Genomic DNA, 144,179 nt, shown 5'->3' on the forward strand with positions numbered 1-144,179 from the left:
TGTAGTTATTATTATTATTATTATTATCATTATTGTGGTTGTTGTTATTATGGTTGTGTCTGCTGTCCTGTTTTTCCGTGTTGGTGTACTGTCAGGTGTTTAGGGGTGTGTGCTTGTGTGTGTGTGAGGGTGCGGTCGTGGCAGGCACTTTTAGGCCTGGTGGGTGTGGCCCTGCCAGCTGACCGGTCCCACCCAGGAATCCACACACACCTGGCGCCGATCAAGCCTCGTCAGAGGAGCTTCAAAACAGTGTGGCTGAGAGCTCCTCGACGCTGGATCGTTGAGCGACTTCCCGTCAGTCTTAAGTGTATTGTGCAAGGTTAGTGCAAGTCTACTGTTAGGTTTTGTACTCACGGCTGCCTTTGGTATACGTGTTTCCTCAGGAGGAATTGTGGCGACCAGGAGGCAGCACACGGAGAGTACACAGGGAACGGAGACAGAGCACGGAGCACGGGATAAAGGAGAAGACACGGAACGGGAGTTGGGATCGCACGGGGGGATTTATTGTTGTTCGGATTGTCACCACTGTAAATAAACACTGTTGCACTGTAGAGTCCTGCATTTTGGGTCCTCCTTTCCCCACATCCCCACGGTCTGCCAGCGAGACCGTGACACAGGCACTGATCTTACTTGTTATTTTTATATTGTAGTTCTTTCTATCAGTGTTGTTTTTATTTTTATTTTTTTTTATCATTTTCAATGTATTTATTCCCTTTCTTTGTACAGAAAAAGGGTATTCCTGTGGCTGTTTTAAAGTGCTTTATAATTAGAGTTGTATGGTATGATACTCACTGTGGTGACTCCTGTGAATAAGGGAGCAAAGCCACCAAAAGTAGCTTTCATGTAGTTATTTCAGGTTTACAGGCTGCAAAAGTAGTGCAAATGAGTGAATCCAAGAATATAGATAACATAATTTTATGCGTACCTCTAAATGTAGTGATTTAATGTCATAGAGAAAAGTAAATAGCCTATAACATAATCTGCACCCAAGACCATTCTGAAATCTTTGAGGTTTTTCTCTAATCATATCTGAAAAAGCAGATGCGCAGACACACAGAGAAGAAATTGCAGCCATAGTGCTAAAAGATGGTGCACAGTTCTTAATGTGGGAAAGCTCAGGCTGAAATCTGGGACACTCATTAGAAGCCTTTTCTAAAGGCCTAAATCAACGCATGAAATCGTGTGGTAAAAAACGTCTCTGGTCTCATTAAAAAAATTAAAACAAAAAACAAAAACCTGTTAGGCATATGTGTGAGACGTTTGAGTCAACAGGCAACCAGAGGGCTGTGTCAGACTGCAGAGTGTTACATTGTTTTACGTCACATCGAATCACGAGATAATTTAAGCTACTAGCACTTTAAATGTGTCCAATTTTGAGCTCTGCGGGGACCATCGTGCCACCTGCTATTGTGAACAGGAAGCAATATAGTTCAATTCAGTTCAGTTGGTCTGTCTGTCTGTCAGCCACCCACCAAATAAATATTCAGTATATGAAGATGAATACTACTGATTATCTGTATGTAGATATATGTTTTTGGATTTTGTGTCCATTTATGTGATTAAACACATCTCCAATCTAAGAATGGCCCTTAAAGAAAGAAGTTAAAAAAAAAAAGAAAAGCATATTTTACATGAATTATCACAGCAGCTTGGCTTGTGAAAGATTTAGTTCTTCGGAATCCACCTTTGAACACACTTGTGTTGTGATTAAATTGTTGCCTGTCAGCATTTACATAAATGGAACTCACAACAGTCTACAGTTTCCAGCTGTTACTAACACATCATTGACGTCACGCTTGCAACTTCCTGTATGAAGACTGTCCCATTTTTATAGAACCACATGTGTAAAGTCGAATAGTCGAATAACTGTAGTCAACTGTCTTAGTGTGTGGTGGGTTTATTGGGTATAATGATGATAATTATAATAATAATAATAATAATAATAATAATAATAATGATGATGATGATGCTTCACAGGACAAGATCAGAAACAAACAATAAATGAAACATTTAAGAGATCAAAGTGAAACAATAAATAAGGTATAGAAATTCTGGCGTGACAAAAAGACAAAAGGGAGAAAAAAGGAAAAACGGGTAATTAAAGAAAATAGAATTCATCACTAGGAGAGGGCGATCAAACAAATCTAAAACATGACATAATTCAACATGTCAGGACCCGGGCACCCCAGTGCATTCTCTGTTTCTGTGTGTGTGTGCGTGTGTGTGCGTGTGTGTGTGTGTGTGTGTGTGTGTGTGTCTCTCTGTGCTTTGTGTTCAAGATTGTCCATAGGCAGGGCTCCTCTTGAGTCTCCACCCAACTCACCTGTGGCTGGTTCCCCACATGTGGAAGATGAGCAATTAGGGGCTCCTACTTAAGGCGTGGGTAGACGGCCAATCATCACTGGAACATTGATCTGGATTGTGTGGAATGGCTGCTGGCTTGGTTTGCAAGTTGGACTCCCTCCTGTGTGGACACCCCTGAGTCCCCTTGGAGCCTTCCCCTTCCTGGATATCCCCCACGCCACTCTGTGCATTTTCATTATACTGATCTACCTGTAAATAAAAACTTCAGTCTGCCTTTGTGAGCTCTGCCTTTGAGTCCATTCAGCAGGTCATCTTGACCATGTCTACATGCCTAGATGCACTGGGTTCCTGAAATTTGATTGGCTGGTTAGATATTTGCATTAACGTGCTATACACCTACTGTGCACTCTACATTTGCCTGGAAAAGAGTGATCTATCTATCTATCTATCTATCTATCTATCTATCTATCTATCTATCTATCTATCTATCTATCTATCTAATATATATATATATATATATATATATATATATATATATATATATATATATATATATATATATATTAGGGGTGCAACGATACACAAAATTCACGGTTCGGTTCGGTTCGATACTTTGGTGTCACGGTTCGATATTTTTTCGATACAAAAAAAATGTTCATGCCTTTTTAATTTGGCATTTATTAAAATTATAAATATATATTTTAACTCAAAAGTACAGTTTTTAAATTTAACCCTAACCCTTGTGCGTGTTTTTTATTTTGACAGCGAATGCGCACCTGCGGACCACTTATGTGCAGCCCTGGTTATTTAGCTCGTCATATTGCAGCCACAGAAATTCTTTTGTCCATGAAACCATAAAGCTGCACTTTCTTTTTGCCTTATAGTCTGATTTGTCATAACTTCTCCGTTTTGTGGTAAGCTTTTCTTTGGCTGTCACTTCTTCTCCCTGACCTGTCTTATTTGGCTCAGCAGAACTGAAATGCTTTTACACACGGACTCACATAAGCTCAGCGATTCTCTGCGCGATCAACCTCTCACATGTTTAAGCTGCGGGAGATTTCACTTGTCATGTTTGCATAGTAAGCTAACGATTAATAAGACGATGTCAGAGGAATTGGTGCACAAATTATCATCACTCACAGATCTGGGGCCTGTTCTTCGTACTAAGTGAGTTAGCTGGATGAGATTGTTGACGATTTCGCGTGATCCTGGATCGTTCGGTTCCCCGAAGCCCATCCGGGACTTGCTGTCATAGCAACAGAGCCGTAAGCGTAAACCTGCTGGGGAGCAGGTTTACTTTATGTAAACAGGATTAGATCGCGGCCACGCAGGTATGCCCGCGTCATTCATACGAAAGCAACAGCGATATTCCACCACTGTTTCACCATAAATAAATAACATCAATGTAACTAAAGATAATGCAGCACCTGATCCATTTATTGATTTCACACAGATAGATACAGGTCATTTCCTTAAAAAGGGAAATGTACTATTAACATTCTATTACATGTATGTGATTATTACAGATGTAATTCATATTTCAGAGTAGCAATTGCAAATTACTTTGTGTAATCAAGATGAGAGACCACGGCTATAAAAGCCAAGGTGGATTTGGGAAGCCTGTCGCAGCCATGTCCTGTCCGTATACGCGAGCCACCCATTGCGGAAGGTGCAAGATTGATAAGGAGAGTTTTCAGAATTCAGCGTATATTGCGGGACAGACAGGATCCTTTAGCTCAGCGCGACAGTGTGCTCATAGAGAGATATCGATTATCCCGTGAGGATATTATTTACTTAACCAACTTGTTGACGAGGGGGTGCAGGACCACCACCTGTCTTTTTTTTGCTCTGCCCTTTTCTTGGTTGCTGTTAGAAACAAACAGATTATTTCAGGGTCTCTTTCCAAGAGACGAAAAGCAATATAAGTGATAAATATTACCATTCTGTAGAATATTCTTATATGTCACTTTTACCTGTTCCCATGTTCTAGTGGGTCCTGTTGTGGCTCTAATGTGAAAGGGGATATAATATAACATATTATAATATAATATAATGTAATATAATATTGGATAATATAGTGTGATATGATAAATCTACCCTACCGCCTACTGGTGTTGGCCAGAGGGGCCGATGGCGCGATATGGCAGCCTGGCTTCTGTCAGTCTGCCCCAGGGCAGCTGTGGCTACAACTGTAGCTGCCTCCACCAGTGTGTGAATGTGAGAGTGACTGAATAGTGGCATTGTAAAGCGCTTTGGGTGCCTTGAAAAGCGCTATATAAACCCAATCCATTATTATTGTTATTATTAAATTACTTACGAGTTTAATTTGTCAGCAACTTTCTGCCAGCCCTCTCTCCTTGCTTTTGCAGCCTTTGCAGTGTTCCCTTGCGTTCTGATTGAACTCTGAAACTCCTGAAATCCCTCACTCAAGAGTTCTTGCTCTGCTGCCGAAAAATACCGAGCTGAGCGCGCTCCGTCGACATTTTCGCCGACCAATCAGAGGGTTGCCGATCAATGTTTCCACTATCGATGCGTAGCCCCTTTTACGACACCCAGTGATGTCACATTACTGCGTCCAGCTGTACTAATCGTCAACAGCAGGTGTGTTCGGGGAACCGGATTAGCGCGCTCACGGTTAGCGCGATGGTTTGGTCTTGGATGTTTCATTTGATCTTGGATGTAGTAAGCGACGTACGAAGCACAGGGCCCAGTGCTGTCGCTCTCTATACACAGTTCGCGCGATTGCAAAGTGAAAGCAAAAAAACAAGCGCAAATTCAAACGCGATTTCAATATGTCACATATTGACAGTCGCTCACCGATGCCAATGACATAATTACCCAGCTACATTTCTGAAAGAATGCAAAAGCATTGACATATATTTTTCCTTCCTACAATAGCCCGACGGGCAGGGAAGAGATAGATTTTGGTAGCCCGACTGAAAAAAATCGCTAGCTCCAGGACGTCGGGCTAGCGATATTGCGAGCCCTGTATCTGATTGAGGAATCACTCATCTTTGGAAAAGAGAGTTTATTACAGAGAAATGTCTCTTTCCAAAATAAAAGCTATACTATCCGCTTCTTCTGGGCTATATTCTCAGCAGCATAAGGAGAATCATGTGCTAACAGCTGTCTAAATGACTCGGCTAAAGTTAGTAGCATGCTTGTTGTTTTAGTCTTTGCACTAGGATGATGTCGGCGTAAATGTGCAGTCATATTCGTTGTGTTCCCACTAGTGCTTTCAGGTTAATCTCGTTGAAATGACCTTAATGCCACAACACGGCAAATCTCCGTTAACGAGCTACCGCCGATCGCCCCGTGTGTGGGGCTAGACGGCCAACATGTTAACGAGCTAACTGCGCTAACACACTAGTTCCCACCCATGTAATTGAGCATTGCATGGCACATCCAACATACTGTTTTACTTTAGTCCATGACTCGCTTACCTTCAGGGTCATACGTCACATGAAAACCAAAATAATTCCAAACGCCAGATCTGAATGAGGGTGGGGGAGGTCCATGTGTCTTGCTAGCTTGCCCTGCGCTCTTCCTTCTGACTATGCTGTCTGTGTTGAGTGCTCAGTGGATCTGCGCTCGACAGTGCAGCCTAGGCGGAGTAGTCGAACGCAGATTCACTGAGCGCTCAACACAGACAGCATCGTCGGAAGGAAAGTTGATAAAATAAATTACAAATGTTGTATTGTTCGATACATATGCGTACCGAACCGAAAGCACTGTATCGAACGGTTCAATATCGATACGAATATCGTTGCACCCCTAATATATATATATATATATATATATATATATATATATATATATATATATATATATATATATATATGTATATATGTATATATGTATGTATATATATATATATATATATATATGTATATATATATATATATATATGTCTCTTTTTTGATTAATATAGTTTCACAATGATCATTCTGCTTTTCTCACTTTCAGCAGTTTTAAAAAAAGTCCTTGACATTTCATTTTTGCATCTGAACCCTTTTTATTCTACATTAGTCCCACATTTTTGCAGTACTCTTTCCAAAGCCAGTAATGTTTTTAATAAAACTATAAAACCATTTGGTGTCTAAATCTTGAAATAATGGTCTTAGTTTTTATTTACTGATCACAGATTTGGATTGATTAACTGCAGGGGTGTGTCTAGGAAGGGACAAGGGGTGGTATCACTTCCCCTTAGAAATATGATTGGTCCCCTCCTCGTGCCTCCCCACCAAAACCGTTGCACTAGAGTACCGTTAATCTTACAATGCCTAACAACACCATTGGATGAAAGCACTGATTGGATGAGTAGGAATGTAGCTGAGTACATTCAATCAAGTACTTGAAGTAGTACTACACTGCTATCTGATTTTTCTCCACTGTATTCTGAATACAATTACTTCATTTTGTACTCTATACTATTTATTTTAAAGCTTTAGTTACTTATTATTTCTGGATTGCATTATTATGGACCAAGTTACTTAGAAACTTGATCCAAATATTTAAGGTCTACAAATACTGCAAATATTTAAGGTCATGAACATTACAGACATATATATATCTCAGCAATTCAATAATTATAACTTACTAATATTGTGTATAGCAGCGGTCCCCAACCCCCGAGTCGTTTGGTACCGGGCTGTGAGAGTTGAGGCTCGGGTGTGAAATTTGTGGTTTTCAGGGTTTTTATTTGTTTTTAGCGTTATTTTTTTAAATTGTTTTTATCGTTAACTCGGTTTCCCTGGGTCTTTTCCCGTGTCTTATGAATAAATCTTCTTTTTTTGGTACCGGTACTGGTCTTATTTTGTTATATTTATCCGCGACACCTTAAAGGCCAGTCCGTGAAAATATTGTCGGACCGACAAAGGCGCAAAAAAGGTTGGTGACCGCTGATGTATAGGATCCTAAAGTTGACTTTCACATGTATACATTTACTTTATGTACTTTAAATATATTTGAATATACAATCTGTGAACTATTAAGCTATTTAAATAGGATTATAACCTTTAAAGAAGTAAATAAATCTATTATTTATAAAACTGTTCATCACAAGGTTATGTTTAAATTCTTTTACAGCTCCACTTTTCACATAATAAATCTGCTATAGGACGCTGGGCTGTGGAAGATCTTGAGAATTTGTGGTTTTTACAGCAGTTATCTACACTTATCAAATATTACTGACCCAACATTTTGGTTTCATGCGCCCTTCCCCCCCTTTCAGCTGTCTTCATGGTCCCCTCCTGTGCCACCCCATTTAGAAAATCCTGAAAACGCCCCTGATTGACTGCCCTTGCATAGTTGCACACATGTGAAAAACCCTTTAACTGGTCCTGCAGTGACATTTGCACCAAAGCAATGGAGAAAACCCGTAATGTATGTGAAAGGGTGCCTCCGCGGGCCACCACTCTGTGCACCACTGCCATCCACCGTGGCTCCATCAGTCTCCGCCTCCTTCTTAGCGCCGCCCTCAAGGAGTGACTTGGTGTTGAAGCACAGAGAGAGAGAGAGGCACTCTGCAGACTCACACACACACAAACAGAGACACACACACTCTGAGCTCCTCACACCAGCTGCTGTCTCTTTACTAACGGGACAACTTTAAACCTCCTGGATACCACAGTGGACCCTCTGCTCAGTGTGAACACCCCGGACTGAGGTGAGTGCAAACATCCACACATGTTGCCAGCTCTCTTTCTAATTTCGGGTGTGTTTGCCGTGGACCGCTTGAGACTAAACCAGAAGATGGAAGAAGGGAATTTTTTTCCCCCCGTGGAGGAAAAGGGGGCAGTAGACAGGCAGGAGGAGAGGCATGTCCGGCTACTGTTGGAGCACTCCGAGCTAGCGCACTTTACCGCCTTTAGCGGGTCACCAGACGCCTTACTGAGCTGTAATTAAACCGGTGAAAAGCGTCGTTTCCGCTGCTGGCGCCAGTAAACACAACAACACGGGTTGAGCGGCTTTAACATCTCCTCATGGATGTTGGTATAACAGCGCTGCGGTGACACACATGGGTCTTCCCCCTCCTTTAGTCCGGGAGTGCTGGCTGCCTGCTGCTGGGACACCGGGACTGTTTGCAGCGGGCGAAGCTGCAGATGTTTATTTTGCATTTACTTTGTGAGTTTGAGACTCCCACAATCCAGGCTGAAAGGACCGATGTTCAGGCTTTACGTGCCGACGAGCAGAGTCTTCGTCTTAACTTTTATATAGGACATTTTCGTATGTGCACTCATACAGTTTCCGCTTTATTGTTACTGTAGCATGCTCACTTATTCCTCCCCTTTATGTGATTTGAAATGATTAGTCTAATATGTAACCCTTATATGTATGAGTATAATAAAGATGTACTTAAAAATGACCCTAAATGTTATATTAAATGTGCAAACTGCCCCTTTTTGTCCATCACCAGTGCAAAATCCTGCAGAATAACCAGCAAATGCCAAAATCAGCCATTAAAATCACTAACAGTACTTTTCATTGCTGATTTGTTTGATAATCACTTTATCCATTAAAGGATTTGGTCAAATATATTCAACCAGGGTTTAAGCATTAGCTTATACTCCCCTAAATACTGCCTTTATCATGTCATAATACACCCGCCCACACCCCCAAATCCCTAAATTCATCCAACAGTCCAACAGTCTAAAGAGATTCACTTCACAATGACCTCAGACAGAAAAGAGCTTGAAATTCTCATGTAAGCAGCTTTAACTGGCAAATATGTTGGCTTTTTTTTTCTAACATAAGTGACTAAAACGTTTGAAAATGGCTGCTATTTTTATTTCATGACCACAACCCGTTCTGTGCTGGCTACAATGCACATCAGGCCACATTAAACATCTGTTTGACCCTCCCAGTGCTGTGATGACATCAGTAGTGTCCTAATGTGCTGCTTCCAGAGATGTGCACCAAACATCATCAGCAGCATTCATCTCGTTTTGTGCCAGGTGTACCCGTTGCTAAGACAGGTGGGCTTCTTGCCTGGCTGTGTTACCTTTAAATCTTTGATGTGTGGAGACATCCTGAACGCTTTCCGCCTGCTGTTCCTCTCAGCATCTGCACTGGCTGTTGGCTTATGTTGGGGAGTGACGGTTCACTCTGCTGTACTGCGTGCATGTCTGCTGTACATGCATGCGACAACACAAGAGCGACGAAGCGTGTCTGTACACGCGAAACATCAACACCCAAATCTTGGACTCCTGCAGGTGTGCATCACAAACAGGAGTCCGGATTGTGCTGCTGCTAAATATACTGTGCAAGTTGGTGCTTAACTAGATAACCACTGACTACCAGAGGTCAACTGTACCAGCTGAGCTCACTCTGCGATGCAGATAGAAATATAATAAACTTGAGGGTGCAACCCTTGTGTGACAGGTAGCAGGGAGGCCCCAGGAGGGATCAGAAATAAAGAGCAGTTAGACGGCATTCCTCTGCAAAGTTTTGTTGCTGGATTCGAAAGGATATCTGGATCCAGATTAGTTTGCAAAATTTTCATGAAGAAAAAAGTTTGTATTTGTGAATATATGAGGCGACTCCAAAAGTTTATCACTTCTAAATTGGGGGCAAGCTGTGCCTTTAATGCAAATTTGGCCACACTGTTTTGAGTAATAATGCCGATAATCAATCGAACAGATAAATTCAACCCCCAGCTGTTGTTATTTCAGGTAACAGCGACTGTCATCCCATCAGCTGCTGATTAATAGATCACACATTCAGTTCAGTTCAGTTCATTTTTATTTCAAACATTTCAAACATGTGCCTTCACAATCATTACAAAATATCATTCCATTATTTGTTTGAAAAGGAGTAGGCTGAAGTATTTACTTATTAACAAGGTCAAAGGTTAAACTGGTTGAACTTTAAGCGAAGCGCTAAGATGTAAAGTCTATATCTTTGAAACATGTAAGATGTGGCTGTGAACTGATTTTAGTGTAAAAGTTAAACTTTAGCTGTGAAAAACAAGCAACTGATAACTATTAGGGATAAAATAAACTGGAAAATACAGTGAAATCCCCAGAAAATGTTGAAGCCTTGTAAATGTACTGTAACTGCAAACTGCCTCTATGTTGGATTAGATCGAAATCGAAACTGTGCTGATAATGAATTTCTCTCTGTGAAGTTATGCGCGGTAACAGATGCCACATTCAAGCGTAATATTGTGACGTCTGCCTGCCGTTATTGTTTAGCTCACACACAAACCCACACAGGCACATTAACATGGCACTCGTCCACATTACCAACAGCAGTTATACAGAGTAATGGCAAAATTATATTCCCGTGAGTGTCTGAGTGAGTCGTCTCTGATCTCTAAGGAGCCCCATTGCTATGCTTCACTACTCCCTCCTCACTGAAGAGCTGCCTCCATATATTCTCTGCAGCTTTGTGCCCTAACTGATGTTTAATTATTCCAACACGGTGATTTGACTGTTGCTCATAAAATATTGAAACAGAAACAGCCCTGGAGGGATGCTGAAACACTGGCCTCGCTTGATACTTAAATAGGGCCTGCAGTGAAACGGGGCATCAAAGCGGGTCAGCAGAAGCGTGAAATAAAACTTGTGTTTCTTTGTATAAATTGGAAATCTGTTTCTCAGCTGCTTGCTGCTAAACAGGTCTTATCTGAGCTGCACCCCAAACCAGTGCGCTTTCTTACTATGGATAAGCGATTATAGTAGATCAGCGCTCTGATTACAGCTAGGAGCAGGCACTGACTGCTAATCTGTGGTCTTAATACTAAGACAGGCAAATCGCAGGGCAGCTATCAAGCCTACTTAGAGGTCCTCAAAGTCCACAGCCGTCTCCTAAGGTGTAGATTTGTTGATTTTTGTTGCTGTCTTCAGGTTGACTTGAAAGTGGGCTTGAGTGTGAATGCTTTTATTTTGCGGTTGGGTATAAATCACCAGGGAAGGAATGCTGGTCAGGTAAATTTGCTTTAAGTGCACTTTCAGACCTCTAATTTGTTTGCTCTGCTCTAAATCTGTAGGTGATTTTGTAAACTTTGCTATGGTTTCTTGTAAGGCAGGGAAAATCCAACAAGCCAAAATATACCAATGCAAACACTATGCTCACTGGTCAGAAGAGCAGAGTAAGATGTGAAGCAGAAGGTCCCGCGTTCATAGTGAGACCTCGGTTTATTATCTGCTTTGAGCTTACACATGACCTATTTTGATTGATCATGCAAGAATAAAAAATGCCCGTCACAATTTTCCAAATTCTGACATAATGTAGTAAAATGTTTGGTTTCGTCCAACCAACAGGCCAGAATTCAGATTCTTATTTTCCAATCTAAGAAAACAGGCAATCATTCAAACAGGTTGGCTTTAAAAAAACTGCATGATTGCTAATTGTGTTCAGTATGATTTAATAATCCTTCATCTGTCTTTCATCATCACACATTTTCACTTGTGTGGCGTTTCTGCATGTATTCATCTAATTTATACTCTCCTCTGGACCGTCTGTGAAGTGGTGGGCTTCAGCTGAGTAAATACTTAAGTGATCAGTGGGAGTAATGGCGGATCCCCTGCTGACTGATGCTAGGATATCTTAACCCCCCCAGCCCCCCATGCGACCCCTCACTGAGAGGATAAAACCACAAACATCAGTGCTTTGCAGAGATGTGCGTTAGCTTCTTTAGCACCACGCAGCCCTAATCAGTCTGCTCGGTGGGTGGAGGTTTAGCTGCAGAGCATTTAATCTGCAAATGGTCACTGTCCACTTAAAAACCAGCAACTCCAATGTGATTTTTTTTTTTAAAGATGCCACCTGAATTGAACCTGCTTTTTCATTTCATTTTGGAAACGATAAAGTCGACAGTTCAGGTGCAGAGAGCTGCGATGTGCCTCTAAGCTGCTGATCAATAAGACAGTTGCACACCGCTTAATGTCCCAGCATGGGGACAGCGGTGTAAATGGATTTGTATTTATACACCACTTTTCCATCTTTACTGAGAACTCAAATGGCAGTTGTACCGCCACCTTCTCGCTGCATTTAGCAACTTTTTTTTCTTCTTCTCTCGCTCTCTCTCTCAGAAAAAGCTTCAAAGAAACATGTACTCCTTTGTACTGACATTACCTTTTTTTTTTTTCTTTTCTCAACGAGGTCTTGCTCTCCCGGCGCAGGTACAGCTCTCCCTCTGACTCTGCCTTTTCCAGCAAGTGAGCGAACAGCGAGCTTTTACCTCTGACAGAGTGCACAGCTGAATGGAAGAGAAAGTATGACACATTCTTTGGTGTCTAAGTTTCTCTCTCAGTTAACATTGTACGTCTGCAGCCATGGTCGTTAACTTGTTTTGTTGTGTAAGGTGATTTTGAGTCCCCGGCACTTGCACGAAGCTTCAAATATCCACTACTGAAAGTCCAAAGGCCGGCAAAATGGCTTTCGGGACAGTGCTGCTCCCGCATAGTGAGCTTTTGAAAAGGCCATAATTGTGTTTCTAGTGACTGTCAAAGCTCAACCAGAGTCCCCTCACAGCGAGTCTGACAGCTTCTCATGGCTGGTTAGCTCTGACTAGCAGCTCTACGTCTCTGCCCAGGCTACATTGTATCCCCTGACCCTCCCTCTGTCACACACTAACCACAGGGCCTCATCTCCTACACTTGTTGGTCTCGCTCCCCTGCTGTATTTTCTGAATATCATGGAGGGGGACCTGCATGACTTTGAAGAGGTAGATGCCCTTAACACTCGTCATTGATGTTCTTATAGCAGAGCTAAAGGTTCTATTTTGACTTTTCTGCTGTTGCCGTTAAAGCAAAAACAACACATCTTTATAGGTTTTCATGCTTATAGAGTGTCTGTAAGGATTTAGGGTTTTGGCTTTTTTTTTTTTTTTATAACCCCCTGCTATAAATATACACCTTTCAGCCTATTTCTCTATGTGCTTTTTTTCTGCAGAGACAGACCTGCCAGAGTAGTCAGTCAAGCAAGCTAGTGAACAGGAAGTGAGCTCATAGAGTTTGAGGCTTGCACTGTGCTCAGGAAGGCATTTGACTGAGGGGGGATTGTAAAGGTTTTTTCCTCACATTGTTGTGTGAAGCACACTGAGCCTCTCTGGTTTTCTTTGAGTTCAACATATGCCTCTTTGTATACACATGAAATTCTTGGATTGTTTTGTGCTGTATTGATGGTATTGTATCTATAACCTACAGATACCAGGCAGTAGTAAAAGGGCTCTCAGGTGAAGGCTGCAAAATAGTCGCTGTTCACAGAGTGTCGTGCTTTTATTCTGCTCTCCTGATGAGCAAAATGGCTCTTAGATTAGACGACCACAGCTGTTGCACTTCAAAGGGAAAATTCAGCCAACATTGAAAGTGTTGTTGAAACCATCCTTGGGTCTGTGTGTGTGTGTGTGTGTGTGTGCATCCCTGCTTTTTGATGGCTTGTTTTTATGAATTCTCCCTGCATTGTTGGAGATGGTCCCTTTAATGTCTGCTTTGCTCTGTCTTGCTTCTCTGTCTGTGCCCTGCACCCATTGGTCTAAAATTGACCGCATGCTCTGGTGCTTGGTCGTGCCTGGTCGTGCCAAGGCTGCAGTTGCACAGTAATTGTGTGTGTGTGTGTGAGTGAGTTGTGGTTTGAACTCTTGCGTGGTTTCTTCTGCATTGAGCTTGCATGACCGTAGATGCATCTCCAAGTTTGTCCCCTTTTTCTTTTTCCTTTATTTTTATGAGCAACTTTGCTCAAATCACACACACACACATATATATTTTGCCTGTTGGTGTTCTGTGAGCTTAAAAATAGTGCTAACTGATTCTCTGTAGCTTTGATTCCTTAACTGTAGGATCTCTTCAAAATGTTTGCATCTGTATCTCTTTAAAAATTGATGAGTGAGCACAAGTTTATCTGAAAGCTTCCTTTTAGTAAACCTCACAAGAGACCAAATGTTTTAAAAGTGCATCAGTGTCTAGACATGATGATGATCTACATGTCCTTGCTGATACACAACACTTCCAGCATTAATCTACAGAAAGGACAGGGAGTAGAGCGGTACCACAGTTACAGGGATGTGGTCATTTCTCTTCTGCTGTGGTTCACAGTCGCTGCAGGGCTGTAGTCCTCCAGCTATCTAATTACCGTAATTGTCGGGCTATAAGCCGCTACTTTTTGCACAAGCTTTGAACCCTGCGGCTTTTAGTCAGGTGCGGCTTTTCTATAGATTGTCCATGATTTTTGTGATATCGTAAGACGATTTGTTTTGTTTGTTCCGCTGTTGTACGGCACTATGTTGCCTGGCGGAAGGATCGGGGTTCAAGAGTGGTGTGTTGGTCACATGTCCATCCGCCAGGCAACATAGTGCCGTACAAGTAGCGCGAAAAACAAACTTCAAAGTAGCGCTACGCGTTCAGCGGGAGGCGTGGATGACGAGCGGCGATAAACTTGCGAAAAGCAAGTTGTGCTCAACTCTACCGGTGGATTCTGACAGCGTGGAAAAGTGTGCAAACATCCACGATCACCAACGGATTTCGAAGGGCTGGACTGCTGCATGATGGAGAGGAGGACACCGCCACGGCCCTTCAGAGGGTGTTCGACTCCGACACTGACAATGACAATGAGGATTATCTTTGGTTTTGAAAGTGACAACGAAGGAAAGAAGCTGAGAGTGGATGACGAAGCCATCCTGAGCCTGTTCGTATCCGACACTGGAGAAGAGGACTTTGGTGGTTTTAGTGCGCAGGAAGATGGTGGTGAATGACTGACTTTTCTTCTTGTTAAAGATGTGTCACTGCACCTGAGCCTAAAAGGTAGTCTGAATCTATTTTTCTGGTGTGCTGTAGGTTACTGTTATGTACTACATTTGTTACTCATTTATGAAGCACAGCACATGTGCAAATATGTACCCATAACTTGATTTTCAAAATATTAATAAAAGGGGTGTGTCTCCAAACAGCCATCTCTTTCCTGACAATTCGCTTTGTGCATATTCTCTTACATATGATAAGTCAACATTGAAACACCTGCGGCTTTTGGTCAGGTGCGGCTAATGTATGTACAAAACAGGATTTTCCCCTGATTTTAGCTTGTGCGGCTAATATTCAGGTGCGCTTTGTAGTCCGGGAAATACGGTACCTCCTCTAAGGATGTTTTTATGTTTTCCTGCCTTATCTTGAAGTTGTCTCAAAGTGTCTTTGATTTGTGTTTCTTTTAAAATGATTTTTTTGATGTTGCAAACGGTGATTTTATTACAATTCTTCGTTCATTCTCATCTACTTTAATGCAAAGAGTGGCATGCTTATTCCATAATTATGTGGGGCAAGTTTCATTGAGATTAAAACAAATACAACACAAGTAAAAACCAATTGCAATAATTCCATACAGACAAGTGAGCGTGATTAAGAAAACACAACATTTTCTAACATTAACGTGACAAATTTAGACTGCTAGTGTTATAATTGTTTTTTCTAAAAAAACCCCAAAAACTCCGTGTCTGGTTGTTCAGCTGAATTGCTTCTGATGATCTGCCTTCCTACTTATTTGCTTTTGTTCCAGTCTGTGGTATCATTTACTCTTTCATAAAGGTTTTTACCTTTCTTATTTATCATAATGTAATAACAATTTCTATCTTTCCTTTCGTCATGTGCTATGAATATAAGCAACTGAAGTATATACCAACCCTCAGTATTGGTTGGTTGGTTGGTATTTGGGGCAGTGATCTAAGCAGAGATGCTCAGGCCTTCCTCTCCTCCAGCCACATCCTCTGGGTCTTTTGGGGAATACCAAGGTGTTTCCAAGCCAGCCGACAGAGAGATTTAATCTCTCTAGCGTGTCCTGGATCTACCTTGGGGTCTCCTCTTGGTAGTAATTGTGGGAAACACTTCACCTAGGAGGCATCCAGGGGACATGTTCTTGAAATGCCTGAACCCACTCAGTGGCTCCTTTCAGCATTTAGGACTAGCTCTGCTCTCCTGAATGACCAAACTCCTCACCCTGTCTCTAACGATGAGCCCAGACACCGGTCGAGGGAAGTGTACTTCTTCTGCTTGTATTTGCGTATTCATCTGGCCATGATTAACAGCTCATCGAGATGATCACTGTGGGAGTGAACTGCCCAGTACATTGGAAGCCTCCCTTGTGTGCTCAAGTTTCTCTTTACCACGATTACTACAGAGCAGACACTGCAGAGGTTCTCTCACCAAATACAACCTTAGCCCCTATCTCTAAGAAACACATTTAATATTCATATGTTGGTATTTTTCTATTTATCAAAAGCCATATTGTTATTGCCATAAATAATAATATTGTTATCAATGTTACATTTTGCTGGTCAGATGTGCTATTTGCCTTCACATTTCTGCAAATCTCCAGAGTAGGGGGGCAAAGTTGGCGTGAACCATTAGGCTGAAACATCCACATGAACAGGAAGTACACCGGGTGGAAATAAAGTGGAATTATCCTTTAAGAAACCCCCAAATGACGCATATGCTCATTCACCTTTCACTCACGGAGGAGCATCAAATTGCCCAGCAGGAAGAACAGATTGTGGCGCTCTTCTCTTTTTCTGCTTTTCTGAATCTAACAAATACAGACGAATATTTGCTTTGTAGAAAAGTAAAATGAGAAATCGGCACGTAATCTCTGACTCTCGCTCTGCCCGCGGTTACTGGCACGGTGCAGGCTCACTGCGTACTCATCTTGGTTTAGTAGTGGATTAGAAGTGACACTTACTGCAGGCTGGCTGACTCTAACCCTTGTTTACTCTGGCTGGGTTTTAGCCGGGGACTCAAACCGTTATTAAGCAGTGAAATGAATCGAATGTAAGGCAGAGAGGAAAGAAAGAATAGGAGGGAAAATCTAGCAGGGACAAAAACCTAAAGAGCAGAAGATATTTCCTGAATCTGCCTGGAGATAGAGCACACTGACTGCAGCAGGGTGGGTTATAGACCCTCGAGGCCAGGGCGTGTCATGGTCAAACCCTTATATAAATAAACAAAAAGATGCTTCTAAAATAAACACAAATTGCTCGTGTTAGTGTGCAGCGGATTGACGAGTAACTCCACCCAGGATCCGGAGCGGACAGCGGGCGCTAAACATGAGCTGCTGTCGTGTGCAGGTCAAGCTTTCCTTTGCTTTGGCGTCAGGCCTTTTGTGAGACGCCCCCACACTAGAAAAATGTGGTCCTACAGAAAGCACCCGTTTCAGATACACGCCCAACTCAGAACTTGAGGGAAAGAGGAGCAGTGTGATGTTTTCTAAAGGAAAGTTAAAAAGGTGTATGCTGTGGGTCTCTTGCGCTCTTTTTTTTTTTTTTTTTTAAAGCTCTAAACCTGCATGCTTTTATACTGATGTAACAGAAAGCAATGGGCTCGTGTGGGCAGGTGAAATAAAAGCTGTACATTTGTACTAAAGGAGCGTCTCAAAGAATGAAAAGGGCCGTCACGCATTAACGAAGATGACAAGCAAATGCAGCCTACAGATGCACATAACAACAAAGCAGAGTAAGGAGAATAATTAAAGTGTTTTTTTGGACGTGGCAGGGACATGAATCTTTACTGCAAAGTGCCCGCCGGTGAGAGGAGGTGAGTTATACTCCTTCAAAGTTTGCTTAATGGACTATAAGACAGGAATACAGATGATTCACACTAGATCAGAGGACTTAAGCCTCTTATACGCAGGGAACTTGCAAAAAATCTGTTAAATTAGCTGCAAAAACCGATAGTTCACACCTGCTGTAGGTCCCCCAGTGTATATAGAAATGACAGCTGTGTTAAATATATTAAGATATTTTTGCCATATGTCTCGTCTGACAATAATGACAAAGTGAAATCGCATCCTGTGAAGTTTTGGACCACTCGTAGCCCTCCTGACATTTATGTTCTCTGTTTGTCTCTTGTGAATGAGGCAATGGAAATTCATGCTATTGCGCTAATTGACTGCTGATGCAAATGGACCTTCAATGGCCGACCCAGTAAAAGACCCCAAGCTTGTGCACTTTGGATGTAATGAGTACAGGACAATTTTCAAAACTGGCTTTACAAATATTTTATGAGGAAGGAAATGCATTTAGACATGAAAGGCTCGCTCCATTTATTGATTAGTGTCTTCAATTTGTGTTGATTAGCAGAAGACTCAGGATGATTTTTGATAATTGATTAATGGTATTTTCAAGCCAAAAATATATCAAACTGTTTTTGTATGCAGCCTCTTGAATGTGGAGTTTTTTTCCCTGTGTTTTAAATAGTTCTGTGCTTTATGGTAAGTCAAACAAATTAGCTTTTTTTTAGTACTAATTTCATAGACCAAATGCTTTAAGAAGAGAAGTGAAAATGATATCAGTCCAAGGTGAACAGAAGTTTGTCTGTGTACATAAAATCTGCCCTTCTCTATCCTATGACTGGAACCGTCACTGCTTTTGTCCTCATTAAAGCCATGGAGGAAGATTGCTGCTAATCTTAATATACCCCCAACCTTCAACCTTGTGTTCTGATGAACCCCTGCCTCTAAGTAAAGCAGATAACAAACTAAAGCACATACTACCAGATTAAAGTGGGCAAAGATGGCTTTTGGAAATGTGGGATTTCTCCTGCATGGAGGAATTTTGTGGCGTCCCTCCTTCAAAAAGTTTTAAAAATGGTCTTCTTGCTAAATATGTGCTATGCTGACACACTGGACACCTAGAATAGTCAGATCCACTTTAGTCAGATTGTATGTGTTTCCCAGTGAAGTGATCAGAAGTCGGGAAGACGGACAGATCCTGGAAGCATGTCTCTGAGTGGCAGTCCAACCTCAAATGTAAACCAGTATAGCTGCTGTGCACGGCAGAAGATTGTGCATAAACCAAAACTAAACTCTTTTTTTTTTTTTTTTTTGTATGTATGAATACTTCAAATGAACAAAAGGTTTGACTCCATCTTTCCCCAACATGTATCAAGCTTGCTTTATATTGTGAAGTAAACAAGAAGGGCTGGATTTATGACTAAAAAACAAACAACACATCGCACATTGTGCAATTTGGCTCATTGGTTAAACACGTCAGCATTTTTGCACAACTTCAACATAACTTTGCGTTGGTTATTCTTTCCATGTGTTCGTAGTACACCTGCTTTTAGTTTACCTGTTTATTTATATCATTGCCCATCTTCTATTTTGGGTAAATACACAATTTAGAGAGGAAAACAAATGAGTTAGAAGTGAGAAAACTCATTCTCGATACCAACCACAAGAAACCCGTGAAGAGCAAACAAAGTGTTTTTCTAGCTCTTCTTTCCTTCCACTTTTTATTCACATCACAAAAAGGAAAGAAAACGAATGGTACAACTCAGCCTGGCTGAAGTTTCGAGAGACTTCATGCCCATGCAGATTTTGTTGTACATTTAAGTTGTTGCTTTTTGAAGTTTAGGTGCACTATTTGGATGCCTGTCTGAACAATGACTGGTGACATCTGCGTGCTTCCTTAGAGAAGGCTGTCAAACCTTCACAGGCAGTATGGAGTGTAACGTGTCTTGTCCTTTTTAAACTTCTTTAAATGTTGGGATGAATAAAGAGCGTCTTCTCCCTTCACTCAAACCAAGAAAAAAACCATTAGACTACAAAGAAGCAACCAATGTAAAAGAAGTTTAAGGAAACAATTATTTAGTTTTTAAATATGTATAATGTTCTAAAAATCTATCAAATCTACATGCTACAAGGGGTTGGAACTCTGTTGCACTGAGACTGTACACTGTCCGTACATTACATTTTAAAATGCAAAAGCAAAATTATTTATTGTTCTCCTTGAAAATGATGCGAAGTGATGTGAGGCACGTCCCAGCTGCTGAAATGCAGAATTGAAGATGCTATAACCGTGGGACTGTTGATGCAGTGTTGAGCTAGTTTTTTCAGGCAGGACCATGAATTAAATTAACAGGACTTATACCCTGCACGACTGTAGGGCCAGCAGTGTTTTGATGCAGCCATAAATATGTTGGTCAGTAGGTCCCTGCAGGATCAGCTCTGCCAGAGAAACACAGATTTACTGCAAGATTGCTGGCTCGGTACTTACAAACATAAAGTAAACAGCTTATGTTGACGTAAGCTAATGTAACTGGTGTGCTTATGAGTTGACTTGAGCTTATTGCGTCACATTTTTTTTTTGAAGTGGGAAATCGAATTGCTTTTGAGCATTAAAACCACAGGCACTAGAGAGGTTTTAATCTACTTCTGGGTGCAGACGGTCAGTTGAGGTATCCTGTGGCACATCAACTCCTTGCTTTTGTCGATATGCAGCGGGCTTTCTACCTCTGCCCTGGTTCATTACGGCAAGGGAGACAATGACCCAGAATCAAGTTGACCTGAGTGCTTTAAATCAAGGCTTCACCAGAGGAAATAAATTCTCTCCCCAGCAGCACGCCCAGCGCCAACTAGGACAAGTAATCCAGACAGAATAAAATCGTCCTTTTAGAGGGCGCTGAGGGAGAGAGGGATGAAGGAAGACACAATTGGCAAGAAAGGAAGAGAAAAAGAAAAAGGATGGAGAGGTATCACATGGGAAACCAGTCAGAGCAGTCCCACAGAAACTAAAATAAATAAACATTTGAGCTTTGTCTTCTTCACCTCTCTACAATTTGTTTTCCATATTTAGATTTTGTATTGAATGTTAGTTTTTAAGCTTTTTAAGTGTGTCTCTAGTCCTCTCTCCAAGAGCCTGGTTTTGGCAGATGTTTCTTCCTGTTAAAAGGGAGTTTTTTCTTCCCACTCTCGTCAAATGCTTGCTCATAGGGGTTCGTCTGATTGTAATATTACTGTAGGGTTGAAGCGATGGCTGTTGTGATTTGACACTACATGAATACAATTGACTTTAGTTAAATTATCTAAAAGACCGACCATTAGAATGTTTGCAAGCATGTCTGATGGGATTAGCAGACTTGTTTGCTTACTTTGATAGTTCGTAGTTTACATCACCAGTTTTAGATGATATGTAAATAAAAAAATGTTCTTGTAGCCAAGCATGGTGTGTGAATTAATGGGCTTTAGAGGTGCTTGTAGGAGAGATGGAGCGAAAAATACCCTCAAAATTCTATGATGGGATATTTCAAGGAAATTTACTGTAATGATTTTTAGGATGAATTGTGTGATGGAAGTGAAGGGCATTTTCTATCTGTCTTTCCCAATGAGCTACTGTCACTGATGACAGAATGCTTAATTCAAAGTGTTAATCTATTGCCACGAGGCGCCACCAGCAGCTGCATTAAAGTGAATAGTAGTTAAACAGTATAAGTCATATGTAAGTGCAAAAATAGCCTTGGAAGTTTTAAGTAAAAGTATAATAGAACTGCTTAACATTTCAGTTTAACAGTCACTAAAATAACTTGTAACTTATCAGGAGGATGCACAATATTGTCACATAAATGAAAATATATCTGGTAGGTCTCTAAAGTCGCCACTAGGATCCAGTCACCTAGTGGTGCAGATCTGAAACTACACAGGCATTTAGGTGGTAAGGCATGTTGTTGATTTGCTGTCTATTGCTTTTGATGTCAAATCCTCTCCAGCCTTAGGTATTTAAAAAAAAAAAAAAGAAGCTAAAAATAGTATTATTCGCTACTTCTTTTAACACAATCAGGTAGTCGTACCATTTAACTACATCGGCACCGCTCTTTCTATCATATGGAGTGCAGGACGTGAGAGCTCCAGCGATGCTCCGTTGACTCATTTGTTTACTGTTGGGCCCCTCATCACCGGCTGCTGGTTATCTCCTCCTCGCGTGCCATCATATCCTGGTGGTTGATTGTGTGTTTGTGCCACATCCATTGAAACAAGTTTCTACTTTCCACCTTCAACAGGAATGTTTTTTCTTGAATATTTTGAAGAGTACTCTGTTGAAGTTGTTCCCTCCAGGCCTCGATGGCCGGTGTCCTGCAGGTTTTAGATCTCACCCTGTGGCAACACACCTGAATCAAAAGATGAATTCATTATCAGGCCTCTGGAGAACTTCGAGACATGTTGAGGATGTAATTTAGCCTTATAAATCAGCTGTGTTGGATCAAGGACACATCTAAAACCTGCAGGACGCTGGCCCTTGAGGTCTGGAGTTCCCCCACCCCTGTTTTAGACAAACCTAGACTACCTGTTTTGGAGTCTGTGATAGGCTAAGCAACCAGCTGCTAGTTTAATGTAATATAAATGGCATCTCATCAAACTGCTGACGGCAGTTTTAAAAAAAAAGTAAACAACACTATTAAAATTAACCCTTTACAGCCGATCGGAGCGGGCACGCTCCATTTTGCGTAACTATTTTTAAATCCCGGTAGCTCTGCAACCACGTAAGCTAGCGCAATAATTTTTTTTGCATATGAAACCGGAGGAGTTGTACTTACATCTTATGCCATCAGCTTGTCCTAGGTCACGGTTTCCTTCCACATATAGCTTTGCAAAAACTGCATAAAAATCACTTGCAGCAACAAAAACATGATATTCCAGAAACACGCTTCGCCGATCCGATCAGCTGTTTGTAACACTTCCTACGTCCATCAGCGCGAACTATCACATGACCGCATGACCTGCCCGAAACCGGAAGTGACGTCATTTTGCGGAAATGTAGTTTTTTTACGATCGGGGCCTTATGAGCCTATACTTGTGTTTTAAAAAGTTATGTTTGAGTTTATGACTTTCTGTGTCGTTTCTGGGATGCTTAGGACTCATATTGCACTGCTGGAAATAGTTTATTTTGATGCATATGCTGTTATTTTGCAAATTTGCACTATAATATTTATTTTCGTTTTTCCTGCAGTGTATAAAAATTGGTGTATTTCAAAAATAAAACTATGAAGACACTCAAAATAAATTTCCTGTGGTGGGAAACTAGTTTGTGCAACTTTTTTGTATTTACAGTTTTGAGGGATGAGCCTCTTAAATTTCTCTAACTAGAAATATATGTTAAAAAAACAAAAACGATTTTCAATTTTTTTGTAGTTTATTGCACTTTTTTGCAATTTATGTAATTACTATGCACCTAATGCAGACATATTATTAAAGTTTGGGCTATAATGGTTGTATTGATGTATAGCAACTTGAAATGCTCCCAAAAATGGCTCCACAGCATGTAAAAATATAATATAAGCTCTGGCGGACTTGGTTCTATGGTAGGTCTTAAAGGGTTAAGGGTTTTTGATGTTTTGTACTGAAAGACTTTAATATTCATCCAATTAGGGCATCAAACAAGAGACATTTTAGTAAATTATTCACATTTATGTTGAAAAATATGAAATTACCCAGGTCTACTTATACAAAATGTCTTTTGTGTGTTTTTGTATTCATGCATTTCTCAGATAAAACTTTATCAAAGCTGTCTCAGCTTTTAGTTGTCTCTTTGTGGTGTTGCAGCTCACCACTATAACCGAGAGACTACCTGTTTTCAGTATTTGACTTCAAATATCCATTAACATCAGCGTCTTCAACCACACGTGTGCGTGCGTGCGTGCGTGTGTTTGAGCGCGTGTGTGCATCTCACCAGTGCCTGTTCGGTTTTCTGTTTATCTGTTTACGTACAGCAGCAGCTGCTGCTCCTCTGCTCTATCGTCTGCTGCTGAGTAACAAGGTTTCCTCTTTACTGTGTTTTCAGCGAAAAAAGGAAACTGCTGCTGTTGCTACTGAGCGAGTGGAGACTGGCGCCCAGAACATAACACAACATAAAACACGGACAGATCGGTTCGTTGCATCAGAGCCCATAAAAACAAAATTTCCAAAAAGCCTTGGTCTTTATTTCTACATGTGTGGGGAAGTAGAACGACAGCACATTATAGACGTATCATATTCGTACTTGCACGGTTAATTGAACAACTGCAGTACGATACAGTGCCTGACACTGCACTGAAGGTGTGATTGTGTGCGTGTGTTCCTGGCTCTGTCAAAATGCAGACCTGCCTTTTGTCAGTTTGACCACATAGACTAGTTTGACACATCCAGGGGTCGTGTTTCGGTTAATGAATGTGTTTTGTCAGAAAGGTCAGGTGTCGAATCTTGGTGTTACAGTCAAAACTAACGGCTTCCTGTTTTAATTGCCGTGTGCTGTGTCATTAGACGTTTGCGCCGTGTTTCTTCAACACTAGGTAAGGGCTCAGAATAATTGGTAGTGTGTGATAATGAGGCCTCTGGGGTAAAGCTTAAATCTCTTTAAAATGCTGTCAGATGAGTTAAAAAGCTGGTGTCACTGTCTTATAATTATCAGATGATGCCACCTTTTTCATTTAATAGTTTTTGGCTATCCCTTTCCATCATTAATGATAACACTGCAGTACTTAACTTGCAGAGAACAATCAGAGAAACAACACTGCTGAAGAGGTCGGAAACACGAGGTGTCGTGCACCTCTATAAACCTCCCTGGCTGCACGCAGGTGTCTCAGCTGCACAGCGCTAACAAACCAGCGCTGTCCAAATCAGCAATTAATGGCTGCAAGACATCACAGCTCGACTTTCTCCAGACTTTATCAGACATTGAAGGACCCAGTCAGCTATGAATTACTTATTGAAGTATTGCTGTTACAGGCTAGCAGTTTTACCTGCTTAGGAAAAGTGACAGTATACTGTTAGAAGTAGAAAGTAATTCTATTAAAAAGAGACTGTACAGTCCAGGGACTGCTCTGTGACAGGCTTATGGAATCTTCTAGCCTCCCAGCCTTTCAAACACAACATAATGATGGAGAGCACGTGAATTCCAAAGTCTGCGAGGACCAACTTCCCGGTTTAAGTTTAACTGAGTGTACTTGCTGTAATTGTGTGGCCTCACAATTTAAATAAAAGATGTTAGTTGTGTTTATTTTTGGATTTATCTAAAACTGATGATGTACCAGCCAGTATAATCTTCTGTTTTCTGCCTTTATACACTAAGCTACCATTCTCAGAAATTACTTTGTATGATTTTTAAAATATGGTTCTTCAGACCAAGAAGTTAATAGGCCAGCAGTTTGAAATTCATCACACAACAAGTCAGCTAATGCAGTTTTAGAGTGGGCCTGCACTTCTGTTGTGATCTAGGTCTGTTTATACCGCCTTTCTGTCATTTCCCCATACCGTAGATACCTCTGACATGACCTCATAGTGTCACAAATTTCCCTCTCCATGATAGGGCTGACATGCTCCATCTTGTCATGGAGAGCAGATTGATAGCCCTTGTTCTGCTGTGTACCCTTAGTAGGCTCCATGTTGTTTTCTTTATAACTTTATCAGCCTCTCACATCACTGTGGAGGAATTTTGCCCTAGCTTTCGTTAGCGTTGCTTCAGTTCATTGAGATTTGGGGGCATTTGTTTGTGCACAGCTTTCTCAAGGTCCCGCCACAGCATTACAGTCAGATTGAGGTGTGTTGTTTTTTTTTTTTTTTTTTTTTTTTTGTTTTTTACTGGGCCATTGCAAAGCTTTGATTCTTTTTCTTTTTGTTACAGATTTGCTGCTGTGTGTTGGATCATTGTCTTGTTGCATGACATAATTTGGGGCAAGTTTTAGCTGTCGGAGACGCAGCGGCACATTTGAGTCTAGAAAACTTTGGTATACAGAGGCTTTCATGGTCAACTCAATTTCTGCAGAGTTCCCAGGTCCAAATCATCACTGTGATTGACGGTTGGTGCAAGGGCTGCACAGTAAATCGACTTTTAATCTGAATAACAAACATGATTGAGCGAACATTCCAAAACCAAAAGCCAATCAAGTGCTGTCAAAATCATTCAGCTTTTTTTTGTATTATTATTATTACAGCTTTTAAAAAAAATCTCATAGGTTTTATTTTATGTGAGGCACGTTCTGGTTTTGTACGGGTGACCACATGCCTGCATAGGCCAATCCCTGCTGTTTCTGCAGTGTGCAGCTTGAAGTGTCCTAGGCTAGTGTGTATGAGTAACACTACGCTGAAACACAGAGCAACAAAATTCAAATGTCGGGCACATCTGAGGGTGAAGAGCATGGCCTTTGAAGTTGATCATCCATTCACTTTTTGGTAATATTTCCCCTGGCAATCATTCCCAACAGGCCAAAATTGTTCAGTCTTTTTCTAATTGTACTCTTATGAATTTTAATATCTAATGTGCTAACTGAGTAGTGTAGAGGTTTTCTGAGCAGTGCGTGATCTGACCTTGGGAGGAATTTGCTGGGATTTCCACTCCTGGGAAAATTAGCGACTGCTTTGAATGTTTTCCATTTGTGAATAATCGGCCTCACTGAAGAATGCCGAATTTCTAATTGTTATAAGCCTTACCGGACTGATGGACAGTAACAATAAGATCATTGCTCAACACTTGCTCATGATCAGGAAATCAAATGCATGTGATTAGCAGCACTCGGCTTTAACTTACCCTCTAAGCAGTAATGGTGTTTTTGGTTTTTCACTCGCTGATTCTAAATGTTGGGTTAATGGTTGTTAAATAAATAAATAGTTGGTGTATGTCATGTTTGTGCGTAACTGATTTTAAGGCCCACTAGGGACCAGGCTACTTTCATTCTGATATATAAAGCCTTATAACTGAAGGAGAGCTTTCTCCTTACCAGGACTATATATATCCTTATCAGTCCTCATTAGCACTTCCTTCCAGATTAATCCATTAATATATACCGCATACTTAATACCAAGTGTTCTGTTATGCAAAATGTCCAAGAAGCTATATTTCTCATTGTGGACATGAAATTGGATTGAGCTCTTACTGCACAAAATAATCTCATTGTACTTTTCCAGAAGTGGCATAAAAAGTTGACATAGATTGAAAGAGGCGCTGTGCAGCGCTCAATCCTCCATTTCACACAGAAGCTCAGAGAAATCCTGTAATAAATTTCCCATTTTTTACTGTAATTAATAGTGAAATTGTCTCCTCTGCCTCTCAGTCCTGACAGGCTTTCTGCGGGGAGTTAAATCTTCGTATCTCTGCAGTGAATGATGGTGTGTGTCACTTGTGCGACAGCTGTAACTCCCTCTGCCGTCTTGCTGAACGGTTTCGGTGGTCTTTTTAATCTGCTTGGCCTGTCGATGGCATTAGCAGGTGATTAAATGAATTAGCCTGACCCGGAGACATTAGCACTGGGCTGGAACTCGGGGTGTGAGGGATTGAGGGAGCTGTGGTGGTGATCGGGGAGGGCGCTGGCTCTTTCTGCACACACAGTTTATCATGACATAGAGGGGTTTGTACAACTTGCATGAATGCGTGCACACGTATAGAAAACACACAGACACGCGCTCTGTCAAACACAATGGGGTATTGTATGTGTGACACTACCACTACTGTGTCTCCACGCAGTACGTCCTGACACAGCACACGCCCTCTCGCTGCTAAATGTCATGTGAAGTTACTGACATGATTAGTGTATCAAAGTGGGCCAAGTGTGTATTCTCACGGTGACAGTTACGTGATGTGAATGCTCCAGGGTTGGACAAATAAACAAGATAACGTGTTTGATAATCATTTGAGTCACTTTTTGATACAAGATAACTTTGTAACTTGGGTTATCTTCAGCCTGCCCTAATTTTGAATCATTGCAAACGGAGCACCTTTGCGATTCGTTGTGCTTTATTTTTGGAAACAGTCCAAAATTCCGATGGAAACTGCTGTGCGTTAATGTTTCCGTCCTTTGATGAAAGGCTTTGTTGTTGATGTTTTGCCGTCTGGTTGCGCGATTTGTGTCTTTTGACCTTTCTGGCTTTACATCTGCTCGTGACAGGCAGAGACAGATCAGAGCATTGCAGCACATCATGTACAGAAGCATCCACATTGAGAGAAAGCGGACACATGCATCGAGTGAGTTGCTGATTGACAGGGTCACGGCCGTTGTGGGCGGAGCCTTCTTATTTTGGCAACGGTGCTTTCAGGCTTAGAGGGCAGCTGTGAAACTTTATACCGTTTAATTGCCATCTGGTGAAGTAAGTGCTTGTTAAGGTGATCTATTCACTACTTGAAGAAAACTCTCATTGGAGTTACAAGAAGTGTATTTGTAATGCATTATGAGGGCATTTTATGATGATATTAGGCATTCACGATGGAATAAGTGACTGAATGTGAAGTCATTAAAAAGATAGTGGCTTCATTTGAGATATTATTAAAGTCTTTTATAAGCTGTTAAATAGAGAGGTGTGCATACTTGGCATATTAAAAAAACTTGTGTTTTCAGTGGGAAAAAAATGACCTCTATGCTGTTTTTAGTCAGCACTGATTCTACTCGAATACTGACACTGCTTTTGTAGTCAGCCAGCATCCATTTAAGCTGAACGCTTATCTCTATTCATTGTGTTAAAAACGTTCTTCGTCAAAAACATTTTAATGAGCGGCTGAGTGGGACAAAAGGGTGATATGAGGGGGAAACGGCCTTTAGGTGTGGGACCACTGGGCTTCGTTTTCAACTTCAGACCTGTTTATTTATTCTATTTTTTTTTTTGTGAGCAAATGTGCTTAAGGACACTGATGATGGTGCTCAGAGAAAAACATTCAAAATGAGTGACTGACTTGGAAATTCTAATAGATGAAATGTCATTTTGAAGCAGTGAATAGAAAATCGTGCCTACCTTGCATTGCCTCAGTGCATGGGGGATTAACTTTGTGTTCATTTGTGCTGCTCCTCATAAACCCTTTCTTACAGACTACACTGGGTGTATCTACATGGGTGGAAGAGAAGGTCTTGCATTTTCTTACAATTAGAGGAAGTCTTCTAATTACAGATAAAATGCTCAGTCGGTTCCAGCTGGGCTCTGTGTTCAGTGCAAGTTTGTATTATCGTAAAAATGTCTGTCCTGGTCGATCATGGTGTCCAGTGAAAACAGCAAGTAGAGTTCAAGTCTGCAGTAACTGATTCCTGTGCAGATACCTCAGCAGCTGATGCATCAGTTCACAGCAACCCAACAAAGCTAATGTTTGTTTTATTATAAACATCTAAAAGCAGGGGTGGGTTACTTTGTGGAGAAAGTAGAGGCGTGTGCAGCATAAAAAGTCTTTAATCTTTCATAAAAGGTGTTTAACCCGTCACACACTTTTTAATACGAAGCATTTAGCGTGCAGTAGCATAATCCAGGCTGTGTTGCAGACAAATGCTAGTCATTAGTAGGGATGGGTATCGTTTAGGTTTTATCCGATACCAGTACCAAACCGGTACTTTTGAAACGGTGCCGGTGCTTAAACTGTGCTCAAACTGGTGCTTAAAGAATGGAGAACACAAAATTGGTCCAAAAACCTCTCATGTTTAGCTGTTTTCCACTTTTAGCATTTTAGCCTTTTTGGCCAGGGTGAAGGGAGTATCTCCCATCAAACAAGAAGACAGCCGCATGTAACTACGACGGTGTTTGCTAGTTCACCTTACATGCATTAATGTAATAACTTGGTTAGCCTACTCAACGTAAATTACACACGAACAACGTTAAGCTACTCACGCAGAGAAGAACGGCTGCTGCTGCCATCATCATCCGTCATCATTTCTGCTACACTGGCAGGGCTAGGGGCCAGGACGCTCCTCTTCGGGTTCTTGGGGGATGTTGCTAACTCCGGGTCCGATAACAGGCACCACACCCACAGTAGATGTGTCCGGTGTGAGGTCTCGCAGCAAGCTATCAAATACGGCGCATTTCTCGGCTTTAAAAAAAGCCTTATGCGTCGCCAGGTGTTTCATCAGATTCGAGGTGTTACCTCCTTTGCACAGTATCAGCTTAAAGCACTTGTTGCAGGCTGCTGAGTTTGCATCTTTTGCTGTGAAGTACAGCCAGACTTTGACCGCTTCGCCTTGGGCGTTTTTAATCTGTAGCTCTGCTCTAAAAGCACGTACGTACCCGGGCCCGCCTACTATGCTTGCAAAGGTAAAATGATTGGCTAGAATTCAAAGTGTATTACATCTCAAGGGAAAAAAAGCACCGAAAGAAAGCACCGAAATGTGCGCTGCTTTTCGGTCTGGTTACCACCGTTTATGTCAGAACCGGTGCCATAATGACACCGGATACCGGTACCCATCCCTAGTCATTAGCTGTATCAAACTGACACAATTGATTTAAAGAGCCTTTCTATCATTACCACCAAGGAAGTTCTGTGAGTCTGTCTGTCTCTTGGGATGCACACAGATATTCATTAGAGTTATATCAAAGACTTTGGAGTAGATGATAAGGATCTAGTTTGGGGAATTTTTTAAATTGAATTGTTTTTTTTATCTTTGCACTGACATTTCACGCCATATCTTCTCAAAAACAGCTTGATGTTCTCAAGGAAAAAAACATCACAAACCAATCTGGATATGTTGGATATAAGAGGTTTTTGCACAGTGTGGGCTTAGCAGAGTTATGCACTCATGCTCGCCTCTTGCACACAAATTCTCATTCTTGTGTGACAAAAATATAATTTTGTTAGTTTAAGATTGAAAAAACTTTCAGTCTCAATCTTGGATTGAATCATTTTTAGTCTATTTTGTTGCAGTCTTTATCACCAAATGGAAGAGTGTGAAGTGTGAGTTTGCTGTCGACCTTGAAATCAGTCGACCTTAAGTAGGGTTTTCTTGCGAAATAAAGTATATTCCTCTCTGCTGCTGACGAACACGATTCAAACATTATCCGGCATTATATGGAGACAAAAATCCTGCCAGCCATTTAAGAGGTTTAGATGAAATCCTGCCAATGGAGTATTATGTCCTGTACGGTGGTGTTACACACTCACGCTGCCATTATCTATATGTCTATAACCATTAGTGCCCATTCACCTTCATAATGATGATGGAAAGTCCTAAATGACCTCAGTTCAGCTGGTTTCTGGAGATGCTGGTGGCTTAAAGCTGATGTCAGTGCTGCTGCATACACACACACACACACACACACACACACACACACACACACACACACACACACACACACACACACACACACACACACCAATACCAATGGATGAGGCCTTCGTTGGAAGCATTTATTCCTTGCTTAAGCATTTTAACACAATCCCAATAAATGAGCAAACTTACGAACACCCACTTTACCTGACCTGGATCATAGAGATGCGAGTGATCAGTGAAAGAAAGTACGTCTCCGTTTCTTTTTGAAGCTCGTCCTGCGCGAGCAGTAGTAAACAGCTTAAAGCTAGAAAAAACCCCAAACTTCATTTGTTAGGACATATTGCTTTTTGAGGCCCTGCCTTTGCCTTTCATGTTATACCTTTTCTTCTTAGACTTGAAACAGGAAAGTCAATTATGGGTTGAGACTAAAAGGTTAAATGGAAAGTCTACTTCAGAAGGATTTCCTGTCTATTACTTTATGAGGAAAGAGTGTGTTCCTAAAATCCAGGCTGCTTATGTTTTGTAGTGACCTCGCCTGCAGTTCTGTGACATTGCAATCACAGCAAAACAGGGCTTTTGTTGTAGCAGCTGCCAATTTATGAAGACAACAACCTAGCCTGAATAAATTCAGACTGTTTATTGCAAAACAGTTTGAAAAACTGTGTATAATTGCTCTGTTTTGGGAATTTGAAAAACCAGGTCAGACACCGAACGTGAAGCAGCTGCTGCTGCTAGTAAAGTGTTTGTGCTTCATGTTCGGTGTCTGTCCTGCTTTTTGCCTTAATTGTTATCAAATGTATGCTGTGTCTTTTTCGCAGAATGCGTGAGCGTAGTATAACGTTCGTATCTGCAGCCAGGGAGCCGATTGAGGTCAATCTGTGATTTGCAGCCTTGGCCCGGGGCGCCAGCTGTGATATCACCAGAGGCTTTACAGTCACCAGAACACCCTGTGTTTTACATATCTTCACATGGTTTGTCTTTGCCTCCTGTGAGGCCATCGTATCAGGTACAACTGTTTGCCTTGTCTGATATTTAGGTCCTGATGAAGCACCTTGTGGGCCAGACGGTCTCCCCTTAAGGCTGCGAATGATTTATTCTCTGCTATCAGAAACTGTTTAATAAACACCAATGACTATGCTGATGTCAATTTTACTCTTCGGCTGGTTTCATCTTACAAAAACAAGTCGGCGTATCAGCGTGTGGGCATCTTTAAGCTTTAGAGACTGAGTGAAATCATCCAGAGAAAATGCCTTTATATGCTCTGTGTCACTGCTCATGCTGCTGTCAGCAGTCTTTCAGAAGCTGTCGACTTCAGAGATAAACTGTGCTTTTTATGGATTTTGATGTGCAAATTTCAAATGTAAAACAAGCTGATTGGCTACCATTTTTATTTCATGTCTTTTTACATGTTACACCATTCTCATCTGGTTATGGTCACTTTATATAATAATATTTCATCTTTATTCATTACGGAACAATTTAAAAATCAGAAAAAGGTCTAGAGAAGACTTTATTTGAAAGATTATATTAGACTACACGCCGGGGTTTTTCCACAGTTCACAGAAAAACTCAATGACCAGTGTGTTAGCATGCTAGGATGTTGTGACACGGAGGAACGTCGGTTTCGTCAGTTACCCAGAATATTATGACATCCACAAATGTTCATTTCACCACTTGCATATCAGCCTTTATATGTTTCCTAACCAAACTAATTTATTTATTTAATGATGTATGGTGCCAATAGAGGAAATGCAAAGGTTACAGATGTGTCACTGGTGCAACTTTGATGAGTCGCAGTACAATCAAACGCATATTGTGAAAGAAAAGTAAAAAGTTGAAGTGATTTACTACTACAAGGAATTACAGAGCAGAAATCAAAAGTTTAAATCTGACAATTAGGATTTACACGTCATATAGAGCCCGATCTGAAAATCACCACCCACTTATACTACTGCCATTTGTGTTTTCAAGGGTCAAAATGTATTTTAGTCATTTCTGGTTCCTGCCAAGAACTTTTTGATTTACTAACATATCATGAAAACCAGAGCCAAATGACAGTTTTAAGCATCATTTTCATTTTCAGGGACCCAAAATGAGCAAAATCCAATGACATTTATTTTGGCTGTAGACCAGTGCAACACCTTCATGAACAATGAGAGTGCTGCATGGTTTAAGCACTGACTTTTACCATCTAACAAGGGAAAAATTCACTCCTTCATTCCTCACATTTCCTGCTTTTGCATGTTATTAAATAGCATAGTGTGTTTTGTGCTGTATCCCTATATTCACCTTCTTTTTCCTCTTACCTCCAAACTGGTTGCAGTAGACGGCTATCCCTCTCAGTCATCCTCTTAGGGAGTTCTTCAATCCCTCTGTTGTCAAGTGCTGCTCATTGGTTCTTTACATTATAGTATAAAGTGTCTCGCATTGACTTTATACTGCACATGACAGCAGGGTCACAAACACAAGCAAGCGAAGCTTCTGTTGCAAGTTGTTCCACTTTGACATCAAAATAGTAGCAAGTCTGTACATTCTGTAGCCCAGAAACCAGTGCACAACCAGCACACTGCCATACTGGAGCCATAACTTGAGAAACATACAGAGGAGCTGGCAGACATTTTTCACAAGAGTTCCCCCAAAAGCTGCACCATATGGCTGCCTGAGAGGCAAATGAAAAAGTTCACATTTTGCTGCTTGTAAAGTTAATCACTGCTGATGCACAGTAACGTAAAAGGACAGCCTGGTTAAGCATGTGAACATTTTGATCAACTCAAAACTTCTGTCAGGGATTTTCCCTGGGATTGTGACAGCTGCACAGTTGGATTTTAGTCAGAAACTTTGATTGTGAGCCATATACGTGTTTATTCTGTGGCACAATCTGGACAAATCGGTTCTGTTAAACAAGAGGAAGAACTAAAACTTTACAACAGATATATATACATATGTGTTAAACTACATGTGAAGTAACATAAAGTTTAACATATCTCTCATCAACAGTTGGGTAGGTTTCTATCTTCCTGTCTTTTCTGTCACTTGGTGTGTGTGTCTGTGTGCGCGTGTAACATCATTACCTCTGCTCTGATTCCTCTAACTTGATCAACAGTAGCTCCTGGGTTTCATATTTCCTGCACTAATGCCATTGAGCATCAAAGACAGCTAAGGAAAACAGTGGACGCTCTGTGTTTGTCACACATCCCTTCTGAAGTTAATTCACTTTGGCTGCTGCCCTGACAAATCGCAGCGAAAGGGAGAGAGCATGGGGTCAGTTGGAGCTGAGACTAAATATCCACTCCCACAGAAACACTGCTGTCTGAACACCAATCAAAGAAAGTCAATTATTAGACAGTGGAAACCTGTTTGGAACTGTTGAAAGAAGAAATTAAAAGTTAAAGTAGATTAGATTTTTGCCCCCAGGTCCTAAAAAGAAAATAAATTGTCTACTGTAGAACATAAAAAGCAGAGACTTGCTCAGTGACCACAAACTGCCATGTTGTTTTGGGGTGGTTTTGCTAGCATTTTTCCAGGTGGTGTCCATCTTAGAGCAGTTTACCTTTTACCGGGTGTCGGTATTCTGAGCCGTAAAGGATATCCGGTTTGACAAAGCTGTTATAAAGTCTGACCTGTGTTCAGCAGCTGTGTGGGCTGGAGTGTTGCAAATGCTCTGCATGCCTTGCCAGGGCTTGCACTGCTGTCATTTTGTGCTGAATTGTTCTCGCTGACAAGGCTGTGAAGGTAGGCAGGGCCTTGACATAGCACAGAGGACCACTTTTAACTGATGGGTGCACAACACCTTGGTTTTGGAGGTGTTGATTTTTAGAGCTGTTTGCCTGTTTCCTGGAAAAGGTTTCATTTTCCTCCTGCAGACTGCAGACAAACTGTTCTCTTTAACAGAAAAGTGTATTTCAAATTCATATTTCAAATTTAATGAATTCTTAAAGTTAAATTTACGCCTTTGAGAAGCTGACAAGATGATGCTGCTTAGCATGCACAAATATGCATTAACCTGAGTGACACATGCATTTATCTACGCTAACAGATCCTGTTCCGATCCGATACAGATACCTTAGCTCTAAATATTTGCAGATACGGAGCACTGATCCGTTACCAGTTTTAAACAAGAAGCACTCTGAGAGCACAAGTCTCCACCAAAAGAAATGTATACTTATTCAGGAACACTGAACATGTATTCAAATTGCTGAATGAAATGCAAACAGGCAAATGCTACCAAAAACCCAACTTCGGTGGTGGAGGTGTTTGAGATGCTGTATTCCTCACTCTGAAGACAGGGTTGAGCTGTTCCTTCCTGTATAAGGAACTCAGGCTCGATTTAAATATTATTTACTTTCTAGATACAAAATGCAATATAGCAAATAAATGCATCCAGGTAGTGCTGGGCGATATGATGATATATATCGTATGGACGATAGAAAAGTGTCTATCGTGCCATTTGTCTTCTATCGTTTCTAACCCAAATTATATAAATTATTACATAAAATATATAATTAACCCTTTACAACCGGTCGGAGCAGGCACACTCCGTTTGTAGAACTGGAACCACGTAAGGTAGCGCAATCATTTTTTTTTTTTTGCATGTGAAACCGGAGGAGTTGTACTTACATCTAATGCCATTAGCCCTGAATGCCCTAGGTCACGGTTTCCTTCCACATATAGCTTTGCAAAAATTGCTTAAGAAGCACTTGCAGCAACTAAAAGAGAATATTCCAGAAACACGCTTTGCCTATGTTCAATAACACTTCCTACGTTGACATATACGTCAGCGCGAACTATCGCATGTCCGCCATTACCTGCCCGAAGCCGGAAGTGACGTCATTTTCGCGAAAGGGCCTTATAAGCCTATGTTGGTGTTTTTAAAAGTCATGTTTGACTTTATGCTTTTCTGTATCGTTTCTGGGATGCTTAGAACTCAAATTACACTGTTGGAAATAGTTTATTTTGATGCATTATAATATTTATTTTCATTTTTCCTGTATTATATAAAAATTAGTGTATCTCAAAAATAAAACTATGAAGACACTCAAAATAAATTTCTCGTGGTTGGAAATTATTTTGTGCAACCTTTTTGTATTTACAGTTTTGAGGGATAAGCCTCTTAAATTTTTCTAACTAGAAATATATGCAAAAAACAAACTATTTTCAATTTTTTTGTAGTTTATTGCACTACAATTTTTTGCAATTTATGTAGTTACTATGGACTTAATGCATACATATTATTAAAATTTCGGCTATAACGGTTGTATTGATATATGGAAACTTGAAATGCTCCCACAAATGGCACTACAGCATGTAAAAGCATAAAGATAAGCTCTGGCGGCCTTGGTTCTATGGTAGGTCTTAAAGGGTTAAATAGCCTGTGGCAAATATATTAGTGTTGTCTTATCACTGTACATGCTCTTAACTTTATGCAAGAGAAAATAAAGTATAAAAAATTATATTTTTCACAAAGAAATTCCGTCTTGTGGTTTGCGACCTGGTGCTGCTGTACGTGCACCCGGATTTGCGACATACTTTACGGTAACTCAAAACAAAGACTGCACCCTCGGCACTTGCTGTTTACAGACTGCATACTTTCTAGATGACCACAGGTCAGGTGGTATATCGTGATACATATCATTATTGTGATATAAAATAATTCGTATCGTGATAAATATTTTTTCCATATCGCCCAGCACTACATCTAGGAATCTGTATGATACTGCAATACTGTACTCTCAGGCTAATAAAGCCCATTTTGATCTGGATGGGCTCATTCACTGTACCTCAGAGGAAACTTTAACATTGTAAAATCCAATATGTTGTAAAATAAAACGGCTTCATACATTTTTTTTTAAAGAGGTTTTAGGCCCAGTTTATTAATCGACATTTCCTTCATCTTCATTTGAAAACTCGTGGTTTTAGAGTTAAATCCCAAATCTCACACTCATTTCCCATGATTTGTGCATTAACTGGCCACTTTATTAGGTACATCTGTTGAAGTGCTTTCTAATGCAGATATCGAATCACCGTCCAGCACAGGCCAACACCTCAGTACGTTTAGAAACAGTAGAGACGAGCTGTTGGAGTTCAAGCCGAGCATCGGAACGGGGAAGAGAGGCAATTTAAGTGACTTTGGACGTGGCACGATTGCAGGTGCAATATCCACTTTCGCGGATGATCAGAAATCTTTTGCTCCTTTTGTAACCGAGCAGCAGTGTTGCGAGGGCGTGTGCGTGTGTGAGTTTATTATCTCAACAGCTCGTTCGCTAAAATCAGCCCCTATAAACCAGAAACGGGCGGCTGTCTCTCTGGCTGCAGTTCAGCTGTGCAAACTTTCATTTCGCTGATAAAATAGGACAGTAAAAACTTTAATGCTCTTTGCTAAATATATAAAGTATAATACGAGCAAAACAGTCAAGTCTGCAGGTCGTTTACACTTTCTACATATAAAAATAAAACTCATCGCAGATGAAGTTGTGTAGGCGCGCTGCTGTGTGTGACATTGTTTATAACCCTTGTCTGTAACCTTCCACATCATCCAAGCGGTGTCCTTATTACCCAGCATGGTGCATTTCCTGTGTTAGCAGTGATAGGCCTCGAGATGAGCTTCACGGTGTGTTTCATGTCCTTACTTGAATGCATGGGCCTCCTTGAGGAGGAGCAGGAACAGATGCTTCTGACAGAACAAACAATATCACACAGTATTTATGCACCGAGTTGATACTATCACAGTACGGTGGGAGTAAGTAGTAGTCTGTCAGAGTATGCTCACAGGCAAAACATTAATAATTCTTCTAATGAAGTGTGTAGTTTTTTCATGTATTTGTGCATTGCATATCTGTGTAGCACTAATGTATACTTAACAGTATACAGACCATCTTAAAAACCAACAAGTGAAACTGAGACAGGAATTCTGCGTTCACTGTCAGTTTCCTAAACGACCTCTGGTGCAAGAACTGCCGACAGCTTTGATTTTAAATTCCTGCAGAATAATCTGAGACCCTGCAGCTAATCCTCCTGCATCGACCTTTGAGTGATGACACATTCTTTACTAAGTATTTACTATCACGGCCCGTTGTCTCCATCTCGTCGGTTTTGAGTGAGAAGCTGTGAGAACCCGCTCACATCTTTGTGCTGGAAACTCTTATGCACCTAAGAGTCAACGGTGTGTCAAGGTTTCGTTTCATTTGTGTGCTGTGATGACATTTTTGCACCGCTCACTTGGCTGCCACTTGAGAATGTTAACGGAAAACTTCTGTTGAGCCAAGCGGAGACAGACGCGCTGTGCTGGTAAGCTGGCGACTGAAAGTGATGCTGTAGGAAGTGATTGTGCTCCTTGCTTCCTGTCCGTGTTTTTAGCACTTTGGTGCTGCAGAGGAAATGTAGAACGAGGTTGGTGGAGGCTGAATACATAAAGCAGCGATTTGCATTGTGGAGCCTTTCATCAGGGGATGCAGCCAGACTGCACAGGTTTCACTGGTGAACAGCTGCGGGCACAGGGAAATGCTTATCAGTGGTTACGTGATGGTAAGTAACTGAAAAGAAGCCAGCATGTGTCATGCATCCAGCATGCAGATGTTGACGTTTCAAGCTATTTACTTAGTGTTGTTTGTTTTTGGTGTGCGTGTGTTTGTGTGACAAATGATCAACGATCGCGTGATAATCCTGCCGGACTTGATGAGAAGTTTTTCTGGCCGTGGCGTTAAAACGTCCGTACATTGTTGTGAGTGCTGTTCAAAGGAAGTAGCCTGACAAAACTCAATCACTGCACTTTCCACTTACTGTTCCTGCATGTTTATTCTTTATTTACTCAGCTTAACTTTTTGCAGCTGCTGATCTTTATACAATGACCAAAGTAAGTTGTCTCCTCTTTAGGTTTCACCACACAGTTAGCTGTTTTTTCTGCATGTCCACAAAAATTACGAGAAACTGAAAAATGGGCTTTTGCTGATTCACTCACGGTGCTGCTGTCAATTGTCAGAGAGAAAAGGAGAGATGCATTTTATTCATGTTTACACAAATGCAGCGCTGACATGAAAAGTCCCCACGTCAACTCGCTGCTCCGGTGCTTTTTTTCTCTCTCATTGTGCTGGCGCTTGCTTGTAGTGTTCAGGAAGCGGTTTGCCTTGATGGAGGATGGTAGAAAAACCCGTTAACAGCTCACAAAGCAAGTGGATCACCAAGACTATGACCCATGCAGTTCAGTTAAACATTGAAACCGTGACCTCTCATTCTTGCTCTTGATTCTCTCTTAAGTGAAAATATGCAAGTTGGTGAAAGAAGTGAAGCGGTCATGAACAAAATATTGATTTCATATTTGTTCACAACAGACAAAAGAAAGTAGACTCAAACGGTGGTTCGGTGCCTTGTTAACTGGTAGCTTGTTCTGGGGTCTGTTTAACTAGGACACCAGAATGCAGCTCTGTGCACTTTGCTGTGGTGTGTCAGACCAGCACTTCTTTTAAATGTCAGTGTGTCCCAATAGACTCTGCAATGTAGAGCTTTTACAACTTTAAAGTCCAGAGTCGGCTTGAATAACAAGCATCAAACAACTTTCACGTTTTATTTACTGGTGTATTAAAGTTCCAGATGATAAAAGGTTTATAGCTGGCATTTTGTGGCTCAGCTTTTCCCTCCGTCTCTTCTTCCAGGTCGTTCACTGCCGCTGAAAGGATGATAACGATCGTGGGAGGAGGCCACGGCCGGAGGTGCAGCCCTCGCTAGAATCCTACTTCTCTTCCAGTTCACCCCTTTACCATCGCCCAGTGTTGCTGTCCACCCCACCCCAACCTGGCACCATGGCCAACCACCTGGAGCTGATCCAAGAGCTGCAGCAGCTGGACAAGGTGCCCAGTCTGGAGAGACTGCGGGCGGCCCAGAAGCGGCGCACCCAGCAGCTGAAGAGATGGGCTGTGTATGAGAAGGAGATGCAAAACAAGAAGCGAAAGGCCGACAAGAAGGGACGCATTGCTAACAGCCTCCAGCAATCAGAGCCCAAGAAACATGTGTCGTTTGCCGCCAGCGTGGCGCTCCTGGAGGCTTCGGCCAGGAATGATCCAGATGAAGGTAAGACCAGTACAGCATATTAATGATACGTGCAGATCAGAAAATAAAAGGGTGGCTTATTTATTTCTGCTTGCCTAATTACAACTAGTTTGGATTCATTACATCAAGTATCCTAAATATTTTGATTTAGCGATGAAATAAAGGTATTATTTATGGATGTGGGGCAGGGTGAGTAGAGCTGGGGTTATTTCTTTGTTGCTTGCGAGACGACAGGAGGATGAACAGGCTGCACAGAGGCCGGCGTTGCCCTTTTAATTTATTTGTTGAACTTTAGTATTCCTTGTTTCAAAAATAAATAGTTTAAATAAAGTTTTGCTCAACTGAGCTCAGACTTACCCTCGACACCGCGTTTGAATAATGACGCTAATTTCGGCCTCACCACACTACTTCCCCTGGATATCAAAATGCCAAGGTCAGGAAAACGATTAGCTTGGCCTGCCCACTTAAACCGCCAGTGGAAGTCACTCCATTCCAATTGAATTTGTTCTGCTAGGAGACTGTTTTATCATTGAGAAATAATGGAGTTGTCACACTGAGATGAAACTCTGCCAGTCTTTTAATTAAAATTTCTACGGATGGGGCCCCCCTATTTGGAGATAATAATTGTTTTCCTCCAGTACCGGCAGCCCCGTGTTGCTGTGGCTGTGCTAACAGTGTGTCGGCGATGCAGGGATGATAACAGGCTGCTATCGCTTAGATTTTGCGTCTAATTTAACGTCACTGTAACTTGAAATTGGATTGAAGTTTGTTTTATTTATTTGTTTTTTTTAGTCGTCACAAATGCAGCCCACAGCAGTGCTACTGTATATTCTTTGCTCATGCAAGCTGTCTTCACAGATAGGACATCCCTCTCAAGGCTGATGTATTTTCACAATAATTTTTACAAGGCTGAAGCTACTCTGCTGTGCCTGTACACACACGTGGACTGTTCACTGGCACGTCTAAGCTCCAGCTGGAGTGTGAGACACTAGAAGTCTTGTGATGTCTACAGGGGTCTGCTGGATTTTATCACGGCGTGTAGCCGAAATTAAACTTTGGTGTAAGCAAAAGGAAGTTACTTAATTGGGTAAAACTGAAAAAGAAAATCTTTGATGTTTTTGTTGCTGGTTTCATTGTTGTGCGTGATGTGAGAAATGGTTTGAGCATCATTTCGGGGCTTTTATTGCAAACTGCTGCGCTGTGTGTATTTCCCAGAAGGTCTGCTGAGGCACTTAGACTGCACCAGGATGTTGGGGCTGATCGTGTGAGTCTTTAGATTGGTTTTGAGAAACCACACGAGGAAGCAAGGAACACACAATGTCTACTCATCAATATTGACAGGTCCCTTTCAGGGATGGTTTAACAGCAACAAACATTTGTCTGCTGTCACACACTTACTCGTGTCAGAACGAATGAGTATTTGTACACCACTGATAGATTTCTTTTTGAACTCTTCAGCTGTGTCCTCCATGTTAAGGATGCACACATACAAAAATTCCTGATCAATTTTTCAAGAGTAGAAAAAGGAGGTTTTTAATTTCAATACAGCTAGACGGGGGATACATTATTGCTTTGACTGTACACTGTGACTCTTCTCCTTCTGATGCAGTTATCGATAAACTGACTAATTAATTGAGCGTTAATGCTTTGACTTGCAGGAGCTGCTATAATGTGACTCCTTGTGGTTGCAAATGGATTAGGATGAAGTTAGCAAAAGTGAAAAGACTTCATGTTCTTCTGTGACACAGTTGTGTCGTGACTGTGCTATACAACGAGCTACGATTACCACCTCTAAGCACAAATTTATTATCGGAGTCTGAAGACTGTTTAAAATTAATAAGAGGGCTTGCAGGTGGTTCAGGTGTACAAAAGCTCCACCATCATGACTGTCAGAATAACATGCCAGCAGAGAGAAAAGGAATTTTCCAAATTTAGTGTGCATGATTTTTGATGGTTCTCTGCTTTTGATTCCCTTTCCTTCTCCTTATGTCCTGCAGTACTTCCGTATAGAGATGTCTGCTATCACTACTGTCTAATGAGAGTGACCATGAAAGAGGCAGGGAGGATAAAAAAAAAAGGGAGACAGGATGTAGTGTTGCCCACACAGCTCCAGTGGCAGCTGGCTAGCTTAGGAGCTTGATAATCTCCTCTCTCATTCCCTCTGGTCCCCAAATGCTCGATCAGGCGTCATGAGTCCACACACTGTGCTGCTCCAGCACACAGCACCCTTTTTAAAGAAATTTCAAAAAGGCGTATGTATGAATGTATGAATGAATGAATGAATGAATGAATGAATGAATGAATGAATGAATAAATGGAAATCGAAAGTAGATGAAAATGATGGGAAAAGGTTGAGGCATTTTTAGAAATCAGGACTGTTTATTGGACAGAAGTTAAACCCCTGGTCGGCCTAAAGAATGACTACAAAGGCGGCGCTAGCAGCAGCGAGTTGACGATGAGGCTGGGAACAAAAGTAGCCATCTTCACCTCTTTTTCATGAACAGGACGGAAGGGAGAGAAGTAAATACAGAGAGACTAACTTTGACCCAGGAGTTGCTCTAACAGCCTCAAGGCCACAATAAGATGAGGCTGGGCTGAGTCATGTTTAATCCCTGATTGGTTGGAGTAGGCGAGCTGCTTCCTGCGATTCTTTGCCTGCTCTTTTTTTCTCTCCCTGTGGTTTGGGTCAGAGCTTCAGAGCGCGTTGGCTGGAGGCGGCCTGTGATTGTGTGAGGACATAACCAATATTATGTGTGATAACTCCTATGCATGCTTTATAAATGAAGTTTTTTGTGTATTTTCAAGCTTTATTATATTGACTGTTATTAAAATCTATGTAGATGCAGGTGTACAGGTGTTATGCTTGCATTTAAGTGTGTGTGTGTGTGTGTGTGTGTGTGTGTGTGTGTGTGTGTGTGTGTGTGTGTGTGCATCCGTGCGTATTCTTGTCATTATAACTTCCTGTCTGCTGAGAGAGGAAGCAGACTCACCAGACTGTGAGAGACACGGGACGGGTATGGTGAAACTGCAGAGGGTATATTGTACATTTATGTTTAAGAATGTTTGTGTGTGTGTGTGCGCGTGTGTGTATGCAAAAAGTTTTTGTGTGGTTGTGACAGAGAGAGAAGGAAGAATATTTGAGCTTACGTAAATGCAAATTTTGAGTGTCTGTCTCAAGATGTGTGAAAGCAGCAGTGAGTAGGAAAGTGCTGGATCCCGAGTGTGAGTCCATTTCTTCGCCCCGTGGTTCGCACCATCCTGAACCCACTGCCCTCTCATAGTGATGAAGGCTGATGGCTGTGAAATTACTGTGAAGCACTTTGGTGTCTTTTATGCGCGCCTCTTCGGCAACTGAGATGGATGGGATTTCTCTTCTCCAGAGAACTGCTGTCCTGCAGAGGAGCAGCTAGTGGGGTCAGAAGGAACTGTCAACAAAACTCAAAGACAGTCAGCGTGGTATGACCTGACATTTCCTCCTAAAACCGCTGGGTAATCTGATGAGATGGCCCGGGAGTCAACAGTATTAATGGAAAGAGGGGAAAAAAGTAAGAGTAGAACTGTAGAGGGGGGAAAAATGTCTGACTTAAAGCCTTTAAACACCGTCAGAAAGCAAAATCTGAGAAAACAATGGAGGCATTTGGAGAAAACCAACTATAATAAGCGAGAGTGTAAGTGGGTGAAAAGTAGTGTGAATGAACAGGACATTCAGTAACTGCTTTTCAGTATCTTGTGCCGTCTTTTTGTTTTCAATGTCTGTTTGTAAGAGCTGCTTTTTTGGAACCCCCCCCCCCCCCGGATCATTCAAACAACATGCTGTCTGACTTTGTCTTTGGGGGTGGTTTACAGTCGTTCCCAGAAGCAACAGCTGAAGGCGGGTTGAAAAGCAGCCTGTCAAACACAGGGACAGAATTGTTGCCACCGATAGTTGTAAATCAAATAGGACAAAGACAGCTTAGGGCTTCAAACCCCTCCTTATCTTTTATCTGTGCTGCTGCTCAATCGCAGTACAAACTTTTAGATATTTTGGTGCAACATCTCCCTCACCAAGCTATCATACATGCCAAGAAGGAAGCTGTAAAACGGATCTAAAAAGGGGAGGAAAGTCTTGTGAATGTGTAAAATGCACAAACATCTGTGGGGAGAAATAATCAACTTGTTCTACTTCTAAATTTGTGCCTCTTCTTCGCTCTATGAGAGGGCTTCGGCTTTTCTGATCATGTGAACGGCAGCAGTGACAGAAGCAGTGGTGTTCTCTTGAACCCAGGTTGTGTTTTGCAGCTTCTTTGCCTTTCCCACCCCTGAGCTCTATTTATTTATACACCCACTCACGTGGCAACACCCAGCACGCTAATTACCACTTATTCCCTACTGAAAATCATAACTTGTAACTCAGAGTTTGAAAAGCCACACTTAAAATCCACGTTCCATTTTTAGCGATGCGGCTTTTGCTCTTGGTTCACAACCTTTTTTTCTTCTTCTGCCATATCACCATAAAAACAAAGAGGAGGAATAAATGTGGATTTCGGGATAGAAAAATACTCCTGCAGGAGAATTCACATGTGGCTTTTCCCTCGTCTCTTTTCTCTTCGTATTTATTTGTTTGCAAATTAGGTCTCAGAGGAGCTTTTGTCTTCTTCTGCTGTCTTATTAGACTCATAAGGCCTTCCCCTCAGAGGCCTCGGCCAGGCTTAGCTGCTCCCAGGCATATGGCAGCAATAGAGTGCCATTAAATAAAAAAAAAAAAAAGGCAGCACACACATAAATGCTTCACATCAGATGTCACCGCTTGTCAAGAGAAGAGTGACCTTTAACAGTAATCTGTTCAGTCTCTTTCTATCACACTCCTCAGTTCACTGTTTCCAGCTTTCTCTCATTCTTTGTTCCTCCTATAGATAAAAAAATAAACTACACACTGGTTCATCTCTACATCTGGTTTCACACACCAACCAACTCTTTCTATCGGAGCACATAAGAAATTGAAGAGCCCAGATGGTTAAAAGAAGCTTTGTGTTGGATTTTCACATCCAGTGAACTTCTGCTTTTAGAAAATAAATCTGTTCTAAATGATTTAAGGTGGTTGAATGACTTTTGGCAGCACAGTGCTTGGATTCAAAATATTAGATGAACACATCGCAATGTAAAGGCATTTCAGACAGCAGGAGCAAATGTCCAGCGTGGCTCTTTAGTTTTTATTATAGGCTTTGATTGTATTTGCATTTTTCCTCTTCTAATCACTGCATTGTCTTGGAGTGAACCGTGGCTAAACAGATTTTATGTAGTGGGATTTACCGCTGCAGAAGCCTCGAGTGTTTCTGCACAACTTATATGATACAGTTTGGGTTTTTGTAAACTCTTTTGCCATGAAAATGATTGAAAACCATAATTAGTCACATTTAATTAAGAATATCTGCCATATGACTCAGTGACACTAGAGTAGAAATGGATCTAAAAATATCTGATGTTAATAGGATGGCTTGGTGCCTAGTGATTGCTTAGAGGTTAAGAGTGTAAGATCCTCAACCACCGGTTGACCACTTTAGCAACCTGTCTCCAAACAGTTGCAGTCCAACTTCAAACGGATGTGGTCAGACAGCTGGACGAAGGTTCGTAAATGATTGTCATATGTTTTTATAAACGCACACAGATTCCTAAGACAGACTAATACAGATTTATTGTAATATGCTGTGAAATTATTCAATAGACTTGACTGGTTGCCAGTCAATACTGGTTGTATTCTGGTTATATTCCTATATAATCACACACACAGGTTACCAAGCAGCTAGACTGGACCACATTCGATAGAAGACTGATAACAGACTGACTCGTCTTATTGCATTTCTGTCACCATCTTGATGCGACAAAGTTGCTTGAAGATGGTAATGGACTGCAAATGATCACAAACCTGGTCGCTGTCTATGACGCAACTCTTTTAAAGAAAACCTGATTGCACATGGTCGCATTAATTTCAGTCTCCTGCCACTATTTACCATAAATAACTCTACTCTTGAAAGCAGCTCGGTGGGTTAAATGGACTGACTGTTTTGCCTTTTGTTGCCTCACTGCATGGATGCTCATGATCACACACAGTGGATGAATCTACTTCGTGTCACTTTCTTTAGAAAGAAAAAAAAAAACAATCAAAAAAGTTATTATAGTGCGAGGGAATAAAAATAACCTCCAGACTAGCCAGACTAACTCTGATCATCAGATGGTGTCATTAACGTGTATTTTCGTCAAGATGAAAGGGTAATGAGCTGAGCAGATGAAGGGGAACTGCTCACAGGTCGTGCCATGAAAAAATAAATGTGCAGTGATGATGTAGGTCACTCTGTGAGATTAATGTCACTGCTCTGTGTTAGATTGCCGTGATAATGTCGGGCCAAGACGAAAGAGAATTGGTAAACTTCTGATGATTTGCTCTCACAGACATAAAAGGATGAACTTTTTTACCAGCCACTAAAAGCTGCCCGAGGCTTATTACCTATCCCTGCTTTCAAATGGCTTTATAAACCACTAGGTGTGATATAAGACCAGTGATATGACAAGCTATTTAGCCGTCCATTAGAGGCATGTAGACTTTAATGTGTCCTGGATTTGCTTGTTCTTTTTCCCCCCTGGATTTCTTTTTATTTAATAGTAAGGATCTGTGATATTTGATGTTAAACACAAACTCTACTTAAAAAAGAAAAAGGAAAATTTTGGCTCTTTTGTTTTTCTACTCAGGACTAACTACTAACCCAGAACATGAGGTTGTTTACTCACATGTTCAGTTAAGCCGGGGATGACCTGTGACATCTGTGGAGTAAGCCGGTCAGCCGGTGTCGTGCATCATGTGCTGAAACACAGGTCACTAAAAGGGTGAGCGGTCTGTTAGGACACGGGCGTTGCATGTATCCCTCAACAGTTACTGCTCTGTCCTGACGTCTGTTTGATATGCTTGAGTTGCTTCATTGTAACCAATAATGTGAAAATCTGTGAATAAGTGTCTCTGTTGTGCGATATTTGTGTCTAATATTTGCTTATTTAGTGGACAGAAAAATAATTACTGCTAACTTCTGTCTATTTTCTGTTTTATGATTTTATATTAGGTGGACTCTTTGATCAGTTTGGTAGATTGGAAGCCTTATTATGAAACAGTCACTTTGTGTTTGCTTTAAAGTTACAGTCCTAAAGGATAATAATTCATCTTGATGCAATAGAACGGTGTTGGCTGCGCTGTGAGACTTTTAATTAGTCATCACACGGTTAAATCTGTCAAGCAAAACTTCTGCATTCACTTCATCTAATCTGCATCATAAAGGTCCATATGGCACTTTTATGCTTTGTTCATTTATTCATTGACTGAGACGAGGTTTTTTTTTTTGTGTTTTTTTTTTTTTTTTTAACTATCCCTGCATCTTTGAAAATATGCTACTTTACTCGAGGCTAAATCAAGGCTCTTTCACCATTGGCTCTTTGCATCCCCCCCCACCCCCCTTCCTTTTTGCCTCTTCATCCTCATAATCGTTGATTTTATGTGACATTGGAGTGGTTGATTACTCAAGTGGGATCTGGCATTTCATTGCTACGAGCAGAGCTGCGACAATGAGGCGTAGCCTTGCGAGGGTGGCATCTATCAAATGCTCCTGTGATTAGGAGGACTAGTTTCATTCGCCTGACTTCAGTGGATTCTAAAAAGCTGAATTTCTTTTTTCTTTTTTTAACATCTGAACTGCAGGAGTGTTGAAATTTTGGATGTATTTTCCTCCTCCTTTTCTTTCCTGGTTGGCCTTTTGTAGTTAGGGTGGTTTCTCAGGCTACCTGCAGGTTAACAAAACTCTGATCTTTCTCTTATCGTTGTCATTATCTTTTGCTGCCCTTGTCTTTCTCTTTCCCTTGGATTTGTCTTCTTCGACTCGTCAGACGGAGCTCCTCGGGCATTGTGTGCTAGGGAGAGCAGCAACAGTGGCACTGCTGTCTCCTCTCTGTTCATGTGCCTCAGCCTGGGCGAAGCTTTCGGGCAGGGGGGGCTGAATCATCTTGGTCATGTGACATAATTTGGAATTCACAATGCTTGATGCAGAAGTAGGAACAACATTATGGTGCTGGACACATCAATGAGGCTGTGCTGAGGATGAACGTCTGTGATATGGTGTCAGGAATTGGTCCAGTCAGAAGGGAAGGATGCACTGGAGCGAGGAATTATCTGAATTTTGGCTTGTTTGGTCTCGTGTTCGGACACTGTGTAACTGCTGCACAACAACAAAGGGTTATTGATTGGAACTGACCACTGAGTACCTCTGCTACATTGTGCCTGTTACTTTCACTACAGCACGCTTCTCTTCTGTTCACTTGGATTTCTTTCTCATGTGTGCACCTTTTTGCAAACTTGCATGCAAAATTAAATTATTATACGTGGAATTACATATTACATCATTGTTCTTTCCTATTTTAGGCACATCTTAACTGAACCGTGGTTATTAAGCGGTAGGCTGCCAATGGGCTCGCTAAGATCTCCCTCCTCTTCCCTCTTTCACATCAGTCAATTCTCTCGGGAGATCCCCAACTCTCAAGTTAACTCTTATTTCCATGGTAACTGAGGCAGGCAGAGAGGGCCACGCAGCCTTGGCCCCAAGCTACTCAGCTGCAAAGGCACAAATTTTGCATCATCACTGCTGCAGCTCCGTGGCATAGCATGCAAGAGGCCGTCGGATGTGGTTGTGGCAACTAGGTTAACTTGACCTTAAGTACATCTGGCGTGGGTGGACTAAACCGTAGACAACACACGTTTGAGATTTATTGAAAGGAAAAGCTCACAGGCCACTTTTTTAGGTACACCTGGCTAATACCTAGTTTTGGCTTCAGAACTGCTGTAATTCTTTGCGGCATAGATCCATCAATGTGCTGGAAAACATTCCTCAGAGATTTTGGTTCACATTGACATGATGGCATCACACAGTTGCTGTAGATTTGTCAGCTGTACATCAATCTCCTCTGCCACTTTGGCCATTTGAGTGTAGTACTTGTCATGTTCAAGAAACTACTTTGATGTGATGAGAGTTTTTTTTCTTTTTCTTTTTTTTGACATAGTATGTTATGCTGCCGGATGCAGCCATCAAAAGATGTGCACACTGTGTTCACAGAGCGATGGACATGGTCAGCAACAATACTCAGCTCGGCTGTGGCATTTAAACGATGCTAAGGGGCACAAGGTGTGCCAAGAAAATATCCCCCACTCCATCACACCACCGGCACCAGGCTGAACTGCTGATAGAAGACGGGCTGGATGGTTTCATGTTGTTTACACAAAATTCTGATGGTACCATCTGAATGTCGCAGCAGAAATTGAGACTCGTCACACCAGGAGATGTTTTCTATTCTTCTTTTGTCCAATCGTTGTGAGCCTGTGCAAATTGTGCCCCCAGTTTCCTGTTGTTAAGCTGGTGTGGTCTTTTGCTGCCGTCGCCCACCTGCTTCAACTTTTTGCTCTTCTGCCTTGGTTGTAACAACCGGTGATTAGAATTGCTGTTGCTTTCCTCTTAGCTCAAAGCGCTCTCCTCTGAACAATTCTCCTCTCGTCTGACATCAACAAAGCATTTCCACGACTGCCGTTCACTGGATATTTTCTCTTTTTTTCAGACCTTTTCTCTGTAAACACACAGATGAGTGTGTGCAAAATCCCAGTAGATCAGCAGTTTTGGAAATTCTCAGACCAGCCTGTTTGGCATCAGCAATCACGCCACGTTCAAAGTCACTTAAATTACCTTCCTGTCATATTCGGATGCTCGGTTTGGTCTTCAGCAGGTCGTCTTGACCACGTCTGCAAGCCTGCAGGCATTGACTTGGCTGATTAGATATTTGTGTTAATGATCAGATGAACTGCTGTTTCATCATAGCCACGGTGTTACAGGTTTGGAAAGTGCACATGTGCTGTTGAGTGATAGTGTTGTCAGATCAGAATATTTTAGTCTGATATTAAAGAGTTGGAATAGCATTGCTGGTATTGTATTTGCTGAAGCCATCTTAATGGAAATATACCAGGAGATAACAGGAAGCACAGCTGGAAGAAAAATAGGGAAAATAAACATTTTAGGATCCTAAATGGTGAAATTGGAACAGAGCTCCAAATAAATCCAGCAGCAGGATTGCATCTTATCAGTGGCTGTGATTGAAGCCCACCTGCCTGCACGGTGGCTCGCTGAAGGCGTTTAAGCATCAATGTGGATCGAGGTTGATCCACCGTTGCCAATCCCCCGAGTGCTTGTTCAGCATCCCGCTGCTCCCTCGCTTCTTCTAAGCCACCTCATAATATCTTAGGTTGTCTCTCCACATGCCCACCTTCACAGTGAGTAAACAGGCCCCCACCATAAATCCTTCAATAGGATTCTGGATTATCCAACAAGGATTAGACCGCAACAAATCAAAAAGGGGCAGCCACATTAACAACACTTAGACCGATAATGTTAAATCCCAGAAACATCTTGAGTAGCTTCTTAATTGCACGTGCTGAAAGTCAGAGGATGTTATCCATGCAGAAGGTAAAGCCTGATGTGTTTTTGAATCTAGACAGTATTTCACGTTTTTAAAAATTAAGCTAAATACATTTTGAAAGGTTTCAAGGAACATAGCCCACCGTCATGCCGTCTATATGAGGTATTACCGAAGCCATAAATCCAAACAGGAGAAATGGAGCTGAGCTGCGATGAGTAAATGGCAACCGCTGCAGCTGTTTACAGCCTGAGGATGTGCCAATCAATACAGAGAAGAAGCCTCAGATATCCTCAGTGGAACAATAATCGGCAAGTGCCAAGTGTAACATTGGAAGTAAAATCAACTCTTGAGAATTGACTAATTCTTTTCTTGTAGTAAAAAGTTGGCATTTGAACCACTCAGTTCATTTCCAGGCTAGTTAGATGTTTGTGGGCGCCACCCTTATGAAAAGAGGTGGAGGAATGAGAAATTAAAAGGTTGATGATGCAAACCGATAATTAAGTCTCATCCATAAGGCTGGGAAGCCGTTAAGTTATTGATAACTCATCTGCATGACTGAAGTCTGTGTTAAAATGAAACCAGTAATGAGACCGTATCTCATTTTGGACAATCTTGTGTAGGCTAAGAAAATGTTTAGACGAGTGCACGAGGGAGTGAACGTCTTTGTAGGTCATCCATCCTCTCCTGCTCGAGAGAAAGTGGAGCTGGGACGTGTCAGTTTAAGGAATGGCACATGTGAAGTGTTATGAATAAACTTTAAACAATGTCTAGGGAAAGCACAGCAGCTATGGATAAAAAACAGAGCAAGTGACAATTACAATTAGTGCGTGTAGATTTTTTTCTTTTCTTGTGTGTGTCATAAAGTCATCAGACCGTCGCATGTTTATCATATGAATTTGTGACCTCCACGTGTAGAATTTTTCTCAGTTATGTCAGTGTGTTTGCAGGAATGGTTGAGTAGAACTGAGTAGCAGTTGCTACCAACGTGGTGGTTTAGGGCAGCTTGGCTTGAGGTTGGGGATCTATCTGGAGAGGGGGATCAGTTGAAATGTTCTGGAAGCTTTTTAAATGATTGTGCCTCTCTCCCATCTGTCTCTGCACTGGATGTGATGTGACTCACGATGAAGCCTCGTTTGGTTGGTTTTCTCGGTACATCATATGAGCTCTCACGGAGAAAAGCGATTATTATGATTATCGTAGTTTAATCCTCTACTTTGGCCCACATCAAAATTAATCTTAAAATCTTTTTTAAAACTGCTGCTGTGTCCGCAGCGTTTGCTCTACAGGTATGATTTTACCCTCAAAACGTAGCCATCGCTGTCCTCTTTCATCCAATTAATTAATTAATTAATTTTTATTCTGCTCCAGCTTTAGTTTGCTCACCGAGACCCTGCGAGCACCTTCTGCATCCCAATCCACAGTTTGTTTGGTCTTTCTGTTGCTTTCCCCGCGGTGCTATCTAACTACATCTGTTAAGGCAGCGTAACATACAATTAAAGTCGCTTTATAGCTCATCATGTGGAGGATAATTATAACACACAGCGGAATGCTAATTATATTAATGATCTTCTTTCCTAACGTCCTAGTAAAACCAATGTCATTTAGCTGCTACTTATGGACGTGCAGAGTGGCCTACTTTTCTGCACAGCTGACAGGAAGACAGAAACGGCTACCTGGCTGCCTGAATGCCTGTGTTTGGAAAGTAACTGTTCATTTGCTGCACTGACATCGTTTGGGGCTATTTGGTTGCATTAAGATAAAAAATATCTAATTTGTAAGAAATGATTCACTCTGGTGAGCATGTGCAATGCATCAGCCCCTTTTTCCATTCTCATTTTAATGCAGCAAAGAAATGATTGAAATGGGGTGGTTGCAAAAGCCTAACGTAGCTTATCAGCCGATCTCTAAAATGCTCCAAAAGACACCGCGTAATTGCAGCTTTTTAGCAGTTAGCTAATGTTTATCATGACTTGAAATGTTTTCATGTTTTCTGTTAATTCAACTGAAAATGATTCATCAAGATGCACATTAGCTGAGAAGCCGTAGTCACATTAGCCGATGAATGCTCCACTACGTTCATCTGATATGTCCTGACTTTTTGTATCCATAATTTGCAGCTCGGCTTATAAATGGGTTCTTTGAGCCTTTTCACTGAAATGCAGCAGCACAGCTGAGGTGAGCGAATCAAAACAGTAAACTGAAGATCTGAAAAAAACTACACAACTTACTAAGTAAAGCCCCTTTCAGGCGTGATGCATGATACATGCTATAACTAACTTTATTGATCTTTTTAAATAACGCCATTCAGACCCGGGCCACAGTGACATGCACAGCCATGATATTGGTGTTTGTCTCATAATGTACTATTCAGTCTCAGTTGTCTTAAAACATAGTGAAACGTTTTCCAATGTTTTAAAATAATCACTTAAAGTTGTCAGATGAATGGAATGTAAAGCACGCCTGAATGTGTATTTATATTTCACCTTTTACATTTAAGTTAAAACACATTTGCAAACGAATAAAGGGCCGAAATGCAAAAGTATAGAAAACATTGTATCAAACAAAATCCAGTCTAATCATTCGGCCGCTTTTTAAGGCGCCCACATATCTTAGTCCAGGGAGAGAAAGTTCCAAAGTTTAGCAGCTACATCCTTCAAAAGATAATCTCCTTTTGACTTGAGCCTGGAGTGAAGAACAAAAAAACAGACCCGACATCAGATTTTGGCCCGTGATAAAGGGCTGCAGTATTTATTTTTTCTTCTTCTGATTCTTTTTTTGTCATGGCTACTGCCTAAAAAAATGAAAAGCTCTCAATGTGATGATGAACTTTGAACTGCATCCTGAAACTGGTGGCAGACCCACGTAAAGAAATGTACGTTTGTGTTACATATGAAAGTTTGGAGATTGTGAGTGATTTCAACAACGACGGGATGAAATAAACCGCTGAGATGAAAACTTAAAGCCTAGCTCGAAGATGTTTACAGAGAGTAGAGTGAAACTCGAGGCAGCTGTAACATTTCACAATTCTCTGGGTTCATCACTAGAAGCGATGTTTCACATACAAGTAGTGAAATCATAAATTGTTTATAGCGAGTGTATCAATTCTAAGTTGTTTGTATACATATGTTAAGATAACTGAAGATGGTTGTTTTGGTGGTTGGTTATTCAGATGGATGGTTGTAATTTATTTATTTCATTTGATTTATTTTGTTATTTTTTTATTTAAAAGAAAATCAAGCTGGGCATAAGTGCTTACATATTTGGTTTGGCTATGTGTTTGATTAGGATTACTCGTCTAAATCAGTGCAGGAAGAGGCAAAAAATGTCAAAGTTAAGCTTTTTTGGGAGGGGGCAGGGGATATGCTTATTTTGCACGGGAAATGTGAAGTGGAAATGGGGAAGTGGCCCGCATTACTGGATGCTATTTCCTTAAAAAAATCTGAGAAGTTTCCCATCCATTATTTTTTTTTAAGGAAATAGCAAAAAATACATTTTGTTCATTTTAAATTTTTTTGGAAAAATGTCATTTTTTGTTAATGGAGCTTCAAGAACCCCCTCATGGTATTTAATCTGAATCATTTTATAATGTTTTACAGAAATACCAGCCTAGCATTTTATATATTAGAACCGGCTTCCCCTCATATCACAGTTTTAGAGGGTTTATAAAGGGCTGTGAGATGGTGGGTATATTGGATAAAGCACTCTAATAGGTATCAGTGTGGTTTAAGAGATACTGTGGCAGCTATTATTGCAGCACAACAAATATTTGTCTCTTTAATATAAAAAGGGACACACTGGAAAGAAAATCAATTGTCCATGAGGAATAATCTCAGACCTGAACCTCAAGCAGGCTCTCTCATACCACAGTCTTTACTCGATCCTCACTTTACTGGTGATTCCCTCTTATCAGTGAGCAATGGGTGTGAGATATGACCAGACTGACTGGATTGGTGGCAGTCAGGATCATCAGATAAACCCTTAAAGTAAGAATATCCATTCTAATAACTGTTCTTCTTTTGTTCTTTGAAAGACATTAAAATAAAAGATAAGAGCATCTGTGCATCCGTTAACTTAGCAGTGATCTACAGAGTTTTGTGAACTGAAACAAGTAGGGTCTTAAAATGAACCCAGAATGATCTACATCTGTATAGCTGCATTAAGGGGGAAGGCTGTTCAGTAGATTCAGCATGCAATGAAATGATCAATGAGAACTCTGTATATTCAGATGAAAGTGCACAAACCTGGTGTAGAGACATGTATTTAAAATTTAATCTCAAAACTCCACACAGTGTTTAGAAATGACTGCTTGTTTTTGCATGAATGTTTACAGTTGGTGCTGTAAACTGTGCAGTTTTAAATAGGTCTGTGTTGAAAAAGAGGTTTTCTACAGGATAATTGACGAAGAAGAAGAATGAACTGGACATTTTTTCCAAGTATTTTATGAATTACTGGTCTATCAGTTGTGAAACATGACTTATAAAAGTGGCAAATAAAGTTTCAGAGCTCAAGTTGTCATCGAAAATCTCTTCTTTTATCTGATCAACGGTTCAAAATGTTTCAGTTTTCAAATTATATATGACTAAGGGAAACCCGTGCACCAGTCTTTTTCTGATATTTGTTAAATGTTAACAGTTGTTTTTCTGTCAGTCGACTTTCTGCATTACTTTGACTATTATTGAAACAGCACCAACTGTCCGCTCTGTTGGCAGCTCTGTGAAAGCACCCCGTGGTAGACCTGTTGCTAAATGCTTTAATCACCTTAGTGAAATGTTCACAATAACAGTGCAAACACATTTTAGCACGTTGATTCGCTAACCAGCCATAAAAAAAATTGCACACTTACTAGTTTTGCTTTATTTGTTCAAAACGTCTTGCACCAAATTTACCATACAGTCCATCCTGTGGCACACCTGCCAGGTCTGAACGTCATGGAAATCCACCTAAGACTTCTTAAGAAAACCACAAATGTGGATCTTATGATGATGTTAAAGTGAAAGGTCCTTGAGAGGTATTCTTTAGTGATAACCCCAATTTCACAGATATCCGCCCAAGACTCTGATCTGTGAAATATGTTCTTTGTTTGAAAAGAATAATTGAAGAAACGCCTCAAAAAGTAACTGTTTATTGATAATAACTTTGATTTTAAACAATTAAATATCAGTATCATGTAATGTCACATACAGTATAACGTATTGCACACTATACTCTACACCTACAGGAACTGCTCTGACATTGAAACCCATGCTACGAAGCTCCTGGTGCACAGATTTTGTGCTGATGTTAATTCCAGATGAGGTTTTGGAGTGCTGCTGTCATTGAGTCCAGCAGAGTGTTGCCACTTATATGCACTGTGCACCCACTCTGTGAGACCCCTCTCTGTTGCCATGGTTCTTAATTGTTTCCACATGTACAGCTTATCCAAGCTGACTTGTTGCAATGGTGACGTCCTTTTACAGCATCACACTTGAAGTCAGTGAGCTCAGCGAAAAACAAGCTTTAGCTTTCACAAATGTTTGTAAAGCCGAAGTGCATGGCCAGGTGCTTGGCTTTATACACCTGCGACGATGGGAATGAAAAAATAACTGAAGAGGTGTGGCCCAATAGTTTTGTCTATAAAGTCGATTTTTAACTATAAACTAAGGGTGACTACCATGTATTTATAATAACCATGATACATAAAAAATAAATATAGATGTTATGTTGTTAATTCACATATCATTGCAGATAGTAGCAGTGGTAAGTGAACTGGTTACTTACCACTGCTTACCAGTTTGTTTACACCACTGTGCTATTTTCATATCATGAAAGCCCTCCTCTAAAGGAAGGAGTCTGGTTCTATGTGTGTGGCCACCTTACACTTAGTGGGTGTATTGCTGTGGAAGGAATTCGAGCATTGAGTGAGAATTTGTTTGCATGAGCAGTCCTCATATGATGGTTTGCGCTCACCCTTTGCAATGGTATGCTAATGTTGAAGTCCTGCGTGAGCCTTTATCATCAGAAGGTGTTGGCCGGTGTTTTTGAACAGGCACGGCGGTAATATGTATTTGTATTATGCACAGTGGAGTACTTAGGGCTTTAGTTCAGGCGTAGCCGGCTCATTTATTCCATCTCCTGTAGACCAGTGAGCCTTGTGATCTTTGCTGACTTGCTGTGTATTATTATCAGTGCATTATTATCATCCCGAAATCACCTACTGGAACTACTCCTTCAAAATGTTATTTTGCTAGCTTTAGGCAGTAAAGAGGAGTTATAGCTCTAATAAGAGAAGACTTGGAAAGCTATAGAGTCCTTTTTGGTCCTGTAGATATCTCATAGTTTAATTCAGAACACGCGTCTTTGTGTGGAAATATCTTCTTATCAATAATCTGTGTTCAGGAAAGTTGGGACCTAAATAACTGGTGTAGGATTTTCTTCCATCTCCAACTCATGCATACACACACACACACACACACACACACACACACACACACACACACACACACACACACACACACACTGTACTTGATGATAACCGGAAGGAAGGGTGGGTTTCTGTTCCTGCACCGTTATTTGTTGATGTATCTTTTATCTTTGGGGAAGCATCTCGTCCAACTCCGTCTACTCCCTCAGTGGGAATTTATGGGACCCACCCAGGAAGACGTGCATGGGATTTGTGTTAGTGGATTGTGCGGTATGCAGATAATTGCCATGGTGATTCCTGCATGTAATGGATTGCTTTTTAAAGATTTTTCTGTTTGTGTGTTTGCTCCGTCCCACAGGGTACTGGTACAGACTGATAGGAATCACATTCATGGGTTGTCGCCAACTCAATTTTACTTTCTGCGCTTTTCTTTCCCTCCTGTGAATCTTTTGGTACTCCAGAATCTGTCTGTATAACTTATGACTGCATTTTACCCCTTATGCCCTCACTCTACGGTTTATATGTCAGGTATCTTCTGAAATTCCCCTTTCCCTTTGTCATAAAACGGCTGTGCCATCAGTGAGATAAGTCCATGTGCTGCTGATCAAAAGTAGAGCAGCCATCTCAGTGTTCCAGTTTTTATCACTCGTGCTCTTGTATGTTCAGCATTATAAGGCCAGCTGATTGGTATATGGAAATGATGATGTGGTTCTTTCTAGAAATAAGAGAAAGATCTGCCTGTATAGTTAGATTATTGCAACTTCTTTCAGACAGAAAACGTCGATCCGAGTGTGAGATTTTTGAATAAAAGCCAGCTTTCCTTCATTTATCCAGGTAAAAGTCTTATTAGTGTGAATGCTTGAAAAGCATTCACAGTATTGTTGTTGTAATCTTTATTATTATATTTTATTATTATTATTATCTATTCCGTACGTTTTTTGAAAGCCTACTCCTTCAAAACCGTTCAACTTAGAAAAACCATTCAAACACCATTAGATTCCTATTCTTTTGGACAACATTGCTTCTATTTTTTCTCATTTTTAACATTTATATTTTTAATTTTATTCAACTTTTTTCAACAAAAATTTATAATGTATTTCAATGGGGAGACCCTTCAAATTCTCATTCAACTTCCTCCTCTTTAAACTGTATCTACTTCCACATACATTGACATAGAGCCACCATTCAAACTTTAAAACGAAGACAAGACATTCAACTATTCAACTTGTATTTATCTTTTCAATATCTATTATACTTTTTCTTCAGTTCCAGTTTAAGTTTCATGATGTTTTTTCACCCGTTTCAGAGTTTATAATGGGTGTGTATGGGACGGAATGTTGGGGCTAGAGTGAGGCAGCTCAACTGCTAGAGTGAGAGGAGCAAAAAAATTAATCTTAAAATCTTTTTTAAAACTGCTGCTGTGTCCACAGCGTTTGCTCTACAGGTATGATTTTACCCTCAAAACGTAGCCATGGCTGTCCTCTTTCATCCAATGTGTTTACTATTGTCCTAGGTGTTACGGTTCTTTCATAAATGTCACCAATGCACAGCCTCCTCCCTCCAACTCTTCCATAGACTCTAATGTTAAAACGGCTCAGAAGGTTGGTTTGAAAATCAGAAGAGCATGGTGTTTTTACACTGTCACCACGTCCATATAATAAACTCCACAGGCATGAAAACTGAGAATTAGGTAGAGTGGACATTGCTGCCGCTCACGGTGAAAGAATTTCGTCAATACGACCTATACTTTTCATTTGGGAGCGATTTGTTTCGGCCTGACTTTTCTGTTCATTTTAAGCAGCAAAAGTGAGGCGCATGTCTGTGTACGTGTGTATGGAGCCATTGGGTGCAGTCACTATAGCAACCAGGCTCACACCTGCCTGCTTAACGAGCTCTGCCTGCCACTGTCCCAAGATTCATCTTAAACACTTCTCTTTCAACTGCTGCTGTGTCCACAGTGTTACAGCCATCATTTTACCCTCAAATTGTCGCCATTATTGTTTTCTTTCCAACATCTTGTCTTTCAAAGCTCAGGCATTTAAACTTTTTAAACTGTGTGGATCAAAGTGGAGGGATCACATTTGAGTCATTCAGTGATTCAAAGAATATGACCTTTTAATATTCTTTCAGATGTTTTCTGACTCTAAATGTTCTTTTCTCATTTCTTAGGTTTTTCTAATTTACAATTAAAACATTTTCAGCTTTTTTCCAACTTCTTCTTCTGTGTAACCTTCAGCTTTTAGCAGTTCAGCACTTTTGTTTTCAGGTTAAATTCGGGTTTTTTTTTTTATCTCATTCAATATTTTTAACTTAAATTCAGTAATTATTTCATTTCAATGCATACATTCAGATTCAAGCATTCACACTGCAGTTTCTTCAGAAAATGCACTTTCTAGTTGTGATTGAGATCTTTTTTTCAGGAGAGACGTGACCTAACTGCTGAACTTTCTTTTTTCAAGCACAGTCGACTCACGTCTTTGAGTATTTGCACGAGGGTTAATCTGTCTCCGTTAAATCTGTGATCGACTGGTGATCTGTTCAGGGGTCACGACACTGGCTGGATAAGTGGTTAAGAAAATGGATACATTCAGTAACATTCAGGTCCTTTAAACTGCTACAATGTTTTCTGACAATTAGACACAGGAGACGCAAGTTAACTAAAAAGTGAACTTGGAAAGTAAGTCAAGCAGTTCAGTTAAAAACCTGTTGGTTTTTGTTTTTGTTTTGTTTTTTGTTGAAGCTTACTAAAGCTGCTAATTGACTTTTTAACAGAGCTTATAATTTTAATTATAGAGATAAAGTTATGAGGTTTTGGTGTTATTCGTTTTTAGTCCCCTGTGACAGCTAAAATGCTCACAAAGTTATCTGTTAATTACAGTATGGTAATTAGTTTATGTTGCTAAAAGGGTGTTATTTGTTGTGGGTTTTTTGATGATAATGTTTGCTTTCTGTGGTTTTTTTATTTTAAAAGTGTTTCAGCGATCGATCTTTCAGCTGGTAGGGGGTTTATTTTGAAGTCTCTCGTTATTGCAAATCATGTCACGGAGATTTGACCTCAGTGGAATTTTATTTGAAATGAGACGAGTCAGTCACAACAGCATCACTAAGTCACATATACACAAAACAATATTGATGCAAATAAAATGTAGAAAATTTGATTCATTTCTTTTAAACTACAGCTGCATGTTGTGCTACCTAAAGTGTGGACACGCTCAACGAGAAAATAAAATATGCTCCTGTTTGTTGAGACATTTCTGTTTGTTGTTGTGTCTTTCTCTCTGATTTTTAGAAGGTCTATGGTCCTATACTTTATACACTCTCTGCCCTTTATATGCTTTATTAAAACTACAGTTTGCATAAATTGTAAAGAATCTGAATTTCATGAGCAATTTAATGAATTCTAACACAAATCGAGTCAGACAGGCCAGACACAACAATATAAAATACACATTAAATGATAGCTGAAATAAAATACCAATAGCATGGTTCATAAATATTAAGTGACAACACTCCTCTAGTGGATTGCATCCATTGTTGTCTGACGTTTTATTTTTCACACCTCTCTTATCGTCGCACATCATAACTCCAAAGCATATTCACCCTGTCACAGACAGAGCAATTTTGCATCGATGCAGTTCAGCCTAAAAACCAATGGCACATTACGCTGTCTGATGTGTCTGAGTGTGTCTGCGCTGTCTGCATGCGCATTTGTGGATTTTCACATATTTATAAAATGTATAATTTCCACAGCTATCAGACTTCTGCTGTATTGTGCCTTTTTTCCCCTTTTAGTCGTTCACAAAGTGCTTTACACATTTTGGCTCACACATACTCTCACATAGCACTGGCAACTGAGCTTTCATGCAAGGTACTCGTCTACCATCCCGAACAACTTTGGGTTCACTTTCTTGCTCAAGGGCCCTTTGGCATGCAGACAGGAGGAGGTGGGTGTTGTGTAGGCAGCCCTCTCTTCCCCATACAGACAATTTAATTTGTAAAATAAGAATCAGGAAAGTGTAAATAAAGTGGATGAGGGTTCTATCCTGAATGCGTTTATATCTTCATCTGTCTTTATATTTTGCTTTCTTTCAGACGTCCTATGACCAAAATAGAGATATTAAAGTGAGTTCGTCGTAAGATTCTCAAATAATCGAATTATTTTAATAGATAGTTTTTGTCTTTGATTGCCTTAGTGGCAATTTAAACTCAGTCTGAAATTAGAAGAGACAGTGGCATGTGTCGGCATTCAGTCGGTGCTTGATTTGTTACTTAGCAGAAATATTTAGCTACGAGGGGGCTGTTATTCTCTGCTGTGGTCGATCACACTGAATCCTCAGGGACTCTAACATGACTAGACACATATTGAGGTACTCCATTTGACATCAGACATTTCATCTCCTTAATATAAAGAAATTGCCTGGAACGGGGGCCATTTTTTTTAACTTTGTGTGCTTGATGGATGCAATTTATATTCAGCTATAGTCTGCGCACCTAGCCAAATGAAGGACCTTTATATTTTGAAATCCAGGAAAACACAATCCCTCTCTCATTATAAGAAAATAACAGAGGATGCAGCTGCAAAGTGATGTTAGTCCCATAGTTCCTCTGAGGCTTCGTGTTTACAATCCGGTTGTACACTGTAACAACACAGGGCTGCAAATTACAGAGCCCCCATGGCAACATAGGTGGGAAAAGATCAATAACTCATGGCCACAAGCTGGTAAGGTGTGGGCACATGATAACTCAATTGTGGCTACATGACACTGAATCTGTTGTTTACTGCACACTGGACGAGCTCCATGCATGAAGCATAGATACATTTGATTTGGATTGATCTTATTTTTGCGACGCATCATAATATCCCGCAATGTTTGTCACGCTTGTTGCCAGACGATTGCACCACTCACCTTATCGCTAATGTGCTAATCTCCATAAAGCTTTAGTCTGACATATATATTAGCCTTCAGTCTCTAGGCACAGACTTTCAGAGTAAACAAAACTGTATTTATGAACAAAGCTGTCGATTCCACCTCACAACATTTTTCAAATTTATTGCTGAGCAATGTTTAGCGCGGTCAGTAAATAACATTCTACATCTTGTGGTCACCATTTACTTGTGAGTTTCCTGAGCCTTATTAAAAGGCAATAAGCAGGTTTTTGCTTTAACTCATTGTGAAGTAAATGTTATGCGTGTATAATAACACATGTTGTTAGACTATATATAGAACCTCCTAAAAAGCCTGGATTGGAGAACCAAAACTGGGAAGCTGGATAATGATTTCATTTCCCTGTGAGCTGTTGTTAGCATGGATTCGTAGATCTGCCAAGTTTTTCTAAGCACTCATGGTCACCCCCAGAAATTTCCAATATATGCAAATTATTATTGTTATTTAGTTATTTATTTTTTACAAGTGCTAAATTAAGGACTTGGAGATAAAAGCAGAAGTACTTCACTCACCATCAACCACACAGTCTTAGCTTTATTACATTTGATAGTCATACATGTGCATCTCTTTGTCAGTTGCTACTGTAATGTCTAGCCAACACTCACTTATCTTCCCCTAATGCATTACTAACTTGTGGCCACCCAATAAAATATTAATGCAGAGCAATTATATTTTCCCACCCATGTCACTGGGGAGGAAAATGGAAGAAAACGAGGGAAGTGTTTATGGCGTTTATGGGATGCAGTCAGACTGAGCTTGCACTGTATAACCTTGGTTCAGTTCTCTGAGCACTCATCATTATTTCCTCTCTTAGATTTTGCACAAGTGCGTGATGCTGCAGTAGCCCATTTTCTCTGGTTTGGTTCAGCGTCTTTGGGTTTTAAGAGCAACTCAAGTTGTAGACGTACTGTGACGATGCCAAAAGTGTTCAAAGTAACATATAACAGTTATACTGCTGTGGTGTGGGTGAATATCAAAAGCTTAACTGAGGTCTAATCAATGCAGGTTTTAGGAAGCTGTGTAATAGAAATAGGTTGATAATGGCTGCACTTTAATCATTGTATTTTATTATGGAAAAAGGACTCCCTGAGCCACATTTTACTCAGAGCACAGTGTTCTTCCATTATGACAATCTGCCATTATTTTTAAGCAGTGCTTCAATTAAACCCCCACATAGAGGAAACAACTCAGCCAGTGTGCTTAAATACTGAACCTTCCACTTCCATTTGTATTCAGCTTCTTATCGTGACCTCCCTCTGTAGCGCACTCTGCCTCCCTGCTCTTTATTAGCTGTCACAAAAAAATGCAGGTCATATCATGGGCGTTCGCCTGGGAGCTCGAGCTGTTCTTAACTTTCAGAAGATTTCTGCCAAAAGATGCCAGGCACAGCTCCTCCCGAAGACCCTGCTTTTCATCTGCTGCTCGTTTTTTTCATGCAAAAGGTTCTTGAAAGGAGCTGAAATATACTCGTGCTCAAAATAAAGAAAAGATGGCGCAATCTAAACCGCATATTGATGTTATAATGAGCAGAGAAGTGAAATATTGACAAAATGTCGATACATTCAGCTAGGCAGGTTTCAATTAGTACTCTGTACCCCCAACAATACACTTTACAGTTTGAGATGACGGGTTTATTGATTGGTTGGTTGGTTGGTTGATTAAGTTTTTTCTTCTCCTCTCACAGAACACACAGACTGTTCTTTATTAATTACTTTACTAGAGTTGAATCTAAATCAGAGGTTATATAGTAAAGGACAATGGACCTGCTCAGTATTGATTGACATTTTCTGTGGTAAGATACTGGGTATCTCTCCCCATTAGATGACCAGATGTGGAGCAAACAATGTTACAGTTGTCAGCATGGCAGATAAATGTTACCGTGTGAGACGGATAATTCTGCCAATCGGTGTAATTACTTTGATGTTTAAAAGGATAATTGCATTCCTGAATATGAGTGATTGGCATCTTGTTGTGTAAAGTGCTTGAATTCATGACACATTATTTATTTTTTAAACATCTGTGGAAATTGTTGTTACATTTTTAGTGGCCAAGATCAGTTGTTACAGAACAAAAATGCACATCTGAGCATTCACATCAAAATTTGTCAAATGAGAAAAAGGAAAATGTGATTTTAAAATAGTCTTTATAGAGAAAGTGAAGCCTGATTTAGGTAGACAGCTGTACAAAGATTATTGTGAAACGTGCACATGCTGCGTGATGTCAGTGTGTACAGAGCCATGATGTGATAATTACCATCTCATGTCTCTCTCTCAGCGTTCAGCATCATAATCTGATTCAACCACTCACGAGGTGTCTTTTGTCTGGGAAGATGACAGCCATAACCCCCCCCCCCCCCCCCCAAAAAAAAAAAAAAAAAGCAGGAGTAATTATGACACTCAGAGGAGCCCTACGTGCCACTTCCTGTTCAGGCCGGCAGGTTTAGCAATCAGACAACTGGCACTTGATATGTTGTGAATTGTGGCAGTTTTATCTGTCTGGGAAGACTAACTGTGTAATCCCAGGCATTGTTACATCATCACCATCTTCCGTCACAACAATCCCCACCTCACCCTTCGCCCATTCCTCTGTATTTCCAAGGTCAGTTGAGTAACATCCTGGCTGGGCTGATAATTTGAGAGATTGTCCCTGCAGAGATGCATCACGATTATACTGCAGGATTAATGGATTGTAGATTGATTGGTGATGTCCCTTTAACTAAAAGGTTAAGTTGAAGTGCACCTGCAGCCTCTTCAGCAATTAAAAGGAATTAAGGTATATAGGGTGTTGTCGTGCTTTTAACCTGGATCTGTTAATTTGTTTATTCTCCAAACAGCCGAATAACCACGCAACACACGTGCCTCACAAGCGGCGAAAGAAACGAAAAGATCTTTCAATTCTCAGCCACAAAATGGACTTTAATTATGCGAAAGCAAGGGGATAAATTTATAAAAGGAAGTGCAGTTTTTCAAAGCACTCGAAGACATCCTGGAAGTGTATGTGCAACGTTCAGCTTTATTGATATTCCTTTTCTTCACTTTGCCAACAGTTCGTTACCTGCTGAGGAACAATGTGAGTCCAGACCTCTGCAATGAAGACGGCCTTACAGCTCTGCATCAGGTAAGATTATCTGTCTCCACCTGTCCTTCTTTATGTCCATCTTTGACTTTTCTGATGCGTTTTAACTCTGCCTGTTTTTTTTTAAAGAAGATTAAGAACTTGATGTATAATTTGAGTCTCATTTTTTAATCCACTTTTTTTATACTGATTGTTGAATTTCCTGATTAAGACATGCAGAATATGTCAGTATTTTACGAGCATTTTTTAGTCATATACACCCCCAGCTCTAAAAAAGTTGGGATGCTGTGAAAAATAAAGCTATATTTTATTCACGATTGAACATAATCGACAAATATTAAGACAAATATTACCTCATATTGAATTTGATGGTGGCGATAAATCAAACAAAAGCTGTAAGGGTGCAACAAAAGGCTGGAAAAGTTAAAAGAAACAGCTGGACAAACATTTTTCAACTGATTACTGGTTATTTGGTAACGGATCCAACAGGTTCTATTGTGAATACAATATGGATTTATGAGATTTGCCAGTCATTAAAGTCTGGTTATATTTATTTTTCATGTGAAATCCAAACATGTTTGGAATTCGGTTTATATGCAGCCCTTTTAAAAATATGCACCTCAGTGGAGTATTCCTGTATTTTGTGACAGTCTCTTACCTCTACCACTGAGCTTCAAGAAGCAAAAAAAGGCACCAACTGGGGAAGTGAAAATAATAATTAGGTAGAGGAAATGTTCAGAAAAATGCACCGTTAATCATTTTAATTGGGGCAGCGCTGACATTTACTATTGTTAGACACATAATATGTGTAAAACGTTTTTTAATCTCTTTGTTTTGATCATGTGTTTTTCATTGAACGCTGTAACATCAAGGCTTTTTCTACCTCCACCATCACCATCTCTTTGTTGAAATGTAAATGGTAAAATGGCCTGTATTTATATAGCGCTTTACTAGTCCCTAAGGACCCCAAAGCGCTTTACATATCCAGTCATCCACCCATTCACGCACACATTCACACACTGGTGATGGCAAGCTACATTGTAGCCACAGCCACCCTGGGGCGCACTGACAGAGGCGAGGCTGCCGGACACTGGCGCCACCGGGCCCTCTGACCACCACCATTAGGCAACGGGTGAAGTGTCTTGCCCAAGGACACAACAACCAAGACTGTCCAAGCCGGGGCTCGAACCGGCAACCTTCCGATTACAAGGCAAACTCCCAACTCTTGAGCCACGATCGCCCCTAATGTAATGAAATAATTTCCAGAGAGGTTTGCCTGGGTGGGAATTAATGTTTGAGGTTTTCTGACATTGAAAAAATGATTTTTAATAGTCCGGAAATGAGTTCAGTTTTGGGGAAATGAATCATTTTTTGCCGTCGGATATTCATAGAGGATGTGAGGCCTGTTTTCACTTGCTAATGAAAGCTATTACTGACATGATAATCAAAGCTTCCCCCTCAACCAAATCAATTCTGCGTGTCACTTTTCATTTTAAACTTCTCAGTAAACAAAGTCAGCCTTTGAATTTAAAAAATAAACTTTTTTGTACCCCAGTTGTAGGTTTTCTGACATCGCCATTATTCAGTCCCAGCGTCCATCGCTGAGCTGAAAGATTCCTGGAAACATGGGAGCAGGAGAGAACATTTTATTTTGCAGAAAGCTGGATTATTGAAGGAGCAGGATGGCCATAAACTTGCTGGTATAGCTCACTGCATCGGTTTGTTTGTCCCTCCTGAGCTGAAATGTCAATTGCTGAAGCAGCTCGTAGAGTAAACTCTAGATTTTATTTAGGTCTGGATGGCAACTTTATGGGTGAAAAAGCAGTTGTTTACAATGTGGAAGTCATCAAACTTTCTCAACCTTCCCCAAGTGGGGTCACATTTTAATGTAAAATAAAAACAAATCTGACTTCCTGAGTGATGACATTTAAACATTTCAGAAGGCCCGATGCTTATTTATGACTTTGGCTTCCCCTCTGCTCTTTAGCTCCTCGTCCCCCGCTCTTCTCGTTTGTCTCCTTGTGCAATTTCAGTGTACCCCTGACAGTTTATGTCCTCTCTCCTTCTTTAGCTTCTCAGTCTGCTTCAGCTCGAACAGCCGTCCTTTTCTCTCTCTCCTGGTTGTTCACAGCCTAATATCCAGGCTCCTGCTGAGAGGCGGTGAAATGAACAGGGGAAGAGAAAATTGAAGTCCATCAGTCACCAACAGTGTGAATGCTGTTTTTAAAAGTGGTGGGCTGCCAAGAGATCAGATTGACTTTTCAGCTTTGAATGTGTGTGTACCTGGTAATCTGCTATTTGGATGGGTCAGCCAGTGTCTTCAAGATGAGACCTTTTCGTGACTATGAATAGCAACACGCATACAGACACACACGCGCACACATGCATGCGCTCACACTGTAAAAAATTACAGTCACACAAAGGAAATTCACACAAATGCTCTTCTGTGTTCATTTTGTCATCTTGTTTTTCAGAAGCTAGATTAAGCAGAGACAGTAAACTAGATACTGAAATGGATGTTGGGGAAAGAAATGAGTGTGAGAACACACACATACACACACATACAGACACACACAGACACCCGACAGAAGGTGAGATAAATGAAGGAAGGTAGCAGTGATGTTCTCTAAATGAAGTGTCATACCTGTCCTGGACTGGTCTCGCTTCACTGACTCGAGACATTAATCAGGAGGCGTCCTGCAGGGGGTCACTGTATGTACAATAACACAACTACACACACTGCAGTATTTACTACAGTTTTTTCGATGAATGCATCCAGATTCCTTTAGCTGGGATGTCTAAAATCAGCGTACATGCATTTGTCTGTTTGCGTAAATGTGAGTGGAGCGTGGACACGAAACACAGCCTCAGTCCTTCATTTTAAGGAAAACTGCTGTATTGGAAGTAGTAGCCTGCCAGTTCAGAGGGCTCACCCTGAAAATATCTGAGGGGGAAAAACTTGCTTTCACTGTTTCTGTCTGCTAAGTATATGCACATGCACAGTATTACAGTACTGCCATACAGGCAATAACAGTTTTACTCTACAGTGATTTGCAGCATTTAAACATGTTTACTGCTCTTTTATTTCATAAGTTCTGACATCCAGAGTTCAAATTAGCACCCAGCAAACTGCCAAATGTGGGTAAATGTTCCATTTAGTGGATGAGCCTCAGGGGTGTAGCTTCCACTCTGGTGGGTAAATGTTCGTGCCAAAATAATCATGTAATAAAACACAGCGGTGAGAGCCTCTAATGTGTTCTGGTGTCATTTTCAAGCACCCTGCTATAGGGGGTCAAGTGTGACAAGTTTGATGAGGAAGCTTGTCGAGTACAATAATAAAGCATACACTGGGGGAAAATCATTATTTGATCCCCTGCTGAATTTGTATGTTTGCTCACTTACAAAGACATGAAAGGTTTTATGGTGGTTTCATTTTAAGGGACAGAGATAGAATATCAACCAAAACTCCAGAAAAAACACAATTTCAGCTTTTTTTTTTCTTTTTAAAGTTAAAATTTAATCCCAACCAAACATGGCCTAGTAGTTGGAGAAAGCCTTGTTGGCAAGTGGTAAGACATTTCTTGTCTCATCTCAGCTGGGAGTTTGGCCCACTGCTCTTCTCTAAATTCTCTAAATCTTTTAGGACAGCAGTCCCCGACCCCCGGGCCATAAGACGTTTGGTACCGGGCCGCGAGAGTTGAGGCCCGGGTTAAAATCTATGGCTTTCAGGGTTTTAATTGGTTTTTAGCGTTATTTTTTTTTTAAATGGTTTTTATTATTAACTCTGTTTCCCTCGGTCTTTTCCCGTGTGTTATGAATAAATCTTCCTTTTTTTGGTACCGCTACTGGTTTTATTTTGTTGTATTTATCTGCGACACCTTAAAGACCTATAATTCAATTCAATTTAGCTGCCTTTAAAGGAAAATATTGTCAGACATAAACCGGTCCATGGTGCAAAAAAGGTTGGGGACCGTTGTTTTAGGAAGCTTCAGGTCTGAAGACTGGCTAAGCCACTGCTTCAGCCACTCCTTTGTTGCCTTTGTGATATGTTTTAGGTCATTGTCATGCTGGAAGACCTTGTCTCATTCACACTGGTCCCTCCATGTGGAAAAGTTGCCCTGTACCACTAGCAGAAAAATAGTCCAAAGCATGTTTCCGCCTCCATGCTTGACTGTGAGGATGATGTTCTTTGGGTAATACTCAGTTTCTCTTTCTCCAAACACATTCGAGTTTGATTGATCGATTGATTGTATCTGTGGGCCACAAAGGCATAGACGTTGACCTCCACTAATCAAAGACATCGCTGTTTCAATTTAGGATTGTGGCTTTATTTCTTTTCGTGAATAAAACACGTTTATGTTGAAACGAGGGGGAGCTCACACCATTGTTTCACAGAGCTGTAGCTCATAGTAAGTCTGCGTTTAATGGTTACGTAATCGCTCATAGTTATTGGGATTTTTACATCAAAATCTCCCTGCTGAGCTCCGTACTCTATGTAAAGGGTTAGAGTGAGTCAAAACATTAATATCAGACACCTAGCACACTGTTGTAGGCCCTTGTTAGCTTCAAGCATAAATCCTTAGTTATTTACCGTTTGACGTTTTGTTTTCTTGCTGAGAGTTAGATAAAAGATAAAACTTTCATGCCTCTGTGGTAAATATGAGCAGCGGTTTAGTTTAGCATAAAGACTGAAATCGGGGGAAACCACATTCATGGCTCTGTGTAAAATGAGCACTTTGTTTTTCTGTATGATGCAACAAATGAATCACCTCATCCAACCCTTCTGAATTTGTCTTAGCTTTTTTCAGAAACAGACACTGTTTGTCTTCCTGACGCCCTGAGTGAACGCTGCTGCCCTATTGGAATATTATCTACATATATGTGTTATGTACCATAAATCGTATCCGTTTCTTTTGTTAAGGTGATGTTATAACCTTTGGAGTGCTTTACAGTATCTGAAATCTGCAGTTAATGGAGGTAAACAAGGATATTTTTGATTTGAAGCTATTCTGAGGTAGAGGAAGGCAGCGTTTTTTCTATTTTTCTTTTTTCCTAAACACACCTGCCTTGTGTTGTCCCATATTTGGGCGAGCCACAGCTGTTTTCCGGCTCTGAGTGTTTTGCTCGGTGGGGGCCTCCATGTTGTCGAGTGGGCACGATGACCCCGAACAGCAACAGACTGCTGGAGTTGCATTAAAAAAACATTAGCTGTGTTCAGGCAGATATTTATGCAGGGAGACCGACTGGTAGCGATATGACTGATGCTCGTGCCGTATAATCATTTGCAGGGTTTGATCAGGCTGAGCTGTAAAATTGTGAGTCGGCATTCCTGTGTGGTTCCACACTCTTCATTAGTCATTCAGCTCTTCATTACTTCAGCCTTGGAGGACTCAGACACGCCAGCCATTCGACATCATCTTCTTATACTCTGCTTCCAAAATTCAGTAATAACCTGCTTTCTTTCTTATTAATATACTTTCTTTGATATACTATACTTTTATATGCATTTTTTTCTTTGGAGATGCAGTATGATGCCTGTGAGATGGAGGCGGGGGAAAAAACCCAGAGGAAATGAGACACGGGAGGCGTTTAAATTGTGTTGCACTCCTGAAATCTGCTTTTCAGGCTGTATATGGTGATCCATTGATGCCCCACTTCTTAATCCATTTCATTTAATTCTCTGCAGTTCATCAACAAGGCATCTCTATTTTTATTCATTCATATTAATGTACTCTTTATTATTTGGATTAGTTCCTCTAGCTATAGTAAAATATAAACCCCCTTCAGCCTCTAGTCTCCTGCTATATCAGCTGTAGTCTCAGCGGGCTGGCCCTGCTCTTGCTCACTTAACCCCTCGGTATTTTGATTTAAGTACGAGGCCCGTCACCGTCTGCCCTCTCTGCCCCTATTCAAATACTTGGTCTTATTTCCTCATCGTTTCGCTCCTCGACCCGAGCTGTGGTCCTCTCAGCCCACGGTAAGACTGTTGCCGTTGTTTTCCAGGCACACAGAAATAATCTGGGCCTTTGTTTGAACCATGCTCCCATTCTCAGTGCTTTGCATGAATGGCACATTATTTTCCTCTTTGCTTCATTGTCTTTACTTTCGTAGCTCGTGGGTGAAAGTGTGTGTTTTTTGTTTGTCACAGGAAATGAGATTAGCCAAGCAGTTAGCTAGCAGGTGGACTTAAGCATGTGGGTGTATTCAGAAGGCTGGAGAGATTAGCCTAGATGTTAGCTGCTGTGTGTAGGTTGCAGCCTGTTCTTCTGATTCTGATGACATCTGTCAGGACGTTGCCGCCGGCTGGAATAAGCCAACACAGTGTACTGAATGTCTTTGACAAGCTTGTGTTCACTTTTTTTTAAATTATCTCTTGCAACTTGCCAATTACCAGACTCGGATGGAAAATGAAACCCATAAGTTGTTCACTGAATTACCAGTTTATCAATTTATCACCATATATGCTCACACATGCATCAACTGACACGCGCACGTTTAAAAAAAAAAAAAAAAGATGTGTGACTCATGCACTTCTGTCTTTTCCTTTGAATTTGGTTTCTTTTCTAACATTAACACCGGAAGTCATTGACATACATAGAGCAGCCTTCACAGAATACCACTTCTGCTTTTGGCAGCATCAGAAGGAGGTCATAAAGATACTTTGTTCCTTCCTGCTAATTTTGTCTGATGCCTCGCTATTTGCATCATTGATAGTAAAGGAAAAATTGCATCATGAGAAAAAGAGAAACGTCTGAGCGCACCTCCTCCGGCGCTCTGCGACTGGGTCCTGGATCTCCAGGCTATAGCCATTTTGTGTGTGTGTGTGTGTGTGTGTGTGTGTGTGTGTGTGTGTGTGTGTGTGTATATGGACTTATTATTAGTCCAAGGCCAATAATAAGTTTGGATTGTTTCACTTCATATTTAGTCCAACATTGACTTACCAGACTTCTTGTTTCACTTCCTGGTTAAAACCACTGATATTTTTATTTTGGGGTAGCAGCACAAGAATCATACATTTACTAAGTTTGCTAACTTTACCATCAGAAGAAACCCCGTTGCTTTAAACTTGTATTTGGTTCTTTCAAACCATATCTCTGTCTTAATTGTTGATTATGTTTTTATGTTGATGATGATCAATCCATCCAAAATGATCATTAACTAAACAGACAGCCTGTAAGGTTTTCTGCAGATCAGGTGCAAAACCTCATTTCGTAACTTCTCATCGATAATCTTCAGAATGAAAATCTTCCCCTGCACTAAAACGTTTCTGAAAGGATGTGTTTGTCAGTTCGACATGTTTCCAGTCAGCATTCTTTTTTTTCTTCTTTGCATCCATTTTACCTCTTATCTGTCTTCCTGCTGCCTGTCCTCGGCATCTGTGCTGTAATTTCATTTCCTCTCTTGTGCTGTATATTAATTCACGTACTCCCCCACCATCACACGCTCGTGTCAGATGTGCCTTATCTGAGCAGCCTTGTAAGTCAACACTACAAAACTCCAAAGAATGTACACAAATCAGTTTCTCTTACGTCAGTGTGGTTTAAGTCTTTTTTTTTTTTTTTATTGTTGTTCGAGCATTAAGATTAAAGTTTTATCAGAGAGCTGGAAGGCAGCGTCAGAGAGGGAGTGCAAGTAATGGAAAGAATGGAGATTGAGGGTTTGTTTTAGAGCCAGAGGGGATGTACTGTATGGGGTACAGAAGGTAACAGTCTGAGCTGTCACATCATCTCACAGACACAGCTGAGCTATAGTTGGTTTCATGACATAGATAAATGATCCTAAAGGGATTTTCTTTATGGTCAAATGTAACACAGGTTTCTGGTCTCCGAGTTTGAGTAGAGTAGGCTGCTAATTCTTCTAAAATTACTTGAAAGCAGGGACTCTATGTAAATGATGCTGAAGAATGGAGTCTGCGGTTGTTGTTTACATATCCCAAAGTGACTTTCTTCTGTCTTCTAATCTGCCCCTCATGCTTCTTCTTCTTGGCATTTCTCTCCAGTTGGCTTATAGTTATGTTTTTGCCTCGCTCTGTATTATTGCCTTCCCTTCTTTCACTCCTACTCTGAGATACTAGAAATCTCTGGAGATTGCACTTTAGCTCATCTTTTATGCAAATCCACAAAAAGAAAAAATCTCTCTGCACCTCGACCTCCCAACGTTTATATGATGATTATGGTGGAAATTCAAAGATGAGGGGGAAATTTGAGAAGTCCTGACGTTCATTCTAACCGCTGCTAAAAGACGATGCAGAGTGTAAAAAGGGAGCCACTGGCATTACTGGGTATAGTTATTAAGTGGAAAAAGTGAAAACTGCTTCGCGGGTGTAACAGAGACATTAGAGAGAGATGGAGAAAAACATTTTACTAACTACTTTACACCCCTGACATTAAAACTTTTTTATACTTAATTTGACATTTTAGCTTAATTACTTAAGCTCTGTCACCACTGTTGCACGGGTGCTTTTAGCTGCTTTCAGCTGCTCCCTTATTTCCCAAGGGATCAACACAGCTGGGTTTAGGTCTCCTCCTGGCCTCCAGCTGGGGATGTTTCATGCATTAAAACAACTGTGTTAACCACTACACCTCAGAGCCACTGTCAACTAGGGGGCCAAGTCCTGTTGATTCTCTCTCGCTCCTTTTATAACTGACATAATTTACTTTTCCCAAATCTTGTCCTTTTCCCCCCCTACCTCTTAAAACAGCTTTGATAAGTTCGACTCTTAAGAAGACCCTTTCAACCAAAATAATTACCATACATTACTCTTCTTTCAAAAACAAACAAACAAAAAAGAATGTTGCTCTGCAGAGTTATTCATACCCTACTAACAATCATCTCACAATTTCAGTCTGGTTTTCGGCCAGTTCACAGTACAGAGGCACCCCTGGTCAAGATCACAAATGATCTTCTGATGGCAGCCGACTCTGGGTTGCTTCTTGATCTGAGTTCTGCCTTTTGATACAATCTCTCATGATATTCTTTTAAAGAGATTAAAGTCTGGTCAAGTCTGTTGTAAGTCTGTAAAGCATGTATAGTGAAAACTTTTCAATTCACAACCTTGCCCAGTTGTTAGTGGTGTAACAACTGGGCAACTAAAACTTTTTTTGAACAAATGTGCTAAGCTCGCTCTGTGCGTTGCCACTTCTCAAATCGTTCCTCCTTCCCAGATCAAGAGCTTAGTTGCTGTTTTCCATAATGCCTTAAATTTTGAAACGCACATCAATAATATCACTCAGCCTGCATATTTCTACCAATGTGATATTGGTCGGCTTCATACATCCTGTACATCAGTACTGATTTTCTTGGACGTGCTCTGGTTATATATCATATTTATTAAAGTAAAAATCTTAAACTTCTCTATAGGGTTCAGCTGTTCATAGCCAGAACTCCTTCCATAGAACGTATTACTCATTTCCTTCAGCAGCTGCATTAATTTTAAGATTTTTGCTTCTTACTTTCAACTCTCTCCACAATCTCGCACCTTCATTTTTCTCTCACTTTCTGCACATTGCCATTCCTTCCTGTACTCTCCTCTGTTACTCTTATTATACCAGCTGCCTGGCTGTCCACCTTGGGCTTTTGAGCTTTCTACCAAAAAGCTTTCCGCCTTCTTTCGAGCTCTCTCCTGCACCACATTTGCAACATTGATCCTGTCCCTGTCTTTAAAGCCAGCCTGAAAACATCTCTGAAAACATGTCTATGCTGTTTGATTTTGGTGTGTTGTGAATTTTAATTCTATGCTGTCTTGCAGCTGTTATTTTATCCATACTGTGGTTTTGTTCATTGCTCGTAAGTTGTCCTCGACCATCTTGAAAGGTACCAAATGTAATATTAGAGGTGAAAATTTAACAGAATATTTCAATAAAATTTGCAGCATTTCTGACAGTTCAGGAAAAAAAAATACTGAACATCAGTGACTGCAGCTTGCAGACAGCAGCATTTATTAGTGCAACAAAATGAACGCATTTTCCATCCTTCTGTTCTCCAGTGAGCTCATGGATCATAGACGCCCTGATTCAAAATTGGAATCTGTTGCCACAAGGTGCCAGCAGCAGTAATATAGTGCAATATTAGAGATACAGGTATACATACAAAGCATAAGCACAAAAGTATCCCAGGTAGTCTTTTCCACTGAAATGCTCAACATTTCAACAGTAACAATAACTCAAGTAATTTAACCTTGTAACTCTTCAGGACCCTGCACTATGCTTGCACATAATAAAATTGAAATGGAAAATCCCTAACCTGTAACCTCTAACCCTAACCCATCAAACATTTGCTCTTTTGTTGGAGGTTGTTAAAGTTCACTATTTACTAAATCATCATTGGAGGCTGACACGCTGCTCTCGTTGTTGGGCATGCCTGGGCTTTAAACACTGTTCTGCACTGTGCCATTGATATTATGATATGACAGTTGTATGTCACAGAAAAATTTACTGATATTATTCCTACCATCACTGTTGTTATACTACGCCATTATGCTTGTGATTAAACCATAGACGGCAGATTTAAGTTGTTAGTTAATGAGTGAGTGGTTTCATAGTGACATTTGACCCTCGTAGTCACATCTAGTTCTTTAAAACCAAGATGGCGAAAGTATAATTGCTTCACAACAAGCCTCCAGAAACCCATGGATGATGTTACAGTACAGGGTGGGCCATTTATATGGATACACCGTAATAACATGGGAATGGTTGGTGATATTAAAGTCCTGTTTAAACATTGTGAGTTGTAAATCCATCTTGAGGAGTTTGCCCCCTCACATATACTAATGTGCCACAAACAGGACTTTAATATCACCAACCATTCCCATGTTATTACGGTGTATCCATATAAATGGCCCACCCTGTACTTAGCTTCTATATTGTCTGCGGATTAAACATCAAATCCACCTTAAATGCCATATTAAGCAGTTAATGAGTAAATTATTACCAACAGTCCATTCTCTTATTCCAGATTGAATAATTACCTGCACAGACAGATGCCAGAAACTATCATTTCTTATTAAGAATGAGAAATTATTGTTGTTGTCTCATGCTTTCTTGCTTTGTGGTAGATCTTTGTTCTGTCTTCACTGAGATATTTGAATGCTAATCAATCAAATCACATCAAGAAATTATGTTTTTTTTTGTTTTCGTTTTTTTGTTTGTTTCAGAACCTTCACAGTGGCATGTGGAGTGGATGGTGTTCAAAAGTCATGAGTTCTGTTTAGAAGCCAGGGGACTGGAAGCCAATATGAAGAAAAATGGCTTAAAGGGATGTTGGCCTTTAAGGAAAGGGAGCTTTGTATGAGAGAGTGAGGCTGACAGGCTTTACTAAGGAAAAGTAATATGGAGCACAGCAGGTTCACTCTAATTAAACTGCTTATATACAAGTAAAATGACCTATAGCCGCTTAAAAATAAGCATACAGTTGGTTTAACAGAAAATGTCTATTTTTTTTCTGCTCAGAAGTGATTAGCATCGTATAACTAGCGCATAGGTTTAACCTGTGCATGCAACAAAATGTTTCCTTGTAGATTATATTCTCAAGTAAACAATTCGCAATCAGATGAAATAAAGAAGAGCCGAAAAACCCTCACGTTTGAGAAGACGGTGCAAAAAAATGTCACTTTAGAAAGTGTTAAACTGCAGAAAAGTAGAGTCTATCAATAATCTGAAGACATGGGATGGTGAGCTAACAGAAAATTGTAGTTCACAAACTTTGACTAATTTTTACCCAAATTGCAGAATTGAAGTCAGAATATAATCACATAGGAGTTGAACAGAGGAGCTTGTGATTTGATGGATTGCAATCGGGGATTTAGAAAGTGGAAACAATTTGAGACTTGTGTGTTAACATCGTGGTTTCCAATACATGCTGAGATGGCTGCTGCTCGCCAAAGCCTCACAGTATAAGCGGATTACTGAGTGGATGTATTTTGTTTTCTTTCTTTTGTTGCTTGTTATCTTTATTTTTTTTTTGTATTTGCTGCCAGTCCTCTTTCTTTTATTTTCTTTCCCCCCCCTTTTTTTCTTCATTGAAGCACTTTTGGGTTTTTTAGCAGGATTGTCAGCAAACAATTTGCTAAAGGTGATTTTGCATTTGTTTGTTTTGTTTTTTTTGTGTGACAGATGTCTCATTTCCTTTGATATAAAGGTGTCCAAGGGTTCTTTGGTATAAAATGAACAAACAAAACAAAGCAGAAAAATAAAAATTGGTTTGGAAGGTTTGATTAAAAATGTCATGGACCAGATTCACCACCGCAAACAATAACAGAGGCATTAGCTGACATGCCCTTTTCAGACTTTGGAAACAAACTGTTCTCCCTGAACGTCTTGATTTTCTGATAATATCTGACCCTCCCACTGTGACAAAGTAATTCCATCCTTTTCTTCAGCACTTTCCTGCCTCTTTCTCTCTTGTTTTTTGTTATCTGTGGCAGTAACTTGTTGTTACTGACACACTCACTAATTAGCTCTGATGGAGCAAACTGCAGCTGCTGACAGCCGTCTGATTGGAGAATGGTTTTCATGGAAAATTCTCTTTCCTCTCCACCCTGTAATCACACCCAGCTTTACAAGCAAAATACTTTGTGACCCTCTGCCTTTGTCCAGGAAACAAACCCACACAATGGCTGAGAAGTCAGGATGAATGTGTATGAAGTTGCTTAGATTTGTACTCTAGGATAGCCTAACAAAATACTATATAGATTTCACAAATGGGTACTTACTTATTTATGGTTTTGTTGTCATTCTTGAATGATTAAGATGCTGAAATGTTATTTTACAAACCATCATATTTTTTTGTATTTTCCTTACTACTTTTTCCCCCCCAAGGTTTTAGATCAGGCCTTTAAAGTCATATTTCAAAATTGGGGGTTAACTGTTTTCCACAAGGGTGACCACTTGTTTGGGTAAGGAGGGGATAGTGGTGAGCTGCACATATTTTATTGTTCTGTTGTTGTGTCTTCCATCGGTCCATCCATTCATTCTCTTCCTCTATGTGCAGTACCCACAATCCCACACTGAAATTCAAATCCTGAAAATACTGGGCTATTGAATATTTCCTAAAACCTGAACCAAATCTAATCTTGTCCTACTCCTCCTTTCCTTCCCTCCCTTTTCCTCTGTCTCTCTCTCTCCATACAGTGTTGCATAGACAACTATGAGGAGATGGTGAAGCTCTTGTTGGACCGAGGAGCCAGTGTTAACGCTCAGGACAACGAACTGTGGACGCCGCTGCATGCTGCTGCTACCTGTGGCCACGCAGGACTTGTTAAGATACTCATCGCACAGTAAGTCATAAAGATATGATACATCATGATTTCCTGCAGCACAGCCCTTATCTTGTCTGAGATAAAGACCAGCACCACGAAAGTCTAAATATGTTCTTATGAAATCTAATATTTAACTCATTATGCTTCAGGAAAATTGAGTAATGGCACTGCCTTAGGCTGTAAAAGGTCATGTATGCAGTGAGGAATACAGGGAGTGCAGAATTATTAGGCAAATTAGTATTTTGTCCACATCATCCTCTTCATGCATGTTGTCTTACTCCAAGCTGTATAGGCTTGAAAGCCTACTACCAATTAAGCATATTAGGTGATGTGCATCTCTGTAATGAGAAGGGGTGTGGTCTAATGACATCAACACCCTATATCAGGTGTGCATAATTATTAGGCAACGTCCTTTCGTTTGGAAAAATGGGTCAAAAGAAGGACTTGACAGGCTCAGAAAAGTCAAAAATAGTGAGATATCTTGCAGAGGGATGCAGCAGTCTCAAAATTGAAAAGCTTCTGAAGCGTGATCATCGAACAATCAAGCGTTTCATTCAAAATAGTCAACAGGGTCGCAAGAAGCGTGTGGAAAAACCAAGGCGCAAAATAACTGCCCATGAACTGAGAAAAGTCAAGCGTGCAGCTGCCAAGATGCCACTTGCCACCAGTTTGGCCATATTTCAGAGCTGCAACATCACTGGAGTGCCCAAAAGCACAAGGTGTGCAATACTCAGAGACATGGCCAAGGTAAGAAAGGCTGAAAGACAACACGTCAAGACTGGGCCAAGAAATATCTCAAGACTGGTTTTTCTAAGGTTTTATGGACTGATGAAATGAGAGTGAGTCTTGATGGGCCAGATGGATGGGCCCGTGGCTGGATTGGTAAAGGGCAGAGAGCTCCAGTCCGACTCAGACACCAGCAAGGTGGAGGTGGAGTACTGGTTTGGGCTGGTATCATCAAAGATGAGCTTGTGGGGCCTTTTCGGGTTGAGGATGGAGTCAAGCTCAACTCCCAGTCCTACTGCCAGTTTCTGGAAGACACCTTCTTCAAGCAGTGGTACAGGAAGAAGTCTGCATCCTTCAAGAAAAACATGATTTTCATGCAGGACAATGCTCCATCACACGCGTCCAAGTACTCCACAGCGTGGCTGCAAGAAAGGGTATAAAAGAAGAAAAACTAATGACATGGCCTCCTTGTTCACCTGATCTGAACCCCATTGAGAACCTGTGGTCCATCATCAAATGTGAGATTTACAAGGAGGGAAAACAGTACACCTCTCTGAACAGTGTCTGGGAGGCTGTGGTTGCTGCTGCACGCAATGTTGATGGTAAACAGATCAAAACACTGACAGAATCCATGGATGGCAGGCTTTTGAGTGTCCTTGCAAAGAAAGGTGGCTATATTGGTCGCTGATTTGTTTTTGTTTTGTTTTTGAATGTCAGAAATGTATATTTGTGAATGTGGAGATGTTATATTGGTTTCACTGGTAAAAATAAATCATTGAAATGGGTATATATTTGTTTTTTATTAAGTTGCCTAATAATTATGCACAGTAATAGTCACCTGCACACACAGATATCCCCCTAAAATAGCTAAAACTAAAAACTACTTCCAAAAACATTCAGCTTTGATATTAATGAGTTTTTTGGGTTCATTGAGAACATGGTTGTTGTTCAATAATAAAATTATTCCTCAAAAATACAACTTGCCTAATAATTCTGCACTCCCTGTAGTAGCTCTGTAACAATATGACATCAGGTTTTTGCTGGATTCAGCTCAACATGTCAGTTCTGGGTAAATATTGAGATCAGCACGTCACAGCATTAAAACAACAAAAATAAACAAACCGAACAGTTGCAGTTCGAGACTGAATGCACCAAAATGTAGTTAATTTGTTAACTATTAGTCATAAAGTTTAAAAGACGTGCTTCATTTCTACTAAACTTCACTTGCATTATTGCAGTTCATGAGAAGAGGCTTACAGTTATGATATAGTGACAAGATATAAAGATTTCTGTGAACATCAGATGTATGAATAGCTCTACAGGCCACAGAATAAACAATACAATTTGATTTTGTGGTGGGTCTGTTATGGTTTCCCATATTATTGTTCATTTTGTTGTGATAGTGGGCTCATACTAAGGGACAGATTTTCCCGAGGAGGCTTGAAACGCTGTTTCTAACTTTTTTTTGGGTGCTCCTGGATCTGTATGATGTTATAAAGAGAGGATTTTAATATGGAAGCCCCTCCCACCTGCTTTTCAGCTCTTCTGTTTGTAAAGGACAGCCAATCAGAAGACCTGGCTTAAAGAGCCCCAAGCTAAAAAGTTTGCTAAGGGGCCAGTATAAGATAAATCATGGTTATTTTAAACCATAATGAATCCACTTTAGGTTGAAAGTTTAAATTGACCAGCAGTATAATGAATGGCTGTGATGGTTTCCCAGGCAAAAACATGTGCTTACATGATACTCTAAACTTAATAGCATGGCATGTTGTTGCCATGCTGTCAAATATACAGATATAACTGCAGCTACTGTCCCCAATGAGCCACAGACGCAGTTTGAGGAACCTGATTTTTTCTTGTCCAGACAGATTAGGTTTTTCTGTTCCAAAATCAACAGAAGCAACAATTAATGCTAATGCACCTAACAGCTGTGACAAATTATACAAAAAAAGAGTGAAAAACATCGTGGAAATGACACTATCCTCTACTAAAAATCAGTGTTATAATGATATTTGAAGATAAAGCAAACCCACTGAAGGTCAGTAAAGGATAATACTGAATTATTTCCAGCCGCAGGATGTGTAGTGGTTTAATAATGACAGAGACTGAATTATTATCCAACTTTGATATGCAGATGTTGTTAATAATTCAGTAACACTGACCCAATTTCCCATAGGGAAAAATGTCCTTGTTACTGTCTTTGACTGGATGCAAATACGTGTAAGAAGTATAGATGACTCATGAGTTCACACATTGTGGACATGTTTAATTAGGATTTAATTAGACTGAGTTTATTAGGCTTTAATTGCATCCTAATGAAGCAATAACAGCGACACATGTACACACAAAGAGACAAAACAGGCAAATTAACATACTGCACGTGTACACATTGGTATTGTTTCTGCTTGTTAACATGACGGGTTGAACTGCAGCCTGTATGCAGAGACTTACACACACACAAACACACTGCTGCCATCTGTTGACGTGCAGGACTCGTCAAAGCGACCGTGCTGTGACATGGATGAAGTTAAAAACTGCTGAATGAGGCAGTGTCATTTGTTCTGGGCTGAAAGACGTTAATTAGCTTCTTCAGTTAGTGCTGTGCAATGCACATTTGTTTTGTCATCCCCATCCAAGACTTTGAGTTATAGATTGTTAGTTTTCAGCATCTTTGTGTGTTACAGTAGGTCGGGACATGAAAACAGGGCGGTGTTACCCTGATGACTCAAGTTGTTTTGGTTATTTTTAAACTTTTGAGGATCACAGATGGTGCTATGAAATGTAATATATTGAACACTTTTTCTCATTGAGTCGTTAGCCCTGCATATTGTACATTCGGAGCATTTATTAACTCTGATTGGATTTGTTGAAATATTCATCCGCTCATTTCCCACAGTGGCGCAGATCTGCTGGCAGTCAACTCCGATGGGAACATGCCCTACGACCTGTGTGAAGATGATCCCACGCTGGACATCATTGAGACGGCCATGGCCAACAGAGGTAGAGAATAAATGCTTAAAGGGGAAGTTACTGACAGGAAGGTTAGACAGATGATAAAATCTTTTAGTAAGTTTAGAATCAGATTCAGTCTGTCTGCAGACTGTCAGACTGATAATTGAGAGAAGATTACATAGTTATGCGCAGGAGTAATGATGTTACACAAAGTACGTTTATGTTGGGATTATTTCAATTAAATGTAACTTTAACTTTACCAGCACATGTGAGTTTTTTTGTAAAACATTTCCTTTTTCTTTTTAGACTCCCAGTGAACAAGATATTTCCAGGAAAAACAACATTCACTTAGTTCAACCCGTTCATTTCCTTCCCTGGTTACATCTGTTCATTCCTAGTCGACAACTGTGTATTTTGCCAAAACACCAGGAGACTTACCAGAAGAGGCTAGCTTGCTAACTCAGCCTCAGCTTCTTAGACTTATTGAAAACACAGCCTACCGCTACCTTACTTTAAAGCTTATGTTAGAAAAGTTAAAAGTTGTATCCAGTCTAAAAATCATTGTCTGGACAGCAAAGTTCATGTATTGCTGTATAGATCTGCTGTTTTAGTCTGAATAAAACTGTGACAGGTTATGTGTGGACGTTTAATCAGCTTTCTTGTACTTTAACACTTGGACTGTGTTGTTACTTTTTGTTACTTTTTTAAGTGTGACTGCTATAAAAAGCAGTCGTTTAAGAGCCCAGGTCTAGCAAAAATTAGAGATGAGAAGGAAGGAAGATGCAAATCTTATTTTAACCTTTGCGGCTTGCAGCTTTTGGCAGTCTTAACGGTCATAAGAACAGATTGCTGAAGAAGATGGCATCAGAGTTGTGACCTGATATCACACGTAGTGTCAGGCACAGTTTTATGATTGACACTGTGAGGAGCTGAAAGTATTCACAGTTCTCTCTCTCTGTGCCAGCGGGGTGCAGATTAGGATACTGTATATTCATGCTGTGTCACTGTAAACAGCTGCAGACGCCACAGTTTGTCTCTGCGACATGAGTGAAAGAGAGTTCAAGGAGATCAGCGCTGACATAACTGCACATCAGTGATGAAGGAGGGGGAAACTCGTGCTGTTTGCATTTTTGTTTGTTTGTGCGGTGTGAAGAAAGACGCGTACAAAAGCTGTCGAAGCAACAGACAAATTTATTTACACTGGAGTAAAATCAAGCCTCTTAACACGAGCTGCTCTCAGTGTTTTGTTGTTGTTTTCTGGTAAATGGTTACATCCTCAAGCTGGCATGTGTTCTCACGGCTGGGAACAAAACAACAAAAACGAGCAGCAGGCGGTTTTCACTGTACTATTGTAGAACTGGCTGCTAAACTGTGGCTCATTTCAAATATCATTTTGCAAAATGCAATTAAAAAGATTGCAAAAAAATTTAATTAATTGCTTTCTGATTACAACATAGTTTAATGGTGTTGCCTTTGGGCCATAGACTAAAACAAAGACGTCACACAGACCTCCAGTTGTATTAGTAGTTATTAACCAGGAAACTGGGTACAGTTGGGTTTTTGGCTAACCCTAGTTATGGCTTTCTAGCTTGGTTAGTGTTACTAAGTCCTAACCACTTATGTCTGGTTAGCAAAGCTGGTGTGCCAGTATTATACACTTTCAAGGCCAGTCAGCATCCCCTGGCAACCCCTGGTTTGCTGGGAAAAATGTGGCAAGTGGTTGTGTCAGTTTGGTGGATACATGTTGTCATACCAAAAAGCTCCTGTTGCTTATTACAAGGTTTGCATAGAAGAGTTTCACTTGTCTGCAAACAAGTGTGATGCAAACCAAAACAGAGACTTTTTGCCTTCAAAGTAAAACTGGTGCTTTACCTTTGCATCCAAAACATATTTCAAAAAGTCCTACTTTTACTTTGAAGGTGAACAGTCCCCAGTTAGATTGCGTTGCGCTTTTCACAGTTTCACTGTCACTTGTCTTCCATGCAAACTACAGGCCACCATGGCAATATCTTAGTGACCAGAGCAATTAGTGCAGCCTACCTATTTGCAAGCAATTTCACGTAGCATCTGCTTGTCATGGGCAGTCATTGACTTAGTCCAGGGGTGCCCAATCCCGGTCCTCGAGAGCTACTATCCTGCAGCTTTTAGATGCATCCCTACTCCAACACAGCTGAATCAAATGGTTTGATCTCTTCAGCATGCCATCGTGTTTGGCAAAGGCCTGATAACAAGCCATTCATTTGATTCAGGTGTGTGGGAACAAGGATGCATCTAAAAGCTGCAGGACGGTAGCTCTCGAGGACCGGGATTGGGCACCCCTGACTTAGTCAGACCCTAGGTATGTGTGGCTAGTCTTAACTAACTATGGTTGTGTTAAAACCAAACTCAGCCAATGAAAAGACTGAACTGTGATTTTTGGGGCCAGCATGACACGACTGTTGACTGAACTGCAGTTTTTTTTCTGCTTCTGCATTGATTTTGTTTTTATGGAAGATGCTGTTTGCTTTGGACAGAACAAACTTTCTGTTTTTCCTGTACAGAAGCAGTCTAGCAGGCTGTAGCTTCATACTTACTTTATTAAAATGAGTGAGTGTGCAGCACAGTTTCCTTCTAAGTATTAAAGTGTATTCTTTGCCTCCCAGATCGTACACACATATTAATCTTTCTAACATTTTGTTAACACTGTTAACGTCACCTCCACTTTAGCGATTCAACAAACATCTTTAAAAAAGACAAAAAACTCAGTAGTACATGAATCATATCTAATCCTTCTTTTCGAGTCTCATACAGACACATTCGATGTGTTTCAGGGCAGCGTGCTGCCTCACAAAAGTCATTGCTTATTCATATGCTCACACCTCTTTGTTTACCAGTACGAGGCTGTTGGTTGGTGCGCTTCACAAGTGGTATCAAAAACAAAAAAGTAAAGAAAAGGTGAAACTTTCCTAAGTTGGTTAAGGTGCCCTTCAGCACACTGCTAAATACCAAATGCATGTGTGGAGCTGGTGTGAGTAAGCAGGAGACTGTAGATGCAGGGTGCCGGAGGAGAGCATCAGGGGTGCTCAGTCATATTTCCCTGGTTAACGAAAGCTCGAGAAGCCTGGTTATTGCACTCGTAAACAAGTTTGCAGTTAATAATTTTGATCTTTTTAACAGTACAAACAGGACACATGAAGCCACATTGTGTGGATGCGAGGCATTATTGAAAATGCACAGAGACAGAGAGCGGGGGCTCTCAGAGGGAAAACAGACACTTGAAAATGAGGTTCTCAGCTTACAATAGGATCTCTCAAGCTGCAGAAAGCAGATAGCGGTACAGTAGGTGAGAAGAATGATTATTAAGCTGATTAAAAGGAGCGTGGTGCTGCTAATTGCTCCCGTAATGTTCTCAGCACTGTACTGCTGGATAAGACTTCTCTCCCCTGAGACACTGCAGGGATGGGAACACACAGTCAGCCTCTCTCCCCACACACACACACACACACACACACACACACACACACACACACACACACACACACACACACACAGCACTTGATATGCAGCATCGACGGATTCAGTGCTTCCTTGATCCTTCCCCGGAGAGCCCAGTTCATCTGTGATGAGCTGCAGAGATAAGGAGCGGATCTGTGTATCTGGGTAAAATAGAGTGGGGCATGACACCTTTAATGCCTTTTTTTAATGCCCAGTCAAATCCACACATGCAATAAAGAAGGGAAGATGGTAACACTTTGTGCATATTTTGAATATCGTTGGCCTGTTCTGCATCGCTATTTGAAAGGAAAAAGTCTCACGATTCCAGTGCAGCAGCAGTCATAGTTCCTCAGGTTGTACTGTGTGGACAGCAAAATTATAGCTTCTTACCTTTTCTCTCTTCTACGGTGGCACATGATGAAATCACTCTGCTGCACAGTAGTTTCATTCTAAGAGCCAAAAATGAACATGCTTCCAGTAAAACAATACAATAAATCTTAATGGCTTAAGTTTGTGGAATATTGATGAACATGGATGTTGTGTTTTGATGCTGAAATCAGTTCACTTCCCCTGTAACAAACACAAAAATACCACATAATAGTAGAGCTAGACTATCCGTGGACAAGCCCCTGCGCTCTGTTTCTTCTGTTCAGGTGTTAAATTCAAATGATCCGGAAAAGTGTTCCAACACCTTCAGTTATTGAGTAATGAAATCTGATTGGCAGGTTAATGCATACTACTATTCAATGTGCTGAAGCCTGGCACTGCTTCCGGTGAGGGCCTGGAGGTACCTGCTCAGTAATAAGAAGATAATGACATCCCATAGCCTGCTTACACCTTCCAGACGTCCCTTTTCCCTTCTCATCCCTGTGATGCGTTCATGGTGCATACGTAAAGGTGCAGTTGCAGTACTTAAGAGACAAAAGTTCCAGACCACTTCAAATACAACTTTTCATACAGCTCAAAACGTAACACCAAACATACAGACTGTTCACAAAATATATCTGAGCTAAATGTAAAGTTGCTCCTTCCCAAGGAGAGAAAAAAACCCCACTTTAATTGCAGCACTAAAAGAGAGAAAGGAGAGGAAGACTGTTATGTTTAAAAGAAGCATTGCTGAATAAGGCTACGTTCACACTGCAGGTCTTAATGCTCAAATCCGATTTTTTTGTCTGCTCGTTCACACTACAAATAAAATGCGACAGCAAACGCACTCTAGTGTGAACGCTCAAAGCGGCCGCATGCGCAAAAGAAGACGTCACACACAACGCGCTCTGTTTAGACCCAGAGCAAACAATATTGTTTGACTGATGGCCCTTAATATAAAGACTTCGGACTTCACGTTTCCCAATTTTTGCTTTAAGTTATTTTGTTATTTACATGATAATGTGAATAACCTAATAATGATCCTTATTGCTGTTTTAGAGAGGAGCGGTGCTTCAAAGGATAGTTGCAGATTTCTGTCAGAATCTGCAGATTATGCAGTACAAAGAAAATGTTCACGTTTCTCCAACGTTGTCTTCCCAACAGTTTCACTGACATCTATACTGGATGGCCAGGAAGCGTTCACGATGTCTTCTCCGGCGCTGATAATTGGCGTCTGTCTTGTGTCAGTGACGTAAAAGACGGATTTAATGCGACATGACCGTCGCATTAAAACAGCAGTCGCTTTCTAAAACATCGGATATGTATCAGATTCAGTACCACATAGGAAAGTGACCCAGATTGGATTTGAAAATATCGGATTTGTAACGTTTACACTGTCATACCATGATCGGATATGGGTCGTATAGGGTCAAAAAAAATCGGATTTGATGCGCTTTCGCCTGCAGTGTGAACGTAGCCTTAGTGAATACGTCCTCATTTCTTTTAGTTTTTAAATCAGATATAGTCTAAGTATACTTAGACTATATCTGATTATACCTAGTATACTAATTATACATATAAGTATTAGTGTAATACTGTAAATATACTAATTTTGTGTTATTAAAAGGTGTGTGGAAATACCAAGCCGTTAGTGCAGGTCAGCTGGTTAGTTTGCATGTCTTTTATCCCGTCTTTCTTCTCTCACCCCAACCAGTCACAGCAGATGGCCCCGCCCCTCCCTGAGCCTGGTTCTGCTGGAGGTTTCTTCCTGTTAAAAGGGAGTTTTTCCTTCCCACTGTCGCCAAAGTGCTTGCTCATAGGGGTTCATATGACTGTTGGGTTTTTCTCTGTATGTATTATTGTAGGGTCTACCTTACAATATAGAGCACCTTGAGGCGACTGATGTTGTGATTTGGCGCTGTATAAATAAAACTGAATTGAATTGAATTATGCAGTATTGGGATAAAAATTTATAGTGATGGACTGTTGGAGTGGGTACTAGGGTACTGTTACTGGGTGACGTCAAACCTAGCAGGAATTTATATTTATGATAATGATGCTGATTAGACTTACTCACTGAATTATTCATTTTATACTAGTTTTATAGTTTCTAGGGGTTGGAAATCAGCCATGTAGCATGCATAACATCTGCTTATATCATGTGGAATTCATTTGGCCAAATCCACAAAGAGCAGTGAATAAGAAAAAAGACTGGAGCTAAAAAAAAATCATTATGTGGCTTATTTCTAAAAACCTATTTCCAAGTAATTAATTCTTCACAAGATTAAGAATAAGTACATTTTCATAATGTAAGTAAAAACAGATACAAGTGGCCTTAAGTGCAGTGTAGACAGCTTTAGCCAGCTGTGCAGCCATCACAGCAGTCACTGTCTTTATTAATGTACTATTGCAGGAAACTGCTATAGGATTGCCATACCAGATATCTGCCATGGTAGCATGGTTACCCTTTACTAGGAATTGCAGACATTTCAGTTTAAGACAGGCTCCTTTCTGCTTAACACTGCAGTTAGGAGCTGTTTAAACAAGTAGCCCCTAAGACAGAAAGGACATTCTGTTGCCTTATGTGCAAAAATATAACTGCTTGTGTATACTTGAATGACATCATGTCCTCATGTACTGTATGTTTATACAAGCCTGCTACATCCACACACATACAAACATTGAACACCTGATCAATGGTTCTGGGTGAATATTTGACCAGATCTTTTGTCCAACCGCTATGAACTGTTTGGTTAGGTTTTTCACTGCGCCCGATGTTCTTGTCTGTTCTCATTTATATTGTTTACTTAGTTAAATACAACTTTATAACTCAACAGGGTATTTGAAGCACCTGAAACTAATGTAGTCACATTTACTGCCAGTTATGTACGTTTCCTGAAAAGGCTAAAAACAGGGGGAACAATCCTTTGTTTGAGGGTGAGGAATATTTTCTAGATTTGACATCCTCTAATCCTTCTGGGAGTTTTTTTTTCAGGCTGTGGCGCATCACTGCAGCAAAATCAAAATATGAAAGAGGTAGAATTTGTGACACGAGTATCTGAGAGAAACCACAGAAAACACAGAAGAAAACATTTGCTGGAGGCATGGATTAAATCGACTAAAGGGGCTGTCATTTCCTTGATCCGTGAGCCTTTAAAACCCCTCCAGGTGACTCTGATTGCAAATTCAATTCACCCTTTTAACTCCCTTCATCACGACTGTTAACCTTCACATGCGTGGACACCTGCTAAAACAAAAGAGTGACATTGCAGTAGGAGTTGTGGATGACTGACTGCCATTGCCTTCAGCTTTATGTGACAAATTTATTACTGAGAAAGGTCACGGGGCTGAAATCCTAACAAAGGAAAATGTGCAGTCAAATGTGACCTGACTGCTTCTACAATTTATTTCAAGTTAGAATGATCAGATCCAGGGGAGTGTCCTCTGTAAACAGCATTTTAAGGATGAATGAGAATTCAATTTCCCATTTTTTTTTTTTTTTTTTTTTGTTAAATTAGGGCAGGGTGTTTACTTTGGTTGTGTAGATATTTTGACCCTGTGCTCCAGATCTCTTCTGAGGTTAATTCACATATTTTGATAGTTACACTGCAAGAATACAAGAGACAGTCTTGACTGACACCTCTTTCAATTAACGCTGAATGTTACTGAGCCGAAGGAGGATAACTTCTTTGCTGAAGTGTGGCAGTCTCAGTATTTAGCCCTGCCTGGCAGCAGGAAGATGGATTAAACGAGGAATTTAGAGGGGAAGTGACATCCAGAAACACCTGGGCCAAACCGTCTTTGCAAACAAACCTCTTTGCCAGGACATGGAAGGACAGCCAGCATGAGAATAAACTACTCTGCTACCTGCAGAAAATGGTCACTTTATACTTTCAGATGCTCAAGTCCAAATGTTTGCAGCTCTGCACTGATTTTCAGTAAATAAATGCATTTTAAAAAATTTTATGTGAAGATTAAATTCACCTTCAACACTAGCATTAGTTTTTTTTTTTTTATTACAAATACCATTTATTTAAAATATTATCAAACTAAGATAACAAAAAGCAGTTATTTCTGCTTTGCTTCCAACCTACTGTGGAAACTGTTGCTGGCAGAAAACATCCTCCTTAGATAAAAAGAAGACGTTACAGTTTAAAGAAGGCTTTACTAACTTTTTACATTTATTTTCAGGTACGTGTCTCAGAGGTATCATACCCAAGTGGGTTTCGCCTCACATCAAAAACTGTCCATTTCAGGCTGCAGTTATATATTAAAAGTGTCAGGACCAAACTCCCCTGCGATTAACTCTGGCTGCTCTGCCTGCATGTTTGACTGACAGGCATCACCCAGGAGATGATCAACGAGACGCGAGCGTCGACGGAGAGGAAGATGATGGGAGACATTCAGGAACTGCTGAGTCAAGGAGAAAAGGTCAACCAGCAGGACTCTCAGGGAGCTACTCTGGTAAGTTTATCTGCTTTGATTTTCTTCTAAAAATCTCAACTAAACTCAGTTTAAAACGGCATCACTGAAGTTCTTGCTGCTTTAATATTGTAAACATTTAATTCCTTTTATGTGGAACAGAATGCGCTCGCTTAAAATGATAAAATTGGTTGCATGTACTGCATAAATACACTTAAATTAATGTAAAATGTGATGTAAAGTGGCAGATTTATGTGCTCAGGTTACTCAGTGATGGTGCACTAATTTGGCAAAGCTAAGCTCTGTGTGTGGTGTTAATAGGCAGCTAATGCAGCTGCCTTTCTGTAGCTTCTCCACAATACATTGTCTGAGATATAATTGACTGTGGCTTTAAATTAGCTACAAGAGTTTTGTTACTGCGGGTAGCTTTTGTTAGAGTAGTCTGCCATAGATGAGGGTAGAAATTGTCTTGAGAGGTTAAAATCTTCACTGTGATATCATCTGGACGACAGCCACTGCTTTTGCTCTTCAGACAAAATGTTTTTATATTATTAAAAAAGGGAAAGCAGATATTAAGATTGCTACATTCAAAGATTAGGAAAGATTAGCAGGGTGGACATATGCATGCATTGCAGCCATGCAGTTAGTGTGTTGCCATATCACTGCTTTAATTGTCTGTACGCTCTGGAGGCTTCTTCCATTGGTGAATCACCCGGAGGTTTCTAATATTGGGGTTTAAGCCTTTTCTTGCTATTTTTGTTGGGTTATCTAAGCAAACAAATCTTGGTGCAATAAAGAGGAAATGATTTTAATATTATTTCCTGGGCTGAAGCCATTTTTTCCATGTAAGCTTGTTAAAGTGGTCCTATTGTGCTCATTTGTGGCTCCATATTTCTACCCTTGGATTCTGCAAGAGTAGTTTTGGATGATACACATTTATAAAATTCATCTGATTCATCTTACACTGGGACTTGGTGCAGCGCCTCAGTTTATCCACTGTCTGAGGAAAGAAAAACGATGTTGTAGCACACTTTAAAGCAACTTTCTTCTGTTCAGATGTTTGCTTCCCTCTCATCTTCCCCTCCTTTCTTCTGTTTCTCATATAAACAGAAGATCTGCATAGCAAATGAGCAGATGAATAGACTGCAAAGCAAGTTCAACATGCCAAGCTGGCTTGACAAAACCCAAACCCTCAGTCGGGATCAACTTTCTCTGTTAACCCAAGCTGCTTCCTTCTTCAGAATCCGTGCAGGCTCACGGAAAAGTTGGTGTTTACACATCATTTCACTCTTCAGAGCTAAATGGCTCAAGTGAGCATTATCTACTCTAATCAGAAATATTATCAGATGAACAGAAGATGGAGAGCTATAAAGAACATAAAAAATATATCAGTAAAATGCAACCGTGTTGCTGCAAAGAAGACGAGAGAAAATTATATACATAATGTATTTTAATGCTCGGCCCGGTGTTGATACTGCTGTTTGTTTCTAAAATGAACTGTACATTAGAGCTGGGAAACCTTTTACACGTTTAAATACTGAAAATTATTCATTGTGTTCAGGTCTGAGATTCTCCCTTAGCATAATAAAGGAGACATGGAAATCATTTTAGTTTAGTCAGCAATGAAATTATTTTTATTGACTGAATGAGTATTCAGTATGTAATTAATGGATTTTGTTTTTCATTTTTCTTGTAGCTGTAATTCCAGCAGCTATAAAAGAGGCTCAGCAGCAGATTAGCACCAAGAACATAAACACATTTTCTGCATCACAAACTGAAAGTAGCCAAATTTCAGCAGTGCTTCTTTCATGCGTTAGTAAGGTGTGGCTCAACAGTTTGTATGTATAAAATATTAGACAGAGAGAGCAGAGCCACCATCATGACACTGGAAAACTCTTGACTTTAAGCTCAACACATCTTGCTGTCCCCCCATAGTTACCCTTAGGGCTTCTTGGCTCACACATAGACCTGTGTGGCGGAGATGACCATGTTGGGGATATGCGTTTTTATTAACATCACAGCCAGTAGAAAAAAGCTGTCCGAATTGGCTCATTTAAAGCAGTCTGCGTGAAGCCTGAGCTGCTGGCTCATAGGGATTATTTGGATATATACTGACCTCATTACTGGAAACTTTGATCTTCTTTAATATTACGTATGATAGGAAATGAAGAAAAAGCATTTGAAAAGGAAGCAGTTAGAAATAAAATAAGATAAGAGAGCTAAACATGAAATGAACCCTCCTACCCACCAGGTTCCAGATGTGCTGCAGAGAGACAAACCTCTCGCGTTAATATCAGGCGTCACAGGTCTGAACAAAGAGGGGGAAAAAAGCAAATGGTGTGTAAATATTCAGTGGACCGTCTTTATTACAGATTCACCTTTTAAAGATCATGTGCTCTGCAACACTGTCTCGCGAGGGCGTAAAACCTCCAAAGCTAATCAGGCATTTAGAGCCTCATTATAATTTTTTAAAGACAAATCAGCTGTATGATTTTAAATGGTCTGAGTGCTCCAGTTATGAATGCTCAGGATACCTGCAGTCATTATTTAAACAAATGTTAGATTACAGTAAACCTGTAGTGATGATAAAATTGCATTTAAGAGGAGCGGGAAGAGATGACAAGAAACATAAAAGCAGCATTTCATCAAAGAAAACATGGTCAGATTGGATATTTGGTTTTCAGTAGCGTGTGTGCTCCTGTGTGCGTTTTATGCCAACCCCTAAAGTTTATAAGTTTGATGCATAAGTGTGATTAGAGCGATTTAAGTAGACAAGAGAATGAAAACTAATAAAGGCCCTCATGTCTTTATGCTTTGCTGCATAGTGCAAAGGTACGCGAGGATTGTGTGTACCTAATAAGTCCCTAAATTTGTTTTGTTTAGCACTTTAGTACAGTGATGCAATAAAAGTCAAGCAAGGTACAAAAAAAATCATTAGCACATAATTTACTGAGTAGAGCATATAATGTCAGATGCCTTAATGAAGTCTTTATTATGTATTAGGGATTTAGCTACACGGGGGAAACACAGTGACGGATCACTGGATGGAAGTAGCTAGGGGATAGTAGTATCCCAAAATAACCCCGTTAAGCTTTAAAGTCTTACTACAGATTGTGTGATTGAGCTGCTTGTCCCTTTGCTTTCTACATCCTGTTAATCTTCATTCGAGCACGATGAAGCAAACTAGAGCATGCCTTATTAAAATCCCTGGCACAGATGAGAGGAAGAGACCCTGAACTGACAGGAAGTTATGTAAGGTTAATCTTTTGTTTTCCAGTGAAATGCATTTTTATGATCCTGTTTTGATGTGCAGGCACAATGATTTGTATGCTTTGTGACTTCAGACAGAAGTCACAAAGCAAGAGAAATATTTTTCATTTTTGTTGGAAGTTTATTAAAAAAAAGTGTAAACAAAGTAAGGAAAAGTAACAAGTGTCACATGTTGTTCTCTGTGCCATAAACCTGACGAAGGACACATAAACACAAAGTTTATATATAAAAATACACTCACTGGACACACCTCCTTATATCTTTAGAAGTGCCTTAATTCTTCCTTGTGTAGATTTAGCTGGAAATGTTTCTCTGTGGTTTGGTTGTGGATGGATTGATGTCTGGTGACTGTGCAGGCCATTTGAAGACAGTGAGCTCATTGTTATGCTTAAGAAACCAGTTTGAGATGGTTTGAGCTTTGTATCCTGCTGGGGGAAGCCATCAGAAGATGGGTATGCTGTGGTCATAAAGAGATGGACATGGTCAGCAGCAATACTTGGGCAGGCTGCTGCATATAAATGATGCTTAATTGGTAGTAATGGGTGGCCTAGAGTGTTCCAAAAAATATATCCCCCATATCATTACATCATCACCACCAGCCTGAACTATATACTATAATGCTGTTCTACTATATAATAGAAGCCAGGATGGATCCGTGCGTTCATGTTGCTTAAATTCTGGCCCTAACATCGCAATGTTACAGCAGAAATTGAGACTCATCAGACCAGTGGATGTTTTTCCCAATTTGCTTTTGTCCAGTTTTGGACCAGAGTGTTCAGAGGTGATCTTCTGCATACCTTGGTTGTAATGAGTGCTTAATTGAGTTATTCTTGCCTTCATCACCTCGAAGGAGTCTAGCCATTCTCCTCTGACCTCTCACATCGATGAGTCATTTTCACCCAGAGAACTCACTTTTCACTTTTACAGATCATTCTCTGTAAACCCCAGTGACAGTTGTGAGGGAAAATCCCAGTAGATGAGCAGTTTCTTAAGTGCACCACGTTGGCGCCTGCCTCCTAACTTATGGGTCTATTATTGCAGTCCTCTCTTTTCAATTACTGTCATCTCAGGTTTTGTTTATTTTTAAGAAAACTATAGTTTTAGCCTTGTGAAGGAGAATGAGTGAGGCGAGTGAAGTTTCACATGTACACAAAGCATTTCAGACTGGAAATAACAAGTGAAACGCATTGTTAAGTTAAGATACGGCGATGGAGGTTATTTCAGTCCTTTAATCACACATTTAGCTGCATGTCGTTAGATTGTGGGTGAAAACGGAAGACAAGAGAGTACTTGTCCCGGCATGCGTTTGACCAGTGGAAGGGTAAATCAGGACATGCTGCTGGTGGCACTGTGGGAGGAACTGGAGTGCTCACAGTATGCTGACATTATGAAACTTTTGGCACGGTGACACAGGCAGTGTTGCCCAGTGTCGGTCCACCGGTTTGTTTCGGAACGAAAATCTCAGCAAAGACTCTGATGGTCCCCCGGCTTAACCTGTACTGTCAGCATGAGGTTGACATTTCTGGTTTTGAGTGAAACGTCTCAGTAAGCCGGACAGACTGTTATTAGATCAAGTTTAGATGTTTTCAGCGGCTTTTTGTCCAGTCCCGCCAAAAGGTCAGATTTGTCATTTGGCTAATGCTAATGATCTTTTCATTTGCCTCAGGTTTGTCCTATTATTACTTGTCGTCCTCAGCCTCATCTGACACTGACTTAGATGAGGAAGTTTGTCCTTAATGAGGAGGCTGTCTTTTAGTTTTGATCAATGTAACCACTCTTTGATGGGATGCACCGGTACATTGGTTTACAATTACAGTGATGTTTTCTGTTAAACTCATGTGTTCCTTAGTTGTATTTTTATGGCATGTTAGACAACTTTAGCTTGTTTCCTTTAGCTAATTCTGCATGTCTCACGGCCTTTAGATGCCTATAAAGGAACGCTGGGATTCGATATTCGGTCTTCTGGAATGCTGATGGCATTTTCCAAAAGATAGACTGGTGAATAGATGGTGCTTTCTGTTATCCCAAACATAACCTACTTCTGCGGTCTCACCAAAAGAGGCAAACAGCATTAAGTACAGTTCCTGTAAGTGACACTTGAAGCTGCAAACCAGACTTTCATGAATGTCACACCACTTGCCAACTTCCCTGTTGCAATAAACATATTTTATACCAGTTTGTTATTGTTCAACCTCACAGCCACAGTTTGTGTGGGGCTTTAGAAATTGGCAGAATGAAAGGCCAAGTGCTGCCATCATATTATATTTTTCTTTTTCAGGCATTCAGTAATTTGAAGGCCAGGAAAGGAAAATATTCAAAGGAGGTTCCAATAAAAACTGAAATTAACAATTTTCAGTTTGGTGATTTAAAAAAGCAAAATGAAAAAATGAAAAAAAGATTTTTGCTTTTGTTTCCTCCTAAAACAACATTTTGAGGTTGTTGAAAGCATATTCTACTCTGAGAACCTTTGAGACACTCAAATATTCTGCTGCTTCTCTTTTAAATGTATAAAGTGGAGCTGAATTAGGTCATTATTTAGTTGCTATTTCTTATAAGCAAAATGCTGAAAAAGACTTGGTGTAAAAACTTGATGATTCTGTCAGAGTAATTATACTTTGCATTTTTTCATTATTTCTCTTTTCTCATCTGATCTCTGGCTCTTTGTTAGATTGGTTTTCTACTTATGTATCTAACAGGACCGTCTCTGTTAGGATGAACTCTAACATTGCTTCCTTAACCTGTGGAGTTCCACAAGGTTCAGTTCTGGGTCCCTTATTATTTTTCTATCTATGTTGTTTCTTCATCTGCCATCATTCATCCTTTTCTGACATTTCTATGCCATTGACATTAAGCTGCATATGTATTTTAAACCTCACCAGCTGAACAGGCTGTCAACCCTGGACCACTGTTTAACCCAGATTAATGGCCGTCTAGCCATTACCTTCTTCTAAACATCAACTGAGAACACAATTATAGCTCCTCCTGAACCTTTTGCTTCTTTAGGTTCAGAGTTTGGGATGTCTGATTATAGTCTGGGCTTTGATTCACCTGTAAAATGTATTTCTTGTTCCTGTTACCTTTTATTTAAAGAAGATTTCTAAATTACGATATATGGTCTCCTTTGCTGAACTGGAGGAAATTGTTGATGCTTGTGTGTTATCGTGCTTAGGTTGCTGTAAAGCCCTTTTATAGATAAATCATCTGTTTTATGCCTCTAAGCCAGGGGTGCCCAATCCCGGTCCTCGAGAGCTACCGTCCTGCAGCTTTTAGATGCATCCCTACTCCAACACAGCTGAATCAAATGGTTTGATCTCTACAGCATGCCATCATGTTTGGCAAAGGCCTGATAACAAGCCATTCATTTGATTCAGGTGTGTGGGAACAAGGATGCATCTAAAAGCTGCAGGACGGTAGCTCTCGAGGACCGGGATTGGGCACCCCTGCTCTAAGCAATAAAAAAGTTGTTTTTTTTTTGGTTTTTTTTTTGTGTCCCGTTTGGATCTTTAGCCATCAGAATTGTTGTCTTAAGGCCAAGAAAGATGCCAAGTGGATTTATTTTACCAAGTGGATCATCATGGCCTTGCCATATTGGTCCATTTGATTAAAAGTTATTTTTAACAAAATGTTGCTATTAAAATATTCTAGTTGGCGAGCTCACATTAATTTTTACACGGGTCCCAGTAAATAGCCAGGCTTCAAATTATTTATCCCAGCTTCACACTAATCACACTGAGGCTCACAATCTTCGATGACAGGCTCTGAATTTGTTAGTTGTTCCTTGGAAGATGAAAAGACTTCTGGGACAGAGCCCTTCAGTCTGTTGAGACTTTTATTGATTAGAACTTTTGAAACTACCTGTTTACTTTATTATTAAACATTGTTTTTATTATTGGGGAGCACGGTGGTGCAGGGGTTAGCACTGTTGGCTCAGTGGAGTTTGACTCCACCAACTGGTTAGAGCCTTTCTGTGTGGTGTGTGCATGTTGTTCCCGTGTTTGCGTGGGTTACTTTAATCATGTTTGTTTTCAGTTTAGTTTCAGGTTTAGGTTTCGTTGTCTGAAAATGGTAAATTAGTTTCAGTTCGTTTTTTTTCTTTACAGTATGTTGGATAGGTCTCTCGGGCAAGATTACAAATTCCCTCTGAGTGATGACATGTTCCAGGCTAGTTTTATGAGGCTAGGACAAGAATTAATATCTTAACATTAACAGATTAGGTTGTTTCATGGAGGCAGGCTCAGCCTAATTTGATCAGGACCTTGAATTGACCACAATAATCTACATCTAATTTAACATAATATTAGAAGATGCACAGCAATAAACTGACATCTTTAAACTTAGAAGCAAAAAAATACTTTATTTGTAGATTTTTGGCAGGTCCAATGTCTCACATAGTAAGCAATTGTAAGTTACCACTATATAACGTTCTTTGGCATGTTCATTGCCACTTTAGTATGAATTTCACATTTTTTTTTTTGCATGCAAACAGTAAATCCTGAGCACTGGGGGAAAACAATCTATTTCCTTCTCTGTTGTTGCAGCTACACATCGCAGCAGCAAATGGCTACGCGCAGGCTGCAGAGCTGCTGCTGGAGGGGGGGGCTCGTGTGGACCTCAGAGATTCAGATGGATGGCAGCCTCTTCATGCTGCAGCGTGCTGGGGTCAGGTAAGGAAAACACAACAGGAAAGAGATAAGAGCCTCAGGCGCTCAGGCGCACACAAAGGTTTCTGGAACCATTAATACAAATTGCTTCCACTGTTGTTGTTGTTGCTGCTTTAGATGCATGTGGCAGAGCTGCTGGTGTCTCACGGAGCCAGTCTCAATGCCAAGACCTTCCTGGAGGAGACTCCAATTGGTATGTTTACAGTATACTGTAGCACTCACTTGTCCGGTGCACCTGGTAATGAGTTCAGGGGAAAAAAAGTATCGTCTCAGCAGGGTCTCATTTCCAAGTGTTCACTTTGATGTTAAGCATTACTAACAGTGTCCCTTTTACCCATGTTGCTTTAAGATCTGTGTGAGGACGAGGAGTTCAGAGCCATCCTGCTGGACCTGAAACACAAACACGACATTATCATGAAGTCACAGCTCAAGCACAAGACCTCGCTGTGCAGGCGAACGTCCAGTGCAGGCAGTCGTGGGTATGTGCTGACATCTGTTGGTGGTAGCATGGCTACTACAGGCTTTGTTATTTGGAGAAATTAGAAAACAGACAAAACATCTGTTCTGTATACTTACAGCTGTATTTACATTTAATAGGAGAATGGTGGATAGAAGCCTCCGCTGATATAATGACATAATGTCTGACATAATGAAGCTGTCAGTTTAGCGTGTGTATAAGTTCTTCTGCTCTTTAACTTTCATGTGTAAAAGTACCATATATGGTAAGCTGTTATTTTTCTAGCTGCTTTTTCTTACTGGGAATTCCACTTGTGTTCACAGAAAAGTGGTGCGGCGAGCCAGTTTGTCGGACAGACACAACCTGTGTCGTAAAGAGTACGAGACCGAGGCCATCGTGTGGAGGAAAGAAAAGGAAGACGAGGACGAGAAAGAAAAGGAGTCTGATCAGGAGAATAGCCAAGTAGTTAGTGTGAGACTATTTTTAAGGATTACATAAATAGCTCTATGCAGTTCTAACTTTGGTTTTTTGGGTGGGTGGGGGGTGGCTTGGTGGAATTTACCGCCCCCTCACACACACGCTGTCAGATGATAATGTGTGTGAGAGATATTTTTAAGCACAGGTAGAAAGATGATTCTTCCCACTCAGAAGCTGAAATGTCACATTTGGATGAATCAGACAGAGGACTTCCTCCAGCACCCAGGAGCAATTGCACAAAAGGAAACCCACAACAGAAAAAAACTGAAATACTGTCTTCCATTATCAGTAGACTCTGTTGCCGCCGCCGCTGCTTATTGTAACCTCAACTTTTTACACACATTATCTGCAGATTATCAGATGACATTCAGAGAAATGTTGCTCTGGCACAAAATAACTCTGAACAGTTGGGAGATTTTCTCTATAATGAAGGAAATAAATTGGCTTTACATCTGATTTCATTTGAACTTTGTAAGCCTCGGCAGCAGATCAAAGTTTGCTGATCTGCCCTGCACAGTCAGGCCTTTGTGTATTTAATGAGCTAAAAGAAAGTCTTACAGAGGATTAAAGTAATCCTTATTGATGTCTTGCAGGTCAAGCCTGTTGTCGCTGTGGAGCTGCCCGACAAGTCCAACCTACCCACCATCCTCAAAGAAGGCAACAGCAAGCAGAATGGCCTAATCTCCACGACAACATCCATGCCACCTCAGCCTCCCTCCAATGGCAGCACACCGACGTCCAGTAAGGGTGGGGTTGTCACCACCCAGCCGTCCCAGGAGGAAGCCTGGCCAAAAGAGCGCCCTCAGACTCTGTCAGAGCTGAAAAAGCAGCGAGCTGCTGCCAAGCTCTTGAACCACCCCTTGTTCAACGGTCACCTTGGTAACGGCTCCACAGACTCCTTCACTGATGCCAAAACCACCACTGAGGATCCTCGCATGCCGCTGGTCTCCTCCAATGGCAACGCCGTATATTATACCCCAGCCAGCGGCGACCCACCCCTGCTCAAATTCAAGCAGCCTATGGAGGAGGAGCAGCCGAAGGTGCGGACCTGCTGCTGCGTGTCATAGTTGGTGCGCGGTCATGTGACTGTTACCAGAACAGGAAGTGTTTGCACTGAGAGGAGGGAAGCAAGGAAGGCTGTGTAGAAGGGAGGAGAAGAAAGAAGGAAAGTCTTTGAACATCCTTCACCACTCCCGGTTCAAAAATGTCTTCAAGACAGGCGGCCCGATTAAAGTATGAAAACATTTCCTTTCACCTCCCAGTCTCGTAACTCCTTTAAAGTGCAGCTGAGAAGTGGAGGAAATTCCTTTCATACATGGAGTCTCTTTACACAACAAATGTAAAGACAAGAAGTGGTCCCGCTCTCCCTGTTAAAAATCAAAGAGGATGGGGAGTGTTTTTTGACAGAAATTTAGAATTAGGAGAGAAGATCGCAAGGTACTGAATCCTCTACTTTCACACATGGAAGAAACTTTGTCTGTTACCCCACAAACAGATTGGTATTATTTCATTAGAACAGCATTTCTTCCAGGATAAACTAATCTTGTTATCAAACCACATGTGGCACATTCTTGTCATGTTCAAACAAGCAGGACAGTCATCCTGGAAGGGTGCTGATATCTTGTAATACACCGTGTTGTTGTAGTACAACACATGAGAAAATGCAAAACATGGCAAAAGGAGATCTGTGACATCTCTTTCCGTGTTGACATGCTGCCTGGAAAAGTAAGGGAAAGGAATGCCATAAAACAGTGTTAAAATACTCATGAAGTGTACTTCTACAGTGAGAGATAACCGGAAAGAGTAAAAGTACTGCACTAGTGTTTGAAACGGTCACTATATTCCGTCAACTATGCGTCACCTCACCGTCCTCTCACGTGGAACCTAAACTGACAGGTCGTGCTTTGTTTTATGCATTATTCACTTTGTGCTCACTCGTATAGATAATTTAAGCAAACATGGTTGAAAATTACTGTACATGTTTTATTTATGAAATGTAAATTGTAAAAAAAACAACAAAACAAAGAAAAAACATGGTTTCTAAAGTCGAGTGTATTTATTATTTGGATGGCGTGTGGAGAGTGTGTGTGAGTTAGTGGGGGGGAGACGAATCTCCCCAGCTGAGCACCTTCTGACATGGAAGAACGGTTCAAATGAAATGAGGGTTACTGTCTGCGTTATGTACGTGTAATTAAAAAAAAAAAAAAAACCAGCCATCATACTGGATGGATTCATGAATATGTCACTACAAATAACAGTGTTATTTGTTTATGTTTCGTTTTTGTTTTTTTCCTGGTGGCCATTGTGTGGCTTTACTTCCCCTGAGTCACTGTATTTGTCTTCTAAACTGAAACTGTATGTTATGTAATGATTACTGTAAATGAAAAATGAGTTTTCAGAAGAATCTTTGGTATGTAGCGAGCCCAGGCTGTTATATCAGGTAATGTGTCATGCCCCCCCCCAAGGAAAAAAAAACCCAGTACTACATGTAGTGGTTTGTCTGCTGAATTAAATGAATATTTCATCATTTTAGAAACAGTTGATGAGAGGAGCTAGAGCCAGCAGTCAGCATATTAACACCCAGACTCTGATTTTTGCTATCAGACATTGTTGTAGTCTGAGAAATATTGAGCAGTTTGCACCTCAGCAAGCAAAGGGTCTGAGAGCAAAGCAGGAATGCACTAACGGGAATGCAGTGGCAAAACAATGAGCTATTGTTTGAAGACTTTTAAATCTCTGCAGGATTGTCAGATTGTAAATGACAGACTTCCGTAATAGGAAATCTAGACTCTGATATGTTGTCTGGATCTTTACTAGCTACACTGTCTTCAAAAACTGGTCATTGCCACACCATTAGATGATAGCTGGTGCGCTCACAGTGACACTTGTCTTAGTTTAAAACAAGCACATGCAGAACCGCTAACCACAGTGTGTCGTGAGCAGGCTTACCTAAATGCAATAAAGCCATTAACACTGCAGGCGTCCTTTTCCTGCCTTGACATGGCAGGAAAAAAGTGAAAAACATTAGTGAGACTTTGTTTTCTTCTCAGAGCAAGATGTTTCTCTTTGTTTCGAGTCTTCATGGTAAGTTAAGCCAAGTAGTTTCTATTTGTGGAGACTAAGAAGGAGTTTAGTACCAACCTTGTCATCAAACCTGCAGAAGCCAGTCAGACTACACCCGGGAATTCGAAACTATTCCTTAAATGTAACAGCTCCTTTAAATGTGTTTGTGCCAAAGAGTCTTCCATGAGTTGAAAATAATTTAGTTTGGCGGGAAGCTTTCTGATGGCCGACTTCTTTGAAAATGTGATTACCTGTAATGCCACGCCATCACCCTTCTTCCTCACCACATCAACTGTACAGCGTTCGAGTATTTGTACAGACAGGTTTGTAAATATGTTTGTATCAGTACTCCCCCTGTTATGTTCCCATGTTTTTGCATTTACATGTCTGTGTTGTTACTGTTGATGAACATATAGGAAACTACAGTTAACCATATGGGTGAATAGTGTTAGCAGACTTTTGGTTGTACAAAGGGGGGGGGGGGACTGTGCGATTAAGTAGACCCTCAAGTAGTCCCAGGAGTCCAAAATGTCTGCAGAGTCGAGTGCATACCCACATATCGCTGAGTGTTAAGACACCAGTGTCTGTGGTGCATTTAAAGCTGAATGACTGAACTTTAGTGCATGATTTTTCTGCAATGGTCAGTTTGTTTTTCACCTCAACTTGAGGAAGTAGAAATGAAGTCAAACAGTTTGCCATTTCCCTTATTTTAGGTACAGCGATGTCATCTTGTTATGAGGCAGCTTACTTCTGGTAGCTGCAAACAAGTTGATTTAAAAAAAAAAGTTCAACCCTGTTTCCTTATTAATTAAATTCAATCCAACTGAACAGGAATTTGTTCAAGAAAAGTACCGACTGCTCAGTATGACGCAGAAAGGGACAGTAGCCTGTTTCAAAAGTTACTTGTGATCACATACACAGATCCAGGCTTGTGTTTAAGGATCAAATTATGAAGACAAAACTACTGATTTTGTAATTACTGGAATATATTGATGGTTACATTAACATATTTTGAATAAAATGTATATTTTGAGAACTTTACATGGTGAATCTGAATCTGTTTAGCTCTTATACTGTTACAGTTTGAGTTCAGATTTCCTGCAGGCTGTGGACATGAGAAGAAACATTTTTCGTTTTCTGTTTTTAATCACTGTAATCACAACCATTGAAAATGGGTAAATAGGTTTTGGATAGATGTCAAAAAAGAGAGCTATAATAAATAGTTCATATAGAGATGTATAATGTACAGTTGAACTGGTCACTAAACACCAAAAGCTCCATTATTTTCTTTAAAATCTGGTTCCTACAGTCGGCTCTGGATGTCTGCTGTATTTTGACGTCTGCAGCGACTTTCTGTTCTGAGACCAGCAGAGACTGTGCCGTCCTTCATCTCACAGCTGTCAGGGTCTTGGCCTGAGTTCTGCTCCCTCCTTCAAGGATTTTCTTTCCTTTGTTTTTGCACTTCCTCTCATTCACTGGCTTTAGGTTCACGAGTTTATTTAGAACAGCAGTTGTTACCTAGCCTAGATTCTTCCTGTTATGAGTACTCCAACCGGCCACTTTATTATGTACACATTGCCATTATAGCACATATGTAATCAGCTACTCATACAGTAATGACTTTAGGCATGTAGACATGGTCAAGATGACCTTCTGAAGTTTAAACCAAGCATCAGAATGGGGAAGTACACAAGTCACTATGAAAGTGACTTGGTTTTTGTTGCCAGACAGGCTGATCTGACTAATTTCAGAAACTGCTGATCTACTAGGATGTTCCCACGCAACCATCTCTAGGCTTTTCAGTGAAGGATATGAAAAAGAAAAAATATCCAGTAAGCAAGAGGTTTCTGGGTGAAAATGCTGTGTTGATGTCAAAGGTCAGAGGGGAATGCAACAGTGATTTAAATTCAGATGGATCCATCCTGCCTTGTATCAGCAGCTCAGGCTGCTGATGGTGGTGTGATGCGTCTGGTCCCCCTAGTATCGAATGAGCATTTTTAAAATGCCACAGTCTGAATATTATTGTTGACCGTGTCCATCCCTTTATGACCATAGCACATCCATCATCTGCTGATGACTGCATCCAGCAAGATGGAACGGCATGTCACAAAGCTCTCATCATCTCAAACTAGCTTCTTGAACACGATGCTGTCACCGGATCTCAATCCAGTAGAGCACTTTGAGATGTGATGGAACATGAGTCGCATCATTAATGTGCAGCCGACAAATCTGCAGCAGCTGTGTGAAGAGGGCCCAAGCAGGTACTAGCACAGTGTAACTAATAAAGTGGCTGGTGAGTGTGTAAACTATTACATTAACATATATACATGCTCCTAAACTAGGCAAATTATGTAGTGTTTGTACTAATAGTTTGTTTTTCACTCCATGAGCTGCTGAGAAGGCCAATCAGTGCAAACATTTAAGTCATCTTACAGTCCTTTAAGTGTGCTAAGCAAATGTTTGCAGAAATCATTCTTTGATTTGGGCACAGTCACTATGTCTAAGGCATATAAACAGAGGCGAGGACAATGGTGCTGGAAAACGCATGATTTGGACAACATTGGCCTCCTCTGTGTTGCCTGGCTTTGCTATTGTGCCCTGGCTGTACTAACTGGAGGCCAGCTGGCTGTGGTCCAGGTCCTTCAGTCCTCTTCACTGTGGAGGGCAAAGTGGATCGGTTCCAGAAAGAGCATACAGATACATACTGACCACTCGGCTGGCCACATAAATGGAGGATGCTGATAAAAAGCACTGGGAACCAAGCAGGAATGTGGTCCATAAAGCAAGAAAATGAACCAGTGGCAGGAGCTGAATAGTCCATGGGATCAATGAAGAGGTTTTTGCACTAAAAGGAGAAAAAGTATGCAAAGGAAGGGTGGATGACAGCTTTAAAATGGGCCTCCACTGGGAGGACGCCATAGCTACTGAGCGTCCAGCCAAGACTGATAGAAGAGCTGCACAAAAAGAATGGATGGACGGAGAGACGGCTTACTGGGTCAGAACCTCTTCTTATTCCCAGGGTCCATTGGACCTAACAGGGCTTCAGTGGGTTATCTGACCTGAATTTAAAATGTCTAAGTCAATAAGGGGATGCCATTCTGTCTCAGCAATGTTGATAGATAACAGGCCGAGATATTTACACACAGTCCAATCGAAGGCAGCAACTCATTTTCAAGCATGATGCAGCATTTCAGTACTGAAGTATCACTTTAATGATCATATAAAGCGGTTCTGAGTGATGAAACTGGGCTCTACATAAGACCTTATTGATTACTTAGATGCTTGACCACATGTGAAATGGACTGCCTTGAAATGATCAAGTGATATTCAAGGACTCCAGATGACTTTTCTTCTGGCACACCAAGGATGCTGGCATGTGCTGACATGTGAACCTTTGGATGAGCTGCCATGAAATCTTACACTTTCATTTTACTCTGAGGGCATCTGACTGTAATGAAATCTCCGTTTGTTTGTTTTGACAGCAAATTCCTCCTCCGCGATCAGAGTTCACCAAACTAAACAAGCTTGGCACACAGTTACATCTTAGGCCCTGAAGTTATTGAATACCATCAGGTTGTCTTTATTCACTTAAAACATTATGAAAGCAACAAACCACAAATTATACTGTAGCTGTACTGCATTAGTTTTTATTATTTCTCTGGTGCTTTGGCTTATAAGAATAAAACTGAATGTGAAAGAATTTTAATGCCAATATTTAGGATAATTTACCTGAAATTTCAGAGTGGGATCCCTCCTCGATACATGCCCCTTCCAGTTCTTTCCTATATATAACCCCCCCGCCCAACTACAAGCTGTTTGTCCTCGTTGTCATGCCCCACCTTCCCTCCCTTTTGCAATTCATTCACTTCTCATTAGTAGATGGGGATCTGCCCGGTCTGGGAGCTGCCATGTCTGAGGCCTTCCACAAACCGCAGCCTCAATTCACGCTCCAGCCGTCTGCCATTATCTACTAGAAACACTATCAAACCTAAACGAGGACGCGGTCCCAGCTATTGAATTAGCATTTAGCTCAATCTTCATGTCAACACACACAAATTCACCAAGTCCGTGAATGAATAAATCCCTGAATATCACTTTGTGTCGCTCAAAACTTTCCTTTTCTTGCATAGGCAACAAAGAGAATAAACAGTGGGTTTGAGATTGACTTTTGGCTTATGCAACCGCTGTTTTGCTCTTTACACAGACTTTGCATTCATGCTAATCTGACTACTTCATAAAGCACACACTACAAATGGAAACCAGAAAGTTTCAGGTACCAAATTTTTATCCCCTGCCTACAGATACTGCAGTTTCGCATGCAGATATCTATTTATGCTGATTATGCTGAAAACCTTTGAAGCCTCTTTATTTTGGCGTGAGGTGTCATTAACGGATTTAATAAAGAATCAAACAAGCAGAATGAATAATGGCATTTTACCAATAAAATCCTATCAATATTGATTCCATGTCACGAAACACACCAACAGCAGAGAAGGCATCATATAATTTAAACATTAACTTGAGGAAATGCTGCAGTGTCCAAAACCTCACGCTTTGTTTCAATAAACCTGACTTACTGGTTTCCAAAGTCTTTCGACGTGCAGCAACATTTCCTTCCTTTAACTGAAAGTGTCGGCCAACAGAGAGCCAATGACCCAGTGCTGGACAGGCGTTGGTGGATATGTCCAACCTTTGATGTTGGATTCAGTCTCAGTCCTGTTGCCCAGAATTTAAAGAACATGCAACACGTTCATCTGCAGTTAAATAAACGACTCAAAGTCAAAATAATTTGAAACAGTGGAAAGCACTCTATGTAATGATGAGTAAAGGTAGGTGTTTGCTGCGGCTTCAGTTGGCTCGGTCATGAAAGCAGTCAGATCCATCTGCAGATAAGTGATTATGAAATAGCAGAGAGTATTTGGTAACATACAGATAGTATAAAAGCAGAAGCCACACCAACCTAGAAGCTATGACTAAACCACAGCTCTTTTTTTACTCATTGGAAAAGGGAACACTGGTCTACTAAAAAAGCAAAACAGTTACTATATGCAACAATCAAAGTAACTAGAAAAATTTGCATTTCCTGCGAAAATGCAGTGTGGATGCCTTAACGCTGAAGATGTCTGTTGAAAAAAGCTGAAAAAATTGAAAAAAAATGCTGCCCTGAGCAGGATTTGAACCTGGCCCTTCTGGTCTCAAGGCAGCTACTCATCTCACTGAGCCAAACTCATTCTCACAAAGAAGAGGTGGAGAGACTGACAATTCTGCTGAAATGAGCAGAAGCTGCTGAGAATTGTGCTGATAAGAGGTGAAAAGGCTAAAAATTTTGCAGAAAAGGGGTGAATCAGCAGAATTTCTGCTGAAAAGAGTTTTTTTTCTGAAAACAGCTGAGATTTGTGCTGATAAGAGGTGAAAAGGCTGAAAATTTTGCTGAAAAGAGTTGAATGAGCAGAATTTCTGCAGAAAAGATGGAAAGCAGAACATTGCGCTGAAAAGAGGTGAATGAGCAGAATTTCTGCTGAAAAGAGTTTAAAAAGTTTAACTGTTATTTGAAAGAAATGTTGCCATAAGCAGGATTTGAACCCGGGCCTCCCAGTCTGAGAACGGATGCTCATCTTTCGGCATCCACACAAATATACATCCTACAAATACTTCAGTGTTGTTTATCCTGTGCAAGCAGCATGCAAGTACAGCTCAAAGCGTGCTTTGTATTGGAATCGAGGTCACACTTGTAACATTGTGACCTTAAACGAGATGAATAAACTAGAAAGTTGAACAAACCACTGACTTTCAGAGTAGGAAAACCACCAAATTAAAAAGCAGCTAAATTTATTTAAAAGTGAAAGTCAGGTGCAACTTTCACTTTTCAGGTTACTCCAAATAGTAAACCTGTACACATACATACATATTATATATATATGTATACTTATATATGGATTACCCTTATGCTTTATATTCTGGATTAATCCGCCATGAACAGTTTACCCCAAAACTAAGTTATCCTTCTTAGGTTTTTTGAGATATTTAAGGCCATTTTATCCAAGATAATGTATTCAGCCAAATAAATCTTCCACTTCCTTCTTCCAATTAGAATGAAGAATTTCAAATTCGCCACTTGTACCACAAACAGTAGATAGTAGGTAAATACCAGTGTTCAAAGGTTCTGTTAAATTTAGGCTTAAACAACATTTATCAGGTTTCAGGTTGTGTAGACCATGTTCTGTTTAATGTGTGATGCACATCATTTAAAGCTAATGTTTTTAATTAGCTACACAGTTACACCTTGCACTTAATTAGTATAAATATTTAGTTTCCAACTAATCTGTATGTAAGGACCAGTTAGAGCTTAATGAACGACCATTTAAAATGTGCTCATGCATTAAACTTGAATGTCTTCTGACCTAAAACTACAAAGCAAAATTTTCACGTCAACTTGAGCTCCGTGGATGTAAAAATACATAAATTCATGTATTAATAGAAGTTCAGGGCAGTTTTTTTCCATTTAACTAGAGGAAACTTGAGTTAACGCTGTCTGTGGGAGGCAAACATTCAGCACTGTCTTATTTATTCGTAGGTGCTAAAAGGATATAGGACCAAAAACACAACCGTGACTTCAATTTTAAACTTAATTGCCATTTTAAACTCAGCCCACGTGTCGAGTTTGTGGCTGTGCTCAGAAAAGGTCAGAGCCGTCACAGCTTCATTGTCATTTTTTTTCAGGATTTCCTGCCAGCATCCCACCCTCTTTATCTTTCCTCCCACACTCTCTCACGTGTCTATATCTGCCGTTCACTGTGTGAAGGTGTAACGACACAGTTTACTTCTTTTAGAAAAGTCAGCAGAATACATTCCCCTCATTACCATAGAGTATTCAGCACATGACTAAATATTGAGTGCATACATCAGCATTCTCTGATAACACTGGAATATTTAAGGAAGTATGATTTACATTTTAAAACTAAAGCGGCTTTAGTTTCTGATCTGGTCGTTTTCACCACTTCCTTCTTCAGGATATACTTATATTGACGTCTGTTTTTGCACTGTTGTTGAAATTTACGTGCAATTTTAAAGCAGAGAAGAAGAAAATTACAAAAACAACATTTTTTTATAACTGTGTTTTATAATGTAAGTATGTAATCCTTTCAGCATATTATAATTCAAGTGGTTTAAGAGGAAAGTAGACTAATACATGTCATTAGAACTTAGAACTAAGCAGTGACAGGAGATCTTGGTCTTTGCAGAGCAGATGAGGTGAGCAGTGTACAATGAAGACTGATACAAACAGGAAAGATGTGAGATGCTGCAGTGCAATGGATTAAACACGACAAGGAGAGATGAATGTGACTCTCATGGGAAGAAAGAAACCCACTCACTGCTGGCAATTTTGGTCATGTCCACCTTGGGTTTTGGAGCAGACGTCATAAGTGAGGGGTGGACCTGACTATTACCGAGTGTCCATTTGGTGGTGATACCAGTTAATGTTATTAATGTTCACAATCTTAATGTACTTAATGTATACTTTAAAAACTAAAAGAGGACTTTGAAGTAACTGTTGGGAGCCTAGACTCATCAGGAAAATGTTTACTGAGGTTGTAAATCAAGTGAGAAGTCAGGTAATTTTCTCAGCCGTCTGTAGAGTCTAACTTCTCTTTGCAACTGGATGGATTCCATTAAAATGTGAAACATTTTTTATTGATATCTTTCAATTTCCACTTGATTTTATACGAGAACGGTGTTTTTTTATGGGAGTATGTAAGTCCCATTCCTATTAACAGTGTGTGTTTACGTTGTCCCAGAGAACGAAATAAATGTTTCGTTATTATGTGTATGTGTATATATATATATATATATATATATATATATATATATATATTTATATATATATATATATATATATATATATTTATATATATATATATATATATTTATATATATATATATATTTATATATATATATATATTTATATATTTATATATATATATATATTTATATATTTATATATATATATATATTTATATATTTATATATATATATATATATATATATATATATATATATATTTATATATATATATATATATATATATATATATATATTTATTTATTTTTTTTTAATTTCACCAATGTATTTAAAACAGTTTCAGGCCTCGCAAAAAACCGAACTAAATTCTATAAATAATTTAAAGTTTCAGTTTCAGTAACCTGAATTTAAAACACACACGCACGTCAGCCTTTGAAGTCGTACGACTCAATTACATGAATGAGCACGGTTATACCTTTAAGTACCCCCTCCCTTCACTTCAGGCTTTACTATCTGCGGTTGCGCGTAAGCCCTCATTGGCTGTTGCTGATAATCGGTCAACAAGAGGACCGGAGGGATACAGGAGGGCACAGGGCAGCATGTTTACAGCTGCTTATGCCCGTAATTAGTTGCCCGGCACAACCGAGTCGCTTTATGAGGTTATTTAAAAAAAAAATTAGTTTTTTTTGCTGCTTTGGTTTTTTGGAGACACTGAGCTCTTGTGAGTGCCGTCGATAATGCTTTTGTGTCGCACAGCAGCGGCTCTGGATCTGGCTTTCAAGTCACCGGGTTCGTCTCTGCTGCGAGCCAAAGCAAGCAAGCTGAAGGATGTTACTTTGACGCTGCGCACGGACCACTCGTTTCAGCGACACCGGTTTTCCTGCGCATCCGTCAGGCGTGTCTATCTGCCCTCCGTGCACCTGAGTAAACAGCACCCGGAACTCATCCAGAACTGGGACACATCGTCTACGTTTGTAACCAGCACGGACTGGGCGCATTTGGACTGGGTGGCCGCTGTAGCTGTGCGCCGTGAAAGCGCTGAATGTACAATCCTCAGGCAGCCGCTGGTTTTCACACACCGGCGCCCAAACAGCAGGGGGGACTCGGCGGGTAATGTTTTGTTTACGGGTAACTGGGACGTTTCCAGTCGCCGCTGCTCCACTAGGACCATGCAGACCAGATCTTCATCCACACAGGCTGCCACTAAGAAGAACGAGGAGCAGACTGACGACGACAAAGGGGTAATTTCAACCTTTAACACGAGCACAGCACGTTTTAGAGATCAACCGGCGAGCACACCGTCCTGGCCTCTATCACCCACAAGCAACAGATTCAAAACATGTTTATGAATTATGCAAAATAGCAGACGAGCTGCTTTTCTTTTTGCATAACAGCCCTCATGTGAGCGAGCCTGCTTGTTATACAACACTACACGACGCGCACAGCTATGTGGGCCGCCTGCCTTTGCAGTGAATCCACGGTGGTGCATGTATAATTGACATGACTTCGACAAACCTGTACTCGAAGCAGCACATGTGTCATTTTCAGAGCATGTTGGATCACGCTTTGCAGTGTCAACAGCGAGCGTGCTCCCACGGTGTGTGAGTGCCGCTGAGTCACTCTCACCAAACATCTGAGCACTTTTAAACTTCGCCTTGCACGTGCTCTCGGTGGGTGGTTGTGCGAGTCAGCATCCGTGATGCTAAAAGAGCTGAAGGTGTGTGGGCACAGGGCAGGTTATTACCGTGCGCTGTGTAACAGGTCACGCTGGATTACATTACCATCATTTTTAGGTGACTCAGTAGCACATGGACACACCTACAGTGCTACAGTGGGCATGCCAAGATCTCAAGAACATGCTGCCTTGCTTTTTACCTTGTTCAACATCTCACTAGTTTATTAGAAGAGCAGCAAACAAACGCATGCAAGGATCTGTCCTGATAAAGAATCATTTATCAGTTTAAGGTTCTCATATATGAGAATTTGTTTTTGGACAGATTTAAATGATGCTTTTTCTTCTCTTTGACTTTTTAGTTTAAAAACTTAAACAGTTAGTTGAGGCTGACAAATGTATAAGGGAAATAACCAGGTTGCAACGTTACCCTTACATGGGATGGGAATGGCATTCAGTTTGATCTGGACACAAAGAGAATAAAATCCTTAAAGGATGTCGTGTCCACTTGACATATGGTGTAGATCTTTGTTCACTTACACGTCATCTTCTGATTGGTATGCACTTACATTCTCATAAAACTCGATAAAATATGAACCTTTTATTAGCAAGAAGCTAATACAAGTAAATCACCACACTGTTTTATTTTGTGAAGCAGAAGAATTGGATTCAGGTTGAGAGAAAGTGATTAGATTTGATGCAGCGTTTAATACTGTTTTCCCTTTAACTCAGAAATAGGCTCTCAGAGCCTGATGTTTTTCAAAATCTGATGCCTATATTACCCACAATGCAACTCAACAGTAAACAGGCTTTCATGGGTGGAAAACTGATAGCAGACTAATAGGAATGGACTACAGGGCTTTGGGAACCCTGCATCGATGATCATTTTTCATGTAGCTCTCTGTGGAGTCAAGTCATTTCACATTTAAAGCAACGCTCCCTAAGACATGTAAACGGCTGTATAAACTGTAGTTCCCTAAATGAAACCCACACCTACAGGAACCTGCTTGAGTGTAACTTTGTTTCAAGGACACCTAGCAGGCACTTTCTGGGTTCTACTTCAGTCTCTAATGAGAGAGAGAGTTCCTGTTTTACTGTTTCTCTCCTGCTGTATGGTGTGTATGGTTTTAGTGGTGTTTTAAAGTGTCACATCCAAAAGATGAAATAAGGTTCGTATGTTATCCCCCCTCCACCAAACTTTACACTTGGCACAATGCACTCAGACAAGTACTGGTCTCCTGGCAACCATGAAACCCAGACTCGTCCATTGGATTGCCAGACGGAGAGGTGTGTTTCGTCACCTCCAGAAAACATGGTGATGGTGTGTTTTACACTGCTTTATCCAATGCTTTGCACCATGCTTGGTGATGTAAGGCTTGGATGCAGCTGGTCGACCATGTAGCTCTCTACACTCTGTTCTTGAGCTAATCTGAAGGCCAAATGAAGTCTGGAGCGATCGACTCTGAAGAAAGTTGGCGATCGCTGTGCACTGTGCACCTTAGCACCTGCTGACCCTGCTCTGTGATTTTTACCACGTTGCAGCCGAGTTGCTAATGTTCCCAACATTCCCCATCATTTCCACTCCGTTATAATACCACTAACAGTTGACTGTGGAATATTTAATAGTAAGGAACTCTCACAACTGGACTTGCACAGGTGGTATGCTATCACGGTACCATGGCACAACATCACCAGATCGTGAGATCTTTATGCAGACTGCTTCTACAAACATTTGTATGAGTAGGTGCTTCATGAGTCTTCTACACCTGGGGCTAAGGAATTGATTGGAACACCTGGATTCAATGATTTGGATGGGTGTGAATATTTTTGGCAATACAGTTTATAAAGCCAGCTCACTGATTTGCTTTTCCACTTTGTCTTTGAGTTTTCTCTCCTTGACTGCGATTTAGGTGGCTTCCTTTCTCTTTAACCCTCCTTCATTTACTTCGTAAGCACCAAAATGAGTCACAAAGCAGGGACGGAACCCCTTTAGAGTGTTGTAATAAAATAGCCTATCAATTACCTAAAGGAACCGATGTGATATATTGATTGGCTGGGTCAAAACAGTCAAAGTTTTGCAGAGTTATGGTCACAGACGCACTTGCTAATGTGAGACGAGATGCATTAAAAGCTAAAGATGCATTTTCAGTATGTATTAAAACATTTCCATAGAAATTGTGGCAGTGTAGTATTCGTCAGTTTTTATGGCCACAATAATCGTGCTGTGAGAATCTGACAGCCCTGTGCATTGCATGTGAGTGTCTCTTTGTCCTTGCTTGCATGTCACATGTGTTTTCATGCCTCTGAAAAGCTGTTATCAGACACAGCAGTCCCACTGTTCCCCTCCTATACACCCTCCCTGGCACAACTCCCTTTAGCTGCTCGCTCACATGACCCTCCCACAGCGTTGCCTTCCTTTACTTTTAGCTTGGCCTTTCTTGCCTCTGAAAAGCAAAGGCCTGCTCCCTCACCCACCCCGGACTCTGCCATTGTCCATTGTTGGCAGCCCGGTGAATGTATTGCCAAGCGTGTGGCTTCATCCAGGAGCTTGGGCCAAAATTTAGCAAGACAAATTGTAGCCAAGAGAAAAGATAAGCCTGTCCCCCCCCCCCCCCCCCCCCCCCCCCCATCTTCCCTTCTTCACCATTGTTACTGCTTTCTTGATTAAGTGGCTGACTAAAACCCACAAAGAGAGTCTGCAAGCGTAGTCTCAATGCAGCCTAAAAAGCAGAAAGGGACATGAATGGAAGTTACTGTATGTAAAGGCTAAATGTCACACATAGCAATGAATGGCCTTCCGTTGCCTCTAACGGTCCTAATTTTTAAAAACAACCAAACATGTCACATTTGCAGATGTCTCAAAGACCATTCAAACTCCATATAAAAGCACACACATCCACATCCCTGCACGATTTACTTTAGATTATTGCTTAGCTGCTAGCTGGACAGCTAGCTACATAAACACGTCAAGCTTAGTGGCACAATAAGCAGTCTTTTTTGAACATGGTGAAAAAATAGCTGAATGCACCCGGGAGGTATTTCCTGTTGTGTGTGTGTGTGTGTTCCTCCAGAGGAAGATCAAGTTTCCTCTTCAGCAGAGAAGATATTTGAGTAACCACTGGTCACAATAGCCCCAAGTCATCTAATACTAAGCTGCTCCATTTAGTCTCCCATTTAGTCCAGTATAAATAGGGAGAAAATACTTTAAATTAGAAGAAATTTTTAATAATGTATGCATTATGATAACAGGGTGTGCAACACTCACAATAGTTTCTTAGACAGCTTTTGGCTTCGGGGTGTGCCTTTTTAAAAACGCTAAAGCTGTGAAAGTCAGCTGTTCTTTATTATTCCAACAAGGAGTCCCAGCCTTCATGCAACTCTTGTCTTTGTTTTGTGGAGCAGTGCTGTCACTCAGATGATTGATAATTTTAGTATACTACTTGAACTTACAGTATAATAATGTACAGGGCTCATAGTAACGCAGTAAGTAGTTCTAAAGACCAAGATGCTTTTACATGGAATTATTTGTAACTGTTACAGCAAACAAGACACTTATTTTTATTATTTTAGTTTTACTCAAATCTGTTCTATCAATGTGTTATTAAAGCCTCATGAGTTTTCTGTGTGGAGAGAAAAGTAGGTTGACACAGATTCTCCGTGTAAACACACCTGTATCATTACATGTCTGAACAAATAGTCGAAAGTGGAAAAAGCGTGCCATGCTCAGGATTTTTTTATGTTTCTGATTAAATGAACAACTTGATCGTTGATTTCTAATTTCATGCAGGTTTCAGTTTTGAGTCCTGATGTTTCGATATGACGACGGCTGTAAATGAAACAAACCAATACTGCAATATATGCATATATAAGATGTTTAATACAAGGTATGGCTTCCTCTAGAACAGTGTTTTCCAACCACTGTGCCGCGGCACATAGGTGTGCCGTGGAAGATTATCTGGTTCCACCCGATTAGTACTCTAAGCCAGCGGTCCCCAACCTTTTTTTGCTATGGACCAGTTTGTCAGACAATATTTGCACGGACCAGCCTTTTGTCGCGGATAAATACAACAAAATAAAACCAGAACCGGTACCAAAAAAAAAAGATTTATTGATTTATTCATCAAAGACCCCCTGATCTAGAAAGCCCCGGGCCACTCTTGCAGTGTGGGCTCGGGCATAGTCCTGCTGAAACGACTGCAGGTTGGGGAGCTGCCACAAGAATGGCACAAATACGGTTTAAGGCATTCTCTGGATTTCTGCTCCATCAGATATCCACCAAGAACACTGCTCTCATGGATATGCAAAGCTGCAGCAACAGCCCAGAGATGCTTGCAAACAGCCGGGCCTCGGTGGTAGCACTGGTGACAGTGTTGTGCAAATTCTGGGCTTTTGTGCTTTGATGGCTTAAGATTTCAGTAAACTGAACCATTTCTAAGGTGTGTAAGTGAGTTCATTCGTGTTCAGTAAACACATTCACACAATCCATTTACTAAAAGCTGAAAACTACACGCAGACTTTATTTATTTTAATATATATTTTTTTTAAAAGAAAGCTTTTTTTTTTTCCTATAGATTCAAATGATGTACTTAAACATTGATTCAAAATAAAGGTTGAAAACTTATTTCACAACAAGAAAATTGTTTCTTTTTGACCATCTGTTGAAGCTCTTACTGATATAAAACCATTACGGCCTTAGCCATAAGGCCAGATGGAGGGTTGTTTATTTACATACTGTTTCCAAATGCAGGCGTTCTCAAGTGTCCGCCGTCGCTGCTCTGCTGCAGTCTGCCGTCCGCTGTGGCCTGAATGTCGTTATTGTGTGTTGCAGTTTACTAATCTGCTTCACACACACTGAGTGACCTGCCTGCTCCCTGTTACGTGTCGGGCAGCTGGACTGTGTCTGGTGCTTGTTCATCTTGGAGTGGTGCGTGTCTGGGCTCACAAACGCAACCCGACGTGTGTGAGAGGCTCTTTGTGTAGCACAAAGTGACTGACATTAAGTGTGTGAGAGGGAGAGTGATAATGTGATTCACTTAAACAACGCAGACGCAGCAGCCTGTGTTTAATCAGCTGACTCGGCTGCTCCTTGAATAGGAGGGTCATAAAAATCGTCTTTGTTTGACCAGCTTGCTCCACATTATAATAGTACTTTCATTTCTGTCCTAACAAAACAAATATGGCATGTCAACATCATTTCCAAGATACGACTGTTTGTGCAGAGTTCAGGCTCACTAAGGAAAGTTATTTTGATGTATTTACAGTAACCTTTCACCTAGATGCTTTGAACGTTGCAATAAGACCAGCATGTTAAAACCAGGCACTACAACCACAGCTCCCAGCTAAGCAACATTACTCTGTAATTACATACACAAGTTAAACGTGCTGACAGCACAACAGCAATGGTGGAAAGATGGAGGTGATGTTGTGTAGTTGTATTGTGTTCTTCTTTCTTCTTTTTGTTTTTATGAATTCGGCTTCCAAACTTTTACACACCTGTTTAGTAAAGCAGTTCAGTTATCTGCAGATACTGTGTATAGATCCACAGCACTAGTCAATTCCACAGTTCCATGTGTTGCCAGTGATTGTGCTCTTTGGCTTTGTTGTGCTTGATGTCATAATACTCATATCAAAGTGATCTGCAGTTGTATTTGAATGGAAAATGAAATAACTTCATTTTAATTCATGGCAAGCGTCTTCTCTTTTTTGCCTTGCAGCCACCGTCTTTGTTGTTGCTTCCTATAGCAACAGAGACGGTATCAGAGTCCATCCTCCTGTTTCATGTTGTGCGTCTCATGTTTTTGTACAGGATGTTCAGACTTTAAAGGAGGCTTCTACTACGTCATCGGAGAAGAGCCTGGAGGACAGAGAGCCAGAGGGAGGGAAACCCAACAAAACCCAGCAGCTTAAGAAAGTCTTCAAGGAATATGGAGCAGTGGGAGTTTCCTTTCACATCGGGATCTCTCTCATGTCTCTGGGAATGTTCTACATGCTAGTATCCAGGTAACAAAATGTCCGGTCACTGCACGAGGCATTGGCGTTTACATTTAAGATTTACAGAGATGAGGTTAAAGACTGATAAAATTGACTTACAAGTGGAAGTTTAAGTCACCTCATATACTTAAAACAGTTTTACACCTTAGAGAAAATCTACAAAGAATACCTCAACACTTTTAAAGTGATCTGTTTTTCCCTTCTTACTGATGCCTAAGCAAAGGGAGCTACTAAAGCTACTATGTTTCAATCTATGGTGAAAGTATCCCATTACAGCCACCTTTTAGAGTCTAAAAGATATTTACTATTCTAAAGAAAAGGCAGAGACAGTTTTGACATTTCTCCAAAAAACAATTCTCAACAATTAATCACAAAAATGTAACAATGTCATGTAGTAGCGACACTAAAATCTGATGTGGGGCAAAAAAAATGAACATCGTGTTTCATTGCTCGACAGTAATGGGTCCTCAAAGAATAGAGTCTTTGTAGATGCACCAAACACTAATCAGATTTATGGAGAAGTCTTTATACTAGAGGATTTTCTGCTTTCTATTGACTGTGAAACAACAGTCCTCATTGATCCACAGCTGAATACCACATTTTCTGAAATCCTCTCGCAGCCATTTGGGACAATGTAGGAAATCATTAACTGAAGCGAAAACAGTTTTTTTTTTTTTTATGTGCTTTTGCAATGAGGAACATAGATTGGCAGTAAATGGGACCAATTCACGAGATAATAGCAAAGTATAGACAGTCAGCCTTATTACATTGGCGCTGGATGCAGACAAATTCATGCTCAAGTTTAATTTACTCATCTTTCAAGGATTTGTTGTTGTGTGACTTGCAAAATATAAAGTCCTTGCGTTCTGTCTGTTGACAGAGGCACGAATACCAGAGAGGCCTGACAGATATAATCTGAGAGCTTGGAGATTTCCTTCTGTAGCTGATAATGACCCTTGAACTGAAAAATGACTCTGCAACTGTTGTGCATTATCACTGTGCAGCCACAGCGCTCAGGCATGTGGTGTGCTAATACAGGGCTGTGTGCTGAGCACACAGCAGCCAGAGTGCAGACAGATCACTTTATATAGCTGACTCAAACTGTGTGTGACTGTGTGCTGTAATGACTGACTCATGTTGGCACATTCTTTGCATATTTGCTTCCCAAAGTAGGTCGGGTCAAAATTGCAAAACTATATCAAAACTTTTCTCATGAAGGCAGTGGTGCCTGTAGCCTTTTAAAGGCAGATCAGAAGTCATGTGCTAATAGCTTCAAGTTAAGAAGACGTGAAGTTAAAAAAACAAAAACAATAAATTCTCTATTGTAAACAGTCCCCCCTAGTGGAGATCAAGATGAATTACAACTTTATGCAACAGGCAATGAGGAAACCAGTTTTAAAAAGATGTTACATCATATTATTTCTGGTCTATGCTAATTCACTACTAATGCTGCAGAAGAAAATCCTAAAAATATTTTTAATATATGTATTTAATTATATTTTAATTCATTTTTACATTGAAAAATCAATCACATAATAATAATAATAATAATAATAATAGTAATAATAATACAACATTTCATTTATTTCAGACCCTCAAGGTCACCTTACAGTAACACGTAAACATACCATAAAAAACATAAGAAAAATGTATATATAGCAAACATGGTCATCACGTCATTCTTTATTTAAAGGATTATGATGATAATGCAAATGTGCTGCATGGCCCAATATATGGTGTGTGTGTGTGTGTGTGTGTGTGTGTGTGTGTGTGTGTGTGTGTGTGTGTGTGTGTGTGTGTGTGTGTGTGTGTGTGTGTGTGTGTGTAGTGGACTATTTTCACTCATGTGATTAAAACGTTTTTGGATGCATTTGGACAAAGACACATTTCTCTGTATCTTTGCCTCTGTGCACAAATCAAACAATCAAGATGTGTGATTGAAGTACAAACCCTCAGCTTTAATTGTAGGACTGCTTCTTATTTTGAAATGGTCAAAAGTAATCGGACAGTTTGCTGACGAGTAGTTTCATAGCCAGCTTTCATAGAGAGCTTGTTCCTCCATTGTCCATGGTGTACTATTCGATAGCTATCAACTAATATATAGGCTATTAATTTAAATACTGTTAAATTGCATTTGGTAGCTACTCACATAATCAAAATCGAAGTAAACCTCTCAGACAGAGCCAAAATGTTAGATTGATCAAATCAGCAATCATGTGCATTCTTAAATAGAAACAATGCAACGGCCAGCAACGCTGGAAGTCCTGCAACCATAAAAGACAACTAAAGTGGATGATTTTGGAATTAAAGGTTAGTCAAGGTTAAAGTAGTTTTTGAACCCCCAAAATGTGGGACTGTATAAATAAATGGCTTAATATTTAAACAGTTAATGCAATAATTTGGTAAAAAATCACAATATTAAAGCTTAAAGTCTAATTGGTTCAATCATTTTCAATTTTATTTATATAGCGCCAAATAACAGCACCTGTCGCATCAAGGCGCTTTATATTGTAAGGTAAAGACAGAAACAAAACAAAAACACACAGAGAAACAGCAAAAAACCCAACAACTACAAGCAAGCTCTTGGTGACAGTGGGAAGGAAAAACTCCCTTTTAACAAGAAGAAACCTCTGGCAGAAGCAGACTCAGGGAGAGGCAGCCATCTGCTGCGACACGGTGGGAGGGAAGGGAGGGAGACGGGACTGATTTAAAATCCATTTGTAGTGTTTTGCAGAGGCACACATAAAGAGTACTGTGGACCTAACTGTGTATATACACACAAACACCTTCTGGTCCCAACTTACAGATTTCCTGTTATTTGTGTTCCCAGTGGGATCGACATGACTGCCATATTGTGCAAACTGGGCTTCAGCGAGGCGTTCGTTCAGTCCAAGATGGCCGCTGGAACCAGCACATTCGTCCTGGCCTACGCCATTCACAAGCTCTTCGCTCCTGTTCGCATGAGCATCACTCTGGTGTCTGTGCCTCTAATTGTGCGCTACTTCAGAAAGACTGGACTCTTCAAACCTCCCACACCTGCACCCTGATGGCCCCTCCTCTGCTGCCTCATTGAGTAACAAACCTCTTTAATGGCCTAATGCCTGTAAATCTTTATTCATCTGGCTTCAAACTGAAACACCTTCACATTTGTGAATTCAGGTTCCCTCGTCATTTATCGCTATAACAGATCGAAGTGATCAAATGCTTTACTGTGGTTTGAAGTCTTTGGCTCATCAAACATAAGGACTTAAATGTATCAAATATTTATTTGAAATCAGAAGAGTGAACAGGGATTGTGTTATTTTTAATTAAACTGTCAGATTAAGCTAATCTCTTCTGCACCGTTCTCCAGCAGCTGACTCGGCCATGTTCTGGTGTTTTGCTTGCAACCCTCTCTGCTCATCTTTACCTTCCTTCTCACCTTACTTTTTAGTCCTCCTTTTTGCCGTTTGCCTTCTCTCTCTCTTGGCATCCATTTCCGATCCCTTCAGTCTTTCTGGAGGCTTTGTTCCTTTTTTTCCTTTCTTACAGTTTCCCCCCAAATACAAGAACAGAAGCAGTAACTGCAACGTCACTAATACAAGTGAAGCTCATTGCAAACTTTGGATGAAGAATGTTGAATCATTTGTGTTTCCTGATTTGAGTATTTAATTAAAGAGAATTTCTCTTTTATATTTGGGTTGTTTTGTGTTGCTGTTGAACAATACCACATCACCTTCACACATATCATCTTACCATATCCTTTGGCAGCTCTGTTCATATTTAAACAGAACAATGAGCAGAAAGAACTGTAGTGCTACTGAGTGCAGTTTGATTATATAACCTCTAATTTACAGTTGCTTTCTTATTTAGAGCCCTAATGTGAAATTTCCAGCACTGAAAGTTGTTTTCTTCCCGTGCAATGCAAAAACCAGAGTACTGATTGTAAAAAGTAATAACAATAATAACAAAGTTTAAGCTCAATCTGCCAAATGAACAGAGACCGCTCCTTGTACACCACCTTTACCCTCGGATGAGTCTCGCATGTCTCACTGGCTTTGCTGATGTTCAAATCTAATCCCTTTGTAATTATGAACACTTTTGATTAATAACTAATTTTATTAGAGCTGTTTTGTAATTTGGAAATCAAGATCCCAGAATTCAAGGTGTTTTAAGTCCAGTGTCTCCATCTGTGATGATCTGGGCTTCCACGTCTTCTGATGGTGATGGTCTTCAAAATAGTTTGCTGATCATCTATTGTTGTGTCTGCCCACTCACCTGACCTGAACCCCACAGAGACTCTTGGGAGTAGTAAACCCAAACAAAGGAAAACTCACTCTGAAGCTGAAGGGTCCTGTGAAGAAACTTGGGCTTCAAAAACCCCTCAGCACCGATCGCTTCCATGCCACACCACACTGACGCAGTAATTCATGGTTAGAGAGATGAAGTGCAGATGATCCATTACTCACCAACATTGAAGAGCACAAAAAAACCCCAAAACAATGACGTCCACAGGTGAGACATAGTTCCAGCTGCAGCTTTTCTACACTGCTACCAAGTGTCTCAAGAGTACTTAGGCAACACACCAAGGTCAGAATCTTCAAAATTCAGCGGTGCTCTATGGAAGGAGAAAAAGAGGCAGGCCCTCTTTGCCATACCATTGTATGGTTAAATATTAAATACTAAACTAAACTAGTAAAGTTAGCATACAGCTTGGCTAATAAGCTTTAACATTAAACAAATACTACAGAAAAAGCAAGGACTTTTAAATAAATATCTCCTCACATGGTCAACAATCTAACATAAAACGATGTTCTTATTCCAAAACATCCTCATTTACACTCGGAACCTTTAAAAGATGGTCAGCATGCCCGGGGGCTCTGTTGGCCTAACGGCCTCAGGGAGACAACACACAGGTAAGAAACACAATCTTGCACTTTTAATGTTTCTAAACATTTCCCCAGGTAAAAGCTAAAAGTATTGTATTCTGTTGGCCAAACCAAACTTTCCATACTAATCTATACTTGTGTTCCTAGAGCAGACCTCCTGCAGAACCAGCTACAAAGCTACTTACAGGGAAACGCCTACAGAAAACTTCAGTCATTGAAACATGACAAACCTCTTTGCATGAGTGTGTGAAGCCTGATCATCTAATGAATGAAGAGGAGCGTCATTACATATTTGTTGTATTGCTAATGATTGTTTTGAGACTACATTCTTGAATGTAATCCCTCTTTCGCTCTCTTGTTTATCTGCCATTCAGCACGAGCTTGCTCAAACATGACTGGACTACTGCAGGACTTCAAACAGAAACCAGAAAATTACCTGCAAAAAAAGTCTGTTTATTTTTAAAGATTTAGAGACTTTATAGAGATTATTGAAGGTTCCAGTAGAAGCAAAGTATTTCATAATGATAAAGTTTCTAAAAGGAAACATTTAAAACAAATTATAAGGTATGCTGCAGAAAATAGATGAGTGCAGAAAATATAAAGTAGCATTTTCATATTTACCTGTCAACTCTTATTTAACTGCATTTGTTTTTAAAGCTAAGAGAAAGAGAAAATGTTGCAATTTTTGCACTTCTTGTTTCAGCCACACTGGGGAGCTCCTGAACTACAAATACAGTGCTACACCCGACTGTTCTCAGTTTGCACTCTTAAAGTCTTTAACATAGTTCCCAGCACTATATCACCATGAAGCAGCGTCGCTCTCATGCTGATTGCAGATAAGATGCCACAAAATGCTGCACATTGGTGTCTAAAGTCAGTGAGAAAAAGGTCAAAAATGGTTTCATAACTGCAACATCTTTGAATGCAGCAGTCTTTACGGTGTGCTACGTGTTTCTTAAGGGGTTAGGTCAATCACACACTGACCAATTTTTCTCCTGATAAGAACTCGTTATTCCCGGCTCTGTTTTATCACAGCGGGTCTGGACCCATCTCCCTCCACTCGCCTTCCTTGAAGGTTTGATGGGTCAGCCAGCACAGCAAGCAAGCCTCAGCTGGTGCGGTGTCCCTGAAGAGCAGCAATGTATTGAATGGTAGCTGCCTTGAACAAGACCTCATCTTTTCCGTGTGTGTGTGTGTGTTTCTTGGCCCGGTAAATAATTCAGCCAGGAGAGTTGTATGAGGAGAACTAAGAGTGCACAGTGGTCTGTGCCCGATATCAACCTCGGTTTTTCAGGAATAGGAGCTTTGGCAGCACTCTGACACAAACTTCTACAAACTGATTTCACACACACAGATACACACAGAGGAAGAAGGAGAAGTCGAGGCCTCATTAGCCATGATGAGGACAGGGAGCTGCCATCGCCTCTCCATCCCCTGCATGTCCCCTATGGCTAGGAACAAATTGGTGACAGCGCTTCCAGCCACTCTGTCTGGCTACCTGTGAGGCACTGGGCTCTGTCAGCTTCCTCTTCTTCCTCACTCCTGTGCATTTGTATATATGTGTGTGTGTGTGTGGACACAAGACATGTATGAGAGAAAGAGGAGCTTGAAGATTAGGTCCTTGGTTACGCTCTGTGTCACCTTTTGCTCGGCCCAGAACTGAGTCGTGATACGAGCGAACACTTCATCTGTGCTTGGCCTCGGCTTTGATGAAGGGCCCCCCTCCCTCTGCAGGGGAGGTTCAAGGGGGTTCGTATCCCTGCCTCGGCTCCTGACTTGTGCCCGCTGCACCTTTTATTAAAGTCAGATTCACCGTCAGTGCCACTGTCACAGCAGCACAAAGAGTGAATCCATTACGTTTGTGTACCCGAGCTGCTCTTCGACAACAGTTGGAAGGCGTGCCTGCATTTGTGTAGTAGCTGCAAAGTGCTGATGCATGCAGTTATATATAAACATATGGCAAAGTGCATATTCTGTCTCTCATGAATGCACACACACGCACGCTCTTAAGCTCACTTTCTGACAAGCTGACTTTTCTTCCCTTTTGCATCTTTTATTTAATTCTTATTTTTATTTCACAGTTTCCTCTCCATCATTTTCTTCACTTGCTCATTATCTCTCCTTATTACCTTCCCTCCACTGTCTCCCCAACTCCTGACCTGTTCAGTGTACTCGTTACCCCTTCACAGTGTTGGCGTCTAGACGGAGAGGTACCTGCTCTGTCAGATTCACAGGTTCAAAGGCATCCTATGAATTTATTTACAGAGAGGGCTGGCATGAGGTTTCAAGGAGCATGCAATCATACAAACACACACACTGCATACACAAACACACTTATTCTTTTCTCCTCGCCTACTCACTGCTCTTCTTCTCCCTCCTTTAACCTTCTTTTTTTGGCCACTCCTCTCTTTCTTCCCCACTCCTCACGCTCCCCTTTTTCATTTGCCCTCTTTTTCCCCCTCCCCTCTCTCCGTCTCTCCTCTCCTGTCTCGGAGTTAAGTTTAGCAGATGCACCTGATGGCAGCACCATCCTGGAGCACCTGTCAGCTGTCTGCCTTCATCACCGCTCCTCTGCTGCCACAGAGGCCACAGGGAAGTAAACCTGGAGACAGTTGCTACTATCAACAGCTGCATCTTATTATTTTAAACACCGGTGCCAGTCAGTTTCCACCAGAGATGTGCACATGTATTTGGTGTGTGCGCTCCGCCTCCCCCTCGTTCTCGTTGCTCCTCCGGATTCAGAAGCTCAGCTGCTAAATGCGAGCAATTATAATCGAACGCGCAGAGAGAGGGGAATGGAGACTGAGAGGCAGTTTATCTAACCTGTGACAGAGAGGAGGAGGGAGAGGAGGCGGGCAGCAGGCATAAGTTGTTAAAGTATTTTTGGCAGCTGTGGATTATGCTTTTGACTGTCGGTAACTGTAACTTAGACAAGTGACAGGCAGTGTGCTAACAGGCAGCAGGGTCAGCCAGTCTGAGCTGTGTTAATGGCACACTTCAGAGTACTAGATGCCGTTTACAGAGACACGTAATGACACCATGAGTCTTCATCCTTTCTCGGGTCCAATTAACACCACAGCTCCCTTTTCCATAAAAACGTGGGCTGCAGCAGGTGTGTGGCGGATTCACAACAGACCGAATGAACAAAATGACAGAACAAGATGACTTTGGGTGCATCTGAGATTAGTGGGAGTGTACGATTGATGATCACCGTCCACTGCTGCGTTTATCTGAATAAAAGAGTCCTATTATCTCAATGCATGCAACTTCATGTGTGTCCCAGTCCATAGTGATACCAGAGGTATCCCTATGTAACATGTATTATCCACACTTTAAATACTTAATATACTTTAGATTTACCATGCATTCATTTTTTTCTGAAAAGATTTGTTGCCTCAGAAGCTTATGACTTAAAACCCATTTAATCCCATCGGCAACAATTGTTGCCATTTTAACCCCTTATTAAATAACATTAAACATATTGTGAGTAGTGGAAGTCTAAGGAGTAAAATGCATGCGCCTATTTTGCAGGGAAAAACTTCGATGGCAGAATAAACTTTTACATCTGCTAATGTCCTTTTCATCAAAAATCTTATGATAATCTAAGATAACAGAGAAGTGGACAATTATGTCTTTGTAGACTTTCACTAAAGACTTTCTCTTGATGAATTCAGGTCAGTGGGACATAAAGTAAGTACATTTCAGTAAATAACACACCAAAAAAGCTCCAACTTGTGCTAATTGTTGGAAAATATAAAGTAATTATATCCAGTAGAGTAAGTCTTCTTTTCCCTTTAGGGGTAAATCCAGCAGATCTTCTTCCTCCATCTCACCCTATCCTTATACATCCTCTTCTGTCACACCAACCCTCTGCATGTCCTCCTTCACTCTGTGGTCTTCCTCTTTTCTTTTCTTGCCTCGCAGCACCATCTTCAGCATCCAGTGTATCCGCCCTCCCTCCTCTGCACATGTCCAAACCGTCTCGGCCTCCCCTCTCTAACTTTGTCTCCAAACTGCTCAACCTGAGCTGCTCCTCTGATTATAATCCCGTCTATTCTGGAGACTCTTAATATTTTCCAGCTCAGCGTCCTGTGTTTTTGTTAGTGTCACCATCTCCAACCAACAAATCACAGCAGGTCTCAGTGCATATCATTTGGATGAATGCATGTGCTGTGTGTCTTTTTATTATTTCACTTCATGTCCCTTAGGTTGCTGTATGTGAACATAAAACGAGTAAGATATTTCCTCCTCATCTCCTTCTGCAATAAGTCTTTGCAGTGATCACATATTTTGTTTTCTTATAGATGACTTTTTGTGCTGACAGGCGTGGAGATCAGATGCGATACCTCTGGATTGGGAGACCGGGGTGGTGGGGACCGGAGGAGTGTGCTCCAACATCAGGGTGATCACACTCCTCAGCCTCCCTGGGAAAGTCCACGCCAGGGTGCTGGAAAAGAGAGTGTGTCCATTATTTGAATCTTGGCTTCAGGAGGAACAATGTGGTTTTTGTCCCCGTCACGGAACACTGGACCAGCTCTTTACCCTCGCTGAGATACTTGAGGGTGCATGGAAGTTTGCCCAACCAGTCTACAAGTGTTTTTTGGACTTTGAAAAATGGCACTCAACTGTGTCCCTCTGACTATTCTGTGGGAGGTGCTTTTGAGAGTATTGGGGTGTCTGGCCCGTTGCTACAGACCATTCGATCCTTATTACAAGAACTTGATCCACATAGCCAGCAAAACACAGACTTATTCCTGGTGGTTGCTGGACTCTGCCAATGCTGCCCTTTGTTAATGTTCTGTTCATATTTATGGACAGAATTTCTAGGCATAGCCAAGTTGCGGAAGCCTTCCACTTCGGTAGTCTCAGAGATGATGTGGTTCTGTTGGCTTCATCAGGTGGTGGCCTCTGGGTCAGGGACGAGTTCATGCCCCAAGTGGAGGAGTTCAAGCATCTTGAGGTGAGTGTAGAGGGGAGCAGAAGATCGTCAGATGGATTGGTGCTGCAGCTGCAGTGATGCGGATGCTGTAGTCGTCTGTCGTGGTGAAGAGAGAGCTGAGTGTAAAAGCAAAGCTCTCAATTTACCGGTCAATCTACGTCTTTACCCTCACCTATGGCCACAGCTTTGGGTAGTGACTGAAAGAACGAGACTGCGAATACAAGTCGCGGAAATAAGCTTCCTCTGAAGGTTGGCTGGCTTCTCCCTTAGTGATAGGATTAGGAGTTTGGGCATCCGGGAGGGGCTCAGAGCAGAGCCACTGGTCCTCCACATCGAAAGGAGCCAGTTGAGGTGGTTCAGGCTACTGACAAGGATGCCTCCTGGATGCCTTCTAGTTGATGTGTTCCAGGCATGTCTCACCAGAAGGAGGCCCCAGGGCAGACCAGGACACACGGGAGATTATATCTCTTGGCTGGTCTGGGAATACCTTGATAAACTGGAGGAGGTGACTGGGGCCTGGGCTTCTCTGCTTAGGCTGCTGCCCCTGTGACCCGGTCCAGGATAAGCGGAAGAAGATGGATGGACTTTTTGTTTTTTGCAAATTTGGGGTGAAATAAAAAAATATAAATTAAAAGTCTGCATAGTGCTTAATACTAGTTCATTATATTCCGATTTAGCTACGGGATTGCAAAACTGCAGAAATTATTGCATTGATTAGTTTAATAAGATTATTTATTAGATTTAAAAACTCTCGCAAAAAACTGCGTTTATATTAGGTCCAGTTCTACTACAGCGCTTCAAAATGTGGTGAGTGTCGCTCTATTGGAATAAGCAGGAGAGATGGAGATTAAAATGTTAATCGTAATTTAGCAGAATAATCCCACAGTATAAAAATAAGATGAACGTTTTAGGATAAATTATAGACTGTAATGTACTCTGTCTTCCATCTGTCATCCTGGTGTCCTCTTGTCAGAGCGACAGTAAACACCTTTATTAAAGAGATTAATTCAAATATTATTCAAACTAGCCGCATCATCAGACACGCTTATGTTTTGCTCAAAAACACATTGAAAAATGATAGAAACTAAACATGTGACCTTCAGATATCAAGAGAGAAGAATTGTGCATCACCAAAAATAATATTTCAGACTCACAGAGCAGAGATAATCAGTCATGATCACTTTTGTTTGCACTCTGGGAGAGGAGCGAAGCAAAACTTCAGCGAGTGCAGGCACAGTGTCGTAAACCATTACTGAGCCGCCATTACGGATCGAAGTGTGTTTGCCTGTACACACTTCATAATGAATGCATCTCATAAATCCTCCCTAAATGATTCCTCCTTAAATGATTCCCACAGCTCAGACTGTCTGCTCAGTGGAGGGCACTCATGGATCAAACCATTAACAGGAAACCAGGCCGGGGTGACGAGCAGAGGGCAACAAGCTCAGGCCCCCAAATCATCACCCCGCCCCAACCCACCACCCACTACAATCCTAATGGAAAGCAAGCAGACAGACAATTTCTTTCAATTAGCCCAAACTGGTCAGCCCAATAAATTTTAGTTTGTTCTTTAAGACGTAAGGGCCCTGTTGCATGTCCTGCTGAAAATGAAGACTAATGGGGTATTGTGGAGCTGCTGAGTGCTTGATTTCTTGCCACTACAGCACTACTGCTCACTGTTCTTCTTCCCTTCTTCCTTCAACTAACTGGAATCAGCGCTGACCAGGCAAAACACAAATGTTTAATTCATTTATTCACGACTTGGTTTCATTTTCTGTTTTAAGTATTATTCCTGAGTAGTAAGGCGGAGTCATTCATCTTAGCTTGACAACAGCTGTGAACGTGCCCATCGTTCACCCTTGGCGTTTGCTGAAGTGGTTGCACACACTCAGCAGCCCGCCGAGTTACCCTCAAGTCACTTAAAATTGAAAATCTTCTTGGGGCTGTGAGTAGTTAAATATATTTTTCTGTCGGATGAAAGGGACAGTTTATTTAAGAGATATATTCATATTCTGTATTATATACATAAGGAAATAATTATAAGTTATTAGGTCTGCTGATGCTAATAGTCAATTATATAACCTTTTAGCTCCATACCCTTCATTATGACTTGGTCTTAGTCTAATTTTTCCCTTATTAGCTCATAGCTAATCATTAGCTTTTGCGGGTTTTTTAAATTTTATAATCTACCTTAGGATTTTATTTTGTTGTACCAATGTAAGGTGACCTCGAGGGTCTTGGAAGGCACCTATAAATAAAATGTATAATTATTAGTAGTATTACTACTACTACTACAATAACATCCTGACAAGTTCCAGCCCATTCTTCTTTGGTGACTCTCTCAAGCGCTCAAGCATGGACCTTGGTTTTCAGTTAACCTCACAGACTTTCAAGGAGGTTGGAGTCAAGGCTTTGTGGAGTCCAGTCAATAATGTTCACTTTGGTCTTGTGGATGTAGTTCTTCACTAAGAGCAAAGTATGTTTTGGGTCACTGTCATGTCGGAAGACAAAGACCAGACACAGTTTTGCTGCTGACTACTTGAGGAATTCTGCCAGAACATTTACATATCCTCCTTTTATCATGATTCCTTCCCCCTTGACGAGTGTCCCTGTTCCAGATGCACTGAAGCATCTCCCACCACCATGTTTCATTTTGGGGACACTGATTTTTTTGGGTTGTAGGCTTCTCCCTCCTCTCTCCCTTATAGGCTTCTCCCTCTTTGGCCACAGCATTTTTGTGGCCAAACAGCCCTAGTTTTGTCTCATGTGATCAAAAAGGTTCCAGAATGCATAATCTTTTTCTAGGTTGCCCTTAGCATACTTCAGTCTGACCTGAAGGTGTCTCTTCTGCAGAAGTGGAGTTTTTCTTGGTCTGCAACCTCACAGTCCATTCCTGTGCTGCGTTGATTGCTTTCTTTTCAGTACCTATCTCTGCCAGGCTTGGTCTTTGTGGCTCTCTCTGAATTTCCTGATAATATATCTAAGTCCAGTTCTTGACACTTAGACATTTTTGCATTATGGGTGCAAAAAATCTAGGTGCACAAGTTTGAATTTATTTTGGACCTTCCTTAATCCACACAGGCTCTAAAGTGTACATGAAGGCTGAATATATTCAAACTTTTAATAGGTGAATATTCTACACATGGTTTAAATTAATTTTAACTTCACAAGGTCATCTCAGAGATCCTGAGTGACTAGCTGGTAGTTTTTCTTTACCGGCATAACATGGGTTTGTTTGATGATACTGGTTTATCCAATACTCAGAACAAGTTGGGAAGGTCTTTTAGAGCCATTTCTAAACAGGATCTTTATTGTAAGTAAGTTTAGTTTTAGTGTAAGTTTTCAGATGTGTTACCTCTTTGCCAACGTCTGGAAGAAGACCCAGACTTTCACAAAGCCCAGCAAACCTCAACTCTATTTAAAATTTTTGAACAGTGGTTAAAGGTTGGGTGTCTGCCAGGAAACCAAGCAATTTAAATAACCTTTATCAATTCTGCGAGGAAGAGCGGTCAAATATCCACAACCTTGTGTGGCTTTAATATGTATGCTGTATAATCATTCAACTCTGGAAAAATAACAGTTCAAATATAAATCATTAAACGCACTGTAAACGATGCACACTAGGTCCGACCACATCTAAGCGCTTTTCAGGACTCGTTAACACTTTACTTTATCAAGGTTGCTGTTCACAACAATACTCACGACTGCAGCTTTCCAGCTCACAGCCACCCATGCACCACCACCACGAAGACCCGATGACCCAGTTCACTGGTTTTAAGCTGGTGAGGCGTGATTGGGGATGCCACTCAGGTGCAGATGCCGCTTGGGTGCATCCGCCTACCCCGCAGCCACGCCGCAGACCACACCCCGGCACAAGCACCAAATTACAATGACATCCATCAGTCATGACTGTTTACTTCGGAATATGACACACACACACACACACACACACACACACACACACACACACACACACACCTGTAAACATTAAGTAAAAGTGCTGATTAGGAATAAAATATTATATTTTTTAAATGTTGTCACTATGTTACTATACTTGACGCATGCTCAATATTCCAGGTAAATTAATCCCAGAATGTCGATTCTGTTCATCTGGATGTGGGATTGGGAGAAATGTTTCGTCCCTCATCAGCTCAGGTCAGGTGACTTCTTCAGTCTTAGCTGACTGCAGGTTTCCCCAACCTTATAAACAGGATACTTTTATAATGACTGAAAATGGCACCACTGACTAACAATGAGCTGTGAGTTTTCTTTTAATGATCGTGAAATTAATGTCCAAGAAAAAAAAAAACATGCAGTCAGAACAGAATCAGCCTTTTGAAATATGCTGTTACTACTTGTGGACCCATGGACAGTTGGCATTTCACTGTGGAATTTAAAGGCGTCAACAGGACAACTTCACCAATCAATAACATGCAAATCAATGTATAACTTTTATGTAATGTGTTTTTTGTTTGATATTCTGTCTCTCTACATTACAATGAAACTACCATAAAAACGAGACATTGCTCACTTACAAAGAAATGAACAAACTTACAAATTTACAGGGGGTCAATTATTTTCCCCCTTGTAGCAATGTTTTGTGTTGGGCCTGTAATCATTAAAAATGTTTAATGATTTATAATTACTATTTTTTATTTTTACATTTCTAATTTTCCCCCAGAAGTTCCAAATTAAAAGAAGAAAACTAATAACATATAAGAAAGTGTCCATTCCATTTGGCTATTATATAAACTATTAATTCATTTGATTTATCTATATTATAATACATATCGTTATTGGGATTTGAACCTTTGATTGCAAGCCATAGCTCTATACGCTTCTCTGCTTGGCAATCCCACGACTGACCTCTGGTGGCAGTGCTGTGCACGACAAATTCTGTTGGCTCCTGTACTTTGATCTAAGGCGAGGGGTTGTATATTTTTAATGGTATTGAAAATAATTGTTTTTTCAATTAACCTCAACTACGCTTTTTGGGGTGGTTGTAACTCATGAGGTAGAGCAGGTCATCTGCTAATCAGAGGGTTGGTGTTTGATAAACGTGTGAGGTGCAAATATTAAGTGGCATGGACATTTCTCATACACTCAAGTACAAGTAACTCAAAATTGCATTTTAATTTATCCTGCATGCATTTATCCTAAGCAAAGAAGAGAAGATGAACCAATATAAAGAAAATACCGTTAGATGCCACTTTAGAAGAATGGACATAAAAGCAATGCTGATAACAACAACAAAGAAAAATAATCTGAGGTGTGCTTTCCATCAAACACTGATGTATGGCAGATCTCCGGGCGACCGGTTGTTGATGAGGAAAGAAACAAAGTTGCTTTATCATACAAAGAAATATTAACTACAAGTAAACACGGGACAAGAAGACATTGATTTTACAATTCAAGCTTCAATCAAAGAGAATTATGGATGGCAATACTACTGTGATTTTCCTGTGCTGCTCATTAAACTTAACATCCATAGTGTACGTCTCCCTTCAGGGGATGTAGGAAAAGGATTTACTAGGTAGGTTAAATACAGTTCAATACTTCAGAAGTGAAGTCACATGACTGGGTAGACAGAGAGTGGGAGAAAGGAAGAGGAAGTAGGACAGTCAGAAAGGGAGAAAAGAAAGGAGGATTCACATAAATACAAGGACAGAGAGGAAGAGAGAGAAAGAAACTCCTTTATTATAGCCTCAACAGATAAACTATGCATCAAAGTGTAGCGTTTATTGAAAAACCATTTTTATGTGTGCTTTGAGGGCATGAAAATGAGAGCCCTATGGTTCAAACACATCAATACAACACTGCAGAAGCCGATGTATTTTCCCCCCCTTTTTCCTTTTTTTTCCCGCTTTTGCTTTTCCCCAAGATTCCCAATCAGATCTTGTGGCTCCCTGCAGGCTTTTATGCCAGCCACAAATGGTGTGACTGCCAGACTGACAAACATGCAATCAGTCAGAGTGGAGAAGGAAAAAAAAAATCCAGCCTCTCTCTCACCCAGCCTCCTATCACAAAGGCACTTTTAATAAGCCCCATGAAAAAGAGCAAGTAATCCTTTGTAATGATTTCATTAAATGCCCTCATCACACCTGGAGATAATTCCATTATGATTGTGGCAATAAAATTAGGTTTTCATCAAGACCTGCAGACAGAAGGAGGGAAAGCTATTATTCCTCTCATATTCATATATGACGTTGCCTCTAATATTATGATATTAGGCTATTTGGCAGAATTTATGACGCTTCAGTCAATCCATAATGCTAGTGGAGAGTTTTCCCCTCTGACAAAAACTAGACACACTAAAAGTGCTTTATGTTGAATCTGCAGTAGAGGAAAAAAGAAAAAAACCTTAAGTCTTATCAATCACATGAAATAGAGAAACTGCTGCATTTGTTGGTACTGCATATTTTCAACATTTTGAGAATATTTGGCAGTAAAGTCACATATCATTTCTTTTGCTTTTTCCTCCTTGTTCACCTCTGATTCAGGTGTTTTTGCCTTAACACCCTCAAAATAAGAGTTAAACACATGCTGTTGATGAAACTGCAAGCTAAAGCAAAATTTATCAAAATAAATGTTACAAACATCTTCTCTTTGGAAGTGTAAATGGAACAAGGGAAGTGAGGACACATCTGACACTTTTTCCTTCCTTTCGTTCATCGCCACATTATTGTGGTGGAGGGGTTTGTACGCCTGAGTGATCCCAGCAGCTATGTTGTCCAGGGCATTAGCCCCGGTAGGGTCTCCCATTGCAAAGTGTTTCCTGGTGAGGGGCTAGACAAAGTGGGATTCAGAAGACTCCAGTAAAGAAGAGACCAAAGAGCTGTGTTACCTGTCTGATTTCAGGGCTTTTGTTGGATCAATCCTGGCAGACGAAACTGGTTCTTTAGGCTTTGAATGTCACCTTTTTTGTTGGGGAAGGAGCCTGAAGAGCAAGTGCATACATAGATATAGTCCGATTCACCTTAACATACAGCTCAACCACTCTCCTGGAAAGAGGCTGGAGTGTATCCCACATTGTAGATACCCTAAGTAAAAGGAATAGATGGGTATATTTGTATCACCCTTGCTCTGTGTCTGTAGTTTGGGGCACAAACAAGTACCTCATCTACCCGCGCTTGTTCTGCTGGCACCAATCTGCTTCCATAAGGTGCCTGTTGTGGCAGCAACCCAAGACCCAAATGATGGACACAAGATGTGAAGGAAGCCATTAGGCTAAGGAAGTAATCTTACCAGGTACTGGCAGTAATTGAAGCAAAGACTCAGGTAAAGGTGGAGTTCAGCTTTCAGTTAGCCTTGAAGTGATTTTGGCAAACTGTCAGGTGACTCATAAGGAGCAGTCCTTCCTGCCCACACGCTATAAAGTGGGGAGTGAATGCTGCTGACCTCCACAGAAGACATAGTTAGGGGGGAAACCCAGTGACACTCTCTGACACCCTGCCTATCTGCCCTATCACTGTGGCAGAGTGATAAAGGTGGTTTAAAAGAAAAAAGGTAAGACCCCTGGGGTGGATGCCCCACCTTTGCCAAAGCTCTGAAAGCTGTGTTGCTGTTTTGTTTGACATGCCTCAGTAGCATTGTGTGGAAGGGGCAGTGAACTCCCCCTTTTCTTTTAGAAGGTCCAGAAGGCTGTCGATTGTTCTTACACAAGCTGTAAATGTTATTATGTCATCTAAATAGAAATAACACGCAACCCCCCCTATTAGAAATGTGCGATTTATTTATTTGTTATATTTTTAAATTCTTAAACACTTGATCTGTTTTTTGAGTGAGCAGAAAATCAGCATCACGAGGTGTGCACACACCAGAGCTTTTATAATCTGAGATATGAGCCGACATTCAGAGGTCTGGAGCCAGGTCAGTCCTGTGCAGGTAGAATAATTAGTCTTTTTTATTTTTTAAAAAAAATTGCTTTAAGAGCAGGATTTGTAAGCTACATAAAGATAATTAATTCAGATATGCTTTATGCAGCAGTTTCGTCTCCTAATTAATTAACTGCAAATAATAAGTTAATGATCAAGGCAATATTAAATAAATTCTACTGCTTAGAAGTATCAGACACATTAATGTTAATAAAATGAACGGTATGCAGGTATTTCAAATGCATTTTTTGGATGGATTTGGATAAACATCTAAAATCAAGAGTAAGAAAGCAAAGAAAAAGGGAGGGGGGGGGGGGGGGAGTTATTCCAAAGTGTACCAAACAGGACTTCACCATTGCCAATATTCTGTCAGCTGGCTGTGGGGAGGTAGAGTATAGTACAGTATGGGGTCTCTGCAGAACTATTATTATTACAAGGATTTTGGTACAGCAAAGAAAACGTGACAAAGGAGAAACAGTGAGGATACTGTGTGCTGTGTGGAGGAATGGGAAGCTATGTGTTTTTGGCATTCATGTCACAGCCCTTTTGAAAAATGCATCAAAGCAATTGCAGAACTCGAGGGACTCAGTTTGGGCACACAAAGTCGTGACCACCATCCAAACCTCAGTGGTAAGGATGGGGGGAGGAGGAGAGGGGTGCTGCTTATGGTTGAGGGTTTAAAATTCCTGCCGCTTAATATTAAAAACGAGCTCTCCACCATACCATGGCAACACAAATTCCCGTAATTTCTGTGGATGTGCCTCTTAAGTTCCAAGATGTGTGTACGTGTGTGCATGCACATGCCTGCTGTGCTATACAGTGTACTGAAACAATTTGTTAGTGGCAGTGGCTTGTATATTTTATGCCTCCTGAAAAACTTGGAAACAGATTGTGTTGTTTTTCATGCTTACATTCACACATGGCTATTAGCCGAAATGCCTTCTGCTTTAAGAAGAACTCTCTCTTCCACCTTCTGCTCGGAGAAATCACAAATAACGATGGCCCCAGTCTAACTATGACTTTTTTACATGTGCACTGACTGTTAGAAATTGAAATGAGATCACTCGCAGATGGATAATTCCCTGCAGATGTCGTACTCCCCACTTATCTTCTGCTTTGCAATTCTTGGCCAAGACTAAAAAGAAAAATAAGTTCATCTCTCTGTATGGTTAAAAAGAAGCAAAGATCATGCTGTTATAGTTACAGCTTCCATAAAAGTCACAAGTTGGATTTCAGTCAACATGTGGAGATAGGTCACATGTTAAAGTGACTGGAACTGAAGCCTCACTGGTTTCTTATCAATGCTGGTGTTTATCCCAAAAGATTATGATTTTTTTTTTTAGATGCAAAAAAAAAAAAAAAAAAGAATTTTTTTTTGCTTCTGGCTTTATTGGACAATAAGTGTAGATGGACAAGAAAGCATTTCGAGAGTTGAGAAAGTCGAAGATCCACTCTCTCTGGGTCGGTGCTCGAGCCTGGACCGGTGCATTCTTGCCATACAGCACACAGCCACCGCCTCACCCACTGCACTAAACCAGCACCCCAGAACAGACTGTCATTTGTCCAACAGTCAAAACTCTGAGCTGCTGATTAACTTCCCCTCAATTAATCCAAAATTTGCTCGTATTTCAGATGCAAAGTCAATTAACAGAATCCTGTTGTGTCCTGAATGTTTTGACATTCCTGTACTGTAATCGTTTTATTAACTGCTGACCAGTAAGTCCATAACAAAATTTTAATTACTGATACATACTATCCCAAAAGTATAATATCCCAACCTGAGACAAACAGCAGTGATATGAACTGGATTAAGCCTCAGTCACAAAGACCTATAGACTGGTCAACGATTGCCTGGCAACCACAGGTCATTTGGGAAAACTGTGTTTTCTCTGACTGGTTGTAAAGAGGTTTTGATAATGGCAAGGTGAAAAAAAAAGAAAAAGGTGTTGCACCAAACAGTTTGCATGGACGACATGCAAATAAAGGTGACTGTGGTAACCCAGTAACCTAGTTTTTTGGAGCAGCATTGTATGCCTCTTTGTGACCAGTGTCATACTAGCAGCTGCCTGTAACCTCCCACAACCACTCTGAAACCAGTTGCAGAATGCACATTTTTCCCCGGGATGCCAAATGACTGCTGACCGCCACCTGTTCAAACTATCATGGAGTTAGAAACACCGTAGTTCATTGCAGCACTAAAACAGAGAGACTAATTAACCCTCAAATTCACTCTAAAATTTATACATATGATTAATTTTGAATTACTGAATAACTAACTTAACAACATAGCTAGGCTCCAGCCCTCCAACCCCCGATCCCAAATTGGATAAGCAGAAGAGAAATGATGGATTTGGATAGTGGAAAGAAACAGGAGTACCAGACAATTATAGAGCAGCAGAGTCCAAACACAGTCCTAAACACTGCACCAAAGAAGAGTAAGAAAAACTACAAAATGCAGACATGCGTCCAGGTTGAACTCAAGCCGCCATCACCACACCCTACACCTCTGTTGGAAGTCTTAGCTGTTTGGCTCTGTTCTTTATGTTTACCTTGGTTTTCTTGATAATCCCACTGCAGAAACTCACAGTACTCCAACATGTTAAACTGCCACGGGGAGCTTTACACATCCATTGGTGTGCAGTATGCAGAGCTGCAGATGCACCTGTCAGGATCTGAATGTCAGTGACTTCTTACTGAACCTGAATAAAACAGAAAAAGCAAACAAAAATAATGTTAATCAAAAACAGTTTTGTGTTTTTAGAAAATATATTCAGTTGCCTGTGTTTGACATAACCAAGCTACTTTTTCAGCGTAGTAGATCCTCAAAGCCAACAAATATAGATTTTACAGGTTTTTCTGAAAGACACCCCCCCCTCCCCCCCGACAAAGAAACTGTAATCCTTAGCCCCCATAAGAAGTAATATTTGATGTGCATATTATGTTTTATCTAAGCACACAGGATTAGGTGCATGATTCTGACAGCCAAACATTCTTGGTTGATATCCAATTTAATTTCCCCAGATATGACACCGGAACATAAAGCATCTTACGGTGCACCATGTCTTTGTGTTGTTGTAGTGTGGAAAAGAACAGAAATTCTCTTTTGGGTTTCACACAACTATGTGACACTGCACCATGCTGAAAATCTAAAGTGTCAGGAATATTTACCCTTAGAAATTACAGCAGGAAAAAGTCACTGTTAATTACAATTATTCATGAGAGAGCTTTAAGGGGAAAAGAGTTGCAAAATGAAACTAGAAAGCTAAGATTATTATCACAGAGTACATTCAATGTCAATTATATGCATTAGAGAAGAGCGTCTGCCTCACTTTCCTATGTGTAAAATTCAATAGCGGCATTGCAGTACTAGAAATGGGTCAAATTTTTAAATAAACAGTGTCACAGTCAATCTCTGTTCAATAATGTGCTACAATCACAGGAGAGGAATCACTAACACAGCCATCTATTATTCGGACACTATCCTGCAGGGATCACATGTACGGGTCGCCACTTATTTGTACATGTTCAGGCTTATAGTTTGGAAAAGGCTCGCGCGTTCCCTGAACGTGTCACACTTGTGACTCATGACTGCCCTCTACACTCAGAAATGAAAGGAAAACATGTTGAAAATTTATAGGGGTTCTGAGTGTGTGCCAGGTCACCAGGTGGATTTCGAGCATGCGTCAAGTTACATGACCTTACTGCAGTATGGTGTGTATTTCTCCAAGTGTGTTTGTTTGTGAGAGGCAGAGGTGGAAAGAGCAAAGCACTGAGAAAAGTAGTGAGTTTCCAAATGTATTAAACCATGTGTAAAATGATGGGACAATTTATTACATGACAAACTTTCTTTTTTATTTGTTTTTGACATTGTAGATGTTCCACTTCAAATTTGAACAGATGCATGGCTTCATTTTTGCTCCAGGTTCATATCTAACCAGACTGATTGCACATATATACTTGTTTTAATATACATGATTCACATACATACACGGCTCGACGACAACATTATAACCATCTGGTTAATGTTGAGTAGGACCCCTTTACTCCAAAGAAGCTTAGTGTGGTGTTTTTGGTTAATCCTTTAGGCCATGGGAGTTTGTAGGCTGGGTCAGTGTCTTGGACTTTTTGCTTGGGTTCCTCCAACCATACCTAAGCTGATTGTGCGATACGGTGCAAGGCATTATCTCGCTGGGGGATTATCTGCAGTTACTGTCAGTGTGCAGCTATGCCGAAGTTTGGCGGTTTGTGGAAATGATTCATGTTTTTCACTTAACCTGTCAGTGTTTTTAATGTCGTGGCCAGCCAGCCAGTGTATATCTATATCTACTGCACATACTGCACAAAAGACAGTCTAACATCTATCTCACCACACATGGAGGAGTGGCACCTTGTGATTTGAGTGTAGTGGGTGGGTAGCCTGTAGATTTGCATCTCGGGCCTCAGTCACATGAGCAAGAACAATCAGCACCAATCTGGCAACTGCCAATCATGAGGAAAAAAAAAAAAAAAAGCACATTCCCTGACTGATAGGGATGCGATTCTTGGAGATCACAGTCCATTGCCAGGTTGCAAAGAGCGTACTGTGTTCGCCTTGCTATGGTCGCTTGGAGATTTCTCATTTAAAAAACAAACAAACAAAAAAACGTTTGCTTTCAAAGAAAAAGTTCCAACTTTCGCTTTGAAGGTAAAATTCTCCATTTCCAGTTTGTGTTGCACTTTTCACAGTCCCTACAGCTCAGTTGCTGCAGAAAAGTTGGACTCTTCCATGGAAAATACACAGGAGCTTCCATCGTCTTTCAGCAACCATTTGCCAACTGGTCAAGAAATACATATTTTTCCCTCATGATGATTGGTTGCCACATGATTACCCATACCTCTAGTCCTCTATGACTGGGACTTTAACCTTTTATTTTTGCAACAAATAGACAGCAGATGTTATGAAGAACTTTATGGATATGTGCCAGTATATTTCTCTACATAAATAAATTTTTCTTTTTGCCATTTTTCTAGAAATACAGACACAAGATTCACATCCAGCATTGTGCAGGGTCAAAACTGGAGTCAGACCCATCCCACTGTATCCATTCTTACAAAGAAAATCTCATTAAAAGCCACCCTTTCTCTTAGCTACATATCACCAGTGAGAAACATTTGGATATTGCAGTCTGCCTCTTATTATAAACACTCGGCTTGCAATCTGTTAGGGGGAACAATGGAAGAGACTGATAAGGGAGGGGGAGTATGTATTGACTTTTTCTCTCACCTCTTTCGTCTTAATGCATCTCATTTTCCCCCCCAACATCTTTTTGTTCAACACCTTTCCTTCCCCATCAACCTTCATCAATCTCTCTATCCTTGCTGGGTGAAAAATTGCACCCATTACCTTTGTCATGTGGTATACAGAAATAGCATTCTTTTCCACTGACAAGCATCAGGTAAAACAACTTAGGGTGACTCACAAGACTCCAGGACGAAAGCACAAGAGCATAAATCAATCCCAGATATTTCACAACTTTGATGCAGTAAACATGTTAAAAGTTCAGGAAATGGGGGCAAATTATGCAGCGTCCAAGCCGAGCCGTGACACGTGGATGGAAGGATCTGTTATCCTTGTTTCTTTTAGATGCACTGATACAGAATTTCAGGATGAATTAAAACTATAATAACAACATCTGTATTCTTCCTCCAACCAGGTTCCAACTCTCATTCTGTTCTTGAGTTAATGAATAATGAACAGAAAAATGTTTTTGAATAGTGTGTTACAGTGTTCTTGACCTTTAACCACCAAATTATCATCAGGCCAGCCTTGAGTCCAAGTGGATGTTTGTCTCAAACATAATATAAATAAGAAAGAAAATCAGGATGGCTTTGAGGTCTCAGTTACCCTGACCCATGTCCACCACAAATCTACATTTGAAGAAATTCCCCTCAAGATAAATCACATTCACATAGATGAATGGGTGAAAAGACAGGTGAACAACCCTGTGGCTGGTGAAGTACGGCAGCTATAATATTTATCCTATAGGTTAATTAAAAGAGTTTTCCAATGCTCAGAAAACCTTCAATGCTGCAAGCATTCAGCTAATTCTGAGACAAAGGGCCCATCGAGCTCAATTTGAGTACTTGGACTTGAGTAAGAAAAATAAATAAATAATGGGGTGGTTTCCCAGACTGGTGTTAAATCAGAAGCCACTTAAACCAGCTTTCTTAGTTGTGGCTTGAAGTAGTATCATAAGAGGGCTGGACCAGTAAAGCTGCCCTTTCTGTCAGTATAAAGACATTTAACTAAACATTTAATTCCTGAGATATTTTAATATCAGAAAAAGAAGAAAAAAAGAATTTAAACAGAAAGTCTCAGTTTCTCTACAATGCAGGCCGATTCCGGCCCCCAGGCCTTATGTTTGACATCCGTTACCTAGACTTAACCTAGTCCTGGATTATTTAAACAGATTTCCTGAAGACAAATTGGAGCTACTCCAGGACTAAATTAAACCTCCAGGAGTTAAGTTTAATTTTAGATTAACGTCATTTGTCAAAGAAGATCAATGAGTTACTTGCACTATATTAATGACGATCAGTGAGCATCACCAGCCAGACAAATTCTTCCTGACATTTTTATGCAATTTGATTAAATGAGTTCTTATTCGTTAAAGATGCTGCATTGTCATTATCACAACAGCTGTTTTACCATCAGCAGTGTGGATGCCAAGCTCCCGCGGCAGCAGTCTGATAATCCAGATGTATTAATGAGTTGCATACAGAGATGATTTTGTAGAATTAGTTAAAAGTAGAACATATTTCATATCAGATGACACAGGAGCAACTGAAAGTTTGCATTTTCTTTTTCTATTTTCAAAGTTGAAAGTTTTCATATACTTAGTGTAAGTGCGTATGATGCCTGATCTGATCATCATCGTCATCATCTGTTATGTTCTTCAAGGCTGCTGATTCTCTTTCCTTATTTGTAGGTCCTTCATCAGTTTTAGACTGTTCATGAATCAGCAGCAGTTTTTTTTAATTCATTGTTATATTCTTCCTCAACATATGTGCAGGACCTCTACTATCATGCCATCTCAGCGATTTCACAAAAAAGTAACAAGATGAAGCCAACAAATGTTACCTGAAATCAATGAATTCTTCCCATAGATTCTATAGATTTCTACAGTTTTTTCAGAGCAGAGCTTATCCGGTGCCATCGTTTTCATTGCCTTTACTGTTCCAAACGGTTTTAAGCTTTTAGAGTGTAACTCTGTCCAACCTCAGTCCAGCTCATTCAGATTAGCACAGGTGGTTTTAAGTCCAAGACTCCGTAGTCCAGGTTTTAGTAATCAGCAATTAACCTGTGTTTGGGAAAGCTACCTTTTAGGCCTGAATGAACTAATGTGTATCCAGGCCTACTGTTAACATCTGAACAAAAACTCATGCTTGTCCTTTCAATTCTGTGTTGACCAGAAATACTATTTCAAAATAAATCATCTGGCAATTATGAATGTTTCTATCAAATTTCACCGAAATCAAAAAATTAATTATCCGGACATCTCAAACCAACCTCATGAGGGTGGTCTAAGTTAGAACTGATATAAAACAGTGCTGAGATGCTTCTTTATGTAGCATAGTGGTAGATCCACTGACCAACATATTAGTCTGGCATTACAATAATGACACTAATGTGGCTTAAAATGCAACCACTTTGCTGTATCGCATGATAAATAGCACCTTAAGTAGGTAATTGCAATGACCTGTACATTTTGCAGTGCACAGCATTTTGATGTTAATTAAATTAGGTCGGAAAATGCTGTTAAGAAACCTGTAAGGTCTGCAAGTGCTGCATCGCCGACTAATCAATTGCCATTATCATGTCCGGGACAAAGGTCTCGACCCGAGGGACGTGTTGGATTCTGCCGTTTCTTCTCTCCTCTTCGCACAGAACAAGGTGCTCTGCAAAAGCAGCACAATTTTATGGCCACCGAGGGATGATTTTACAGTTTAAGAGTAACGGCTACCCATAAAAATAGTGGCTCATCGTTTCAGAAATGACAATACATTGTGAAACTAGCCAGCACAATGGCTGTATTGTTGGTGTGCTGTCTAAACATGAATCTATTATAGCAACACTACTGCTGCACCTTCAGGAGGAAATGTCTGGGTAAATGTCTCTATCTGCAGTGTTCAGAATCTGCAGTTTTGTTGTTGTACAACAAAACACTTTAGGACACAGAGTACTCAGTGAGCCTCAGTGGAAACATACAGTGTCCTCAACAGATGTCATTATGTGGATTAGGACTGTCTCTCCCGCTCTGCTCCCCTCCTCCCACTCGCCTCTGACCCTCTCATTTATCCAACACGAGGGCGGGTGGGGGGGTGGAGAGACGGGATAGACTGGCAACAGGTTTCGCCACACTGGCCAACATACTGTACTTAAGCTAGCAAGCACCTCTTTGTAATAATCTGCAGAGATAGAGAGTCTCTTATATGGATATCTTCATCAGCCTTTAACTGTCTTTTTTTTTGGTGGATTTGTTTGTGGAAGACTTATAAAGATGATTAAAACCATGTTTCAACATGCGAAGAAACATCCAGGGGTAGGTTCCGTCATTCATTTATCTTTTATATAGTCAGAGATTTATAAACAAGGCCTAAACAGCTGACTGTAATTTTAGACTGGTGTTTGCTAACAGTTGCACTTCTAAACTGCAAGTCACTGAAAAAGAGACACAAAACTGAAAACATGACAGTGAAGAATGATAGAAGAAGATACATTTGAAGCCAACCGTGTAAATGGCATGAATAATGTGCAACACTGCCTCGACGCCGCTGAGAGCAATATGTTACTGTGCAGCTTAAAGCGTGGCACTAGAATACCAATTTGCAACTACAACTTATGTCTTAAAAATGCAGTAAAATACTGTCTACAAGACATACTAATGTTATTAATTAGTAACTGAGTCCCTTTCAATTTCACAATGACAGCTCAGAGATTACAGAAAGCTTCAGA

At 40.6% G+C, this 144,179-nt stretch overlaps 3 protein-coding genes across 5 annotated transcripts in view; all 3 read left to right on the top strand.

Moving 5' to 3' along the window:
- The first annotated feature begins 7,835 nt into the window (after positions 1–7,835).
- Positions 7,836–103,080, top strand: LOC147331499 (protein phosphatase 1 regulatory inhibitor subunit 16B-like). 3 transcript variants are annotated; one of them, XM_086293868.1, is made up of 11 exons: positions 7,836–7,972; positions 39,632–40,046; positions 64,888–64,958; positions 78,044–78,189; positions 81,794–81,897; positions 90,029–90,153; positions 97,920–98,045; positions 98,160–98,235; positions 98,392–98,521; positions 98,823–98,970; positions 99,570–103,080. In XM_086293868.1, exons 2-11 carry the CDS (start codon positions 39,779–39,781, stop codon positions 100,041–100,043), a joined length of 1,668 nt encoding a protein of 555 aa, XP_086149994.1. In that variant the 5' UTR covers positions 7,836–7,972; positions 39,632–39,778; the 3' UTR covers positions 100,044–103,080. The 3 variants fall into 3 exon arrangements, with proteins under 3 accessions (XP_086149994.1, XP_086149995.1, XP_086149996.1); XM_086293869.1 differs by lacking the exon at positions 7,836–7,972 and adding an exon at positions 11,144–11,234; XM_086293870.1 differs by lacking the exon at positions 7,836–7,972 and adding an exon at positions 38,290–38,507.
- A 7,287-nt stretch (positions 103,081–110,367) lies between these two features.
- LOC147331500 (uncharacterized) lies at positions 110,368–121,175 on the top strand. Its single transcript, XM_086293872.1, has 3 exons — positions 110,368–111,081; positions 117,319–117,512; positions 120,334–121,175. The coding sequence occupies exons 1-3, from the start codon at positions 110,578–110,580 to the stop codon at positions 120,548–120,550; spliced, it is 915 nt and encodes a 304-aa protein (XP_086149998.1). The 5' UTR covers positions 110,368–110,577; the 3' UTR covers positions 120,551–121,175.
- A 22,373-nt stretch (positions 121,176–143,548) lies between these two features.
- The window catches only part of LOC147331501 (cytochrome c oxidase subunit FA4-like), an 8,985-nt gene continuing 8,354 nt past the window's right edge, over positions 143,549–144,179 (top strand). Inside the window, exon 1 of the mRNA XM_086293873.1 lies at positions 143,549–143,766. Coding sequence (XP_086149999.1) covers positions 143,725–143,766 — 42 coding nt within the window. The 5' untranslated portion in view covers positions 143,549–143,724. The remainder of the gene's footprint in view (positions 143,767–144,179) is intronic.

The sequence above is a fragment of the Aulonocara sp. 'chitande type north' Nkhata Bay genome, linkage group LG5 (genome assembly GCF_057382095.1).
Source record: "Aulonocara sp. 'chitande type north' Nkhata Bay isolate Kocher_YH1m ecotype deep benthic linkage group LG5, A_spYH_male_GT1.1, whole genome shotgun sequence".
NCBI classification, from domain to species: Eukaryota; Metazoa; Chordata; class Actinopteri; order Cichliformes; family Cichlidae; genus Aulonocara; species Aulonocara sp. 'chitande type north' Nkhata Bay.

Excerpts from the sequence above, each read along its gene's own strand:
- LOC147331499 (XM_086293868.1), top strand. The coding sequence starts at position 39,779 with ATGGCCAACCACCTGGAGCTGATCCAAGAGCTGCAGCAGCTGGACAAG. Across the intron at positions 98,046-98,159 it reads CTGCAGCGTGCTGGGGTCAG|ATGCATGTGGCAGAGCTGCT; the intron begins GTAAGGAAAACA and ends TTGCTGCTTTAG. Across the intron at positions 98,522-98,822 it reads TCCAGTGCAGGCAGTCGTGG|AAAAGTGGTGCGGCGAGCCA; the intron begins GTATGTGCTGAC and ends TTGTGTTCACAG.
- LOC147331500 (XM_086293872.1), top strand. The coding sequence starts at position 110,578 with ATGCTTTTGTGTCGCACAGCAGCGGCTCTGGATCTGGCTTTCAAGTCA. Across the intron at positions 111,082-117,318 it reads AGACTGACGACGACAAAGGG|GATGTTCAGACTTTAAAGGA; the intron begins GTAATTTCAACC and ends GTTTTTGTACAG. Across the intron at positions 117,513-120,333 it reads TTCTACATGCTAGTATCCAG|TGGGATCGACATGACTGCCA; the intron begins GTAACAAAATGT and ends TTGTGTTCCCAG.